Consider the following 144,179-nt stretch of genomic DNA (forward strand, 5'->3'; position numbering starts at 1 on the left):
AAAATATGGTGGGCAGATAATGAGTGCTCTTTAAAACTCCTCCAGATTGTTAGCTCATCTTGAGATTTTGTGTTTACATTGTTAAAATAATTGTACTTTTCTTTTTGGTGTGAATAAATTGTTATGTATTTTACATAAACCCTATAACACACATTTAATTTCTTATCAAAAGAATACACTTATATGTAATAATATTTTCCACTTGTCCCTTAGCTTGAGCTGTCTTAAATAGTAGTTACTTATATACAACACTATGCTTACTCTGAAACTATAAAATTTTATACCACAACTTTCACTACTCTATGCCTCTGTCTTACTCTGTAACATGTATGTTTTCTTTTGTTTGTTTTCCAAACGACTGCAGAAACAGTTCTATATGATTAAGTCACTTTAAACTAAATATTTAGACAGAAAATTAAGTATGTTTCATTTTCAATTGTGTTGAAACAACCGAGATTTTGTCTTAGGACATATCTGAAAGTGTGAAGAATGTTGATCTGAGACACATTTTCATAAAGGTGTGTGTGCATCCACATCTACATATACATATATTACATATGTATATGTATACATATACATATATTACATATGTATATGTATACATATACATGTACATACATATATACAAAGGTCATATACATATATTTATTACCTATTGAAGAAATTAAATAAAATCAAGAACAAGCATATAATCTCCTTATATTGAAATATTCTTCATATGTTCTCAAAGCATTTCCTCATTTAATAATCACATCTAAGTTACATTAAATACCATGCTAAGTGCTGGAAATACATAAAGCAAAAAGTAGGGGCTGGAGAATAGAATTACTGCTCTTAAGAATTTGCATCCTAGTGGGCAAAATATCTGTCAGGTAACAATGTTTTAAAACATAACTCTCTTGGAACCAGTGCCATTTTTAAAAACTATACAAATAAAGCTAAATATAAGAGAACACTAAAAATGAGAATGTGACTTGATGTGAAAGTAATCTTACTATGACATAATTTACTTATAGATTAACTGGTTTGATTTTGTCAATTTTCTTGTCAGGTGGATGTCTTTCTTTTTTCCTACTCTATATGTGTCTGTTACAGTTTTTAAAAAGTGTATAAGAGTTTCTTTCTATATAAAGCTTCTTGAGACAACAAAAACATCTAGGGGAATTTCAAATGTCAGAACTATTTAGAATTGACATACTCAGATGTCGTCCTGATCAATTACCATTCCCAATGGTCCCAGGAGGATGTAGAAGGGAAATGATAATGTCTTCTCTGGTGCCTCCTGAAGTCTTCAGAGCAGCAATAGATCCGTCCAGCCAATGTTTCCACCATACTCTGAGACTGATTGGCTGGTAAATGGCCAATGCCAATATTATTAGGGTTAAAAGACTGTTTTGTCCATTTTTCAATTCTTTACAGCACTGCTCTGATGCCTTATAAATATTTAGTACTTGCATATCAAAATAAATGACGGGTAAATCCTGTATTTTGTGTTTCCTTGATCTCCCAATTGAACATTCAATTTAGAATTTGTTGATCTGGCTGACTGACTCCCCTAGATAATTCCATGGATAAAGAGGACATTAACCCTGTGAAATCTATTTCAATGAACATGCTTCCTAATCTCCTGTCTACTTGAGGGAAAATTACAGGATTCCTTCGCACCACCTTACTTCTTAACTTACTAGCTACAGAAACTTGGCAACATGCCTATCATTAAAATGCCAGCTGGTCCTCCATTGAGGGAAGGACTTAATGCTTAGCACAGTAGCCAGCATTCACAAGGCTCCTAAGAGAATGAATTCAACACTTTATAAATGCCTCTGACCTTCTGGAGCCCTAGTCAGTATAGGTACATTCCCTCTTACACATCTCAGTGAATGAGTTTTGCTGACTTACTTCCCTGGTGTCTTTCAGACAACTCACTTTACCAGCCTGGCCTCTCATCTAATAACATAGAGAGCAAGAAAACCAATTATAAAATTAAGAGGAAATTCACAGAGTGAGGTAACTATGAAAGAAATGAAGCTAGGTACGCTGAGTGTCACAGACCTATAGATGGGAACCAAGATGGTGGACCTGTGGGGTAGAACATAGTGCAGAGGAAGGAAATGTGAGACAATTACAGACAAGAAATAAAAATAGAGATATCCAGTCAATTATTCTCCTACCTTCTAAAAATCATTACAATGTTCTCTTCACCATCAGTCACCAAAGGTCCTTGTGAAGGATTTGTGCTTAACTCCCTCATGGTAGACATCTAAGGGACTCTGTTTTATGTAAGCTTCTTTTTCCTATATTGATTAAGCTTTGCCTGGAGAAAATTTTATTGTGTTGTTATCATTTATACTCATAAGGGGCTTTTTGGAAAAAAAAAATTTATAAATATTTGAGATCAAATTTGTGAGTTCAGTGTTCCATGATTCTCATGAATGAGGAGAGAATATATCTCCATTCTTCTCTAACTTAAAAATCCCTAACCAAGTAGCATAAGTTCTTTCCTGCACTATGACTGACTATATCCTTATCAGAAAGATGAAAAGGAGAAAGACTAAAATGATGTTTTCTCTGCATTAACATTTGATCATTATTCCAAAATGTCAGTTATCAAATCTCAACGTTCTCAAAATTTATTTCATCATATTATTCTAGGACACTCAGTAGCTTTGAAAACTGAATATCTACCTCAAATCATATAGCCAACAGTTAATACAGATAACATAATTTTTGTTTCCTTTCCTTACTGAATGTCTTGTAATGTTAAAATTAATGATTTTATCTAAATACCCCTGCCCAGTACTATAGCAAAATTTGGAGTAGTTATATAATTAATTTAAATAACATATTTTTAAAAGTTCAAATTTCTGACTCATCCACCAAATATCTTTCCTTTATATAAGTTTGTCAAACAAATGGAAAATAAACAGATTACAAGTCTACATTTGGAAGAAAGTCAATAAATAAAACTAAAGTAGAATCACACATTTCTTTTCTATCATGATGATTTGTTTTTGACAAATGCAACTTTACTACAAGACTCATAAGAAAATAAACTTTTCAAATAAATATTTGAACAATTCAGGTGTTTTGAAATATATGAGTTATTTGAGATATATGTTCTTAATTTAAGGAAATTAAATTCCCTCCCCTCCTCCTGGAATTCCACGAAATTTAATGCACAAATATATGTGCATCCCAAAGTGTCAAAAATCATTTTTTTGTGTTGGAAGATTCAATCCATGCCTCTCTTAAAAGTTTAGAACTTGTTTGCAGCTAAGGCTGAGTGCATTTTGGAATAACTTTGTGTTAGCTACAAATAACAATCTTTTCAAGCCCTAGCAACCAGGCTCTGCTTTAGCAAAGGCCTTTGAAGAGTTTCTTTCACTGCCTTTGCCCCTCCTCCCTCTGTATCCACCCAGGTCCCTACTATCACAACTTAAAAATTAGAGAGAAAGGAAGGAAGGAAAAAAGAAGGAAGAAAGGAAGGAAGACATTAAAAATGAGATAGTACAGTGTTTTATGTCTTAAAAGTATATGAAAGCCAGCTGTACACTTTCTCACCTGCTTAACATGCAAGTTTTGGATACAATGCTTTAGCAAACAACAGGTTTATTGATTTTAAAGACTCCAGTAGAGCTTTCTTGCCAGTGTGTGCCTTTTTTGTGGAGAAAAAGAAAAAAAAATGATTTGGAAATGAGCCACCTTTATTTTAAGTTCCTCAGTCAATATGTTGCCACAGCAACCAAAGTTCTTGCTATCTGGGAAAAGACAGATGTCTTTGCTTCAATCAAGATGCAAAGCCTAGAGAAGGAAAAAGGAAAGAAGCAATGAAAATTCATCATTTCATTATCTGAAAATGTGAATTGCCCTGAGCTGGCTTTGAGCCACGGTTCTTATCCACAGTATCCATCAACATGTATTCAAGTTCCTCAATATTGCAATACTTCATTTCCATTAATTAAATAATTATACCAAATACTGTCTCATGATAGCATTCAGTCAAATTCATTCATTGTCAAAACAGTCATTATTCAATTTAAAGCAGTTCATATTATTATGCAGTTTATTGACAAAGATGATATTTAGCTCTACTTAGTAGGAGTGGTTGTGTCCAGAGAAAGATAAAGATGAGGACCACAAAAGGACTTCAGAGAAAGAGGACCAAAAATTCCTTTATTTTCAGTTAAATATTGTTGTTGGGATATATATGCTTATTATTTCACCCCTGAATCTTCACTAAGATAAGTAAAGTAATTTTTGAATATTTAAACTAACAAAGACAAAAAAAGGTATAAGAAGAGACAACAATAGACAAGAGATTACAAAAAAAAATTGAACATGAAAAACAAATTGAATAGTAAGTGAATTAAGAGAAGAGAGGAAGTTTTGATGGAGATGTTTAGAAAAGATACTGAAGAGCAGTGAGCAAATTTCTATAGACTTACAGATAAACTCAGGTGCAAGATCCACAGAAAGCAAAGTGCTAAGAAAGAAAATGAAGAGATTGGCAGAAAAATTGGCTTCAAGAAAAGTGAGAGCTTTCAGCCCCTTTTCACCGTGTGTGTATGTGTGTGTGTGTGTGTGTGTGTGTGTGTGTGTGTGTGTGAGGACTTTCACTCTTGAGACTTAGGCAGCAGACAAAGGAGAAGGGGTGGCCGAGGTCTCAAAGTAAAAAATAAATTAATAATGATAAAAAGTTTGCATATTAAATATTAGACTCTATAATTTTCTTCCCCATCCTGTTATCAGAATTATCACTAAAAAAGATTCAACCTTCTTGGTATAAAATTAAATCATTTTTATCTGCAGATATTGAAAACAACACACACACATACACACACACACAAACACACACAAACACATGCTCGCGTTTGAGGGTCACTCCCCTGGGAAAAATACCTTCCCACCAAATCACTCCGAGGCAAATCCCAGGACTGAACAAACCCTTCTCACATGCACAGAGCTTCCAATCCACATTAACTTGTTGCATACTTCATTTCACATAGATAGCCAAAAATCACCATATAGCTGAGGAAAAGCCCAAAGATTAAAGAAAAGATAAAAATAAACAGAAAAACAGAAACTCAGATGATACAAAGACATTGCTAGGCAGACAGAAAAAGGATAAGTAAAACTATTGTTAATTACCTTCTGAGACCAAAATAAATAAATAAATAAATAATCCATTAAACAAGAATTGAAAGCTATAACATGGAACAATTAGAGATAATTAAGACTTTTGGTAATATGCTAGCCGAAATTTTAAAAGTAAACTGTGAGGATTCAGAAAATCCTAATAAGTTCAAAGGAAAAAGTTATAAACAATAGAAAATAAAAAGTTATGAAATTAGAGGATCAGCCCAGGTACTCTAAGTTTCAAATTATACAAACAAAAAAAATAAAGAAGAAAAAAGGGAAGAAATTATCAAAGGAAGAATACAACATTTTTTCCCAAAATTCTATTAGATTATTCTGAGCTCTCATTGAAAGTTATTTCAATAAATGAACCCAAACAATATTTATTGTTTACATATTGCAAAACACTAGTTATTAGGCAATATCCTAAAAACTCACAAAGAGGAAAAATAAGAGACCACAAAAAACAGCTACATGAATGACAGCAGAATTCTCAACAGCAATATTACAAGTCAGATGCAAATAAAAACACATAGCTAAAAATTACCCAGATAAACTATCAATTTAATGTGAGAGTAGAATAAAGATATTTTCAGACATTCATTTAAAAAAATGTATTTTCCATAAAAGCTTTCTTGAGAAGCTACGGGAAGATATGTTCCTATAAAAAAAAAAGAAAAGAAAAGAAAGAACATTTTGTTAGGGTTCTCCAGAGAAACAGAACTCATAAGATATAGATAGATATAAATATAGAGTAGATATGTAAAGAGTATAGAAAGAGATTTATTGTAAGGAATTGACTCTCCTGACTATGGAAGCTAATTCCCATGACCTGCATTCTGCAAGCTGGAAACCGAGGAAAGATGGTGGTATAGTTCTAAGAACAAGAGCGCCAGTGGTATAAGTCCCAGTCCAAGGACAGGAAAAGACTGATGTCCCAGCTCAAGTAGTCAGACAGAGATCAAGTGAATTCTCCCTTTTTCTGCCCTTCTGTTCTATTCAGCCCCTCAGTGGATTGGATGGAAAGGGCTTTCCCCAAAGGGAAGGACAATCTGCTTCACCCAGTCCACTAATTCAAATGCTCATATCTTCCAGAAACATCCTTATGGACATGCCCAGAAATAATGTAGGCAGTCCATGATCCAGTGAAGTTGAGACATAAAATTAATCATCACTAACACAGAAAACAGAGTCTTGCCCAAGAAAGAAGGAAGGAAAATCCCTGGTAAATGAGGAGAAGCAGGCCTATCAAGAAAAGTATTTTTACTAGAGTGGTGTATTAAAGGTGGTGGGATGGAGTTCTGCAAGGAAACAAGAACAACAATAATATCTTAGATCATGTAGAAAATATGTGTATAGAAGTTTTATTCATAATCACTCAAACTGAAAACACCCAAGATGTCCTCCAAGGAGTGAATGGATAAACAAGTTACGGTACACCCATACAATGGAATATTATTCAGTGATAAAAAGAAATGCACTATCAAGCCACAAAGAGACATGGAGGAAACTTAAATGCATTTTGTAAGTGAACAACACCAGTCTGAAAGGCTACATACTCTGTGAATCCAACTGTATGATACTCTGGGTAAGACAATACTACAGAGACAGTAAATAGATCAGTGGTTAGCAGGGGTTAAGGTAGAGTGGGAAGAGGGAAAAATAAATAGATGAAGGACCGGAGATTTTTAGAGCAGTGAAACTATTCTTTGTGATATTTTAATGGTGGATATGCATTTGTCAAACACCATAGAACTGTATAACACAAAGAAAGAAACAATGTTAAACTACCCTCTTTAGTTAATGATAATGTGTAATGTTGGGTCATCAATGTAACAAATGTACCACGCTAGTGCCAGATGTTAATAATAAGGGAAACAGTGTGCAAAGGAAGAGTATTGTAAAACTTCAAATTACGCAAAAATTCTTTAAAATGTTTTTATTTTACCTTTCAGCAGGAAATATGTCTAATCAGAAAAACAACAAATAGATCTATAATACTGTGATATAGTAAGAAACATTTATTCGGTTTTCATCCCCTGTTCTTAGCACAGAGCTCCTAAAACCTTTGGAATTTCCTGAGTGATGGGGGCAAGAGGAGTATCTTTTGTTATATATTAAGCCTCTTTCAACCGTATCTGAGTTTATGCTAATGAAGTGAATCTTGAAAGATGAGTGCTGGTTTCTGGGGGCTTGGAACTTTCAGCACCATGGCCTGAACTGTCGGGAGGGGAGAAGGGCCAGGGATTGAGTCAATAACCAATGACCAATGATCTGACCAGCCATGCCCATATAATGGAACCTTCATAAAAACCCTAAGTAACAGGGTTGGGCAGTAAGTAATTAAGGGATTTATTGGGAATATAAATAATATGTGACTGTGGTTTACACATAGAGTTGATGGTGAAATTTGCTGTGGTCACAGGTTGGAGAGGAAACCAGGGAAGTTAAATGTTTGTTGAAAAAGAATCCTGGGGGAGAACTCAATACTTCTAAGATTTCACCAAAACCATTTCCTCTGAGGTTCTACTGGTCAAGAAAAAGACCATGGTTTGTGCCCTTCCTCTTTACTTTTTCCTTTTTTTCCTTTTTCCTTCTAAGTTATCTTTGTGATTCTCTCTTGCACATTTATTCACTTGGTAAGGGGCTATAGCAACAAATAGATTCTCAGGCTCAATGGTCTTACCCTATCAACGCTCAATATCATCTAAGTCTAGGAAACCATCACTCCAGGGATTGGGTATTCCCTACATAGGACTCCTCTGAGGCCATTAGAACTATTAACACACAAGTTTCCTGGTTTAGACTTCATTATAAGGGAATCAGTGTGGTTCAGCCCTATCAGTCCTATAACAGCCTCTTTACCCACACATTCTCAGAAGAGGTGTAGCCTCTTCTCTTGGTTCTGATAGATTTCCACTTTTCCTGGTTCCTTTCATTTTGTGTTTAGAATGAGAGAGCAGGGCACACCAGGGTGGGCAGCTGTATCTTTAGAAGTGTGTGTTTGGAGAATCACTCTTGGAATTCTTGAAATCAGGTTCTGTGTGTTCCTTATCCTTATAGGTCTTACAGTAAATAGTGCAGTGTCTTACACATTATATATGCTTAATAAATATTAATATACTGTGTAGTTAAAGCCAAACTGACGAAGCAAAGTGAAAATGTACGTCTTGGTACTAGAAGATTTTAAGAAGGAATGATGTTATAATTTTGGATACTGATTTAAGTAAATAGTATCTCACACAAGAGGATATGTTCTGAGAGCAAATGCCCCTAACAAATCATGACCAGAGACTTTATAAATTCTCTTATTGTATTTGCCACTTACATATGTCTCATCTACTCCATTTAATTATTTAAACTTTGTCTATAGTACAGAAAAGTAATATTACTAATCCAATGTCAAAAGATAAATATTTTAGATTTGCAAGTTATTTGAGTATGTTTTCTCATCCAGTGCTTATGGGCTGCATTTTTTGATGAATAATCTCAGATAGGGGTACAATCCATAACTGTGCAATATGGCAGCAGGCCAAGGTGCACCAAAGGATTGGATCTGGGTTCAAGAGCCTCAGATTCTCAACAACTCGATTAAACAATAAAAATACTTAGCTTGACATGGCAGAACATAGTTCTTGGAAATATTTTTTTGTATGACTGCTTTCTTCACATAAAAAACTCATTTATTCTTTCCCAGAACATTTAAATATTTTTTCATAATCGATTATATTTAATAAACTGGACACTTCATCACAATATGTATCACATATATAGCCTCCCAGTTCACAATACAGATCATATGCTTTTTAAATGTTGGAATTTATGTATAATTTTTGTGGAAATAATTACAATTTGGCTATATTTTATCACATATGGTACACTTAAATAGTTATATAAAATTAGTCTCCTGTTTTATATTATACTCATATTACTTATTACACAAAATATGCTACACAGATCATACTTTGTTATGACCATAGAAAAACTATGCCTACTACGTTTACTGCTGTAACCCAGTAATTCCATGAGAGTTTTAGAGTTCCCCTGGGAATTCCTCATATTCACATGACATCCCAAACTGCCAGAATCTGCATTCTGCTATGTATGATTTTGCTAAAAAAATGTGTTGAAATTCATGTAGCCAAGCAATTCTCCCTTTGGCTACCCATCTGAGGAGCCTCAGGAGATTAAGCACTTCTATTCTAGGACTGGAACTATTTACCCTTTGAAACAAATATAAGAAACTAAAATAAACTCAAGCTGCCTTTAAAACTATTACTTTGGGCTAGGCACTGTGGTTCATGCCTGTAGTCCCTACACTTTAGGAGGCCAAGGCAAGAGAATACTTGAAGCCAAGAGTTCTAGACCAGACTGGGCAACACAGTGAGACCCTCTTCCTACAAAAAGTAAAAAAAAATAGAAAATTAGCTGGGTACAGTGGAGCACACCAATAGTCCTGGATACTCAGGAAGCTGAGGCAGGAGGATCACTTGAGCCCAAGAGTTTGAGACTTCAGTGAGCTATGATCATGCCACTGTATTCCAGTTTGGGTGACAGAGTGAGACCCTGTCTCAAATAAATGAATAAATATATATATATATATATATATATATATATATATATATATATATATATATATAAAATAAAACTATTACTTTGAAATAAACATGAAAGACTTTCAGCCAATTTAACACATAACATGTTAAGAGGCATATTATTATCTATATAAATAAAGAATTGAAAGGTACTTTGGAAGACTCCTTCATGTTATGACAAATGTCTTTGAGCAGAATCCAACAAAAACCTCTTCTATTTGTAAGAATTGTCTTGAGAAAGACTATTCAAAACACTCTTCCTAAAGAAACTGGTCAGATAATTGCTAGTGTGATCTAATCTATGGCTCTCAGTCTGTTTTTTAATACTTCTTTATGAAAATGAATGTGAATGATTACTAATCTCTCTCCACACAATTTGAATTGACTGAAAGACTATTATTGAGTAACTTTTCAGCCTTTTGATTTTCCATGAATCATCTCAAATCATTTCCTCAAAATCCATCATCCGGGAAAACTGAACAGATAGATTTTTTTCTCTATTCCTCCCACTATGTATAATACAACTAAAAACTCTGGCATTGTTATATAAAAACAAACAAATGCAGACTCTGAGAAATGGAGTGAAGAAGGCAGAACAGCTAGGGAACAACAGGACCGAAGGGATGCTATGAGGCAAGTTCCCTGTGTTTTCTTTTTTCACTACATGTGTCCCAGAGTTGGAGCTGAGGAAGCTGGCAACCTAACAGATGAAGGTCCAAAAACAAGTCCCAGCAAAATCCTACTCTTTCTAATCATAAAGTCAATATGGGCAGCCTAAACAATTACTGGTCTGCTTAAGCCAAACATCACAAGAAAAATGGTGGCCTAGTCCCTATCCTCACCAACGAAGGCAGAGAGGAGAACCTAGATATCCACCCCTATCTGGTGGTAACTAGGTATCCCTTCTTCTCCCTGCTAAGGTGATATCTGAAGCAGCTTAGTGGAGAGTCAGGACTCTCACCACCTCCTAGATCAAATGAGGTCACGCCCTCCATGGTGTCAGTAGAGGAATGTGGAAGCAGTAAAAAGGTACTCCTACCCGTCCCAGACAGGAAGGTAAAAGTGGAGGCCTCACAGTGAGTCAGAATTCCCACCCCTGTTTAACAGTAATGAGAAACGCTCTCACCATGTATTATTAGGCTGAGAGGGGGACCTAGAATTCTACCCTCATTTGATAGTATAGAGACATCACTGATACCACCTCTCCTGCTGTCCCATGCAAGAGTGGTGTCAAAGTTAAAACAAATGTATAAAGAAGATCTAGAATTATATAATGTAATACGAGGAATTGTTAGGTTTTAATCAAAAGTCACTGATTACTTCAAGAACTAGGATATTCTCAAACTGAATGGGAAAAAAAATCAATGGAAGACCTCACTCAGAAGATAGAGATATTTGAATTTATTGACAAAGACTTGCTACCAACCATCATAAAATTGCCTTAATAAGCAATTATAAACATGCTTAAACCAATTTTTTAAAAATGTGTAGTCTCAGCAAAGAAATAGAAACTATAAAGAGGACGAGATGGAAATTTAAGAATAGAAAAAAATAGAAGTACTGATATTAAAAAACAAAGAACTGAATTGATGGTCTGAACAACAAACTGGAGAGGGAAGATAAAAGAATCAGTGAACTTGAAAATAGAAATTAGTAAACTTGAGAAGAGAAAATAGGCTAAAATATAAAATGAACAGAGTCACAGGGACTTGTGGGACAATAACAAAGATCTGACACTGTGTCTTAAGAGTTCCACAAGAAGAGGATAAGAAGAGAGGGGCTAAAAAGGTACTCAAAGAAATATGTAAGAAATATTTCCAAATTTGGCAAAAGGAATAAACCTATATATTCAAGAAGCTGAGTAAACCACAATAGAATAAACCCAAAGAAACCACACCGAAACACGTCATATTCAACTTCTGAAAATAAAGACGAGGAAAAATCTTGAAGGCGGTGGCAGAGAACCCACACCTTATCTCTAGGGGAAAAATACTTTGAATTACAGTGGATTTCTTATCAGAAATAACAGAGGCCAAAAGGAAGTGACATATTTTCCAAGAACTGAAAGAAATAAACTGTCAGCCCAGAATTCTCTAGCCAACAAAACATTTCTTAGGACTGGACAGAAAATTAAGATGTTCTCAGATGAAGAAAAACTGAGAGAAATTGATACCATCACTCCTACCCTGACATATCAGATCCTAATAATCTGACTCAGGTGTTCTCTCCAGCACCCCACTGCCCTCTCTACCCCAGACCCAAACAGAGTCCACATAAAGAGAGGAAGGATTATTTCTCCCTTCTCAGTGAGAAAGCACAAAAACTTTTAATATTTCATGTATCACTATAGAATTAGTTATATATGTTTATGTTCAAATAAACAATGATATATTTTAAAAGTTGATTTTGTGACTCTCAGTTAATCCTTTTAGGATATTCACCAAGTTTAGTAGTAAATAACCCTTCCTGATATTGTTACAAATGGTTAAACAAATCAGATTAATCTGTTGAACTGTCACAAATAGAATTTTTTTAATCTAGTCAATCTTATTTACAGCTTCTCTGTTTTAGATTTTTTCAAAATATTAAGGGAGTACAAGTGTTATTGTTTTGTGGATGAATTGTATAATGCCAAAGTCAGAGCTTTTAGTGTGCCCATCACCAGAGTAGCCTATGCTGTACCCAATAGGTACATTTTTATCCTTCACCCCCCTCCCACCCTGCCCCCTTTTTTAGTTTCCAATGTTCTTTATATCAATATGGACCATGTGTATCAGCAGTCTCCAACCTTTTTGGCACCAAGGACTAGTTTCATGGAAGACAATTTTTCCATGGACCAGGTTTGGGGAGAGAGGGAGGCAGAGCTCAGGCAGTGATGTGAGTGATAGGGAGTGGCTGTAAATACAGATGAAGCTCGCTGGGCCGCTGCTCACCTCTTGCTGTGCACCCAATTCTTAAGTTTCATGGAAGACAATTCTGAGGGAGGGGGTGGGGGAGAGCGGAAGACCCCAGGCCACGGCCGGGGAATTGCCAATCAGAGATATATATCCATTGTGTAGCTCCCACATGTTAGTGAGAAGATGTGGTGGTAGTTTTTCCATTCCTGAGATACGTCACTTAGGATGATGTTCTCCAATTCTATCCAAGTTGCTGCAAAAGACATTACTTCATTCTTTTGATGGTTGAGTAGTACTCCATGGTGCACACACATCACATTTTCTTTATCCATTTATCAATTGATTGGCCCTCAATTGATACAGATTGATTCTGTATCTTTGCAATTGTGAATGTGTTGTGATAAACTTTTATGAGCAGGTGTCTTTTTGATATAATGACTTCTTTTCCTTTTAGCAGCTACCCAGTGCTGGGATTGCTGGATTGAATGGTAGATCTACTATTAGTTCTTTGGGAAATCTCCAGACTGTTTTCCACAGAGGTTTTTCTAATTTACAGTCCCATCAACCACGTATAACCATTCCTTTTTCATGTCACTCATGCCAGTCTCTATTGTTTCTTGATTTTTTAATAATGGCCATTCTAATAGGGTTAAGGTGGTATCTCATTGTGGCTTAGTTTGCATTCCCTGATGATTAGTGATGTTGAGCATTTTTTCCATATGTTTATTGGCGATTTGCCTATCTTCATTTGAAAAAAAATGTTTATGATTTTGTCCACTTTTAATGGGGTTATTGTTTTTTTTTTTTCTTGCTGATTTGAGTTGTTGTAGATTCTGGATATTGGTCCTTTGTTGAATGTATAGCTTGCAAATATTTTCTCCATAGGTTATCTATTTACTCTGTTGATTATTTTCCGTGCTGTGCAGAAACCTTTTATTTAACTAAGTCCCATTTATTTATTTTTGTTATTGCTATATTTGCCACTGGGACCTTAGTTATCAATTCTTTGCTTATGCTAATGCCTAGAAGAATTTTTCCTATGTTTTCTTCTAGAATTTTTATGGTTTCAGATCTTACATTTAATTCTTTACTCTATCTTGAGTTAATTTTGGGGTATGGTGAGAGATAGGAATCCTGTTTCAATCTCCTGCATGTGGCTAGCCAATTTTCCCAGAACCATTTAATGAATAGGACATCCTTTTTCCCCAGTACATATTTTTGTGTGCTTTTTCAAAAATCAGTTGGTTGTACCTATATGGTTTTATTTGTGAGTTCTCTCTTCTGTTCCATTCATCTATATCTCTACTTTTATACCAGAAACATGCTGTTTTGGTTACAATAGTAACCAAATATTTGTGGTATTATTTGAGGTCAGGTAATGTGATCCCTACAGATATGTTCTTTTTGTATAAGATTGCTTTGGCTATTCAGGCTCTTTTATAATTCTATATGAAGTTTAGGGTTAATTTACCTAAATCCGTAAAAAATGACTTTGTTATTTTGGTGGAAATTGGGTTGAATCAGTAAATCACTTTGATAGAATGGACATTTTAATAAGGGTACTTTTTGCAATCCATGGGTATGGAATGTTTTTGCATTTGTTAGTGTCATCTATGATTTCTTTTCTCAGTGTTTTATAGTCCTCCTTATAGAGATCTCTCACCTCCTTGGTTAAGTATATTCCTAGGTATTTTATTTTCTTGCAACTATTGTAAATGGTATTGAGTTCCTGATTTGTCTCTCAGCTTGACTGTTATTAGCATATAGAAATGCTAATGATTTGTGTACATTGATTTTGTGGCCTGAGACTTTGCTGAATTTATCAATTCTAGGTATCTTTTGATGGAGTCTTTATTTAGGGTTTTCTAGATACAAGATCATATCATTGGCAAACAGGATAGTTTGACCTCCTCTTTTCCAATTTGGATGCTTTTTATTTGTTTCTCTTGCCTGATTGCTCTGGCTAGGACTTCCAGTACTATGTTGAATAGAAGTGGTAACAATGGGCAACCTTGTCTTGTTCCAGTTCTTAGGGGGAATGCTTTGAACTTTTTCCCACCCAGTACGTTGTTCATATGTGTTTGTCATAAATGGTTTTTATTATTTTGAGGTACATTCCTTCTATACCTAATTATTTTAGAGTTTTTATCATGAAGGGTGCTGGATTTTATTGAATGATTTTTCTGCATCTATTGAGATGTATGGTCTTTGCTTTTACCTGTGTTTATGTGGTGAATCACATTTATTGATTTCATATGTTGAACCCTCCTTACATCCCTGAGATGAAACTGATTTGATCATGGAGAATTATCGTTTTATGCTCCATTAAATTTCATTTGCTAGTATTTTGTTGAGGATTTTTGCGTCTATGTTCAGAAGTCATATTGTTCTGTAGTTTGTCTTTCTTTTGTTTCCTTTCCTGGCTTCTATATCAAGGTGATACTGAATGAGTTCACAGAATGAGTTAGAGAGCATTCCCTCCTTCTTGATGTTATGGAACAGTTTCAGCAGAATGGGTATCAGTTCTTCTTAGTAGGTCTGGTAGAATTTGGGCACAACTCTGTCTGATCTGGGGTTTTATTTGTAGTTGTTTTTGTTGGGAAAATTTCTATTACTGCTTTAATCTCTCTACTTATTATTGGTCTGTTCAAGATTTCTATTTCTTCCTGATTCAGACCTGGGAGTTGTGTATTTACAAAAATTTATCCATTTCCTATAAGCTTTCTAGTTTTTGTGCCAAGAGGTTTGCATAGTAGTCCTGTATGATATTTGTATTTCTGTGGTATCAATTGTAATGTCTCCTTTGTCATTTCTGATTGAGTTTATTTGAGTACCTTTTTCTTATATTTCTGGTTAATCTTGCTAGTGGTCTATTGATTTTATCTTTTCAATGGGCCAACTTTTTGTTTAGTTGATCATTTGTATTTTTTTATGGTTTCCATTTCATCTAGTTTTTCTCTGAGTTTGTTATCTCTTTTCTTCTGCTACCTTTGGGTTTGGTTTGTTCTTCTTTTTCTAGTTCATTGAGGTGTGACATGAGGTTGTTAATTTGTGATCTTTCTGTCTTTGATGTAAGTACTTAAGGCTTGAACTTTCCCCTTAGCACTGCTTTTTATCCATCCCATAGATTTTGGAAGCTTGTGTGCTCTTTGTTATTCAGTTAATAAAATCTTTTGATTTCCATCTCAATTTTGTCATTGATTCAAGGATTGTTCAGCAGCAGGTTCTTTAATTTCCATGACTATGTAGATTTTAGAGTTCCTCTTGGAATTGATTTCTAGTTCCAGTTTTATTCCAGTGTTGTCTGAGAAAGATACATGATATGGTTTTACTTTTCCTCAATTTGCTGAGACTTGTTTTGTGGCCTAAGATGCCATCTCTCTTGGAATAGGTCCCATGAGCTGATGAGAAGAATGTATATTCTGTAGTTTTTGGGTAGAATGCTCTGTAAATGTCTTTTAGGTCCATTTGTTCTAGAGTGCTGATTAAGTTCAGTGTTACTTTCTGTATTTTCTGCCTTGATGCTTTGTCCAATTCTGTCAGTGGAGTGTTGAAATCCCTAGCTATTATGATGCTGTTGTTTATTTCTTTGCTTAGATCTGGTAGAATTTGTTTTATGAATCTGGAAACTCCTGTGTTAGATTCATATATATTTGGGATTGTTATATCTTCTTGTTGAATCACAACCTTTACCATTATACAACAACCATTTTTGTCTTTTTTTTTTCTACCATTGTTGATTTAAAGTCTATTTTATTTGATATGAGAGTAGCTACTGCTGCTTGCTTTTAGTTTCCATTTGCATGAAATATATTTTTCCATTCCTTATTTTTAGTCTTCTAGAGTCTTTGTGAGTTAGATGGGTTTCTTGGGGAGAGCATATGTGTGGGTTGTATTTGGGCAAGGGTGTGGGTGAGTCCTTCTCCATAGGATTTTTGCTCTGCCTAGGCCTCCCTGTTGCAGTGGTGATGATGGCTGGATTAGGCTATTTAGACAATGTCCATGGGTGTGAGGGCTGTGGGCCTTTGCTCCAGCCAGGTCCAGAGGCAGTCACGGCATGTGGTGGGTGATGGCTCCCAGTGAGCAGGTCTGTGGGGGTGAGTGGGGAGTGATGCCATGGCAGCCGGGTGGCATGTGGCACAGGCAGAGCTGCTAAAGCACACAGGGCCATCAAGGTATGGCCTGCAGGACCACTAGGGCATGCAGTGCTTAGGATAATGGAGGCTAGGTGGGTCATAGGACCATGGCTGGTGGCTGAACAGCTTGTTGGGCTACAGTGGCTGGGTGGCCCACAGCTGGCAGGGCCAGGGAATGCATGGTGTACTGCTGGTGAGTGACAATGGCTGTGGCCCTCCCTCCACTCAGGTCTGGCTGTGGCAGCTGCTGTGGTGCTACACAGGTGGCAGCAGTGGTGTTATCATGATGGCAGTGAAAGATTCTGTAGGCCATGGGTACCTTCTCTCCTTGCATGTCTCAGTGGTGGGGAGAGGAGCAGGGCTCCCAGCAATGGTGTGCATAAGAGTGCCTACCCTCCCCAGTGCCTCCCCAGCCTGGCAGGGAAAATTGGGAGGTAGCTATAGTGGGGTCAACCCCTGTGTAGACTGGATGCTCTTGGGCTGAGAGCTCAGACTGGTATCAGTTGCAGTGACCTGGGATTAGAAGCCAGAGGGTCCCGGCTGTTCCTGCTCTCCTGTACAGTTCTGCTGCACAGTCTCCGAGCAGCTTCCTAATCAGTTTGGAGGCTTGCCATGTTGGGGAGGAGGTCCCCTCACATCTCAGGTTACAGTGTCTGTGGAGGGAGTGTGGAGCCCTAGAGTTCTCTCCCTGACTTTTCCCCATGTGTGAGTGCTTTCCCCAGGTACCTTCCAAATCTCGCTGAGCAGATCACCCTGCCTCCCTCTCCTTCACTTTAGGCGTCTCCATTTGCTACTCTGATGATTCACAATGCTGTCTCTAAGAAAATCCATCCACAGGTGAACATCTTCCTGCAACTTTTCATCCTCTCCTTGAGAGCAATGAGTGCTGGATGCTTCTAGTCTGCCATCTTGTTGTCTTTTTTTTTTTTTTATTTCAAACCATTATGCAATTATGTTTTCTCATTTTCTCACTTGCAAACAGACACCTTAAACAGAAATATTTTTAAAAATTATCAAATCAGGTACATCCAAAATGCAACAATTATGCCTATAACAATGAATTCACAAAGTATAATTTACTGGAACACATCCTAAGAATTTAGGAACAGGCAGTCAGGATAAATCCGACCAAATTTAGCAATCAACTATTTGCATATCCAAAACCAAATCTATCAAAATTTTCAAACAAGAATCTTGAAAGTTTTGAACAAAAAAAGGCTAAGACTAAAACTATCCAGTCTTGACAGTTTTAATCCCAAATACCAGGCTATTTCCCTAGTCTGTAACTGAATAGCAAGCATCTCAGTGTGTCAAACACCTAAGTATCAAACTTTTACACCATTATGCATATAGAAAGGCTAAATGTTCATTAATTTAAAAATAAGTACAAATTAAATATCCACAATATTCCCCTAGCTCACAAGCCCTTACTGTAATCCCAAATATGCAACGTATGTCACATAGTGACAGGCCATATGTTTACACACACACATACACATATATACTATTAGATACAAATGGCAATTAATAGTTCAATAGTTCAATTTCAGTTGAGGCAATGGCTCCATGCATTGGGATTATTTTAGACTTCAAAAGGAAAAACACTGATAAAATCTCAAAGGACAAAATTTGATTGCATGTCAGTTTAAGCTTCTCAGTCAAAAAGATGGCTATAAATTTAAGTATTAGAAAACAGGCAACTGAGTGCAATTTGTTGCTCCAATTTGGGCAAGCTATTTCCACTAAATAAGTGGAAAATATTCCTAACTAGACTAGAAAATCTGTGGTGACTTCCAATGGTTTTTGCCTACCTTACTGTCCATACTCACATCTCAAATTGTGTCAACAGAGCCTGTACTTCACTGGTCAGCTGCTTACTAGCCTTAGCTGCCTCTGAGATCGCCTCACAATATAGGCCCTTTCTCTTCTCACACAAATGTAACAGGAAGTTTTTGAAAAGGGGGAGAGTTGCAAAAGAAGAAGGAACAATGTTGTTGGAAACCCAAACCATGAAATACAGGCCTACTGTAGGACTAAGAGGCTGTTATCCTTCTGGTTCACAGTTATAGTAAGAATATGGGCTGGCACCAAGGGAAGCCATATATCTTGGCCCAAACAATGTCCCCTACACATATGGCCCTGACATCTGGTGTGACATATTTGGGGATGGTTTTGAAAAAGACTTTCATTTTCAAGGAATTACTGAATTTTTCTCTTCTTTTGAAGAGGAGGAAGAGGAGAAGGTAGAAGGCGCAAACATACTTCCTGGAGGAAAATTAAAGCTTTCAAAAGAGCTACACTCAAGAGTTGGAAGATTTCAAATTTCTGCATTATCAATGCTACATACCGAAGCACTGGAAGAGTCAGCTTGCTTTTGATTTAGGGTCACGTGACCAGCGATATTACCTTTGCTGCCCTTTTTGCCCAATGTGTGTGGTTCATCCTGCTCACCAGGCACATGTGCTTCATTTGCATCCTGTACCTCACTGCTGGCCTCTTCCTGGCCTTTTGAGGGACTCCTGGTTTTCTGAAGCGGCCTCACCCACTGAGTGGGTAAAGATGCAGTGAGACTGGGGTTGGGTGCTATCTTGCCACTCCACATTTTCTCAAGTCCTGTCTGCAAATAAGAGTCATTTTCTTCAGTCCTGTACCTTTGTGGTTTTAAATGAGCCAGAGTGGAAGGGAACCTGAGCTAGGATTCTGATACCCACAGGGTGAAAATGGGCCTTTAAACGTGCCTCCTTGGAAGTACAGGTATCACTTTGCTCCTTTTGTGTCTTTTCCTTGACAATTTTTAACATTTTCTGAGCTTTCACATAATCCGTGTTCTTCCTCTGGAGATTTTTTAGTACTTAACTAAGGTTTTGGTGTATTTGCCTGTAGAAACTTTTACTACTCTGCTTCTACTATGAGGAATATTTGAAATCTTAACCATAGCATTTCTTTTCTGGCTTTCATTTTGGTTTTTACCATCCACTTTCTGACCAGTTGTTCAAGATTTTGTTCACAGTAGTTACACTTTTCATGTCTCCAGTTTTCATCTTCATATTGAGAAGAGTCACTTCCACTACCTTTTCTAATTTCCTTTTCCTCGGCAACAGCGTTGTTTTTGCATTCATCACACAGGACTTACCTAGGTTGTAGTTTAATAGCGTTCATTACTGAAGTGGGTTCTTTGCTGGATATATTTTGTTTGGATCACTGATTTTCCAAGGAGGTGGCTGAGGTATTGATTGGTGAGATGTATTTCTGATAAATGAAGGGGAGGATAAGGTGCTCCTCTTCATGAGAGACAGGTGGCGGTTTGGAAGTCCACGGGCTTCTCGGCAAGGCAGGGAGCGGGACAGAAGGGTCATCCTCGGGAACAGCACCCTTCACTTGGCGCTTGGCTTCTGTCCCTTTTTGGAATGTTTCGCTTTGCAGCTTCGTGGCTGCCTGTTTATCCTCACATTCTCATTTGGGAAATACTGTCACCGGGGTACCATGGGCCCAAACTGCTTCACCAGAACAGCTGTGTATTTTTTCCCACCAAAAGTAGGGCTAAGGCACCAAAAGTGACATAGTTTCTTTTGGACAGATCCATGAGGACTCCGGGGAAGTGAAGCGCTTCTGCCCGAGGCGGGGCGGCGGGACGAGCGCGTCCTTCCTCCGAGCCAGGCTCTGGGGCGACCGCGTGGGGTCCCCGCCCGCCGGGGGCGGGGGACGGGGCCGGGGCTGTGGGCCGAGGCTGCGGGGGCTGCGGGCTCCGCCACCCGGCCTGGCGGCGTCCCCTCAGCTGCCAGCGCCGCCGCCTCCTCCCGGCTGCGGGCGAGGTCCCCGGGCACTGCGACAGGTCGGCCTTCTAGTCACACGCGGACACCTCAGTGGTTGTGACCCGGAGGGGGCTTCCTTATTTCCGTCTCGCTGCCCATGGGGGGCTCCGTCTCCCGCGCCGCCTCCCTGGCGCCCCTCGGTGAGGACGTGGCCGCCGTGTCCTCTCGGGCGGCCTCGCCTCCTGCCCGCGCCCCGCGCCCGCGACAGTCCTGCCACCTGCAGCGCGCGCCCCTCGCCGGCCCCAGAGAGCGCTGCCCCGCACCGGGATGCACACCTGCTCTATAGATGTAAAAGCTGGAATGACAAAAGGAAAAAAAAAAAAAAAAAACCAAAATGTTAGTAGATTTAATTTTGGATTGTAGTAACGGACTTTATTTCTTCTATTTTTCTCTATTTTTCCATTTTCTTTAAAACAAGCATTTGGAGTCTGTAAAAGAAAAAAAAACAATTGAACGTTGTAATATTTGGTAAACGTTATCTGCCACCCATGCTCAGTCTCAGATTCTAGTGTGGCTAATATGTGTAAGTAAATTTTTGGCAATGTACAATATGAGTTTGGGAAATCTGCCTGCAACATGATAATCTACTTAGGGTGAACTCTTCTTCACGGAGACTAAATTCTTTATTCTTTAATTTGTTGTTTCAAACTCCTCTTCCATCTGTTATTCGTCTGCCATCCTGATACTTCCTGGGTAATTCTGTGAGCTTTGTCTGTTTTCTGTAGCATGATTCTAATATTTTGCCTACTGTCTCTCACACGTATGTGTGTGTGTGTCTGCATGTGTTTTTGTGTATGTACTTGTATGTGCAAATGTGTACTTGTGTGGGTATCTATGTTTGTATGCCTATGTATATGCATAAGGTTAGGTGTGTGTACTGGATGTATCTTTTTGTGTTCATGTGTACATATTTGTTTTTACTTATCCATCTAATGACCATTAAATTATTATCTTCCTATCTTCTTAGTTACCTACATCTTATCTACCTGTGTAGTCCAAAGCAAGAATCCCTTCATACGGTTCAGAATACAGTATCACTTAACAAATTCAAATGTCCATGTAATCAAAGATATATGCCCAATACCTAAAACATGCTAGGAATAATGCAAGTTACTGTGATTACCAACATTAAAATGTACAATTTCTGCCCTTAAAAAAGTTTTTAAAAAAATTGGGCCAATATACATACAACTAAAATTACATGTATCGTAGCTATTTAACCAAAATTATACAATTCTGCCCAAATTTTCTCAACATTTCATTAAATGAAAATTTCTTAGTCCTGCACATCAGATTCTACTAATCTGACTCAGATGTTCTTTCCAATGTGCTACTGAGTCCCCCCACCCCTTCCTGACATCTAACTTGGGTTCTAGGAGGCCTGAGTAATTCACTGTTTCATAAATATTTATTCCTTCTCAATTGCCTCAAAACATTGAACATGCTATTCTTTCTTGGTCTATCCCCTCTCTCTCTCCCAATTTCAATGCATCTAAATGTGAACCACTTTTACAAATGAGCACAAATTCCACACAGTAATTTATACCTCCTTAATAACCTTTCTTTAAATTGTACTTCTCCTGTATAACAATTCCCACAATCTGCATGAGTCAGTCAAGAATCTATAGAGTGTTGGTGATGTGCTAATCACTCTGTTACACAAGAGCAATACAGCCACTAACAAAGGGATATATTCCCATCCACACTGAGTTTAGAGACCTGCAGTAAAGCTGGACATTTAACAAATTATTTAAAAAATAAATATATGACGTACGGTTGAGAAACTCTCTGAAAGGAGGCATAGAATAGTATGGAAGCCTGCAGTAAGCATGTTTGTGCTATTTACGTGGAGGAACACTGCTAGATACAAATGCTTTGAGGGAAAAAACATATCTGTGACACTTCCATGTCACTTCATATAAATAGGAGGCATTAAAATAATATTTACTAAATGAACAAATAATTTTAAAAATAGGTAAAGCTCAGTTCACTTTACAGTAATAAGTGGAAAGGCTGGTTATATGATGAGTTTGCTTTTCATTTTATTTTAAAAAATGATGTCTCAAGCAAATGAGAATAAGGTGCTAATAGAGATTTACCATATCTTCTTTATTTCAGTCACATCACCTTCCTAGTATATCATACAAATGACATAAAAATCAAACTTTGATTTTTGAGGATAACCAAAATTGTTGTTCTGTGACTTGGGGAATAAGTAGCTATTCTAAAATAACCAAGATTCTTAGTGAATAAAAAAGCTTAGCAAGTACAGCTAAAGCATTAAAATTATTCTGGAAGTAGACTGAGTCACACTAATTAAACAAACATCACAACCTTACCAGTGTGTGGCCATCCACTAGGCCAGAAATCTCTCTGGATTCAATCTCAACCAAAAGAGCATACAAGAAAAAGTGCAGCTACTTGAGACATCATTGGACATCACCATTTCTGAAAATGTACTTCAATTTCAACCTGATTATATTGCATTTCATATTTTGTTTTGCTTTTAAGAAGAAAAAATCCAGTCCAAGCATTCATTTTTTTCCTAAAAGATTTTGTACAATCACTGTCTGAATTTAATAAAAGTGATTTATAATTTCTTTTATAAAGCAAGGCTCAAAGAATAATGACAATATCCTAGCAGATGGATAGAGCAATTTAATCACCAGACTAGTAATAATTCGATTTCCCAAATCCAATGATTCAAAATATGGATGTATTCATTGAGAAATTAGGTGTGAAGTGAAGAGAACTTGAAGCCTTAGAGAATAGTTACTTTCAAGGGTAAGTTATTATGTGGTTTCAAGCAAGTATATGCTGAGATCCCTCCCCCACCTCTTCTTTGCATATTATTTCCATGTATTCTATCAAACCATTAAAACACTGGATCTGGTCCCTATCCAAAAGATCTTATTACTTGCCCTCAAAGTCTTTTTATTTTCCCCAGTATTTTAAAATTATAGAAGAGAAGAGAAAAGAATTTTGGTGGGAACTCAAACATGACAGGAACTTTTGATTTTATGTTACTTATGTAAGGTACTTAAGTTCAAGAAATTTGTCTTTCTTTTCAGATTTCAGATTTTATGGTTTTGAAAAAAATGATAGAATTAAGGCATTCAATACAAAGAAATACAAAATATATAAGAAAATATTACTACAAATCCTACTACCTATAAATTACTAGAGTTACCTTCCTATGAATAGTATTTTAGGAGTATCGCCACACTAATATGTACAGATAGAAGGAGATACAAATGGATGTATATTCAGATAGCAGATATATGGATTGATGCATAGATTAAGGAATGGATGAATATAGTTTTATAAAATCCGGATTATAGTGTTTATGTCATTATAGTAATAAATTTAAATACTTTTTTACTTTATTGAAAATTAACACAAGAGGAATTGAATTAAAAACAAAGAAATTTCCAAATTCTAAATGAATGTTCTATCAGCACAAGAGATATCATCTTAAATATTATAGTTAGTCATTTTTAGTAACGTGTTTTAATTTATACATTATTATTTCCCTACCTGTTACAAAATATTAACACTCTTGCTATTCTTTTATCTTACGTTAGTTATGTTCTTATTTTTATATTAAGATTTCAAACATTTGTACTTCTCTTCTAAAATCATAATTTCAACAAATATTTACTCTTGATTCTGTTTTTTAATAAATTCAGTGCTCACCGCCAGCTCCTTTCCTATACCTTCTCTGTTTCTGAGGGCTTTATTTAGCTGTATCCATAGAAGAATAAGATTTCACTTGATAGGTAGTATAAATGCCAATATTACCTTATTTAAGATGCTGTAAAAAATAAATCCCAGCAGTTCAAATCCAGCCTGGGTAATATAGTGAGACCACATCTTTAAAATAAAAAATAATAAATAAAGAATGAACCAACCCTCATTGTCTTAACACCACAAAAACTTATTTCCTGATTATACTGAATATTCAATGCATATCATTCAGAGATTCAGTCTGATAGAGGCTCAGTTCAACATTTACTTTCACAATCATTGTGGTAGGAAAATAGGATGATAGTGAATAATGCAGTGACTTCTAACAGATGCACATAATTTCCATTCATATAAATGTAAGGCAATCCTATAACACATACACCAAAGGAGAGAACCTGGAATATAATTGTGAGTAGCCACAATAAGTACCACAATCTAACCTTCCAGTTACAATATTAGAAACATGCTTCTTCCTGCTTTCAAAATACACCGAAAGGAGACAGTCTACAAGTCCCATCCAGTCACGGCATCAAGTTTGAAGTGTAGCATCTCTGCATGATTCATGGTCATTTCTACATTAGGACATGATCTGTGGCTTTCCACATTACATTCAAAAGTGATTCCTCATGAGTTGAAAACTTAGGAACTGCCAGAAACCCAATTTCTCTGGAAAAGCCCTAGAGTGTAGAGCTCATTTAGTCCTGGGTCTCACACTTTACAGGGCATTGTTGCTTGAATAGAATGTTGCCTATTTCCACCATTAAATATCATGGCATTTGCTTTAGAGTGGGAAAAAAAAAATAACTATAAAATAAAAAGAAATGTATTTTGGCCTACACACTCTCAATATAAAATGGACTAGGAACTAGGACTAGGAACAAAATGACCTCAAAAATTAATATTATTTCTAAAAAGGAGAGGTGAGGTAAGTTATGAACAGCAAATTGGGGTACATAAAATTCTGAAATGCACTGTGTAGACATTTTGCAGTCCAACTACTTTGAAGGAGGAGAATGTTCCATAAATAAGTCAATTCTGCTCCCTGGACATAGTTCCTTTGTCAGTGTTCTCCACGCACCTTGATTCAATCTTCTGTGAGGTTTTTCCCATTTCATTGAACATTGGATCTTGGAGGCTTTCACTTGGAATTGACACACATAACTCTCACCTACATTGCATTGTGTAAGGTGTGTTTTATGACTACATCTAAATTCAAGGAGCTAAGAGAAATCATAGACAAATACAAAAAAGAGAGGAGAAGAATTTCTCACAAAATAGAAATAAAAAGAAAGAGACAAAAATTATGAACAAAAGCCAAATAGAAACTCTGGAGCAAAAATTACAAAAACTGAAATGAAATAAACACTAGAAAGGGAGATTTTTAAAGGTAGATTTGAGCACATAGAAGAAAGAAGTAATTGAATATAAGAAAATAGAAAATACCCAGTATATAGAGTATAAATAAAAGAATAAAGAAAAGCAAACAGATCTAAGGTATCAATAAGACACAATCAAGCAAATCAATATGTGCATGGGCATCTCAGAGGGAAAAGAAAGAGAGTGAAAAGGATAGAAAGAATATTTTAAAAAATAATGGGCTAGAAGGCTTCAAAATTAGACAAAAGACATGAATCTACACATCCATGAAACTGAACAAATGCCAGTAAGATAAACCTAAAGAGAGTCATACCTTGGGCTGGGTAAAGTGGCTCACGCCTCTAATCCTAGCACTTTGGGAGGCCAAAGCCAGATGATCGCTTGAGATCAAGAGTTTGAGACCAGCCTGGACAATAAGAAGACTCCATCTCTGCAAAAAATTTAAAAATTAGCTGGATGTGGTGGCATGTGCCTGTAGTTCCAGCTACTAGGGAGGCTGAGGCAAGAGGATCGCTTGAGTCCAGGAGTTTGAGGTTGCAGTGAGCTATGGTGACCGTACTGCACTCTAGCCTAGGCAACAAAGCAAGACCCTGTCTCAAAAAAAACAAAGACCAATTCACACCAAAACATACTGTAACTGTGCAAAGACTAAGACTAAGAGTAAATCTTGAGAGCAGCAAGAAAGAAGAGACTCATCATGTACAAGCAGTCCCCAATAAGATTATCAGCCAACTGATCATTAGAAACCATGGAGGAGAGAAGCCAGTGTGATGGCATATCTAAAGAGCCAAATAAACAAAAAACAAAAAGCTCTATTAACCAAGAATTCCAAATCTAGCAAAACTCTCCTTTAAAAATGAGAGAGAAACTGAGACAATTTGTAGATAAACAAAAGCCGAGGGAGTCTGTTACCAGGAGACCTGGCCCTATAAGAAATGAAAAGACAATAAACAGTAACTCTAACCCACATGAAGAAATAAAGATCTCCATTAAAGTTAACTATATGGGTAAATATAAAAGGTAATATTATTGTATTTTTGGCTTGTGATTCCACTTTTTATTTTTATATGATTTAAAAGAAAATGCATAAAATAATTATAAATCTACATTACTGGGCATGCAGTGTATACAGATGTAATCAGTGAAAAATACACCAAAATAGGAGAGTACAATGCTATATAGGAGCAGGATATTGTATAGTATTGAAGTTAAGTTCATATCAATTCAAACCTGATTGTCATAAATTTAGTATGTTATTTGTAATATCCAGGGTAATCACTATGAAGAAAACTAAAATAAATAAATAAAAGGAAATGAGAAGGGAATAAAAATGGTTAACAACAAAAATCAGGTCAACATAAAACAAAGCAGTAATAAAGGAAACTAAGGATAAAAACGATATAAAACATGCAGAAAACAAATAGAAAAATGGCAGAAGTTCTTATATGTAACTACTTCAAATACATATAGATTAAACTCCAATTAAAAGGTAGAGATTAGAAGAAAAATTTTTAAATGAGCAATTATATTTTGTCTACAAAATTCTCACCTTAGATTCAGAGACACAAATATGTTGAGAGTGAAAGATAGAAAAGAAATTTCATGGAAATAGTAAGGAAAAGAGAGTTGGAGTGACTATAGTAATATCAAACAAAATAGACTTTAAGTTAAAAGTCATTATCAGAGAAAGACAGGCATTATATATTGATTAAAAGGTCAACTCATTAAGAAGATATAATAGTTATAAATAATTATAAAATTTATATGTACTTAAAAACAGGGCCTCCATTGTGAACATATGAAAATGCATTTTCATATTTTTATATGAAAAATATCGACAGAACTGAAGAGAGAAACAGATAATTCTACAATAATAGTTGAAGACTTGAATGCCCTACTCTTAATAAAGGATAGAACAACTAGACAAAAGATCAACAAGCAAATGCAGAATTTGAAGAACACTAAAGCCTACTTAGGCCTAGCAGAAATATGTGTAACATAACACTTCACGCAACAGCAGCAGATACTTATTCTTCTCAAGTACACATGGAACATTCTCCAGTAGACCACAGATAAGACCATAAAACAAGACTCAATAAATTTAAAAAGATTTAAATAGTACAAAGTATCTTTAAATACCACAATGGAATGAAACTAAGAATAAATATTAGAAGGAAAAATGGAAAATTTGTAAATAGATGAACATTAAACCACACATTCTTAACATATAGGTCAAATAAAAAAATCATAAAGAAAATTACGAAACACTTTGAGATAGATATTAATAAAATGTTCTGGAACTAGATATTCATGATGGTTGCACATGTGAATGCACTAAATGCCACTGAATTGTACACTTTAACATGGTTAAAATGATGAATTTCAAGTCATATGAACTTCACCACAACAAAATAATTAAAGATAAGTAGTTGCATATTGCACTTTCAACTTTTAGGAGTCTTGATGGACTTCTTTGAATTTTGGAGGCAACATGTATTACATTTGAGTGTGATTTTTGACCCAGTTATCAATCCAATCCAGAGTTCCTTAACAATAGAAACATTCTACAACAGGTTCAGTTTTCAGTGAAACTTATTCCTTCACTTAAGCCTTTATGATCCAGCAAAAACAGTGGTGTTCAAAGCCTTTTTCATCACTTCCTGGAATACTTCTGTGCCTGACAGAGAATAAATGGCAGACAATGTTATAGTAAATAATCATGTAAACTAAAATGCTTATTACAAACTGAATATCATCTGAAATCCCAACTCATAAATTGGGATGTGCACAACAGCACTCCGTTATCAAGAGAAAATGGTATTTACAACATTGGATTCAAGCCGATCTCAAAGCACAGGTATATTGCATAAGCAGGTATTAAAGATTCACAAGGCCGTTACTTCTTTTGCATTGACACCTTGGCCACAATGATTACCTATGGCCTTTCAACATGTCCTCATGCCCTCATGATCATTTGCTGGTGCCAGCCAGAGATGGACAGCTGTGGCATTACAGTTTCTCAGTGGTGCCTTGAAAAATAGCAATGACGGAAAACATTTCTTATAAGCAAAAACAGTGATATATAACTGATCGCTCACTTCATATGGAATAAATGCTCTCTAGAGATAGATCTACATCAATTATATCAATTCTTGGGGAGTGGCTAGCAGTTGTTTCAGATATCAAAGGACATGGAAAGAACAAGATTAGATGATTGGTGACACAGAGCCTGGAGAACAGTGTGGATAGGATTTTGGCGTGGGCGCAGTGTGTATGGATATTTGTGTCTCGTGAAATGTTCACCAAGTGCATACAATCTTATCTGATTGATAACAGACAGTAGAGGCTCTTATCAATCAGATGGCAAAATATCTTCTGTTAAAGGCAATCTGCCTTGTTCCCCAGATAGCCCAGTGCTTGCTCAATGGGCTAATGTACAAAGTTGCCATGGAGGTACAAATGGAGATTATGCATGGAAACAAAAATATTGACTTCCTCTCAGAAAGATCTGACTACAGCCACTGTTCATTAGCCAACCTGCCAAATAACAGAGATAACACTGAGCCCCATTTTCCTGTAGAGCATCATCCAGTGGCAGTTTTATTTCTCTGGACATCTTCCTTTACGGAAATGTCAGGGTTTTATCTTCACTCAACAGACACTCAGGTTACGTATTTGATTCTCATGCTTGCAATGCCCCTGCCAATGCTACCACCCATGAATTCTAATTGTCATTTCATGGTCTTAGTGTTCTACACAACATGATTTTTTATATATAAATTCATTTTTCATCAAAAGAAGTGAGGCAATATAATCCTCACTATTATTCAACAAATAACTGACCTTAGAAAATGTTGGATGATCTGTTTACTGTTTGGTTATAGTCTGGTATATTGGTTGCAGTCTGGGTGGTACCACCTTGAGAGCTTGATCCTTCAAGACATGATAGAGGCTTTAAATCAGAACTTGATGCACATTGTTGTTCCTCCCATGGTCAGACTGCACCACTCCGAGGGTTCCTCTAGCCATAAGCCCAAATGACCTATTCATAATGTGTTTATTCTTCTCATTAAACTTTGTCTTCTTTTGGTGGAGAAGATGCCAATGAGAATACTTGCACCAGGGGACATGATGGCCATTCCTTTAAACTGGAGGGTGAGACTGCCATCTGGTCATTTTGGGCTTCTCATGTCGCTTAGTGAACAGGAAAAGAAGGAGGTTACTATATTTAATGCGGCCTTAATCCTGATTATCCTGGAAAGAAGGGCTGTGGCCAGAAAATGTGAACAAAAAGAAGCATGTCCACATACCTCACAGGTCCTATTTTGTGTTATTTTATTCATTTTATTTTGAAAATTTTAAAATCTAAACACGAATACCATAATAAACATCTATATCCTTTCCTCTAGATTTGCCTTTCATTATATATAAAAGGTAGGTAGATGATGATGGTGATGAATACAATAAATAGATTAGATAGATAGATAGATATAGAAAGATAAGTTTTTCTGCTAAATCACCCAGACGTTGCAGAAATTGTTGCCTCTTTAATACCAAATATTTTGGCATTCATCTCGTAAGAAGTAGAATATTGTCCAACACAAATGTCATTCCATTATCATCCCTAATCTACCATTCATGCTCAGAATTTCCCAAATGGCCCCCAAATAAAGTTGTAAGATAGTAAATAGGCTGAAGCTAAAAGCCTACGTTATTCTACATTTTGAGGCAAGTAGAAGAGGCTAGAGGTAGACTCCTGCAAGGTCACTAAAGTTCATCCTTAGGTCCCCAGACAAGGACTAGATCTTAAAATAAAAGTGTGGTCTTTTCTGCAATACAATGACACTATAGGTATTACAAATATAAAGTCACTGAGCCAAGGGCAAATAAGTTTCAGATCCTGTTGGTGATCCTGCCTTATTTCCTCTCATATCCTCAGGCTCACCATTTCCTGAAATACATAGAGCCAGAAAGCAACTGGAAGAATATTTTTTTTTTTTGGTTTCTTTCACAGGTGGGAGGTGGGAGCACTGCCAGCGAAACCCCTGTATTCGTGCAGCGAGCCCGGCTCACGTCTATCGTCTCACTTGGAACACTTATTTCTTATGACCCTGCAGGAGTAACTTCCTGACTGTCACAGGATGCTGGTAGTACAGCACACCCATGAATTTGTCTCACTCTCTTAGATTTCTATTTCATTTGTGGCCATGGAATTATTTATGTTATGCTTTATCCCACATAAGACTTTTTAGTTTTTCTTTTCATACTTAATGTATCACTATTATAGGTCTGTCACAGAGACCTATAATATTGGTCTTGAATTGGTCTTGAATGCTGGTATTGAAGCATATACTCTTTACAATATCCTGAATAGGAATAATTATCAGGAACACTCCATATGGGTATGTATGGCTGTGGAGTTTCTTTAAAGCACAAGAGCACCTAAATTAAGGATGAGCAGGGCAAAAATCTAGCCTGATATTTCACACCAAGTTGTATGCATGGCAAAGGGATTCTTGAGAAGAAGAGGTACCTTTTTCTAATTCACATAAAAGAATTATTTTCTTACCAGGATATGCATCCACAGATGTATACCCCTTGAGAGGGAATATCTTTTCTCTAGTTCACGTAAAGGCAGCCTATGGGCTTATAATATTCTTGGTCATTTTATTCATTTAAAACCTTCTTGAGAATTCTCGAAAAGTAGTGACAGTTTTTCAATCTCTATATAAAAATTAATAGAGAAATTAGATGGCAAACTCAAAGCTATAATGACAAACGGTTCAATTCAACAAGAAGGTATAAAATACTGTGTACACATCTAGCAAGAGAGCACCAACTTGCATGAAACAAATAATTATAAGGCTGAAAGTATATTTACAGTTGGAGACATTGACACTCCTCTCTCAGTAATCAATAGATAAGTACACAACAAATGAGGTGATTGATATTAAGTTACTTCACCTGAAAGCAACATACATATTGTTTTCAAGTATATGTAAAATATTCACCAAGACATACAATTGAAAGGAAAAAGAAAAAGAAAAAGAAAATGCAACTAAATTTAAAGCATGTTCTCTGGCCACAATAGAATGAATCTGCAAATCAAAGATAGAAAAATTACCCAATATTTGGGAATTAAACAAAAATATTTCTAAATAACTTATGTGTCAATGGAGTGGTCCCAAAGAAAATTAGAAATGCTAAAATTGTCCTAAAATGAACATACAGCTTGTCAAAATTAGTGGGATGCAGCTAAAGAAATGCTCAGAGGAAAATTTGTAGCATAAATTTTTATATTAGGAAAAAAAAGTCTCAAATCAGTTACCTAAAATTCTCCCTCAAGTAAATAGAAAAATAAGAAAATTACACTTAAAACAAAAATAAGGAAATAATAAAGATAAGAGTCCAAAGCTATAAAAATTAAAAAAAAAAATAGGGAAAATAAATCAGTGAAACCAAAAGCTGTTCCTTTGACAGTATCAATGAACTTTATGCCAGACTGACCAAGAAAAATAGAGAATAGAAATATCAGTGTTGGAAATAAAAGAAGGAACATCCTCATCCACTACACATCTTACAGATAATAGGACACTAAAAAGGAATATTATGGATAGCTTTATGATCACAAATACAATAACTTAAATGAAATGCAAAAGGTTTTTGAGAGATACAAACTACCATAGTTCCTTAAAGAAGAAATTGCTATTGTCAATAATCCTATATTATTAAATACATTTAATTTATGGTTAAAACTTATCAGCATCATCAACAAATAACTCCCAAAACAGATGCTTTATTGGAAAATTTACCAAAAATTGAAGAAATAATACTAGCTGTACATAAACTCTTTTACGAAATGAAAGAAAAGTGACACTTTCCATCTCTTTATGAAATCAGAATTACCATGATACCAAAAGCAGACAAGGATATTAAAAGAAAGAAAACCATAAACCAATGTCTCTCAAAACCATAGACACAGAAATCCTACAGAAAATAGTAGCAAAATGAATTTAGCAGTGTATAAAAATGATATTATATCATTACCAAGTTTAGTTTGTTCTGAAATATGCAAGTCTGGTTCAACCTTCAAAAATCAATGTAATTCCTTGTTTCAACAAACTAAACAGAAAAAAATATTAATATATGATCATCTCAATAAGTGCAGAAAAAACATTTGGAAAAATCAAACATATATCCACGATAAAGATGCTCAGAAATCTAGGAATAAAAGATTTCTAGGGAAAAAAATCCTTAACCAGATAAAGATTACCAAAACAAACAAATAAACAAACAAAAAAGACAACTAACAACATTTTTAATGGGTAAAAGACTGAATGTTTTTTTCTCAGACTGGGACCAAGGCAAGAATGTTTGCTTTCACTACTCCTATTTTACACTGTACTGGAGATCCTAGCTACTGCAATGATGCAAAAAAAAAAAGAAAAACTAAAAGCACCCATATTCCAAAGACAGAAAAAGATCTCTTTTTGCATATATGATTGCTCACGTTTGAAAAACCTCAAAAAATCTACAAAAGGCTCAGAGAACTAACAAGTGAGTTTAGCAAGATTGATGCATTAAACATCCATATATAATAATTAATTGTGTTATAATTTATTACCAGTAGAAATTAGAAATTGAATTTTAAAAATAGTGCCATTTACAATAACATTAAATATTACAAGATACTTAGATATAAAGCTAACAAAATATGTGCAAGTTCTATATGCCAAAACTATAAAACACTGATGAAAGATATAGAGAACACCTACATAAATAGAGTAATATGCTATGTTCATGGACTAGAAGACCCAAAATACTCAATTCTCACCAAATTGATTTCAAGGATCCTAATATATTCTAATAAAGTCAATGACTCTTAAAGAAAACAGGGGAAAATTATTTAACCATCTATAGGAAAAGAACAATGAAGAGGAAGAAAATAAAATTGTCATCAGAATTTTTAACAGGAAAACTTTAGAGCAGAAAAAAACAGTAAGCTATCAGCATAGTAAAGGAAAGAAAATATAAGTCAAGAATCTATATCTTGAAAAATTAAGTTTCAAGTATTAGGACACAGAAAATCTACTAGCAACATACAAGTCCTAGTACCTACTGGAGAATGAGATTCACATAATAGAAAAAACAAGAGAATCATGAAATAAAGACTAGTGGTAAATATTAAATATGTAGTTAGTTGTAAAACTACTATAATGTCATTTAGGACATAATGTCAATATTTTAGGATAAAAAACAAATTATCTAGAAAATGGGTAAAGATAAAATAGAGCATTTATCTTGCTTTTCTTGTATGAATTATATCAATGGGTAACATATAGATGAAGAAAAGCATTTTTAAAATATTTCAATTAATAATCAAATAAGAATGAAGTATTGTTTTTCAACCTACAATGAATCAAAAAATCTAGGCATTGAGCATCAATGATTGCGAACATAACAAATAAAAGTGTGAAAACCAGAAATTATGCACCTTTGGATGAACAAACACACCATCAACTATAAACCTGCCAAAGGGATCAAATCTGAGTATGATCAAGCCTCTAGGTCCAGATGCCAATTTGCAGGAAATAACAGAAGAATTTGTTAAACTGCACTATAAGTTTAAAATCGGCAAAATCCAGAATGCATACAACTCTATAGGTCGAACAGCCCAGGTTCTTGAACAAATAATTTGTAAAGACAATAAATAAATGGACAGGGAACCTGTAGATTAAAAGAAACATATCAAATTAAGATAAGTAAGAGTAAGCTATAGAGTCTAAGGATGAACCCCAATGTGATAAAATATAAAGAAAAGCAAAAAAGTGGTCACTGGAATTTAGATTGGGAGAGAAGGAAGGGTTTGTGGTTGGGATGGGGCAAATGGAAGAACTTCTGGTCTGTCTGGGCTCATTCTAATTTTGTAACCTGGTTGTTAACTACAAGTATGTCCAACTTAATATAATTCATTAAGCTATAAATGCGTTTTGTATGGTTTTATGTATTTGCATCTTATTTTTCAGTAAAGATGTTAAGACCAAAGAACACAAAAACAAAACAAAATAAAACAATTCCTGCGAATCTGTTATGGATAAGCCTTTTTATAAGCACTAAGGTACAACATTGCTTAAAATGGTCACAGTCTTTGAGGAGTTGATAGATGAAATGGAAACACTGGTGGATCATTTAAATATAACCTTGTACATGCAACAGTGGAAATATTTGCTTAGTTACAAGAGCACTTAATTTACACTCTAGTACAGTCCTAATATTTCCTAGGTAAGATAGCATCTGAACTGAGAAGAAATAACCCTGGAGAGTGTATTGAGGGATGTTACAAGTAGAAGCAAGAGCAAAAGCAGAAAAAGAAGAAATACAAAAATAAACATGGTGCCTGGAAGTCATATAGGAACTCCTAACTGGAGCATAAAATACAAAGTGGAAAAAACAAAATAGACTTACTTATTTAGAAATAAAAATGTCAATATGACCTTTAAATGAATTTATATGTGTACTTCATACTAACACATGAAAACAAAATTACATTTTGCAATGACTCACAATACAATTGTATCTGTCCCTAGAACCTTTAACAAACTAACAGCAATCAAATCAGTTCTTTCAGCTGTAATAATGATCATGTGATGTACATTTCAAAATAGTCCAGATGTAGTCCAATTATACTGATGATTTTAGAGACTCATTAGATTAAGTAGCTGACAAGATAATCTTTTCTTTTATACCTTGTGTGCAAATAAGCAAACTAACATGACACACAATATAAGCCTATATTTACATTTGATCAATTATTGAGATTTTTTTCATTGGTACAACATTCTAGAATCTAGCCTATAAGCCTTCATTTATTGTAATCAACAAGACATCCACATCTATAAAATAGGTTTCCTCAAATATAAGTAAATTAATCATAAAAATATTTAAGTAGTACTGGTCACTTTATGCTGAAAACTGAAATACCAAGCTGTAAGTTATATTACATTGTTAATACAGGAAAAGTTATGATATCCTGTGATTACCCCATTCCCTAGTAGAGACTGAGTGAAGAATATTAGAGAATACAGAGAATATGATATGTTACTGTGAAAATATAAATCAGGTAGATGACATTGTCAATATGAGAAAGTGATTATTAGATGAAGATATTTTCAAAGGCTTATATTGATTGACAATTACTAAAACAAGATCTTATCTATCAAAACGTGGGTATCAAAGAGCTATACAATGGAAACGAGTAATGTTTCTTGTAGTTGGAGCCAGCACATTTCCAATAATGGAAATTAGACAATCAATCACTAACAAACTCTGATCCATTGTCTAAGGACTTTATCAAGAAATATGTTTATTGACATGTTTTATTCATAACATCATGCAATTTGTCATTCTAAAATATTTCCCTCCTAGAAAGAGTCATAGAAATCCATTTAAATATTGATTTATCTTTTCTTAAAGTTAGCAGTAAGCAAATTATCAGTCAATAAAAAGCCAAACAATGGTGAAGTGTAACTCTTAAATATGCACAAGAATAATAGTTTGCACTATAGGAATTGGGTAAAATATGATTAATCGGGAGAGTAAACTCATCCTGTCTTTGAAAAGAAAGATTAGGTCACAAGTATAAATTAACTGTGATATTAAAAATAACTGCTGCAATATTAAAAACAACCACTCTTTTAGTAAGATAGTATTTTCTTTTTAATGGATGAAGAAAACGGTCATTTTTATTTTCCTAGCAAAATACCATTTATTTTACTTTTGGCATATCATAAAAGGGATATGAGGCATAGGCTACACATCTCTTATTCTTAATATCATTTATTAATTTGTGTGGGTCCTTTTTTCTCCTTTGAACATTTACTAAACAGAGCTGTTGTGTTCAGAATTGATTTTGCTGTCTCAGCCACATTAAGGCCGAGATGCTTTTTGGCTTTCGTCTGAATGAACAATTTCCTAGTTAGACACACTGGATTTGGAGTTGGATCAATAAAAGCTTTACTGTGTCCCTTCTCTTTCCTCTTAGTGCTCACAAAAGAGAACTAAATTCCATTCATCTTTTCACTTGCCACAGTGGAATCTTTAGCAATGCAATTCTGGCTTGAGTGAAGAAACATAGCGAGAAATTGGCAGAGAAACAATAGGAATATTCTATTTCCCATGCTCACACCCCCAAAGATCAGTTACCTCTGGGTATGCATGTAAATTTGCCTAACTCTAACTATTTGTCTTTGCTGTGCTTGAGGAGTATAAATCCTTATCAAAGGTTTAGTGTAATCCTGCTGAATCTTAAGAAGCTAACTCAAGTTATTTGCAAGGAAGCCAATTTGATTAGATCCTGGTGATTTAAATTTAAAGGATTTTGAATGGATTAAGTCAAGGAGTTCTTTTCACAACTTTGAATGGTGTCATTTAAAGTGACCAAGTATTAAAAAGTCAGAATTTTGTAATATTCATGAGCATTTATAAATATTATTTTGAGATGTCTACCCTATGTTATAGACACTAATGCAAAAATTATGATTTCATTTTATGTGACCTATTTAAACTGAAAATCATCAGTCTTAAACTATCAGCAGTGATGGAAAAACATGTTATGAACCAGATATATTGTAGCTACAAGAAAGGGATGGTAGTACTTAAGGAGAAAGCATGGCTGCTATGGTAATATGTCTAATGGTGATTCCACAGCTTGAGTAGTAACTGATGCTCCATCTACTTTATTCTGCTCTTCTCCTTCACTCTATTCCAGGAGTCACATCAGCTCCCTTCTGAAATAAGGAATACTTTTTAGTCCAGAGGTTTAATGAATCTTATGAGAAACTTTCTCTGCACAGGCATAAATAAAATATTGGTTTATTTTCTCTGTCCCAAGTCTCTTTTAAAATTTTCTTTTAATGGCATAAATTATGAAAATGTTATGAAATATTCAAGAGAGAAATAGGAAAGAACTAGCTAGAAGAGGGGCAGGGGAATGCAGAAACTAGTATTTTTTAAAAAATTCAATTACCAGAGTCACCAACTGCCAGATCACCTCAGAAAAAAGGAAAAGTTTTAGATGAAAAAGAAAACAAACAAGCAAACAATCATAGATCAGGTATAATTCCAAGGGAAAAGTACCAGAACCTATAAGAGACTCCATAGGAAGAAGTTATGTAGCAGAACAAGAAGGAGCAACCCAGAGGTTGCTTGGAGACCAACAAAAAGTAGGTGGAGTGGTTTTTTCCCTTCCTCCCTAACATCTCTGGCAGTCAACAGGCTCCCGAGCTACTGGAGAGCCATTCTACCTTCACGAGCCCAAAACCTGCTGCCACGAATGAACTGGGAGCTTCCTGGGGACAAAGCACCAGGCTGCCAACCCCCTGGGGCACTTTCTCTCATCACAGATCCAAGCCAAGATGGCAGGCACCATATTGCTACTCCAGACACCGTGCACTTTTGTCCTCCCTATGGGCCTTCAGCCCCTCAGGTTTTCATCTTGCTCATTCCCAAACATTTCCCAACTCTAGCCCAGACTGTGGGAGTCAAAGGGAGCCAGTGGGTCCCAGGAAATCTGTATGACCTGAGAGCCTCAACATTCTGGATGGGCTACCTTCCAGAGTGAGGGACAGAGATGACCAGAGTGCTAGCTTTCATCCCTTTAGTCTCTTTTCCTCCCATTCCCCTCCCCCACCCACAGCTGCTAAGAGAGACACTTGAGCTGGGGCTCTCTGGAGCTCCTACTTCCCTTCTTTGGGGCTTCCACAGAGAGTGGGGCTCAAGCCTTTCCTCTTAAAAACCTGCAGCAGACTAAGGGGTGCTCAGACTATGAGCTCCCTTCTCACTGACCTCTGTCGTGCCGTTTGCCCGACTGCTCAATCAAATCAGGGCACACCCTGAAGTGTAGGGACATCAAACCTGCTTGAGTGCCCCATAGGCAACTTGGGACCAGCACTATTCTCCCATGCATGGTCAGGGATTGATCTTCAAGAACCCAGAGACAGGCCCACAGGTCAGATCTCATACACCCAGGACTCAACTGTGTTGCTTGGGGGCACAGAGGCGAGATTTGTGGATTAATTTTGGGAGGTGAGGGAACCTACATGGACACACTGACAAGAGAGTGCAGTGTAGGTCCCAGCCACAGTGCACTCAGGGAGCACCCCTTCCCCCACAGGAAAGCCACACTCTCAGCCCAGGGTGAGATCCTGTACAGGGAAGATCCCCTCGCACAGTGCCATTGCAGGAGAGCTCAACTAGTTTGAGTTCCCACCTGCTGGCAGACAACAAAGGGAAACCACAGAGTAAGGGAGGGGTGAGAAGAGCCAAACCTGCCCCCAACAGCCAGACTGTAGATCTCAGATGGGCTCCACCTCTACAAACAGACTTCCTGGGTGGATGGAGCCACCTCAGCCCCTTCCTGGTGACTTACCACAGAAGTCTGGGAGCAGACCTTTGACCTCCACCGTAACAACTACTTTATCAGCTTTTGTGGAGCTTGAGGGTAGGCTTACCAAATGCAGCCCCACCGAGCCTCATTCCCCCACCCACCTCTGCTGTGGTGGAGAATAAGGGCTCACCTGGAAGTTCCAGGGCCCTGCCCACCACGTAGGGCATTTGAGTAACAACATCACCCTTCAGCTTGTTCCTTCTGGCAAGTGACACATACTAACAGGGAGGTCAATTTGCATGGCCCTTTACAGTATTCACTAACTCAATCATACAGGATGTAGTTGATTCTTACCCACAATATCACCTACTATCTCAGAGACTAAACTGGGTGTACCAATACAATTCACACAGTTAAGACCACAAGGCTGGGGAAAGAGAAAGGATCCCAAAGACCTCCATCCTCCCTCATTAAAGAGAGACAGGGAATCTGCCCACACACAGAGTTCATGACTGCTACAGCCTACTAACAACTAGCAACAGAGAAAACCATGAAACTAAGGATACCTATAACCAAGGAATCCATCTAGGACCTAGACCCCTATCAAAGCATCTACAAGCAAAGCCAAAGATTCTTACCCAACATATGCTCCAGATACTCCCTTATGAGTGAGGAGGGAAAAAAATAAAATCCCCATCTAAACAAAAGAAAATCCAAAAATAAGAAGTGATAGTTGCCCTGGATGAGAAGGAATCAGCAAAAGAACTCTGGAAGTATGAAAAATAAGAGTGAAAGGACTCCCCCAAAAGGGAACACCAGCTCTCTAGCAATGGGTACCAACCAAAATGAAAATATTGAAATGACAGATAAAGAATTCCAAATATGGATTGTAAGGAAACTCAATGCAATCCAAGAGAAAATCATTAATCAACTCAAAGAAATCAGAAAAACAGTTCAGAAAATGAATAAAAAATTCACTAAACAGACATATTTAAAAATATATAGAACTTCTGGAAATGAAAAATTCATTTAGGGAAATAAAACAGAGTTGAAAGTTTTAAGAATAGATTAGACCAGGCAGAAAAAAGAATCTCAGAGCTTGAGACAACTCTTTTGAATTAACTTAGTCAAAAATTAAGAACAGAGAATTAAGAAGAACAAAGCCTATAAGAAAAATGGGATTATGTAACATAAGAATCATAGGTATGCCTGAGGATGAAGAAAAAGCACAAAGGCTGGAAAACCTATTTGATGGAGTAATTGAGTAAAACTTCCTGGGTCTTGCTAGAGATTTAGACATCCCGGTACAAGATATTCAACAAACACCTGGGAGATTCATTGCAAAGAGACTATTACCAAGACACATAGTCTTCAGACTGGCCAAAGTCAACATGAAGGAGGAACTCCTGAGAGCCATGAGATGAAAATGTCAAATAACTTACAAAGGAAAACCCATCAAGCTAACAGTAGATTTCTCAACAGAGACCTTATAAGCCAGAAGGGATTGGGGCCCCATCATCAGTCTTCTTAAACAGAACAACAGCCATCATAGAATTTTGTATTCTGCAAAACTAAGTTTCATAAGTGAAGGAGAAATAAAGACTTTTCCAGACAAGCAAACACTGGGGGAATTTTTCAAGATGAGACCTGCCCTGCAGGAAATACTTAGAGCTACATTATATATGGATCAGCACAATAGATAGCCACCAGTATAAAACCACCCAAAAGCTGAAGCTCAGAGCTCATATAAAACAATAGTACAAGAGGTAAAGCAGAGCAATAAGGTGTACTCTACAGGATGAACAGAACTGCACTCCAAATATCAATTCTATTAATCAACATGAATGGTCTGAATGACTGACTCAAGAGACACAGAATGGCTGAATGGATAAAAAAAAATACAAGTAAAGTATCTGCTATCTCCAGGAAACACATCTAACCCACAAGGACTCACACAGATTCAAGGTGAAGGGACAGAAAAATATATTCCATGCAAATGAAAACCAAAAGAAAGCAAGTATAGCCATTGTCATATCAGGTAAAATTTAAATCAACAACAGTAAAGCCAGACAAAGATGGTCATTATATAATGGTAAAAGGAGCAATTAAACAAGAAGACATAACCTAAATATTTATGCATCTAACGCAGGAGGATCCAGATTCATAAAGCTAACCCTACTAGATCTAAGCAAAGAGATAAACAGCAGCATTGTAATTGCCAGGGACTTCAAAACACTCCACTGACAGAACTGGACAGATCACCAAGCAGAAAATAAAGAAAACAATACTGGACTTAAATGGGACTCTAGAACAAATGGATCTAACAGACATTTACAGAACATTTTACCCAAAAAACTACTGGATGAATATACATTCTTCTTATCAGTACACAGAACATTCTCTAAGACTGATCATATCATAGGCCACAAAACATATCTCAACAAATTCAAAAGAATAGAAATCATACCATGTATTTTCTCAGACCACAGTGCAGTAAAACTAGAAGTCAACTCCAAGAGAAACACTCAGTTCTACACAAAGTCATAAAAATTAAACAACCTGCTGCTGAATGATTATTAGATCAATAATGAAATTAAGAAAATCAGAAGACTCCTCAAACTGCATGACAAAGGGACAAAAGCTACCAACATCTATAGGATTTAGCAATAGCAGTCCTAAGGGGAAAATTCATAGCCTTAAAAGCCTACATCAAAAAGACAGAAAGATCACATATTAACAATGTAATGAAGTATCTCAAGGAACTAGAAAAGGAAGAGCAAACCAAACCCACCACGAGCAGAAGAAAACAAATAACTATGGTCAGAGCAGAACTATTAGTAAATGAAATGGAAAACAAAAAGGCAATACAAAGGATCAATGAAACAAAAAGTTGGTCCTTTGAATAGATGAATAAAATTAATAGACCTCTTCCTAGATTAACCCAGAATAGAAGAGAAAGGACTCAAATAAACTCAATCAGAATTGAAAAAGGAGGTATTACCAACTGATACCACAGAAATACAAAATATCGTCTGTGAATACTATGAAAATCTCTAAGCATATAAACTTGAAAACATAGAGGAAATGGACAACTTCCCAACACTCAATCTGGAAGAAATAGAACTCCTGAAGAGACCAATAATGAACAGTGAGATTGAAGCAGTAATAAAATTGCTTCCAACAACAACAACAAAAAAAGCCCTGGACCAGATGGATTCACAGCTGCATTTCACCAGACCTATAAAGAAAAGCTGGTACTCACACCACAGAAATTATTCCATAACATCAAGAAGGAGGAAATCCTTGCCAACTCATTTTACCAAGCCAGTATCACCTAGATACCAAAGCCAGAAAAGGACAAAAAAGGAAAAAGAAAGAAAACTACAGACCAATATCCTTTAAGAATATAGATGCAAAAAGCCTCAATAAAATATTATCAAACTGAATTCAACAGCACATCAAAAATAATAATAACAACAATAATAGTAATCCACCATGACAAAGTCATCTTCATTCCATGGGTGCAAAGATGGTTCAACATACCTAAATCTATAAATGTGCTTCAACACAAAAACAGAAGCAAAAACAAAGAACATAATATCATCTCAATAGATGCAGAAAAAGCATTCTACAAAATGGAGCACCCGTTCATAATAGAAACCCTCAACAAATTAGACATGGAAGGAACACATCTCAGTATTATAAAAGTAATAGATGATAAATCCATAGCCAACATCATACTGAATGGGGTAAAGTTGAGAGCATTCTCACTAAGAATTGGAACAACACAAGGGTGCCCACTGTCACCACTTCTATTCATCATAGTGCTGGAAGCCCTAGCACAAGCAATCAGGCAAGAGAAAAAATATAAAGGTATCCACATCAGGAAAGAGGAGGTCAAACTATCACTTTTTGCTGATGGTATATTATACTTAGAAAACCCCAAAGACTCTACCAAGAACTGGAACTGATAAATTCAGCAAAGTCTCCAGTTATAAAATCAATGCATGCAAATCAGTAGCATTCCTATACACCAATAACAGTGAAGGTTAGAGTCAAAGACTCGATACCATTTGCAATAGCTACAAAGAAAATAAAATACTTAGGAATACACTTAACCAAGGAGGTGAAAACTCTCTGTAAAGAAAACTACAAAACCCTGAGGAAAGAAATCACAAATGACATAAACAAATGCAAAAACATATCATGCTTGTGGATCAGCAAAATCAATGTTGCTAAAATGTCCATGCTATCCAAAGGGATTTACAGATTCAATGCAATCCCCATCAAAATACCAATGTTGTATTTCACAGATCTAGAAAAAATAATTCTATGCTTTGTTTGGAACCATAAAAGAACCCAAGTAGCCAAAGCAGTCTTAAGCAAAGAGAACAAATCTGCAGGCATTAAATTACCAGACTTCAAACTACCCTACAAGGATATAGTAACCAAAACAGCATGGTACTGGCACAAATATAGACATAGAGACCAATGGAACAGAACAGAGAACCCAGATATCAAACCATTCACATACAGTCAGCTGATCTTTGACAAAGCAGAAAACAATATACACTGGGGAAAAGAACACTAGTCAATAAATAGTGCTGAGAGAACTGGATAGCCGTATGCAGAAGAATGAAACAGGATCCATATCTCTCACCACTCACAAAAATTTACTCAAGATGAATAAAAGACTTAAATGTAAGGCAAGAAACCATAACAATTCTAGAAGAAAATGTTGGAAAAACTCTTCTAGATATCAGCATAAACAAAGAATTTATGAAGAAAACCCCAATGATAATCACAACAACAACAAAAATAAATAAATGGGACTTGATTAAATTAAGATGCTTCTGCACAGCTAAGGAAACAATCTACACAGCAAACAGACAGCCTACAGAATGGGAGAAAATATTCACAAGCTATACATCTAATAAAGGGCTAATAACTAGAATCTATAAGGAAATCAAGCAAATCATCAAGAAAAAAACAAACAATAATATTTAAAAATGGGCAAAAGATATGAAGAGAAGCTTCTCAAAAGAAGATAGACTAATGGCCAATAAACATGAAAAAATGCTGGAAGTCATTAATTATCAGAGAAATGCAAATTAAAACCACAATGAGAAAAACCACCTTACCCCAGTTAGAATGGCTTTTATTAGAAAGGCCAATAACAACTGATGCTGGAGTGAATGTATAAAGAAAGGAACACTTATACACTGTTGGTGGGATTGAAAATTAGTACAACCTCTATGGAAAACAATATAGAGATTCCTGAAAGAACTAAAAGTAGACCTACAATTTTATCCAGCAATCCCACTGCTGGGGATTTACCCAAAGGAAAAGAAGTCATTTTACCAAAAGATGCCTGAACTCAATTGTTTATTGCAGCACAATTTACAATTCCAAAGATGTGCAATCAACCCAATTGCCTATCAATTCATTTGTGGATTAACAAAATGTGATATTTGTATACTATGAAATACTATTCAGCCATGTGGAAGGATTAATTAAGGCTTTTTGCTACAATTTGGCTGGAACTGGATACCGTTATCCTTAGTGATATATCTAAAGAATGGAAAAACAAACACCACATGTAGTCACTATTAAATTGGAACTAGACCAATGGAACAGAACAGAGAACCCAGATAGAACTAGAACACATGTCCACAGAGTAAAGTAAAACACAGTGGAAATCAAGGAGGGGGCAGGGGGAATGAGGGAATGTGCAAAAACCTAACTAATGGGTACAGTGAACACTATCTGGATGATGGGCCCACTTATAACCCTGACTCAAGCATAAAAAATCAATACATGTAACCAAAAACATTTATATCCCCGTAATATTTTGAAATTTTAAAAAAGTCAATGAATCAACAGGAGAAAGACAGCAGGGGACATTCAATGATTTATATGTCAAAGACACATTCAGGAATTAATAGAAGTAATAAAAAGATTAAATGAATTTATTTACTCAAAAATATGTCTTGTACGGCCATTCAAGCACTGTTCTAGATTCTAGAATATAATATATTACAATCAATGAACAAAGCAGTCTCATGTCCCCGCCTACATGGCCCTTGCATGCCAATGAGGAAAAATAGACAACAAAAATAAGTGAACTATTTAGTACACCAGACATTGGTGTGTTCCACAGGAAAGAAAAAATGAAGAGGAATATGGAAGAAATAAGCTGGTGGAGATTGGTATTGAACTTTAACATTTGACAGATGTTTCTTCCTAAATATTTATTAGAAGTTGAAAAATACACCTGAGTGTAAAATTCACTATATCTACCAAAGTAATTTCCTAAAATAGGCTAATATCAATGAAAGGAGGTTGATAAATACAAATATGGAAATATGGAACTCTTGGCTAAGAGGTAAAATTTATTATTCTACTTCCAACATGCTATAGGACTGTGAGATAGCTAATATAAATCAAATCCAAGTAAAATATCATGAAGGTTAGACTGATAAATGTAGATTAATGAGTATCAATTTCTTACTTGACAAATGTGTGAAGGTTATATTAATGGATGTGCCAAGGATATAAACAAAATAAGTGTAAAAAAGTCAAAGTGTTTCTGTAAGGGAAAAAAATGATGCTTGAGCTATGTGGATTCTTTCAGAAATAACTAACTATACAAATGGGAAGAAATCAGTGAAGATGACCTGCTTAGACTTTCAAGAGACCTGTAATACGAGTACACATGGAAAATTATTTTAAAATGAGAAAATGTAAAAGGGCAATATTTTTATAGATTAAGAATTAATTTTGAAGGATACTAACGTAAGAGAAGATATAGACTGTTCTTAATATGTAAAAATCTAAATAGTGAGAATCTCAAGAACTTATATAACAAGGGAGGAGCGTGCAACACAATCTCTCATGTTTTCAACATCACATAGCTGTTCTAGGTAGTGAAATGTCAAGTTGATGGAAAAGAAGCCATCAATTCATATTCAGTAACAGTTATCGAGCACCTCTCATATGCAGGGCAATGTACCAAGTGTTAAATTACAGTAATATTTTTAAAATGTGTTCCCTGTATTGAGTAAGTCTCCATGCAGATCTTACATCCCCAATTTCCTACTCTGGACCATAAAAATCATGGAAATAGGTTTCTAGCAGCTGGTGTTGGTACCTTCCCAGCTGTTCTTTCTCTTCTCAACACTTCAGGATGTGGTTTTGGGCAACACACCAGCCTAGGAAATAGCCTTTACTTCCTGTGATATTAGCTCTCCTGATTCTAAGACAAGAACAGATGTTCAATCAGAAAAAAAAGAAAGAAAAAAAAAAAAAAACTAAGGCGTGGGAGTATATTTCCTGATATACTTCCATTTGCCCTGACCTCCACCATAGAGAGACTTTGCCTGCTCCAGAAAGAATCATTGGCTCCAAGCTTTTAGGGAAATAAGCAGATGAGTCAGGAACTGAGACCTTGACCAAGGACTTCTTCAGTGAAGGACATAGTCCAGCAAACATTATAGTTTTTCCTCCCATGCCCTTCCTCTTTGCCTTGCCCTTTAGTTTGGTGCAGACTGTTCTTGCTCAATAGAAAATTCAGTCTTGCTCCAAATTAGAACAAAACATATATGGGCGTTAATAGTGGGAGATATGTTTCTATTCTATTATTTCTATTTATTTTTCTATTCTGTCCAATAATAGGCTATTATCCAATTTACCATCTGCTCTAGTGACATTTTGACAATAAAAGAGATGTTATTAATAATTATTTTGGGCCATTAAATATAGAGGACTTGGGAAAAACAATTATCCAAATGAATAACATTTTTTAGCAACCATTTCTTTGTGCTCTTGAAAGAGTGGTCATAAGATGTGAGATTTGGGAAAAATCTCTAGCTTTTTCTGTAACACTTAGGCTTAGGGAAATCCTATATATGTTGTGTAATCATTGCTACGCCCAATTTGGAAGGCAAAAATTAGTCATTGTTTGTATACCTTGGGAGGCAATGAAGCATTATCGGAAAATATTTACTAAACTGGAATTGAAAACTCATTCAATGAAAAATACAAAATGAGTCCCACTATATACAAAACATTTCATTGAAGATGTTAAGTAGTACCAAAGAAACACAGACACAATCCCTGAAAGAATGAACTTACAATTTATGTCTGAATAAAAAAAAAAGCCTAAAAATTACTTAAGAATACACATCAATATAGAGGTAGATATATAAAATCCAAATTATGGTTTTTAGTGCTATGAGATTCCATAGAGAATGTCTTAAAATTTCTGTTTGTTATTCCTTGGTATTAAAAGATGAGGACAAGAAGAGCAAGCATCCTGTCAGTTTACAAACAAGAAATACTTGGGTCAGAAAACAGGTAACGTTTTGGAGTTGACCCTCAAGTATCTTAAGGTAAGGAAAATCTGTCACTTAACAAGATGAAGCTCCCAACAGGAAGTAATACACTTGTACTTATGGGAAGGACTTAAAAGTTAGAAGTCAATAGGCAATAAAGTTCCTGTTTTATTATAACCACTTGAGGGAGAAGAAGAATAAAGATCCGGGCCCCTCCTTCTGACAATAGTATTATGGGGCAAGACAACGATAGTGTGTGTTATTTCTCCCAGGGCACAGAGACTCACTGTAAGATCTAGGCTGATCCCCCCAGGTGGGGTGGGGAACACAACTATAATGGAAGGCTAGTTGAAATCAAACTATGGTCCAAGATACATGGTTAGTGTTATTCTATCACGAGCCACATCTACTGTGTGAGAATAGCTTGCCTTAAGAACAAAAGAAAGGCATTGGAGAGATGAGAAATTAGGGTCACTGCTTCTGACTCACTCTTTATATAGTTAAATGCTCAATTTAATTGACATGTATGTATGGCTTGAGAAAATTAGAATGCATTTATTTTTAGTTACTTTTAATTTCTCAGATCTTTACTATTCAAACTGTGTCCCACAGAGCAACACCAGCATGACCTGGTTGCTTGCTATAAATCCAGATGATCAGGTTATATCCCAGATCTACAAATCAAAGTCTGCATTTTAACAGAATACTCAGATGATTCATATTCATACTAAAGTTTAAAGGGTACTGCTTGATCTAACTCAAGGGTCAAATAAAAGCTCAGAGAGTTGACCAACTTGCCCAATATAACACAGTCAGATGACAATAAACGGAGGCAGTCTCAGGATCATCTGCAAGTAAAGAATGTCTCATCGTTTGATTTGTAGTTGAATATCTCTCCAATACCTTTTATGGAAGTCTAAGGAAATTAAAGTCAACCTGAGAAGGATTTCAATGGTAAATTGAATAATGAATTTTTCAGCCAAAGGCATGTGAGGTGAAATACCTTTATGGTAATTTAAGCCATTTAAGAAATATCCAGAAAAAAGTTTATATTATCAAAACATGTTGAAATTATTGTTATCACTAAAGAAAATATTTACTAGGTAAAAATATAGATTAAGTTCAGTTCCATTGCACAAGATTGATAAACATATGAATTTTGTCTACTTTTGTACAAAATTCCTTTGAAGTTATTAAAGAAATATAAAAAATAAACATAAGCAATAGCAGAATTGGAAATCCTGAAAGACTGCCTTCAGCTGATTAGAAGAGTGGAGAATTTCTGGAGCATATAAAGCAGATAGGGGCAGAAAACAGCACAAACTTATAGAACAGAGGAACATACTAACCCACATATATGTAAGATACAGAGAAACTCCATAAAAAGTAGGTCCAGAATCACTACTGATCTGACACAGGGTTAGATGAAAAAGTGAGTGAATCATGGCTATAATCTAGAGATATAAATCAAAACCCTTTCTACTACATCATGGGGACTTATATCAGAATTCCCTCAGGTAAAAACTGGCACTGAGTTCTCTACATAGAACTGAGTTTTCTGATTAAATAGGAAACCATAAATTGAGTGCATGAGGTGGGGAATCAGGGTAGTGTCACAAGTAGTTTGGAAATGAAATAACGGACTAGGAATATTCATTCATACTACTACTAGGACACTACTAGCACACGCATACACACACACACACACACACACACACATACGTAGTGGGCTCCTTTTATTGGTTAAAATTAGGTCAGCAAAAACTAGTTCTTTAAAGAGTCTAATGGCACAGAAAAATATATGCCAATTCTCATTTTTTAAAAATATAGTTAGAAAACAACTTCAAGTATGAAGAGGTAGTATAATTACAAATATGGAACAGATTTCTTCAGCTAGATAAACATAATTTTAACTGAAGCTTAGAATACGTATTTAACCAAGCAAAACTGATTGATATAGATACTGATGTATAAAATGAACCATATCATGAATCTCTAAGTATTTTAAGAAAACCAAAATTATAAAATAACCAATGTAATTAACAGGGTTATTATGGTCAAGAAACAGATAATAGATTTTTAAAATTAAGTAAATATAATAAGTATTCACAAAGAAATTTGATAGAACATAACATCCTTAGAAAGATTGTAATTAAGAAAAGAAAGTAATTGAAATGACAAAAATTATTGCTAAAATTTAAAAGAAATCAGAGAGTAAATAGTAGAATGGACTTAACTAAAGATGGGCTTCATGAATTAATTAGTGATAGTGCCAAGGGAATCCCCAAGAAAGCAGTCAAAAATGATGAAGGATGAAATAACATCAGAGAAACGGAAGGTAGACTCAATCTGAACATCTCTATAATTGAAGTTCCAGAAGAGGAGAACAAAGAGAATGGAAGAAAGAAAACAAAGTAACAGTTCAAATAGTCTCACAAAGTTAAAGACAGATTATTTAAACTAGATTCCTACTTGCTTCAAATATCTTTCCAGAATGTGGGTTGTTGGAAATTAAAAGCAAAAAGTATCCAAAATAAATTTATTCTCTTAAAAATATAAAACACACTTCAAACAGTAGGGTTACAGAGAATATAAATTTTAAAATTACAGGTTGTTTATAAAGCACTACATATCAAAGCCTGCTAACTAGGACTAAAGCAATACTAAGAGTAATTTGTATAAATGCCAAACATACTTCAGAATACTAAAAAGATTGAAAAGATTAGACATTCAACTCAAGGATCAAGAAAAAGGAAGAATTAAGGAAAAACTAAAAATAAGACTACTCTCCAAGGGAAAGAATTAATGGAGATAAAAGTTAAAACAGATCAGGTAGGAAATATAACAGTAAGAAGAGTAATAACAGATAAAGAAAAGCAGTAGCTGATTCTTTACAGAGCCTAGTGCAACAAACCACATTTTTGCCTCTTCAAAAAGTTAGAAAACACAAATAAATCGCTGTAAGAATAAAAAAGCAATGTAACTACAGATACAAAAAAAATTCATAAATTATGAGAGACTACTACATATAACTTTTCATCTATAAATTAAAAACAGAAAAAAATGAGTTGAGGAAAATATGAAATAACCAAATTGACAGAATAAAAGTGGAAAAATCATAGAAGTTTAAAAAATTCTCTTGAAAATGCATCAAACTCCAACAGCTTTATTTTCAAGTCTTTCAAAACCATCAAGGTATAATTAATTCCCATGATATAGAAAGCCTTTCATAAGATAGAAAATACAGGTTTGTCAAGGTTGGTAAGATCTTACATTAGAAAATGTAAATGGTTAGCATTACAAAAAAAAATGTACTCCAATCCCATGGATAAGAAGATACAAAGATATAAATAAAATCTAAAAAAGTTCAGTCCCGCTGTGGTTTGGTATAATACATTGTAGCTAATGAGAGTTTTTCCCTGGAATGCTAGGAATCTTCATCTCTAAGGAATCTCTGAATATTATAAACTATATTATTTGTGTTTGTCAGGAAGGAAAAAAAGTAGTTGAAATGATTCAAATAGAGACTAAAGCCTTTATTCAACTGATGCACCTCTATAGTACTTGAACCATAGGTACTCTGCAGGTAATCTCTGAGTCAAAACAGGATTGGAATTTTACAGGATAAGGAGAAGAGGGGTATGTGTCCATGTGGTCTGGTCCAGGTGGCAGTTTTCTTCATCTCTGACTGCTGCTAAACTTACAATCGGGATAGTTAGAGATTTTGCCAGTTATTCATACATTTTCTTAGGGATCATGGGTAAAATTTCACCCCAACAGCTGTCAGAACAGTTCTTTTGACAGATGTTTCTCCAAACTTTATAGTTTGTCAGTGTTTGACGGACAGAGGAAATGACCAAAAAGGAAATAAGGGGAAAAGTAAAGAAAAAAAAGCAAAGAAGCCAAGAACTGAAGCAAGGGAAACTAACCTGTTAGGATGACTATGGTTAAAAAAAAGAAAGATGAGAAGTGTCGGGAAGGATGTAGAGAAATTGAAACTCTTGCACACTGCTGGTGGGGATATAAAATGATGCAACCACTGTAGAAAATAGTATGGAGGTTCCTCAAAAAGTTAAAAATAGAACTACCATATGATCCAGTAATCCCAGTTCTGGGTATATATCCTCCCCAAAATTGAAATCACGATTTCAAAGAGATATCTGCACTCTCATATTTATTAAAGCAATATTCACACAAGCCAAGGTATGGTAACAACCCAAGTGTACATCAGTGAATGAATAGATAAGGAATATATACAGTGGAATATTATTCAGCCTTAACAAAGAATAATATCTGCCATATGTACCAACATGCTTGAACCTGGAGAACATTACATCAAGTAAAGTAAACCAGGCACAGAAGAACAAATACTGCATAATTCCACTTATATGAGTTATCTAAAATAGTCAAATTCATAGAAACAGTAGAATGGTGGTTGCCTGGGGTGAGAGTAGAGAGAAGCAGGGAATTGCTGTTCAGTGAGTATAATGTTTTAGTTATGCAAGGTGAATAAGTTCTAGAAATATGCTGTAAGACATTGTGCCTGTATTTAACAATACCGTATTGTGCACCTAAAAAATTTATTAAGAGAGTACATCTCACATTAAGTGTTGTTACTGCAATCAAAAAATAAAATAAAACCATTGTTAATACCATAAAAAATGAAATGAAAGAACACCTAATAAAATAAAGTAAAATGAATAGACTTTAAAATATAATTTACCAGATCATCTAGATAAATGCTGAAAACACGTTACATATAAAAAAATTAACACCAACTCCTTGTCTTGTTAAAATGTATCTACCAGAAAACTATAGCAATTAGCACACATCACGCTTTTTAGATAAACATATATTTGATGCAATCTCATTAAAGGCACCATTAAGATTAGCACACCCACTGTAGTGGACATCTTTTGTTTGTCTGCTTAGCACTATTCATTTCCCTATCTTCTGTGGGAAACTGCTCCCCAGAGCAAGACAACTATATAATAGGGGTGGAGAGTGCTACCAACTCTGAGGTCATTGTTTAAGGATAAAAAGAATAGCTAAGCAAAGGAAACCATCCTTCCAGATTTATTTTTTCAAACTGAAGCTGAAGAAAGGGATTCAGTCCCAACTGATAGAAGTTTTAAGATATGAAACATGAAGATCTCTGTATCTATGGTTCCCAGCAACAAAAGCAGCGGTCCCCAAACTTTTTGGCACCAGGGACCGGTTTCATGGAAGACAATTATTCCACAGGTCGCCAGGGGTGGTAAAGATGGTTTCAGGATGATTCAAGTGCATTACATTTATTGTGCACTTTATTTCTATTATTATTACATAGTAACATATAATGAAATAATTATACAACTCACCATAATGCAGAATCAGTGAGAGCTCTGAGCTTGTTTTCCTGCAACTAAACGGTCCCATCTGGGAGAGATGGGAGACAGTGACACTCGAAGTGTATTGCTTATGTCCAGTCCTAATTTCGTTTTGGTTGCTTCACTGCAAAATATCCTACTTCATAAAGATAGAATGTTGGAAATGGAAGCAGGCTTTTCAGTGCTTTTGTGGCAATCTCAGGATATTCCACCTTGACTTTAATCCAGAATTTATGAAGATTTGAAGTTGGCTCAAACATACTTTCAAGGCCACCATCATTTGCGATCTCAAGTAGTTGATCCTCTTCTAGCATGAACAAAATCAATTGACCTGACTTATTCATAAACGGGCAGTGAATCCATTCCTTCCCAGTTCAAGGGTCTTTTGTGGTTGAGAAGTAGTGTTCAAACTCTTTTGACAGCTGAGATTGGTGATCACGCACCAGCTGGGAGAAGGAAGAACCTAGCTCAGTCTCTTTCAAAATCCCTGCTAATGTTTGAAACATGTCAAAAATCCCAATATTCACTCATTGGCCCCATACGTCCAGTTTGGCTTTGAATGCAGCCACTTTATCTGCCAACTTGAACACAGTTATTGTTCTCCCCTGAAGTGGCAGATTGAGTTTGTCGAGCAGGTTGAATAGGCCACACAAGTAAGCAAGTTTTGTGACCCATTCTGTGTCACTGAAATGTGCTGCCAGTGGTGACTGTGAACAAGCTCTTGTACCCCAAAATCTCTAGCTTGTGATCTACCTTTAGAAAACCCTCTCACTCCTGTATATAAGAGAAGACATATGTGGTCAGTGTCCATCTCCTCACAGAGCTGCACAGACATGAGTTAAGGGCTTATACTTTAATGTGGTTGATAATTTTAAGCACATCCTGCAAAATGTTGTTTAGTTCAGGTGGCATTTTTCGGCTAGCCAGCATTTCCCCATGGATGCTACAGTGTGTAGCATCTCACATTCAGGAGCGAACTCCTTGACCCGAGTAGTGAAACCAGAAAGCTGTCCAGTCATGGCAGCTGCTCCATCTGTGCATGTACTGACACTAAATGACCAACTCAGTTTTCCTGATATGTAATCCTACAAAGACTTGAACAGTTCTGCAGCTGTGGTGTTGGTTGGCAACAAAAGTGCACATAACATATCCTCATGCACATCCTCTTGAAAAATCCATCACACAAAAACAAGCATTGTTGCTTTGTTGTCAACATCAGTAGAATCATCAACAGTGAGTCATTAATCCTAACAACTGTGCCTCAATATCCTCTGCTATTTCATCAATTTATCTAGTTATGGTGCTAGGCTAAAGAGGAACACGTGCCACCATTTGAACTGCGGCCTCTCCTAAAATATCACAGCAAGTGTCCTTAGCAGCAGCAGGCAGGATCAACTCTTCACCAGTCATAAAGGGCTTCTTTAGCAATGGAGTCAGCCACTAAGAATGATGCTCTCAGTGCAGACACATTTGATGATGTGGTGGCCTTCAATCATTGCTTCTCATGTTCACATTTTTTTTTCTTTTGAAAAACTCCAAAGGCTTATCTTTTAATACAGGGTGCTTGGTCTCCATGTGATGAAGCAGTTTTGAAGGTTTCATGGCTTCACTGGATAGCTGGTAGTCACTATTACATAAAGCAGGCTTGGAGAATGTGAATAACCTGTTGCAACGAATTTGTAATTTAAATAGGACTCTTGATATTTTCTTTTAAATGCAGCTTTCATTTTGTTGACAGCCGTAGAATCTTCTGCTGTCTCATCATTGGGTCTTAGCCCTTTTTCAAAGAAGCTCTCCACTGGTGTTTGTTTTTTACTCATTTTTGCTAGGGTTAGCTTGTGGGCTTACCAAAACTGTGACTGAGACAAGTGCGCAGAGTGGGAAAGAGGCGTGGTTGCAAGTGGCAAATAAAATAATGTGCGGGCCATGCCAGGACTAAAATAAGTGTTGGATTCTGACTTAAAGCCTGCCACCAGATGCAGTTGTACAATTGAGGTGCATCAACTCACTTTCCAGTATAAAGCCTGCCACCACATGCAGCTTAATTGTCACTTGCTACTCACTGATGGGGTTCTGATATGATTCTGCAAGCAATTGATTTATTATGGTCTCTGTGCAGTCAAATCCCTCTGCTAATGACAATCTGCATTTGCAGCTGCTCTCCAGCACTAGCATCACGGCCTCAGCTCCACCGCAGGTCATCAGGCATTAGATTCTCACAGGGAACATGCAACCTAGATCCCTTGCAAGTGCAATTTACAGTAGGATCCAAGTTCTTATGAGAATCTAATGCCTCTACTGATCTGACAGAAGGCGGAGCTCAGGTGGTGATGCCAGCAATGGGGAGTGGGTGTAAATACAGAGGAAGCTTTGCTTGCTCGCTTGCAGCTCACCTCCTGCTGTGTGGCCTGGTTCCTAACAGGCCAAGGGACCATATGGGGACTGCAGAATGAGAGTAAAACAAATAGCTGTAGAAAATAAGGCCAAAATGGAGAAAGAATAAAAAATTGAGCTTTTGAGACAAGTCTGGGCTCCATTTCGGTTACTGGCTTAGATTGTCCTTCAGGCTAAGCTGCAATGACTTTTTCCTTCTGCAGCTGTGTGAATCTCATAATAATTTTGATTTTTTTCTCTAAGTTTATTCAAGTTAAATATAAGTTACTTGGAACCAAAAAGTCCCGACTGAAATATCATCATTACTCTTTAACATTGTTCTCAGGATCCAAGAAGTACAATAAGGGAAAGAACATAAATGGAATAAACACTGAAAATAAAGATAATGTAATTATGCATAGATGGCATTTATATCTTTCTAGAACATATAAAGATTCAATTTAGAAATTTTGAGAAAATATGAGCAGATGTTAATGTTGCTAAAGGTGAAAATATAAAAATCAAAAATATCTTTTCCATTCATTAACAATAAGAAATTAGAAAACATAACAGAAAAAGATCCAAATGCAGCAAAATCCCATGTTCCTGGATGAGAAGACCCACATTGAGACATTTATTCTTTTGAATAAATCTTGCAAATGATACACCTAAGCCGTTATAAGTTTTTGCCTTTGGCCAAGGAAGTTGGAGAGAGAAGGAAGGGAAAATGAGAAGCAATATCTTTCATCCTTTACCCTGTACATTTTTGTATTATTTTACATTATTTATAATCATGTATTCATGCATAACATTTGTAATTTAAGAAAACATTGCACAAAAATATTTTTAGCTCTAATGTTACAAATAATGTAATTGTTTTGCAACTTTAGGGGTGAGAGGTAAGTGGATGGTTTGCATGAATCCTCAAAGAATATTAATCAGTTTATATAACATAATTTGTCTATGTGCCTCTCTGCTTCCCCACACTGGAAGTCAATCAGCAGATAATTTCCTTCAAAACAAAAATGTTTTCCAACTTTGTATCCCCAGTGTTTACCACAATGTCAATATTTGCTGGTGCTTAGTAAGTACTACTGCATTTGTTAAGTGAATAAGTGGTGAAGGAGAATTCTATTGTGTGATTATGTGCTCACACCATAAGCCCATCTGCTTTCATAATATAAAAACATCACCTGAGGTACATGGAAAACTGTTTTCAAAGTGAAAACTTAAAATCTTTAAAGACGTCCCATTATCACTTTTCAGATGACCTTTAGACACTGACAATGACTGGGAGAAAGACAATGTGAGCACCTGATAGAACTGATTTGAGAGGTAAGGTTGTAGGCTAAATGTGGGAGATATATTCAGTGTACTAAGAATAGGAAGAACACAACCCACTCAACAGATTCCAAAAATATGTAAGCGTTTTTTAAAATCTGGTAGATAAATTCATCATTAAAGGACAATTTTCTTCCCATGTTAAGCAGAATCCCCCGCAATGTTGCCAAGAAAATAATGCAGCCCCGGGTATATAACGTGCCAAGACTCACTGCATGTCATGTGCTGGCCTGAGAGAGAATTCACTAAATGAGGTGAATATCACTAAACACTGAGAACAAGAATCTGTGCCTTAGAGTGAGTTTATACACTTCAATACATTTCAAAATTAAGGAGGCAATAAATGATGTAAGTAAAAAAAGAAAAAGGGAAGGGTAGACAACAACACAGAAGGCAGGTCCCAGAGCAAAGAGGATGGGAAAAGGGACAGAGACATCGCAGGGAAGGCAATGCAAAACTGGCTGTCTGTTCTTCCAAGGAGGTTATTGTCGGGCTCTCAGCCTCCTTTCAGTGAGCCAAGACAGTGTGACAGCACAAGACAGAGAATGCACCATCACCCAAAGTTTCCAGGCTTATCAGGACTCTAAGAGAATGATTTTGTATAAAAATTTCTGGAAATAAAAATAGGAAAGCTCTAAGAAAAAAACAGTATTGATGCTTTTCTTATCTTAGGGGGAAAAAAAGCAACATCAGCACAATGCTGCGTTGATGAATCCTGAGCACGAGAGCATAGCAAGTATATGACAAGTGAATTAGTTTGTGGCAAATGGTATACCCACCTCCCCCTCTGCAAAGAACTATATCAAGTTTTCTAAGGCCAATTCCTTCAGCTCTTCATTCTATTTGTGCTCCCAGTTAGGACATAAACACAGTGTTACAGCTTACACAATATATCATTTCTTAAATTTGAGTCTTTATTTTTAATTTTTATGGTTACATAACAGTCGTTCATATTTATGGGGTACATGTGATGTTTTGATACAACCATACAATGCAGATTTGATTCATTTTTAAATTCATGAGCTTAGATAAAGAAGAGATGGTCCCATAGATTGCTCCTTAAATAAGTTATCATTGTATAAGAGATGAGATATAATAAATGCCCTGAATTGTAAATAGCTATTATTCTGATGATTTTTATTCTGGATTTAACAAATTTTGGGGGAAAAAAGGTTTCATGTTGTGGGTTGAGAAACTGAGGTTATTTTAAAATGACATCTACATGATATGATAGGAATTTTTCTTAAAGAAAAAAATTGTGGCAAAGAAAATTGTGTCACTGTTAGAACAACCATTTGAATATGAGAAGGAAACTCCCAAGATTTCAACTCAAATTTTCAACTGCATGTGCAGGAAATACGAGTTGTTCTGTAGAAATAGAATTTTTACAGCACATAACTAATAAATAGAAGAATAAAATCATAGTTGGCACTAGCACTGGCTGCTAAGATGGCTAACATGAGGCTCCAATACCATAGGGACCACCTTCACTGCATGACAGTTAATGAAAGAATCACAGCTGGATGGGACCTCAGGGTCATCAAGGCCAGGCACCAACCCAGGGTAAGAATGTCTTACCCTGCAGGCCTGACAGATGGCCCACCCAGCTCCAGTAAGAGTTTAATGCCTTAGAAAATTGCCCTATTCACTTGTAGACATTTCTAGAAGTTATAAGGTTTCACTTAACCTTTTGTCAAAATTTGTATCATTGAGCTTTTTGCTATTGGTCCTAGCTCTGTCATATAACAGAGACCCAAAATATCTACTTCAACAAGATAACTCTTCACAAATTTGGTTATATCTATTATAGCAAACCTTACTTCTTTGAGCTAAAATTCCCAATTTTTAAAACTACTGCACATTTGGCATATTTCCCAGAATCTTCACATCTTTACCTTCCTTTGCAAGAGAAGTTTACCTTTCCAAAACCTATCCTATAGTGCAGCACCCATAGCAAGACACAATGTTCAGAAGTAGTTTGACTAGTAAAAATGGTAGGAAACTGTTAATTCTGACCTTTTGAAGTACATAGCAATATTAACCAGGCTTTACACCAAATGGCTGGGTGTGTTATGTTTTTAGTCATTGTTGGTTCATATTGAATTATGAAAAAATAAGAAAGAAAAATATTTTTGTGTAGAAAATGATTCCAAGTACAAATGATTCTTAAAACATATGTTTTCCCGTAATTTAAATCTCATGCCTTCTATTCATAGTTGCAATAAAAATTATAAAAATATTTTTACTTAAATTTAAATAACATGTGCAAGAGTGCATGAAGAAAAGTATACAATTTTATTGAGGTAGATTAACTAAACAAATGTAAAAATATCCTTGAGCTTGGAAATACATTAAGCTTCCTAAAGATATTTATTAAATGAATGCATCTCATATCATATTCCCTATGCAACATTTTAAGGAACTTAACAAAGTGTTTCTAAAGGTCACCAAAAGAACATGTAGCTAGAAATAAACAAGGCATTTTAGATAAAAGAAACAAGTGAATTCTCTCATTCTATGAAATATTAAGACATATGATAAAACTATAATAATTTAAAGAGTGGGATTTGTATCTGGAGAACATAGAAATCAGAATTCACAGCCCTGAAGCATACAATATATTGCATTAGAACAACAACAAAAAAAATTAAGTTTTTCCTCACAGATTGGTGGAAAGAGAGAATCTTCATCTAGAAAATTTTTACTCCTTATCATTTTTCTTGAGATTATGACATTGACATAATTTTTCTAGAAAGAATTTTGGCACTATTTATCAAATTTTTAAAAATATTCTACGTTTTATATAGTAAAGCACAGAATAGGTTATTTATATAGGAAAATAAAGAAAAATATATAAATTCTAATAATAGTGGAAGAAATAAAAAAGTTATGTACCACATATTGATAAATGAGCAATAGTTTCTATAAGAAGCAAGTCCTCCAGACATAATGCTTCAAATATAAAAGAATCTGTTTTGCATATAAAGTATAAAAGAAGTGTTTCTGATTAGTGATGGTTCACCATTAATTTGTGATTCAATGACTCATGATCCTTCTGGTTTGTGGCTCTGCCATTTCCCATCCATGGCTTCCAATGAAGCCAGTCTCATTTGGGTAAAAGGCAAAAACCCTTGGAGTAGCATATGTATCAGGTATCATGGGTCAAAACTTCTGTTCACATCCCACCTGCAGGAACTCATTTATATAGCCAACACATAATTCCTGGGGATGCTGGCATTAATAGCCAAATTCTACACACTGGATGAAAGAAAACTATGTTTGGTGAACAAACGAGCTATAGCTGTCACAGGATCTCCAAATTGTACCTATCCCTCCAACAGAGAACACACCTACCCTCTACTGCAGGAAAACAAAATGCCTATCTCAAAATCCAGGACCTCTTAATGAGGGACATTTCTCTCCATCAGATCTAGAATGAGATTCCTATGGGTCCATTGACCTAAGAACTAAAAGGACCAATTATTGCTTGCTCCACAGATAAGACGACTGTAGGGAAATAAGAAACCCTATGTGAAAAAATTTAGGAGAGAAACAGAAAAGCAACTAATTTACTGCAATTATTAAATATTCCTGAGCAGACATTTGGTGGGCCCAAAGATTGTTTTAAGACCTACCCAGTGAAAAGATTATATTAATTTTTGTGGAAGTTCATGTTTTCCCATCAAATGCTTATTAGGCTTCTATTCTGTTACTTTCTTGTCAGTTCTGTGTACTAATTACCACAGCCCAAGTTCTTTTCTAGATACCTTACTTCTCTCTCAACTTAACTGTGGCGACCTTGAGGCTACATGAAAAACATAGCTGTGGACCAGGAGATAATATCCTCAGTCAGCTCTTTGCCACAGGATTGATTCATTTGCTCAAGTGAGAAATCTATTAAACCTGTTTTTCAAAAGCTTTGTCAGTTTTCCTTTACTATTTGGGGTAAAGAAGCCATAACTTTTCATTCCTATAAACCTTTCATCTCTAGATTCTGTTACTGTCTCAACTCACATACCACCCTAAATTCAATTCTATCACAATACCTTTTAGTGCTCCTTAAATTTTGTTTTTCTTGCTCTTTCTAAAAAAAAAAAAAAAAAAAAATCCTACATTCGTTGCTTAATTAAATTCCATTCTTTGTAATTAATTCCAATTTCATTTCACAATTGCTTACTGCCATGAATTTTCTCTACAAAGAATGGAACCATTGTCACATATTTTTGATATGTAGCATATTATAATTTTCCTGTTGTTTTGAGATTTGTTTTTACTTTTAGTTTTGAGCAGAGAGGAAATCAAGGATAGAAAACATTTTAGAAATATGTCCAAGTGGCTATATTTTTGTTTTTTCTAATTTTTTTTGTTTTCTATTAGTTTTATTATGCTTTAGTTACCTTATTTGAGTTTATTTCCATTTTTAAATATGTTTATGTTTTTATTTTTGGTCTGTTATTAGTTTATCATTTTTGCAAATATTACAAGAGCACTTGCAGAAAAGATGCATTTTGGTTGGGCACAATGTTTAATATAAGTCTTTACATTAAGATGTCTCATTCACAAGTTTTTTCCTTTGTATTAATATTTCAATTGACCAACTGTCTCCAAGTAATTTTTTTTCAGAAAGATATCTAAATGCTATGATTATAAGTACATTTTCATGTGTGTGATTTTTGCCTGGTTAGAAAGTTTGCCCTCAAGATTCTGTAGACACTGATCCATTTAATTCTGCAATAGTTAACAAGTACTTCTTCTGATTGGATATTAATGCAATTATTTCTGTATCCTAGATGTCTAGAAATTTCATCCTGATATAACTCCTTGTCTATCTTCTGTGTCTATCACTTTCTATCCAATCACATTTATCTCATTATTTTTATAAGGTTGCACAAGTTTTCTCTCCCAGAACTGTTTTCCATATCTCTGAATCTAATTTCAAAATTATTTTTCTACATCTGTTTACTTTTTTAAAATTTATTTTTATTTTTTTATTTCAGCATATTATGGGAGTACAAATGTTTAGGTTACATATATTGCCTTTGCCCTGCCAGAGTCAGAACTTCAAGTGTGTCCATCCCCCAGAGAGTGTGCACCGCACCCGTTAGGTGTGAATATACCCATCTCCTTCTTTCCCTCCTGTTTACTTTTAATATAGTTTTTCATTTCTATAATGGTTTTCTTATTTTCCACTGTTTCCTTCTCTACTTTAGCTCCTTGTTTTTAACTACTTCTATTGTCTTATCACTTCATATTTTTATATTTCTTCCTTAATGATTTCATTTAAATAGCTCATTTATTTAATTATTTATTCATATAAAAAAAGTATCCTATCCAAATTGTTTACCTTCTGCTGCCTGGCATCCTGGTGTCCCTCTGCTTGTTTAGGACCTTCTCTCTTTTTCCTGTTTTCCTTCTTCCTTTTTTTTTTTTTTTTCTTAATTTTAAGTATCCACACACAAATCTCTTGTTAGATTCACTCTGTAGTTCATCATAAGATGGCCACAGAGGCAGCTAAAGTTGCTATTTGTTTAAGAGTGGTATGGTAGACTCTGTTTGTTTCAGGTTTTTATTCTCCAATTCGGAATCTGCTTTAATTATTTCCTTTAAACTTGCTATTGAGGTTGGGCCATTAATAGTTTTAAATATATTTTCAGTTCTTTAGCTACCTGGGAAAATGTGGAGCCAATGGGTTAGGGAAGAACTGAGCAGCCTTGATTCAATTATTTTGTGTAAGACTATGTCTTCTGCCAAATCTGCTAAACCCAATTCAGATTTCAGCCATTGGCCCCTACTAAGTAGCTCTCTCTGGCAGAAAACCATGCCACTGTAGAATAACATGACTCGCAGTGAAGACATGAAGCATGCTCATTTGTGCCTTTGTTTTATATTTGAATGTTGACTTATCTCTGCTTAGGAACTTCCTTCAGTGGCTGCAAACCTGATTTCCAGATTAATGCTTCCCCTAAATCTTTTGCATTACCACAGGTCTTGGACATTTTTTTTTCCAGCTCAAAGAAACTTTAGTTGGCACTTCCCTCCTTAACCCTTCTTTTCCCTGCTGCCTTTTAGTAAGGAACTGGATACTATACCCTGTCCATTCCTCAATCTTCATCTTCCCAAATAAAGACTATTTGATTAGGGCCCGTTAGGATCCTCTTACTACGTTTAAAGGAATGTGTCATCTGCATTGTTTCTGGAGAGCCATGCATTAGTTCTTGATGTACGACTCCATTTAGGCCCAGGTTTTCACTGTTTCTGAAAGATATTATGCAATTTGATAATGCAGTTATCCCCTAGTTTATTATAGTTAAGCTTAGTGTTAATTTTTTTGATCGTTTCAGTAATTTTGAGCAGAAATTTATATAAAAACTATTTCTTTTACCAGAAGTACATTGTGGGTAATCAGAGACTTTACCTACTTAAAAATATTTTTTGTGCTTTCAGGCATGACAGATTATTTAGATAAATACAGTATTCTTGAATCTTTTGTACTTTATATTGTTCACTGCCATATGGTATCTAATATTGCAGAATCTGAAGTCAGCTTTATTTTTGCTTTCTTTATAAGTAAACTGTTTTTTGTGTGTGTTTGGGCACTTGAACTTTAAGACTTTTTCTAAGATGAAAGAAAGCAATATATCTGCTCTAGTCACCATATTTCTGTGCAGTCCAATAAAATAGGAGAATCGATCAGCTCTGCTGCCATCTCAGCGAAGCACTTTGGAAATAATTTTTGCTATTCTTTCTGCCACTTCTCACTCCACCTTATTGAAGGGGAAGCTATAAAGACTGATGAGAGTCTGGCATCCTTTTTTTTTTTTTCCACTGGATGGGAATAATATATGTAAGATCATTGGCCACTTATCATATCTCTAACTGTTTTGGCTATCATAGGTACCTCCTTATAAAAGTGAAATTTGTTCTCTCTGTTTATGGTTTGCTTGGTAACCTCACTAGGGTAGGCCCTACCCCTTTGAGGGAAAGTCTTCTGTCTTCCTCTGTCCATCTGTACCTGTGTGGCTGAATTTATTTTGAGAAGAAGTTGTAAAACACCCAAAGTGAGTCTAAGCTGCTTTCTCCAGTCAAGAAATAACTTGATGCCATATTTCAATGCCCAGTTGGCTCTTGCACCTATTTCAATTAGTTAAGAAATCAAGGGTAGGGAGAGATATGACTAATAAGCTTTTTACAAACCTCCTACAAAGATAGATCTATGTTTTTATCTATTTTATCTATTTTAGTTTCGTTTTCCTGATTTCTGGCAGACTCAAACTCTTGCTCTATACATGTGATCATCATATATATATATATATATATATATATATATCTTATGATAGAAGAGAAGGTATTGGAAATATGGGTAATTCCAGATGGAAAGTGTATGTTTTTCATCCGTTCGTTTCTCTTTAGTTTTAATCTATGCATTTATTTGCTTAATTTGTGAAGTACAATGCCAGGTTCCAATGCATCAACAGTTACCTTTCCTGGTGTAGGAATAGCCTTGTCACCTCTAAGATCAAATTTGTCTTGTGATGGGAATTCACTGGAGCCACTCTCTTGACTGTTTTTCTATAATCCCTATTCCATCTCTTGTAATATTTCCTGTCAGCATGACTCTTAGCCCAGTTGATTGTGCTACCACTTGCCAACTTGATAAAGTATCCCTCTTGACTCACAATCACCACTGCTGAAATGGCTTGGTTTGTTACTGTCACCTGTGATACAACATCAAATTAGCATACTGGCTTCAAGTGCTTTTCTTTAGCCTGGTTTTACAAACTCAGTTCCTGCCCAAAATTCTTCAAAGTTATCAGCAATTGAGCAACTTCCATGGTTTCAATCAGTGCAAGTTCTCTCTTATTCTATATTTTAGAAGAGAGAGAAAGGTGATAAATACATATGTTGTCATGGTCCCATCACTCTTCACAATTCTTGAATCACAAACTTTTGAAAGTAGTAACTATCCAAATCTCTGGGACTTTAGAAAAAGCAAAAAATAAATAGGAAAAATGCAAGGTCTTTCATACAGCAAACACACTCTTGGATTTCTCTGCCCATAAGCAAATCTAAAGGTATGATTATAAAGCTACAGGAAGCAAAAATGTGTTTTCCCACCCAATGTACAACTGAATCTATTTGGGTTTCTATAATATATATCTCAGTAACCCAAGTTAATTTACATATCAAATTCTTGGAAGGGAGGGAAGGAAGACCAAATAAATAGGCTGATTATCAGTGAGTGTTATATTTGTCCTATTTCCTTTTATAAAGAGAAAAGAGGTAAGATCTCTTAGGCCTGACTGATATTCTGACTTTCAAAAAGATATGGTATACTTCTATGGGTTTCACTATTTTATGTCTTCTTCATCAAATTAAATACAAACTAATATTTATTTTACTAATTTTTAACAGTGCTCTGCAATTGCACAGAATCTATATTGCCAGTCACTAATTCTAATTACATAGATTCATCCCAAGAGAGCCCAATAGTTCTCAAGACCAGAAATATAAAGTCATTTAATTCAAAAATATTGAACACTATACAAATAGAATACATAATGCCAAAACATCAGCAGTATCTGAAATAGGCTTTTGATTAATGTTTTGTGTTAGGCAGACCTAGGTATTCATAAAGGGCATGTGAAAGCACAGCAAAATAGGAACAAATCTAAACAAACGTCATTCTTTTCAACAGCCCACTAATGCATGGCTAAGAATGTATTTTCTATATTTTCAGATGCAACTAAATTATCTATAATAAGTTGTTAACTCTGCTGTATCAGAGGGTTGGAAGTGGTGCTACCATTTGGAAAACACAAAGGTATTTAAGTGGATACTACTAAATTTACTACAGCAACTTTCAGCCCAAAAGCAATTTGTATTTTGTTGTTGTACATGTTGATATAAAAGAAAAGAACATGACGAACTGAAGTTTTTCCCCCAAAGGAACTTGACCTCCTTAGTGGAAAAAAAAGAAAAGAAAAAGAAAATAAAACACAGCTGTTTGGCCTAAAGGAAGAAAAGGATTCCCCAATGACAAATTTATAATCAAGAGGAAATCAGGTCCAAAAATTGAAATGAAGGCAGCCAATGAAATTGTCTCTGAACTTATATAAAATAGTTTGAGCTTCAAAGGATAATGAAGAGAAATGTCTACAAAGTAACTCTCCATAGTAACTCTCCAAAACTACCAAGGAGAAAAGAAGAAACACAATGTAATACTTGAATATATTATGCATTTCTGGATTTTCTTTAAAACTGCCACAAAGTTCCAATATACTTAACACTACTACATCAGGGATCGCTGATGCTAAGTCTTAATTCCAACCACACCACAATCTGCATCTTGGATGGAGAGACATCAGCTGTCCTATGATAGGAAATAAACAACACTCCTGGGACAACAGGTAAATAGGTAAATGGTATAAATAAAGTGAATTTGAAATACAGATCCTATTTCTTTAGCAATTAAATTACAATCAAAGCATGCAGAGTTATTAGAATCAGAAGTGGTAGTGAAATCCGGATCTGCCTTGATCAAGTCAAACCATCCAAAACTTACAAACTGACTTTCTTGACTGAAAAAAAATAAATCATTTTCATATATAACAAGTACAAAAAGTTTCAATTTGCAACTCTTTGCTCTCTCAAGGAATAGCCTTAAATTCTTAACATGTACCAGGTGGCTGCACTATGCTTGCACTCTATATTATTGCATAGATAGGAGCAAATACCCAATACCTCACAAACTTGTAGAGATTTAACATAAATATGAAGATGACTTACAAATCTCTAAATAGAATCCCAAGACTTTTGTTTAATGATTGTATTTTATTTTAGTCTGCTTTACTGTAACATCTCAAAAGATAAGGTTTATTTTTAAATCAGTTAATTTCATTCCATTCTTTGTAGTTTGGAGAAGGGGGAAAGTTAAATCTTGCTAGTATCGATTAAGATTTTGTGGTATCCTATGGACTCTGTCTGCAGTTATCACTTTGTGTCCCCTGGCCTCAATTCCTGTCATTAGCTTTTCCCTTCACTTGCCACAACTTGAAATGGTTATGAATTGTGCTTCCTCTCAACCAAAAGGAAGTTTTGCCAAACTATGCTGTCAGCAGAGTAGCTTGCAGGCATAAGTAATTCACAGGATAAAAACTTTTGAGATTATTTTCTCTAACAAAACATATTTTAATTTTTTTAGTTAGAAACGAACTCCAATTTGTTAAGGTAAGATTTCCTTTGATTACCCCTCAGTGTTTTTAATAATACACATTGCTTGTAACTCCATAGAGATATTTACAAATATACAATAAAAAGCCCATATTTAAGACATTTTGAATTGCTGTAATATTAAAAATAGGAATGCAAGTAATTAATGATAAAATAACAGGAAAAATATTTCAAAATATCTATGCTATTCCCAGTAGAAACAAATGATTTCTGTGTGAATAATGACATGTACACAAAATGAAAAATAACTTGGCTATTTTTTCAACATGTTGTTCTGATACCAAAAGGACAAAGAATAATAATCAGTACACTCCAGTACAATGAAGAAAACAGAATTGCAGATGTTGTGGCTCCTAACCAGAGGAGGCAGGACCCCTGAGCAAGGAAACTCTCTGGTGGCCAGAATTGCTGAACACACATCCTGAAACCAAGAAACACCGAAGCTTGATGAGAACTCGGAATCACCACGAGAAGCAAAAGAAGCTTCCAGACTGAAAACTCACAAAGTTTTCTGCACTTGTTTTACTTGAAATTTAAATTACATATCATAGATTTTTTTTTTTTAGTCTTTCTGACTAAATTGGGGCAAAATAGCAAGTAATTTTTTGAGACAACCAAAAGAAAATTGTTTTTCTTTCATGGCATTGACCATAATGTTTGTTTATAAATGTGTAAAAAAACCTAAGAAGAGGGCTTCCTAGGGGCTGTTCCAGGTGGTACATGCAGAAGAGGTTTTATCTATATGAGAGGATCTCAAAGACAAACTTGACCACCCTCATAAGCAAAAAGCCACAGAAGTAATAAATTGTATGGGTGATTCCTCCAGCCCATATTCTGTCAGCCACAGTGGGTGAGGAATATTCTTTGGAACTTTAACAATCAGGGTTGTAATTTACAACTAGGTGCTTTATTAAATCTTCTTAGGACATACTCATATTTTTAGATTTTCTCCCTCTTAAAGATACCAACTCCAGAATATTTCTACTGGATTTTTGTAGCAGATACATTGCATTTATTAAAAGATAATTCATTATTTCCCATGTTTATTAAGCAAATATATATTGCATATATACATATATATGCATTTGTAAATATGTGACCTCAGAACAGCATTACAACGTTGAGATGATATGATTCCAGCTAAAAGTAAAAACATTTGAAGTGACATTTCAGCTTTTTCCACCCTTATTATCAATAAACATCAAATATTTCTTGTATATGCTTTAATCCTGACAATAGTACAGGGGCCTGCCCTCTCCGCTGATTGTTTCCTTGTACATCACCTCAAATTCTGGGAATGCATGTTTGGTCATAATTATAATAAATATTTATAACAGATTCGAAGGATTTTTTTTACCTTTTAAACTAAACTGATTTTAAAAGGAAACCAATTCATTTCTCATCCCTGAGGTAATATAAGTAGATTTTGTTTTAAACTTGGGCATTTGTTTTAACCAAGTAAGTTGTTTCTGATGAAGCTGAAGTAATGTTGGGCTTTGTCAATTGAATATGACATCTGAAACAAGGAAGCTGTAAATCCCTCCCTACTCAGCTCAGATCATGGCTGAAATCTGTGTCCATTCTGGGCAGTGTGCTTTCAGAGAAGCATCAATGAATTTCAGTTTTACCGGAAAAGGGTAAAGGAATGATAAAGGAATTCAAAATCACACCCAAGGGAACCAGTGGGTGAGCTATGACAAAGAATCTGGCAGGCCCAATTATTCTATATTTCTATGAATAAATTGAGTTAGATTATGAATAATATTCTTATATAATATATGTAAAGTACATTGAAGTGAGAAGTTCCCAGACTTTTCATTCAAATTTATAATTCAAAATACCATGACTTAATACATACAGTTAGAATTCAGAATCTAATCGTATTGCACATAAATAAAATGCGCATGATAGCTTTATTTACTTTTGGCAGAAATTACTATTTTTTCTTCCCATTATATAAAATGGAATTTTGACACTCTTACAGAAAATTGAACATTTTACAGGGGATCATATTTTCTACAATCTGTGAGTGCCTAGATTTTATAAGACAAAAATCTACATATTCCATTATTTATTATAAAAGCTATAGAAAATAAGGATTAGAAAATAATTTGATTACATTTGACATATCTTGTATAGTCACATTCTTTCTTTAAATCAATATTTTTCAACTATGTTTTTCAGTACTAAAGTTTCAAAGGAAGGGCTTAATGGAATCTTTAGATGGATAAGGGAAAATGAGGGGGATACTTCATCCCTATAATAAAATTTGATTTAGAATAATGCATTTCACAGCATTATATGTGTGTGTTTACATATACACTCAGACACACACAGTGAAAATACAGCTAACTTTTTTACAATCATTGCTATAAACCATGCTTTTGTAATCAATATTAATTTTTGGTATTATTTTTACCAACTTTGTCTTAAGTCTTTCAAGTTTCCAACAAAAGCCTGTACAGCATATAAGAAAATGACTATATTTTCATTCCATATTTCAGGCACCACTCAGGCAACAAGATAGAGGTAACATTTCTCTTGTACTAGCTCTGGGGCAAGGACAGTTCCAAGGAAATGTGCATAGCTGTAATCTAGCCTTTTTCATTAAACTTGAAACACTTGAGTGTCCTCTTGATTGTAAAAGCATAGGAAATGTTCTGTCAACACCATGACATTTGATTATCAAGATGTAAAAAGATCTTACAGTAGCATGATCAAAAGTTCAATTTTTTAAAAAAATCAATTTTCCACATAAGTATTGTTGTTATAACTTCATTTATTCCATACATAAGTTATTAAAGGTCTACCTTTTATGGTAGGTGTAAGAATTTCATAGATAAAGGACATATACCCAGCTATCAAGATAGTCAAAATATAATGGGGGAGGTAAAAAATCAACAGGAAATTGATATTTCCCATATTGGAAGTATGTGGCAAGGACATTTAATCCAGATTAAAGGATCAGAAAAGGCTTCACAGAAAAGGAAACACAATTGAATTATTAATAAAATATACCAAAGGAAGTAGAAGGGCATTCCAGATAGAAGGAGAATGCGGGTTGGAGAAATGCATGTGGATTTGTATTGTTATAAGGAAGAAGAGTACAAATTGGAAGAAGATGAGAAGTAAGATTAATCAATAAGAGGTAAAAGATCATGAACTTTACACCAAGCAAAAAATTTGAATCTTATCATAAAGGATAAACTATTTAATATTTCAAGAAAAAAGTGTGACAGTGGAGATTGAATAATGGTAGATTTGAAAGATCTTACCTAGAAAAAAATGGACAGGACTCAGATATGTATGTAGGACGTGAAGGAGACACATCAATGAACACAAGCTCACTTATATTTTTAAACTAAGGTGAATGAGTACATGTTCTCAGAATTACAACATTCCACCAAAATCACTTAATATGTACAATGAAAAATATCTCTTAACATTTTCCAGGGAAGACTTGTTATTCCAGTAAAACATATTCGTTTTCTCTGTGCCATTTATACATGTACCATGCTTTTTCTCAACCAGAACATTTAGCCCCTATCCTCAAAAATGCACCCCTTCCTCCCAAGCTGAAATTCTTCTCCATGAAGACACAGTTGGCCATCTAAGGGAAGCACACAGTGCCGTGATGTTAGCCCACCTTCAAATCCTAACACAGACCCACTGCTTTCTCCTCGTGTTTGTTATGGTTGCCTTGGCTCCAAAGGTCTGCATCAATCTGCCCTGTTCTTTACCCCACCGTTCTCTCATAATGCTCAATTATTTGTTCATTTCACTCTGTTACCTGCACATTAGACACTTTTGTTCACATGTGAGTGAAATAAGTAGAAAATCACTTCTGGCGCGGCCATTTGATTAGATATTTTTCTTTGTTTTCACTTTATTTTCCTATTTTTCTTCAAAAGATCTCATCATCTCAACTAAGAAAAGCAGTTAGTAATAGAATGACTATTGCCCAGGAAAGCTTTCTAATGTCTCCTGAAGAAAAAATCATATTCTATATGGAAATATATTCTCCTGAGCTTTTACCTAAAACATTCACCTCTCTGTACAAATATAAAATCAGCTGTGGGTAATTTTCTGCATCCATTCTATTCCTTATAGGTTATATTTGATTTCTTCTTTAGTGCTTAAATTTATTCTACAGCAATTCCAAACATAAACAAATATTTCAAAGAAACTTAATAGAACATACACCAACAAACAAAACAAAGCAAAAAATTTTCTTTAAGATAAAGACCAAAATGAATCAAGGAATGTTTTTATGATAGATCTGAATTCATTTCCAGCAACGCTTCTGTCCCTTATCCCTAAATGCTTTGATTGATAGGATATTTTTAGTTTTTTCTTTCAACTCATGGGAATCTCTGAGGTGGCAGCTTGGAAGTTACCGGTTGTCCCACATGACCATGTAAGCGAGTAGCTGGCACAAGTAGGCTTTGGAGGGGGTCCTACCAAAGGTCAAGTGACCCCTGCTGAGTCATAGGCCAATGAATGTCATGTCAAGTGACTTGTCCAAGGCAACTTTTTTGTCTCTAAACCCCAAAGAAAGACACAATATAATTTCCCATTATACCCATTATCCATTTACCATTTCCCTGACAGTTTTATCTTTTCATAACCAGAACTGATGAGAAGTTCTAAAAAGAAGAGTACAAAAACAGGAAGAGACTACTCTATTTTGAGGTAACAAATGTTACATTACAAAAACAAAATGAACAGGCCAGTTGCGGTGGCTCACGCCTGTAATCCTAGCACTCTGGGAGGCAGAGGCGGGTGGATATTTTGAGCTCAGGAATTCGAGACCAGCCTGAGCAAGAGCGAGACCCCATCTCTATTAAAAAAAAAAAATAGAAAGAAATTAGCTGGACAACTAAAATATATAGAAAAAATTAGCTGGGCATGGTGGCGCATGCCAGTAGTCCCAGCTACTCGGAAGGCTGAGGCAGTAGGATTGCTTGAGCCCAGGAATTTGAGGTTGCTGTGAACTAGGCTGACTCCACAGCACTCTAGCTGGGGCAACAGAGTAAGACTCTGCTCAAAAAAAAAAAAAAAGAAATGAACAAAAAGACTACAAAAGAGGATAATAATGAGGCTTCCAAAAGACCTTCACTTCAATATAAGCCAAACCCTGTTCACTGTCTTCCTCTAGCTTGACAGGGAGACTCTTCCCTGTTGGTAAAACAAATTCACTCAGAACTGATTGTCTAAATTCTGAGTGTAGCAGAAATCTTTTCCTGGTAACATTTGCTACTGTCTACATGGCAGCTATTTCTATCATAACTTCTTTAAAGTAAAGTAGGTAAATTACTCTCTAACTAAATGCATTCACTGTGCTAGGCAGGGCTTGGTGATCATTTGTATGGCATATGCTCCATTGTCATTGCAAACATTAATTTAGTAAGTGTTTATAGATCTATTTCCTAACAATAAAAGGTCTTTAGGCTTCTCAAAACCACAGCGTACTTGATATGTTTTCTATAAACTAGCAAGCTGTTGCAAAAGGAGAAAGACTATTTCAGAATTGAAGAACAATGCAGCTATTAGTGGTGTTAGTTTAAATCTATAATAAAATATTCAAAAGTGTCTTTAAAATGATAGTGAAGAATAAATGAATGAGTGAGTGAATGAGTGCTTTAGGAAATCTTACAGAAGACCTCTTAGACTGCTCGTACAGTTGTTGTAAATCAAACTGTAACAAACCCTATGCATGGTCATACAGAGTGGTATAATGGACATCGGAGATGCAGAAGTGGGGAGGGTGGAAGGCAGGTAAGGGATGAAAAATTACCTGTGGGGTACAGTGTACACTATTTAGGTGACAGGTACACTAAAAGCCCCGACTTCACCATTGTACAATTCATCCATATTTCAAAAAACTATATGTACCTCCTAAATCTATTGAAATAAATAAAAAGAAAAACTGTATGTAGCAAACACTGAAAATATTATCTATAGTTTATTAAGGATCATAAGGTCACATCAGAGACGAGTTAGCAGTTCCCAAACATTTCTAGTGTGTCTCTAGCAGAGAGATAGAATTAATTACTCTTTTATGTTCGTACCACTATTTTAATGGGATAGGACTCACAGTTTGACAAAAGTCCTTATTAGAAAAATTCTCTCAAACCATCCTATTGTTACATGTGTAATCCAAATCCCTGTCCTTTAATATTATCCCTTTCCCTCTCCGTATTCTCTTAATTTTTCTTCTAAATAATGTAAAGCATTGTAGGTTGTCATGTTTTGTGAATCTTCTCAGCCTCCCTGTGGGAGAGGTGTATGGTGAAAGAGGAGGGTGAGTCACTGAGAGAGGAATTGATGGTCGTGCACTAAACTTTTCCTTCTTCTCCCTGCATATACTCTGCCCTTCCAATCATCTCAACGCTTCTGTGGCTTTGAAAATCATGTCTACGCTGATAACTCATAAATCCATACTTACAATCCTAAACTTTGTCTGAGCTCCAGACCTCTTTATTTAATTGCATACAACCCATCTATCCCATAGGCACCTCAAAACCAACTTGTCTAAATATGTATTCATCGTCTTCTCCTACTAGTCTTCTATCCTCCTACAATCCCTAAACCAGGAGACTCTACTCCAGTGCCCAATTTGTTGCCATGTGTACATTATCAATCATGATTATCATCACCTGCGCACACACATATCCACTTATCTTCACCTCTGCTGTCACTTTCCTAATCCATACTACTATCATCTTTCACCTAAACCCAAATTTCCACCCACTTTCCTGGTTATGCACCCTGTTTCCTTCCAATCTATCTATTTTCTACATTGCAATATAATCTTTCTATAACTATGCTTTTCATGGTTTACAGTTTCTTGATAGCATCTCCCTATCCTTTGAAAAATTTCAAACTCCTGGACCTGGTTTAACAATGTGTTTATAATCAGAGAGAGCCCAGGTTGCCTTTGTCACCTGATCTCTCACTTCTCCCCTGCCAAATTCAACCCCAACTGCATAGAACTTTCTCCAGTTCTTTGGAATTACCACAAACCCTCCAAGTCTGTTCTTCCATATTGTGCCCTGATGAAATATTCATACTCCTCAGTTGTTTATGTGTTTAACTTCCAGCTCATCCTTTGGATTTCAACTCAGAATGTTTTCCTGCCAGAAGTCTTGGCTTTGACCTATAGACTCAAAATGGACAAAGAATGTGTCTGCCTTGTGTATCACAATAACCCCAGCACCTAACAGCCAGAGTTCTTGGCACTTACTAGTTACTCACTATATTTGGGTTAAAGAGGTAAAAATTTTCAGGCCAAAGTTCAGAATATGAGTTTTAGTCCTGTTATATTATTAGCTTAGTTAATTAGGTCAAGGGTAAAATAAGGAAGGTACCAAAATCTGAATCTATTTTTAAAGATTTAGGGAACAAATTTTCAAAATGGACTTATATGGTTTTCAGTTGTCCTCTCTGAGCAACTCAGAAAAGCCATATACCAATTGGTGGAAAGCTCTTTCACATTAGAATTTAGTAAAAGCCAAACTGTCCACAAAAAAAAGTCTTATTTGTCATCATTCTCAATTTTAATAGGAAAACTAAATTAAATTAAATTAAATTTTAAAATCTTTCCTAAAAATTTTTTCTGCTAATTAACAGTTTGGCTTGGCATTGTGATTCCTGATCAGATTCTTTACCTAATAAAGATTGAATGACTGAGCCTTCTACCTCTGGAGATCTGGAATCAGTTTACTGGGACACAACCTGAGTTATCCTTATTCACTTGACATAAGTAGCAGGAGCTGTGTGAGTTACAATTGCACTCATGCTGATCTACTAATGGGATTGGATGAGTGGATTCAATTTTACCAAGAAAATATTGAGTCTGATCTAGAAGCCAAGCTCTTTATAGTCTCATATCTCATCAAACCCTGTCTTTTACTAACATCACAATTTGTACAAATGCTGTTCAAAGCAACACATTAAAAATGACTGGAAATGTGGCTTTATGGTGATAAAGGATTTTTATTCCATTTTCCTATCTGGTCATTGCATATTCATTTATAAGATGTTTATTATTGATAATGAGCTGATTTTCATTGCTTCTTGCTTCTCAGACAAATATGATTATATAAATATTGATATAGATGTGGAGATATGGATACAGGTATAGATATTGATAAAAATAAAATGTTGGTTTTTCTTTCATCCATTTCCCTAAGCTATTATATAGTTTACTGGTATACTTTTATTTATATGGACTGGTATGCTGAAAGTGTTTCTATTTAAAGTTCTTGTTAATATTTAAAAACATTACTTCTTTGAGAATTCATATTGCTTAATCATCATATTTTTAAAAAATAACAAAATGATTTGGAAAATCTCATTGCACAAGCTCATGAGCAATTCTTGCTTTTGAGGTCACAGTTTCTAAAAATAATATCTTTTTTTAAAATAATGTGACCTAGGCATCAGATTTGTAGTACTAAGATTGTTTGTTTTTTTCCTTCAGAAATAGTAAAGGAAACCAGCAGTTCCTCTTTGTAATAATGTTCACTTACACAGCAAGAGATGCAAATATATTTTTTCGTGACCTGGATTTTTAGAACAGCTCATTAGTGCCATTTAGCATGTAATAGATATTTTGGCTAAAGAAGTTTATGGGTTTTACAAATAATTTCTTCCTCCCACACACCAAATTTAACAGTTTTATAGTCCTTTACAACTTCCACCCCACGCATGCACCTCATCATTATACCAGGAGCCAAATTTTAATGATTTTTGTTGCCTCTAGCACCTTATACATGGCTAGAAATGATGCACCCCAAACTCTGATTAAATACGAAACTTGACTGATGGAAAACAGGTCCACCGAGTAAGTAATAATGATGAGTGAGATTTCATGCTGTTTTACTGCCAACAGACCATCAGAAACGGAGCTCAGTTCATATAAAAACAGCCCTCGACCAAACAAGTCAGGATGGCTGGCGGCCTTGGTAAACACGTAAATGAACTTGATAACCCTCTCTGTTTGGAGAATTCATGTAAAATACTCTCCTGCTTGCTTTATTTGGTTTGGTTTAAAATGTCAAGGGATTTGCAATGAGGCCATTAGCTTCCAAACTCCTAAATTAATTGAATGTGTATCATACAATGGCTGACCAGGACCTGAAGTACGACACACAATATCTTGAGGAAACCCGAGAAACACACAACAGAATCTGCGAATAATGTGTAAGGTAGCTAAAAGGAAACATGATTGAGTTTCTCCAAATACTGAGCACCGCCATGCTAAAAACACAAAGAGTTGGCAACATGAAGAATTATTGTATCTTGTTGTAACTTAATAAGGTATAATGATGTGACAGTAAGAATAATGAGTAATATTTATTGAACACTTAGTAACTGCTAGATTCAATACTGTGTTCTTTCTATATATGAATTCATATAACCCTAACAACATTTTAATGTAAATAAATTTTTCACATTTCACGCATATGAACACTGAACTTCAAGGATAGTGAAAGTACCTTGCTCAAGGTCACATGTGAGCCTTGGCTATAGAGCCAGCATCCAAACCCTGGTATGTTGGATTCAAACTGTTCTCACTACACAATTTATATTTCATTCATTCATTTTTATACTTAACCTGGTACTTATATTAATCATCTGAGTCTTTTCTGAACCAAATTCCTGCCTTTTATTGTAAATGAAACAAGGGGTAAAACTAAGTGATTTATAAGATAATAAACTGTGACCAGCCCATTCAAGGCAGAGTTGATTCTAGACAAAATGACAGAACAAAAGTTTGCATTTGAGCCCCTCTAAACTTCATTTTGCACACAGATTCCCACCATCTACCCTCCAAAAGGTGTTGTTCTTCAATCTTGCGACCTTTAAAATATCCCTCTCTGTAACTCAACTCCACCGCGTTGGACAATGGCCCAACCTTTGTCTTCTTTATATAGCTTTCCAACAACACAGTGTATAAATCTTACTCTCTGTGTATCATTCTCTCACATCTTCACTGGAAATTTTTCCTGTCTATTAAAACTCAGGCCATTTTTATTTCCCCCAGTGAAAGAAAGGTCTGTTGCCTTAATAAGACTTTTTCTGAGTTTAATATAGTCCTAATAATAATTGCAAACAACTTCTGTCAGGGCTTTTTCTTGCCAAAAAAAAAAGATTTTCTTTTCTCCACTACCTAATGCATTCTCTTACTTCCAAATTTTTCTATCCCTCTTTCTTCTATCTTTTATATTCAATACTTGACTGACTCAGATTCAGCTTTTCCTCTAGCATTCAGAATATTGGCTCATCAAGCACAAGCATGAACACACCCACATTAACACCCATCTCTGGATGTCTTTTTGTGTGAGCATCCTTGACCCAATTGTGGGTTTGCCTCCTGGACATCAGTCTTCTTCTGAGAGCCAGTCTCACATAGCCACAACTACCCAGCTCATTCTAGAATCCATGTCTGCTAAATTTCATTGCACCTTGATAATGTAGTAAAAATCAAATTGATATTTTTGTAAAATAGTGGTGTGAAGTACTATCATTTTCTTGAAATGGACACTCTGATTCGTTTTATTACTTCACAAAGGTAAATAAACCATACCATCAAATATTGAGTCCCAGAAAAATAAATTAGTAAGGCAATTTCATCCATTAGTCTTTGATTCCAGAATAAAAAACATCTTTGATTCACTTGATTTCAATTGTTTTATCCTGTATTTTAAATATACACATAAGTCACTTGATCATAATCTATTGTAAAATGTAAAAAAGGTGTAAGTAGGCTGGGTGCAGTCACTCACGCCTGTAATCCTAGCACTCTGGAAGGCCGAGGCGGGAGAATTGTTTGAGCTCAGGAGTTTGAGGCCAGCCTGAGCAAGAGTGAGAACCCGTCTCTACTAAAAATAGAAAGAAACTACATGGACAGCTAAAAATATATATAGAAAAATTAGCTGGGCATGGTAGCACGTGCCTGTAGTCCCAGCTACTCGGGAGGCTGAGGCAGTAGGATTGCTTGAGCCCAGGAGTTTGAGGTTGCTGTGAGCGGCTGATGCCACGGCACTCTAGCCCGGGCAACAGAGTGAGACTCTGTCTCAAAAAAAAAAAAGGTGTAAATGGCATTGATCAGAACAAATAAAGTGCTGATCACCAATAAAGTACTGATCAGCAATATTAATAAATGGATGAAAGGTAATAGTCCTATAAAAAAGCAATTTACTTAAAAAAATTCTAGTGGAAGAAAAGTAATATTAATGAAACATATTGGAAATCTGGAAAAAAAAATCCATGGGTGAACATGATCAAAATGGGAATTATAGAATATATAAAGTTTAACTCTCCAGAAAAATCAGAAGGAAAAAGAAATAAGAATATGAGAATAATTGCAGTAAAGAATCAATTATTTAAAAGTATCAAAGTGTTATTTTGAGGAAAGAAATTAAAATAGGGTAGAAAGAAGGCAAAGGAAATACCAGTATTGCAATGAAATAAAGAGTGATAACATTTGAAACAAAGCATTTAAAACAAATCTTTAAAACAGTCCAAAAAGTACTAATTTTTTTAATTTCAAAAATTTCTACACAGTAAATAAAACAATTTTACTTTGAAAGATTTCTCAGTTCAAGGAAATGCCATGTTTATGAGCCAGAACTTTAAAAAAATACAAACATACAAAAGCTTTTATTAGTTTTTTTACTACTGACAAGAAAAATTTTGCCACAAATGTGAAAATGGAAACATCCTGGGTGTAAAAATCTTGAGCTACTCCCAATGAGCACAAGTTAGTAAAATAAATAGTTCATTGTCCATAGCATTAAAAGTGTATTAACTTTAGATAAAGTAAATTTTCAGAACTTAAAAATCTAGGACTATACTCCTGCTTTTTCCTCAGATCTATCATGCCCCTGAATGGAGTAGCCAATTAATTAGAAGGGAACCATTTGAAGTTCTGATTCAGGGGGATGGGTGGGACATGGGCAGTGTATGTGGCCTGAACTTCTGTACCCCCCATGATGATAAGCTGAAATAAAAAAAAAAAAAAAAAAAGAAGGGAACCATAGTAGAGAAATATTTGAGATTCTAGAGTTTGGAAACCTGGCTCATCAGTAAGAACCATTATTGTCTTTCAAGAACCAACATCTAGTTCTACGAATTCATACAGGGAGCAATACTATCACTAATAAAGAAAAACCAAACAGATCTAAAATTGCACCCTGCTTTCAGGAGCTACTAACCCAGAGATACCACTTAGGGGGAAAAAATCAAACATAACACAATAATAAATAATAGTGGAAATAATAATTATATGAGGTCTATGGATGGGCTTCAAAAACAAAATGATCAAAAAATATTTTTTTTTCTTGACAAGGGCAATATATGTAACCTAAACTTTTGTACCCCCATAATATACTGAAATAAAAAAAAAAGAATATTTCAAAAATAAAAAACAAATTTTTTTTTACAAAATGTGGGATTTAAGTTTGACTCTGTGTAAATATGCACAAATTAGGTAGAAAAGAATAAAAGAAAACAAGGAGAGAGGAATAAAATGCACAATTCTTCAGATGTGGCAATACCCGTTCTCATGGAATAGTGAGAATGAGAGCCAAGAGTTCATTTAAGAAACAGTAGAAAATAGGGTGTTCATAGGATAAGGAAGAATTATGGAGAGTTTTGAAGGAAACATAACACAGTGTTGGAGTATTAATATGGAGTCAGAAAATAAGGTTTTAATACCTGTATCTATTTAGATTATTTCAAAAGCAAACCTGAGGGGTTGGGATAAGGGGCCATTACTACTTACAGCAATAACTACAACACTTTCCCATGCCCATTTTATCCTTTTCGGGGTAATGCAAGAGAACCAGATAGACCCCGTAGGTGCACAAAGAAGAGAGGAAGGAGAAGCAGCCCAAAACTATGGTTCTGGAAGCTTGTAAAGGCTACATGGTGTTCCTACTTCCTTCCTAGGGAGAAGAAACCTTTGCTCCCTAATGTTTTACGATCCTCTGGAATGTGAACAGATGGCTCCCTGGCTCCGGGTTTTATCCTGCTTTGAAAAGTAAACACATTTAGAAATAAATCCTTAATTCTCTCCAAAGGTTTCTCATTATCTATCCAGTCATCTTTTATTTCCTCTAACCCAGGCTTGTCCTTTAACTCAAGTTCTGGTTTTCTTTGCTCAGAAATCCCTAAATGTGCAGAAACATGAAAATATTCACTGCTGACATCGACAGGCCTGAGTTTGAATTGCAGATCCATAATTTACTAGCTATGTGCTTTTGCACAATAATTTAATATCATCAAAGCTCAGTTTCCTCAATTATAAAAGAAAAAAATTTAAAAATCTAATTTAAAAGTTAGATTTTTAAAAAAGTTTTTCAAAAGTTAATAGTTGTGTGATTTAAATTGAATAATGCATATAAAGAACTAAGACCATTACCTACCTTTGTAGTAAGGACTTAATCTCTGTTAGCTATAATTATTTTGTTTTTAAATCCAGAAGAAGCCTCTAAACTTTCTATAATTAAAATAAGAGAGTAATTAAAAATTGTTAAGCCTGAGACTAAAAAGAATACTTAAGCACAGTTATCAAAAGCAAAGTCTCTGAAATGAGCTACTCCTAGGTTTGAGTTTGAATCTTGGCTCTGCCATTTACTGCCCATATAGTCCTGGAGGTATCACGTAGCCTTCTAGGTTCTATTTTTGCAAATTTAAAATGTTAATAATGATACCTCATGGAATTGTTACAAGAATTATATGAGGTAGTGTGTAAAAAGCATAAAACTTGGTATATTGTTAAGCTCTCTCTATATATTAATCATTTGATTTTCATTATTTTAATTGTTGTTATTGCTATGTTAAGGACTGGGGTTTACATGTAAAATTAGTCAAGAGGATAACCACTGGGCTCTTGTATTGTTTCAGGAGTGAGGGCCTGAACTTCCATGGAATCAGAGAGGACTAAACCTGTCTAGAGTATGCAGGAACTTTCTGAATATCTCTATATGCATTTACTTCTACAAAGAACATCAGTCTCTATAAAGAATGTCTCATTTGTGTTTTCCCAAACAGAAGCTGAGACTGAGCTTAGTAAGGGTAAAGGATTGACTGTTGGACCAATATTGCTCTTTGTATTCTATTATATTTCGACAGTAATGGAAGATCTGGCAAAGAGGAGAGTATCATATTTAACTTGAATGGACCAGATTACTCTGCACAAAGTAAGTAAAGGAAAAGCTAGAAAAGAATTTTTCATCTTATTCTGTGAAGTGATCATATATTTTACTATTTTCTGACACAAAGGAATAAATCAAGCATTGTGAGTGTTGAAAAATAAGAATAACCTAGAAGAATTTAATGCTTAAAATTCTGTGGAAAATAGGCAGGGCGCAGTGGCTCAGGCCTGTAATCCTAGCTCTGGGAGGCCGAGGCAGGTGGATCGCTCAAGGTCAGGAGTTCCATACCAGCCTGAGCAAGAGCGAGACCCCGTCTCTCCTAAAAATAGAAAGAAATTATCTGGCCAACTAAAAATATATATAGAAAAATCAGCCAGGTATGGTGGCGCATGCCTGTAGTCCCAGCTACTCGGGAGGCTGAGGCAGTAGGATCGCTTAAGCCCAGGAGTTTGAGGTTGCTGTGAGCTAGGCTGACGCCACGGCACTCACTCTAGCCCAGTCAACAGAGCAAGACTCTGTCTCAAAAAAAAAAAAAGAAAATTATGTGGAAAATAAAACAAACAGTATATATGACTTTTTTTAAAAAAGTAAAATGGGTGTGATACATTCAATTGCTTAATAATGAATATAAGTTTCTGAAAGTCCGTGTAAATAAGCTCAATCAGAAATGGAAAAGGAGACGCTATGACTGATATCACAATGATACAAAATATCATCTATGACTACTATGAAACCCTCTATGCACACAAACTAGAAAACTTAGAAGAACTAGATAAATTCTTGGAAACACACAACCTCCCAATCATGAATCAGGAAGAAGTAGGAATCCTGAACAGACCAATGATGAGCAGCAAGATTGAAACAGTAATAAAAAACCTCCCAACAAAAAAGCCCTGGCCCAAATGGATTCACAGCCAAATACTACAAGACTTACAAAGAAGAACTGGCACCCATTCTACTGAAATTGTTCCATAACTTTGAGAAGGATATCCTCCCTAATTCATTCTATGAAGCCAAAGTCAACCTGACATCAAAGCCAGGAAAGGACACAACAAAAAATAAAAACTATAGAACAATATCCCTTATGAACATAGATGCAAAAACCCTCAACAAAATACTAGCATACCAAATTCAACAGCCATATCAAGTGGGTTTCATCCCAGGGATGAAAGGAGGATTCAATACATGCAAATTAACACATGTGATTCACAACATAAACAGAAGCAAAAACAAAGACTGTATGATCATCTCAATAGATGAAGAAAAAAAAATCGACAAAATCCGACACCTCTTCATGATAACAACTCTCAACAAACTGGGCATAGAAGGAACATACCTAAAAATAATAACACCTATATATGACACACCCACAGCCGACATCATACTGAATGGGGAAAAGTTGAAAGCATTCTCCTTAAGAACCGGAGCAAGACAAGGGTGCCCACTGTCACCACTTCTATTCAACACAGTACTGGAAGTCCTAGCCAGAGCAATTAGGCAAGAGAAAGAAATAAAGGAAATCCAAATCAGGAAAACAGAGGTCAAATTATCCCTTTTTGTGGCTGCTATAATCTTATTTCTATTATAGAAAACCCTACAAATTCTGCCAAAAGACTCCTAGAATTGATAGATAAATTCAGCAAATTCTCAATCTACAAAATCAATGTACACAAATCAGTAGCATTTCTGTATGCTAATAACAGTCAATCTGAGAGTCAAATCAAGAACACAATACCATTTAAAATAGCTGCAAAGAAAATAATAGATCTAAGAATATACTTAACCAAGGAGGTGAAATAATTCTACAAGGAAAACTACAAAACACTAATGAAAGAAATCACAGATGACACAATCAAATGGAAAAACATTCCATGCTCATAGAATGGAAGAATCAATATTGTTAAAACATCCATACTGCCCAAAATGATTTACAGATTCAATGCAATTTCCATCAAAACACTGTCATTTTTCACAGATCTAGAAACAGTAATCCTAAACCTCATATGGAACCAAAAAAGAGCCTGAATAATTAAAGCAATCTTAAGCAAAAAGAACAAATCTGGAAGCATCACATTACTTGACTTCAAATTATACTACAAAGGTAATTAAAACATCTTGGTACTGGTATAAAGGGGGGGACATAGACCAATAGAACAGAATAGAGAATCCAGGAAAAAAACACATAGCTACGACCAACTGATTTTTGACAAAACAGACAAAACAGACACTGGGGAAAGGGCACCCTGTTCAGTAAATATTGCTGGCAAAAGTGAATAGCCACATGCAGAAGAATGAAAGAGGACCCCATCTCTCCCCAAAAATTAACTCAGGAGGGATTAAAGATCTAAATGTGACACCTGAAACCATAAAATTTCTGGAAGAAATCATAGGAAAAATTCTTGTAAATATAAGCCTAGGCAAAGAATTTATGACTAAGACCCCAAAGACAAATACAACAACAGCAAAAATAAATAAATGGCACTTAATTAAACTAAAAAGTTTCTGCACATCAGATATCATCCTGTTGTTAAATCTTAACTTAATAAGGCTTTAAAAAATACTAGTAAAAGAGAAAACAGAGTAGAATATTAAGATGAGGACAGAGAAAAAGTTATATGCAAATCACATATAAGGTCCTACTAGATATTAACATATGATATATTTTCATCTTATTTTGTATTAAACTATATGTATATGTTCTTTTTCTTTCAGGTTATAAAAACAAAGGCAAATAAATGGCAGAACTTATGAAATTCAAGTTTAAGTTGTTCAGCAACATTAAGAGTTGAATTTGTTTATCCAAATCTAAAGACGGTTGAGGCTGTTAAGGTCAGAATCTATTTTACAAATGATACACACATTGATATGATTGTTGAAATAAGGGTTCTATTTACCTTCTTTGACAAGGAATCATGTTGTAGAATTTCCTGCTGCCTTAGTGTAGTAATACCGTGAAGAGGTAATGTTCAACTTGTTTTCAATTTAATTTAAAATAAAAGGCTCTAAGACAAAAGAAACATTCTAGCTGTTAGAAAATGATTCACCAGGAGACTTGTAGGAAAGTACCATTTTATTTATTTATTTATTTATTTATTTATTTATTTTTATAAATGCATTTTTGTAGTTCCCTTTGTGGGTTTATTTACTTATTTATTTATTTAATTTCAGAATACTACAGGGGTACAAACATTTAGGTTACATATATTGCCTTTGCATTGCCTGAGTCAGAAGTACAAGTGTGTCCATTCCCCAGACAATGTGCACCACACCCATTAGGTGTGAATATACCCAGCCCCTTCTCCTCTTTCCCACTTCCCCAACACTCAATGAATGTTACTTCCATATGTGCATATAAGTGTTGATCAATTTGTACCAATTTGATGGTGAGTATATGTGGTGCTTGTTTTTCCATCCTTGTGATACTTCACTTAGGAGAATGGGCTGCAGCTCCATCCAGGATAATACAAGAGGTGTTAGTTCACCATTGTTTTTGAGGCTGAGTTGTACTCCATGGTCCAGATACCACATTTTATTAATCCACTCATGTATTGATGGGCACTTGGGCTATTTCCACATCTTTGCAATTGTGAATTGTGTTGCTATAAACATTCAAGTGCAGATGTCTTTACTATAGAACGCCTTTTTTTCCTCTGGGTAAATACCCAGTAGTGAGATTGCTGGATCAAATGGTAGTTTCTACTTTTAGTTCTTTGAGGTATCTCCATATTACTTTTTATAGAGATTGTACTAGTTTGCAGTTCCACAAATATATGAGTGTTCCTCCCTCTCCACATCCATGCCAACATTTGTTGTTTTGGGACTTTTCAATAAAAGCCTTTCTCATTGTGGTTTTGATTTGCATTTCCATGAAGGTTAGCAATGTTGAGCATTTTTTCATATGTTTATTGGCCACTAGTCTATCTTCTTTGGAAAAGTTTCTGTTCCTGTCCTTTACCCATTTTTTAATGGTGTTGTTTGATTTTTTTCTTGCTGATTTTCCTAAGTCCTAGATAGATTCTAGTTTTGTAACTCTCTCTGTTTTGGAGCAAGATGGATTCTAAATAAACAAGTAATAAGAATGTAACACTCTTTTAAAAAATAAAAACAATTATCTTATTTCTCAAACACACACACTATTTTTGTTGCTTTGTGCAATCAATAAGTTGTTGATTTTGAGGTCCAAAACATATTCAGTTTGTAATTATGTCGACTGATCACAGTGCTCAAAAGAGTTTGCTAGTGAAGATATTACCATGTGCATTTTTTGTTCAAGATACTTTTTTAATTGTTTAGATTACACCATGCTCCAAAAAAAGATAAGACTCTTAGATACTGTCATACAATTCATGTGTAAAATATGTCCATTGGCAGATAAGTATGTCTGTCTAGGGATTCTATGTTTGAAAAATATTTCAGAGTTGTCTTAAACCAGTAACAATTGTAAAGAACTTTAAAAGAGTGTCTTTAAAAGGGTGTCAAATAGTTTCTACTGATTTAAGATAATCCTGATTTTTAATATAGAACTATCTCTAAATGTTGCCAGGATTTATTTAACATTATATGGTCAAGTGCAACTGTCTGCACACTGCTTAGCTGAAGCATGGATATACCCTTCTGTGATAGGCAAAGTAATGGCATCCTGATGCTGTTTGCATCCTAATCCTCAAAACCTGAATATGTTGCCTTACATGGGAAAATTGACTTTTCAGATGTAATTAAATCAAGGATCATGAGACGAGGGTATTATCCTGGATTATCCAGTTAGGCCCAATATAATAACAAAGGTCCTTGTAAGACCAGAATCAGAAAAGATGTGACAATGGATGAAGAGATCAGAGCAATGCAGTTGCTGGCTTTGAAGATGGAAGAGGGCCATGAACCAAAGAATACAGACAGCCTTTTGAAGCTGGAAAAGGCAAGGAACAGACTGTTCCCTTGGTTCTCCTGGAAGAACAAGACCCTCCTGGAACTTTGATTTTAACCCAGTGAGACTCCTGAGCTCCAGAACAGCAAGGCAATAAATTTGTATTCTTTAAGCCATTAAGTTTGCGGAAATGTGTTACAACTGTAATAGAAAACTAACACACTCTCCAAAAACTTTGTCTATACTTGGCATTTCCATTTTTATCCTTCCTATTCTCTCTCATCCTCCACTCCAACTACTCATTCATCTTCACCAATCCACTGAGAGTGTTCTAATCCGTATCAATGATGACCTCCACATTGCCAAACCCATTAGTCAATATTCACATCTCACCTTCTCCTCACCCCTCAGCAGCATCTGTCACTTTGGATCACAAAGTCCTTGAAACATTTTCTTTCTATGGCTTCCAGGACAAGATGTTTTCCTGGTTTCTATCCTCCTGCTTCTCAACCTCCTATGTAGGATACTCCTCCTCTTCCAATGTCTAAGCATCAATGTGCTTCAGGGTTTAGTCTTCAAACCTCCTATCTTATAAATTTTCATAAATTTGGATATTATATGTGGCATGGTAATGTCTGAACTTTGAGCTTCAGGTATACAACTGCCTATTTGAAATCTCTTAAATTTCTTGTAAGTTTAATACTTATATTTAATACTAATATCTCGAAACTAACATATCTACAACCAAAATGTCAATTCTTTTTTTTTTTTTTTCTCTTGTCTTCCCTTGAAGTGTATCTCAGGAAAGGGCACCATAATTCACTGAGTTGCTCAAGCAAACATCTCATGGTCCTCCTTTTTCCTTCCTTTCTTGTACACTTCACATCAGAAGATCTCTTTAGCTCTTACTTTGTGGAAATGATGCTTGACTGCTCATCAAAATTTGTGTTTCAGACTTCTGTTTTTTCTTAGATTAGAAAAATTAGAACAAGGCATCTAAGATCTGTGGAACATTTTCAAATAATCTAATATACATATAATTACAATCCTAGAATGAAAGGAGAAAGATAATAAAACAAAAAATATTTAATAAGATATCAACCCATAGGTCCAAGAAACTCAGTGAAACACAAGCAGGATAAATACAATAAAATCACACCTCATCAAACTTCTGAAAATCAAAGATTACAGAAAAAATATTAAAATCAGATTTAGCCAGAACCACACAAAAAACAAAGAAGAAAATACAAATTATGTCTAATTTCCTAACTTGTTACTAGAAATAATAGAGGCCAAAAAGACAATGAATTAACATCTTTAAAGTACTAAAATTAAAAATAAATTAACTTATACTCTTATGTGCATAAGAAATATCCTCTTTTCTTTTTATTTTTTAATTGATATATAATAATTGTGCATCTTTATGGAGTACATAGTGATGTCCTGATACCTATAATTATAGTGATCAGATCAGAGTAATTAACATATCCGTCATCTCAAAAGTTTATCCTTTTTTGATATATGTCAAAATATTCTTTGGCATTTAGTTCTATAAATTATAATATGCATCTCTCAATTATACATTCTATCTACAAATACGGTCTACCTATAAGTACTTGCATGAGGACTTCACAAATGATATGAAGACATTAAAAACACAACTATATCTTCATTTATCTCACTCTTGCCCTTTGTGTTCTTGTTAATCCATATGGATTTGAGACTCCAAACTGTTAGCATGAATAAATAAAGAAATTTCCACTTTGTTTGAGCCCATTACATATTTTGGGTTGTATTTTTCACCACAGCCACTCCAGCCTACCTATCAAATAAAACCATCAAAATATAGCCTGACTGTGCCCAAGCCTTACCTTCTTCATCTCTACTACCCTGGTCTAATATACCTTCATCATGCACCTGAACTTCTGCAATAGCCTTTAAATAATGTCCCTACTTGATTCCTTCCATTCCCTTATTCTTTTGATATTCTAAATAAGTCAATCAGATTGTGTCACACATACACCCTGAACATTATGGGAAATGCTCCTATAAATTTCCATCACATTTAGAAATAGAACCCTAAATCTTCACCATTAGTGATGAAATTAAACATATTTAATAAGTAATGCAATAGTACCAACCACTCACCCCCTACCGCTGAATCAAGCCTGAGAAAGGGATCAGGGCATCTGCCAAGGCAGGGAGATAATAAAGGGCTCTGAACAGCTGCTGTTTACTGAGTAGTGTGGACATATGTCAATATTTGAATAATGAGTTTGGTTGTACCAGTGCAAGCAGACTGAACTTATATGGCTTACTAGGCCCTGTATGTTCTGGCCCCAGACTTCCTCTTTGACCTCACATTCTACCCCTTTTTTTTCTCTCCCCATGATTAGGCTATGCTGGTCTTCTCAGTAAACATGCAAAGAACATGTAACCTCAGGGCCTTTGAACTTGCAGTTTCCTCTACTGGGAAGCTTATATTTTATCCTCCCTCATTTCATAGGTTCTATACACAGATGTTATGTCCTCAGAGAGAACTCCCTTGATCACCCTGCCTACAAGCACATGCCCTCCACTCTCTATCCCCTTACCATGTTTTATTTTTCTTCATAGCTCTTATCACATCCAGATATTATTTGCTGCTTCTCTTTCTAAAATGTAAAAGCAGATATTTGCATGTCTTATTTGCCAAGGACTCACTAGTACCTGGAGTAATTCCCTCTGATTACCTGATAGGTGATTTGTGTGTATCTGATATAAACACTGGAGACACTTCAAGGATGATCTGGTAAGTAATATATGATGGCAATAGACATAATGTTTTATCAACTCAGGAGAGGGTGATTCCTTATAGGCAACATTTTATGCAGGATATAGTGAAAAAAAGTTCAGAGCCACAAAGAATAATTGTAAAACCAGCAACTAGGATCCAAAAGCCATGGCAGTTATAATGAGGCTGGCTACACAAACATACTAAATTCCTTTAAAATTCAGTAGGAAACATTTGCAAATCTCCTAGGAACTCTTCTGAAATAGACTTTTAAAATTCTTTGTTGAAGATGAAGGCATAAAAGTTATTTATGAACAATGAAGAGCATGTAGAGTACAGGATTGCAAAATAATAGATTTAGGACAAAATTTCCTAGCATATGTCCAACACAGACATTTTTAGATGTGCCTTTTTAGAATTTCTTACTCTGGTATTAATTTTAGAAAAGAATAAAACTGGGACTCTATATAGAAAGCAAGAGACATTTAAACACAATATGGCAAAGCCTTGTAAATTTGCTGAACAATTTCCTCAGCCTGCTAATATATACCCCAACTTTCCTAAGAAAGCATGATATAATTTTAAAAAGAAACGATCCCTTTATAACTCACCTAGCATGAACCAGTACTGAAAATTAACCAATATATTCCCAGTTTAGATACATCTTATAGAAGGCTGCTAGTAAAGTGTTGTAAGATATTAAGTTGGCAGTATCAGTCACCATTAAAAATTTCCAGTGTTTCCAGAGGTATTAGCTATTGTATATCTGCATACATAAATATGATTAGTTTGAGAAGATAAATCGTTAAAATTAAGTTGATTTACTTAAAAGTGTTGGTTTTTCTGGTACAACTACTAAAATTATTATCAATTTTTCTGAAGGTATATACAATTTTTTTAAAAGTTACTAGAGTGTTAAACAGTTTGTTTCTCCTGTTATAGTTTTAAAAATAATATCAAATTTTATGCTCTCCGTGCCATAATTATTTGAGAAAGTATTGTCAGATTTTAGTCTGAAAATATTGGTTCTTGGTGTGCCCATGGCTGAAGAATGACCAGACACGCCAAAGTAAGGCAAGCACAAAAATGAGGTTTATTAAGGAGAGAAAGATAGTATTATAGGGCAAGAGCAAGATATTAGGTTTATAGATCATGGTACATACACCACAGATGACGACGACTAGACCCATTGTTGCAGCAAAGCAAGAGCAAACGGAAGGGCGCAAAAGGGGCTGGTTATGGTCTATGTCTTGTTTTATAGTGCCCAGATTGGGACCTCCTTTGCTGTTCAGAGGTCACCATGGAGCCTGTTTGATTGGACAGTTGGGAGTCACATGACCTGAGCCTTAACTATGCATGTGGGTTGTTCTAGATCAATTTCCAGACTCTGTGGTACCCATGCTGCTTGGCCCATGGGCTAGAGAGTCCTCTGCATTCTTTTGTAGCTGGCATACTAAGTTGATTGGCAGATCCGTAGGGTATTCCCTCCTCCCCAGGTATGGCAGCCGCTCAGGAGATTAGGGTGGGGAGGACCAAGCTGGAGGCTGCAGCACCCACTTTCATCCCTAGGAGACCCAGAATCCCTTGCTATCTACCTAACAGTATGACAGGAAAAAATGCAATATTGATAGAGCAACTTACTAAAATTTATAAGAAAAAGAGCCTTCCCCCATTTCAGAAACAGCTTAAAGTATTATATTAAAAATTGTGGAAGAAACAGAGAGCAAAGATTGCCTGCAATTTAGTTCAAGCCATGAAGCAGGATGGTGTGAGTTTAGGGGTTGGGGAAATAATGGCCAAGGTTGTCCACCTATTCCTCACTGTTGAGTTAAAAACTGGAATGGAAATTACTTTCAAAGGACAGCATCCTTTGCCTAAAGAATGCTAGTCAATTTCCCACATCTAATAAGAGACATCCACAACCACTTGGTATTCTGGAAACAATTTCTCAGAGAAAAAAGGAGGACCTACTCCCAAAATCTCATTTTTAATGCATAAAAATTTAGAACACGGAAAATTAAAATGATTAGAAATATGTGTATACTTCTTTGTGATTTTCTAATATTTTCCAAATTTGTTGTATTAAAAGGAATATTTATCCATACAAGTGTTAAAGCTGAAGATCCACAATACTAAGACAATCTAATGCTTTAAAAAAAAAAAACATTTAAACAATTTTTTTCTGACTCATTTTTCTCTGACTTGTAACTTTGGGAAAGTATCTTGGAAACTTGGAAAAAAAAATTATTTCTATCATTGTATGTAAACTTTTCAAATTTAAACTTGTCTTCTCTCTAAGAAACTTCCTTTACCCTTGTTAGTTTTCTTTAAGTCTTTTGAATCATATTGTTTTACTTAGTGCTACACATTGTGCACATTCTTGGAAATAGCTGATGTATTTGTCTCATAAAACACTGTATTTTCCTTTATACAGGTGGCATTGTGCTCATGCCAGGCATCTCTGGGTGGCCACCTTGCCTATTTAAATGTAAATTATGTATGTATGTGTGAGAATAGAACTGCAGGCACTGTTATAACAACTCACATTAAATAATGCCCTGGTGTCCAGAAACCTAATGTAGGAATGTTTCATTGTTTTGAAATTAGTCATTAAGGTGTGCAGAATGTCATTAATGGGTGCCCTTACCTGGCCATGCCATTCAGGCGAAGCAGAACAAGAGCTTGAGGATGAATTCGGAATGTTGAGATGTTTACAGCTGGAGCTCCACAGCACAGATAGAAAAATTCGCAGATCCACAGAGGATAGTGGTGTTCTTTTGTGACCTTCCTCTTTCAATTTATATTCTACAATGTGCAAGTGAAATAAGTTCCCCTTCAAAGCTCTATAGAGTTACATTAAAAAAAAAAGTTCAGCAAACCATTATTGCCATTCACCTGATCAGTTTTATTGCTTCCTTCCACTCACCACCCCCATCCTGAAATAGTCTGATGCCATCTAAGCAGCGTGTGAGATCTCCTCTTAAATGAATACCCCAGCGAGGAACCCAAGGTTGTGTTTACTTTTCTCTAACTCCTTTAGATTCTTTTCCTTAGCATCACTAGAATCACTGCTTACTAGCCTTCCACCTTGACTTACTGTATTTCTGCTTATTCAGTTTGCCTATCAGGACATTTCCAACTGAGTAATAGAGAAGCAAAAGGAATATATGGAAAGCTGAGATTTAGTTCATTTTTATAATAAAAATATAAGAGAGAGAAAGAAGAAAGCATGGAGAGACGTTGAAGGAATTTATAAATATATACACTGTCACACATTATGTGTTGGGAATGAAATCTCAAATTCAGTTTGTTATAAATTAATTATAAATTAAAAGAAGATGGAGATTAAAATGAAACTAGTTATCTTAAATACATTCCTAAGTATATCGCAATGTCTTTTTGTTATAAAACTTCATTTTCTATAGACACGTAGATTTGTTTGATCCATTTTCATGAACACCTATGAGCTCATGATGTTGATGATGCTGGTTTTCTCTTGAGAAAATGAGGTTACTAATTGATTAACTTTTACTTTGTATTTATCTTTTTTTCTTTGTTTACATATTTTTCTGCATTCTTTCGCAAACATGCCTGGTTTCTAAAATGTGAAGTTTACAATGGATGGGTATTGTGATTTCTTAGTGTGACAATATTTCTACTTTTGACAATTAGGTGATCCATTCAAGGGTATTGTGGCTCCTTTAATAAGATAATAGAATGTTTGGTGACTATGAAAGCTGACTGGATAAATAGAAGGTATTGCTACAAAATTATGAAAAATCTGAATCTTAAACCACATTAAACTTCAGCGGCTGTGGTACCACAAAAAATGGTATTAGGATAATGAGTTAAAATTGATATGTGTTTATAAGAAAACACTTTTTCTCAGTTGGAAGACTGAAGCAGTGTTTATCTTTGTATGTTATATCACATGCGGTTTGGGAAAAACAGGCTAATTCATTTTGTCTCAATTCAATTGAAATCCTCACATCTTGATCCTAATTATAAATTGACTGTAATGCTCTGTATAGTATAGTAGTCTAGTAAACTAGAATAATGATGATCTTAATGATTTGCCTAACTTTTTAAAGCCTTCATAAAAATCTTGATCTAGAAAGCTACTGCTAATCTTTTATCTGAACTTTGGGAAATGGACAGTATTTGTATCCAAGAGTCTCTCTATTCAAGAAGTTTAAACATCATTTTGTCAAAGCCTTTGTCTTCCATTCTATAACCTAAAGATAAGTGGGTAAGTACTAAACTATTGAATATAATGTCTGGATTGTTTTTGTTTTTGTTTTGTCTTAATATATACAGTACACAGAGAGAACATTCTAAAGTTTTCCACTTCAATTATATAAATGAGCAATCATCCCATTCAAAAATTGGATTAAATCAGTTTTGTACATATACTTTAGGCAATCAGTGTAGTTACACAGAATTAAAAAGAAATGTCTAAGATTCATGTTAATGAAATATAATGAACATCTGCACTTAATTATTTTGTTTGATAGTCACTGTTAATGCACTATCACGTCCAGATGGTTGGCATCACTAACTCTGTTACTTACAACCAGTTCTTGATGACTTGTCCTGTTTTGTAACACAATGATATATATGGTCCTGAGCCTCACTCTCTGAAATGTGCCCCCTTTACTTCATCTCCCCCCTTCACCTATTTCCATTTGAACATCTAGCATAGTTCCCTGAAGGCAATATGAAACTTTGCCATGATTAGTTGCTAAAACTAATACATGGTGGCAGCAAAAAGTCATTAACTGGTACAAATTTGGCTGCAGATCAGCAGTGTTGGTTATAATCCACACCTTGGTTATGACTTGGATTCTATGAGGAATGAGAAGAGCCGAAAATCATCAACTGGGGCTGTTAGTCCCGGAAGCAAAAGTCAGGGATATATGACGGATGCAAAGTACCCTTCCCACTCTAACCCTGTACCTATTTAGAAAGCCCATTTTTTCAATCCTGTATTGCCCAAGGCTACAGGTGGTAGGTCAAATTTAATAAGGATCCCACTTCCAATTGATAATGCCCTCTTTATAAAACAAAACAGTGCCATGGAAAGAACTCTAGGCAGGAGGTCAGGAAACCTAGGACAAGTCCTGGACATTTCAAACTTCCAAACTTTTATTGAGTGTGGACCATGTGCACATATACAAGTGCAGGAAAGCAGGCCATAATAAGACATCACCTTTGACCTGAAGGAGCTTACAACCTGTAACTAAAAACTGATGTAGCTTTTGTTAATTTCTCAGCATCTGTTTCCAACTTGAAAATGGAAATAATATATTTACCCTGACATACTCTACATATATATTGTAATGTTCATCAGGGTCACAAATGCAGGAAGAAGGATCTATTCTAGAAAGATCACTTCCCACAATGATAAAATTCCAGTTAATGTCAATACGTATTTTAGTCCATATATTTTTTTTCTGGATCTCAAACATGGCCAGAGTGACGATAACTAAAATAAATTAACCATTGATTGATACTTACTACATTTTATTTTTCTATAAATACTTTCTTGGTCACTTACATTTGTTTGCAATAATGTTATTTCCATAAAAACTTATTAGACACCTATTATGCCTAAGTATAGTAAGGGGAAGTGGTAGGATAATATGAAAGCTGTAAGGAAGAATTCTTTACAAAGAACCCAAGCTTATTTTAGAATACTTATAAGTAGTCATCAAAATAGATTATTTAGGAAATAAATGTTATAAAATTTGAGGAAAATTAGGGAACATGAGGGAAAAAAATGAGATAAGTGGAGAGAGGATTTCATTAAAATGACAATTCCTGTGCTACCTCTCTTCTTTCATCCTTTCCCAAAAACATCTTAGGAAAGAGCTAAAATCTGGGCAAAATTAGCAACTGCCTCCGTGGTGTGATTTGAAAAGATATTTTTAAATAACAAACCTATAAACCAAAAATCTCTGTCATTGGTCTATCACGGGAACTTTAATGTCTGTCTTTAATCCCAAACCCTTTGAGATTAAGGTACTTCAGGAACTTTAACCTATTGTTCTCCCTAAAACATAGTGTATTAAGCCATTATCAAACACTGATGTAAATCTGTATAAGATTAGCCAAGCAGCCTCATAAATAAGTTAAAGTATACTTTAAAATAACTAAAAAAGCAGAACCGGAATGTTCCTAACACAAAGAAATGATAAATGCCTGAGGTGATGGATAACCCAATTATTCTGATTTGATTAATACACATTATATGCCTGTATCAAAACATCACATGCACCCTATAAAGTTATATAACATTATGTACCCATAATAATTAAAAATTAAAAAAAATTTAAAAGGCTAAAGGGAAGCAGGCAGCAAACAGATTTGACAATGGAGAGGAATTTGGGAAGGTGGCACCTGAATGGAGAAATCTGGGCACAGTAACTTCATATAGGAATTACCCCACCCAGGAGATCACAGATCACGAGGAAACTGAGCCTCGGCACTGTACAATGCCAGGTTAAAGAGAAATTATGAACACATATATGAGAAACCTGTCGGGATAGGACTACTTCACAAAATTCCTTAAATGTCTGGTTTGAGGAAAATAGCTCTGCTCTTTAAAATCTCCTACATATGATTGTAAGACTTTCCATAAGATTCCATGAGAAAGGGATATTCTCATTTAGCAGTTTAATTTGCACAAAAACTCACTCATTTTTGTATTCATTAATTGATTGAGCACATTTTATTCAGTGTCTAACAGTAAGGATTTTTGCCATATTCTAAAGATAAAACATTAGGCAATAAAAAAGAAATCCCTGTTCATATGGAGTTCATGGTCTAGCAGAGAGGTAGACTAGCAACCATGCAAATTAAAGAGTAAATGATAAGACAAAGAGATGGAATCTCATTTGCTGAAAAGTACATAGGTAGAGCACCAGAGAGGGAGAGAGAGGCTTCCTGACAGCATAAGTTCTGAAAATGTGTAAAAGGTAAAAGGAGGCAGAGAAATGTAGTTGCCTGTTCTGGGAAAAGAAAACAGCTCATGCAGAGATAAAGAGCAAGAGAAAACACAGCACAATTGGTGAAAATAGTTCATTTTGGCTGGAGAGCAGGATTTGAGGTGTGGTGTGTTCAGAGATGAAGCTAGACTGGAAGACAGGTTGCAGAACATAAAGAGCCTTAAAAGCCACATTAAGGAAGGAGTGTGGACTTCAAAGAGCAGTGGAAAGCCAGCAAAGGATTTTAAGTAGGAGAGTAACATAACTTTTTGGAAGATGATTCTGGTAGTATGGAGAACTAGGTGGAGCAGGGTATGGGGTCAGGCTGACATAGAAATTCAGCAGCCTTTTAGGATAAGAACACTTAACAAAATAGGCATAGATGGGAATTACCACAAAATAACAAAAGCCATACACAACAAACCCACAGCCCACTCTCTCCACTTCTCTTCAACATAGTGCTGGAAGCCCTAGCCAGAGCAATCAGACAAGAGAAGGAAATCAAAGGCATCCAAATGGGGACAGAAGAGTTCAAACTATCACTCTTTGCTAACAATAAGATTCCATATCTACAAAACCCCAAAGATTCTCCCAAGAGACTACTGGAATTTATAAATAAATTCAGCAAAGTCTCAGATTACAAAATCAATGTACAGAAATCACTAGCATTCATATATGCCAACAATAGTCAAGCTGAGAACCACATCAAAAATTCAATACCTTTCACAATAGCAACAAAGAAAATAAAATACCTGTGAATACATTTAACTAAGGAGGTGAAAGAACTCTTTAAGGAGAACTAGGAAACACTGAGGAAGGAAATAGCAGAGGACATAAACAGATAGAAAAACATAACATGCTCATGGATCAGCACAATCAACATTGTTAAAATGTCTATACTACCCAAAGTAATCTACAGATTCAATGAAATCCTTATGAAAATACCAACATCATTTTTCATAGATCTAGAAAAAATAATTCTATCCTTCATGTGGAACCAGAGAAGACCCCAATCAAAGCAACCTTAAGCAAAAAGAACAAATTGGGAGGCATCAATTTACCAGACTTCAAACTATACTACAAGGCTGTAGTAACTAAAACAGCATGGTACTGGCACAAGAACAGAGACTTAGACCTATGGATCAGAATAGAGAACCAATATATAAAATCACCCTCATATTGCCATCTGATCTTTGACAAAGCAGACAAAAACTATATTGGGGGAAATAATACTTATTCAATAAATGGTCCTGGGAAAATTGGATAGCCAATGTATAAGATTGAAACAGGATCTGCACCTTTCACCTCTCACAAAAATCAACTCACTGTGGACAACAGACTTAAACCTAAGGTATTAAATCATAAAAATTTTAGAAGAAAATGTTGGAAGAACTCTTATAGATATTGGTCTAGGCAAAGAATTTATGAAGAAGATCTGCAAAGTAATCACAGCAACAACAAAAATAAGTAAATGGGACCTGATCAAATTAAAAAGCTTCTGCACAGCCAAGGAAACTATCATAAGAACAAACAGACAACCTACAGAATGGGAGAAAATATTTGCATGCTACACATCCAATAAAGGGTTGATAACTAGAATCTATATAGAACTCAGGCAAATCAGCAAGAAAAAATTAAACAACCCCATTAAAAAGTGGGCAAAGGACATGAACAGAAACTATTCAAAAGATAAACTAATGGCTAACAACCATATGAAAAAATGCTCAACATCTCTAATCATCAGGGAAATGCAAATGAAAACCAACTTAACGCCAGTGAGAATAGCTCCAAAATAACAAATGTTTGCATGGATGCAGAGAGATGGGAACACTCATACACTACTGGTGGAACTACAAACTAGTACAATCTCTATGGAAAGTAGTATGGAGAAACCTCGAAGAACTCAAAGTAGAACTACCATTTGATCCAGTAATCCCACAACTGAGTATCTACCCAAACGAAAAAAAGACCTTATATGAAAAAGACACCTGCACTGAGATGTTTATAGCAGCACAATTCACAGTTGCAAAGATGTGGAAACAACCCAAGTGTCCATCAATATATGAGTGGATTAATAAAATGTGGTATATGTATACCATGAGGTACTACTGAGCCACAAAAAAATGGTGAACTAATACCTCTTGTATTAACCTGGATGAAATTAGAGACAATTCTTCTAAGTGAACTATCACAAGAATGGAAAAACAAGCACCACATGTACTCACCATTAAGGTGGAACTAATCATTCAACACTTATGTGCACAAATGGAAATAGCATTCATCAGAAATCAAGCAGATGAAAGGGAGGAGGAGTGGATGGGTAAATTCACACCTAATGGGTACAATACACACTATCTGGGAGATGGGCATGCTTACAACTTTGACTCAAATGGTACAAAAGCAATTTATGTAATCAAAATGTTTGTACCCCCATAATATTCTGAAATTAAAAAGTACAATTAAATTTTAAAAGAAGAACTCCATAAATATTACTAGAATTAGCATGAGCATGAGCAAACAAATAAACAATATAAGCAAGAGTAGTTCTTCTTGGCAATGACAAGTAGGCAATGAAGCCAAGTTAAAGGACGTTACTTCTGCAAGAACTGAAGAAGTGAAATCAAAGAAAGAACAAAATAGGGAAAGAGTAATTGGAGTAAAGGTAAAGGTGGTAGACGTGTGTCACAAACAATAAGAAAGAATCTAACATGTTCACAGACTGACAACAGGACTTCAGAATGACGACAAAGGAGAAAAGGGATAGGACAATGAAAATCCCTTTCTCAGAGATTTGAAGGAAATAGTGTAGGATGGATTGGTAGAATGCAGGCAATATGGAAGGAAGAGCCTGAGTGATGAGAGTGCACATATTCATGATTTCTTTTTCACTGGGAAGTTAAGGACAAAATCACTGATTAAAAGTGGAATGGTTGGAGTTAAATAGTTTGAGGAAAGTGGTAGGATTTTCAGTATCTGCTTAAGAAAACCAAGTTGATGGGAATTGGGAGGGAATATTGCCAAGGAGAATTATGGATGCCATTTGGTTGAAAACCATTATCTATCTCTGGATCCTCTCAGGAAAGGATGGATCCTGAAAATGCTAAGCTTTCTGAGTCCATCCATAGGGGAAGTTCATAATACATAGTCTTGGGCTGAAGCCAAGGTATTTGTAATATTGGATAATCAGTTTGAACATGACAGCCCATGGAGATTAGCTTGAAGCCAGCAGATAAAGCAGGTAAGAATAAGGCAAGATGCCAAAACTGGAAATAGGGCAAACACAAATGGAATGAGGAGGCAAAAGGTCAGAGCCTGAGCAGTGTGGGAGAGAGGAAAGCCCTTGGGCAGTGCAGACTTAGTTCAGGGTAGCACATTTTGCATACCCAGCTATTTGGCTGCTATATTCATTTTGCCTGTGGTTAGGTGAGTTCCAGCTAGGTCCAGACAGGACATTTATAAGAACACACATAAATACAGGATGCATGATATTCTCTAAAAATCTCCACAACCCTCAAACAGGAACACTAAAATCAGATCGTTGGAATAACTCAGGGTTTGATAGTAGCTGGCAAAAAATGTTGGAAAATCAATTACTACCATGATGCAGGTAAGACAGGAAATGTAGTATTGGCAGAAGTCTGCTGATAGACCAGAGAATAGGGGACTAGAGAGCTTATGGAAGAGGTGAGTAGAAGACAGGGAGTGAAAGAGATGGTTAGATCTACTGAAAAGGCAATCCCATATCCAAATACCATTTTTCAAATCAATTCTGGAAATGGCTAACCTGTGACCCAAAGTTGAAGGTTCCACTATACTTGAGTAGTTAGAATAATGAAGAGGATAGACAAAGAGAAAATATGAATATGTTTTCCAGTTCATTGAAAAAGAAAAGAATGTCAGGCTATGAGGAAGATCAAATTATGTGTATTTTCAGTGCGCAGCAGGAAGAGTAGTCTAAAGGTATCTCCAGTTAGGTCCTTGTACGTGAATGATTGCCCTCTGTCACTAGCCCTTGGAGTACCACAAACCTGAGAAAACAAATCAGAATTAACTGGCATCTTCAGAGTATTTTACTGTTTACAGCACATTTTGTCCTCTATTATGTTAAGTAACTCTCCAGGCGACCCTATCAGAGAGAAATAATGCCCCATGCCCCATCCTCATTTTACAGAATCAGAATACAGATCTGCGCTAAGCAGGTCCCTTAAGTGAATGTTCTTCTGGCTTTAAAGCCCATGCTTCTGCCCACATGCCACACAGTGTGAATAAGACAAGTTTCACGTCTCCATATCAAGACAGAGAAAAACACAGAGAGTCCCTGCTAAGCAGAAACATCAGTTGCTAAAGTCAGGTCCATTATGAATAAGTGGTTAGAATAATACTTGGGTGTCTTGGTGTCATACATGAATAAACCTATAATATTTAATAAGTTATGAAACTATATTGCTGTTGTGAAATGTGTTATGTCTTTTATCACTCAGAAATTTGTGTAAGCATAAATCTAAATACTTGGCAGAATTTATAATGACTCCATATACCCACAACTAAGGCTCAATTGCTGTTTATTACTTGTGAGAGATTTCTTGCTGATTTTCTATTATATCATTTAAAATATTGATCTTAAGTTATCACCCACATGATCATGAATCAAGTCCTGTGTGCTTCCGTAGTGCAGCTGAAGACACTGATCCAAGACTATCATTATATAGAATTTAAAGTATTGCAACTCCCTAAGGAAATTTGCTGAAACCAGTTGGATATACTTTCAATTATTTGTTTAGTTAATTATCAATGGCTCCAAAGTGGGCCACCATAAAAGCTTTCTCAGTAAATTGCTTTCAGAGCCTCAGGCGGTTTGTAGGCATTATGCTGCTTCCACACTCCACACAAGGTTCCCTTTGTTTATTAGCCTATGTGTTACATGTATCTTTGTGCTTTCCACTAGTGGTTTGTGTGCAGCCCTGGTTTATTATTGGGCTACCCTGACAATTTAAATAGTCTTCTAGTCCTCTCAGATGGGGTTTGAATTTGAACATAAGCTCTTTACCATCATAATAACTACACCCATCAGATCACTATGGGTGAAGAAGTTAAACCCGTAAGTCTCCAAATCCTTATTACCCAATATCTTTCTTAAAGCTTCCCGGTTCCAGACTGACAATTACCACATCATATATGGCTGCTGCTTCCCTTATTATCTTATTATATTCTCTTAATATCCTTGGCAATTAAGATCATATCCAGTGTGTCTGGAGGCAGGGTGACCTGGATGAGACGTTCTAAGATGTTATCTGATGCAGGCACAGATGCTGTGATGAGAATCCTGACAAAAGATAGGATGACTACTGATCAAAAGATAGTAAGTCTTTATTCCAGAGACAAGATGGAATTGTTTATATTCTTATTTCATTTGTTATTTTAACATATGCAAGGTGATATGCACTGTGTCAGCCATCTATGTTGGATATAGGATCCTCAGAATCCTCTTCCCTGCATAATTCCAAATTCCTCCAGGTCACAAGAGTTATTTGGTGTGACATTTGAAAGGTGGAAGCAAATCAACAACTGTATCTTTTTATACTGGAAATTTCAGTGCAAGACACTGGGTGCCGTTGCAACTCGAGCACGTTGTTTCTGGCAGGTCTGGCTCTGCTGTGGCAGTGGAGCAGTGGCCAGCCCTCAGGAACTACAGCAACAACTAGGTTTCCTCCTTCAGCTTCTCCAAACCCTGGGCCAGTGTGAGCATCCTCTGCAGCAGCAATAGGTCTTGCTCCTTGAACTCCTGTTGGGTCTCCTCCTTTAGCTTCTCTGGCTCTTGGTCCAGCTATATGTTTAGCTTCATGGTGAAGGGCACCAGTTTCACATCTAAGTCACCAACAGCACTGATGTTAAGGTTTAGATGGAACAAGAGACCTACGTGAGTTCCAGCTCACCCTATGTGTTCTAATTTGTTCAGTTGCACCCCCACTTCACCATCTATCATTCCCAATTGCCTGTCCTGCTGACTTCAGGCCCAGCATCTAAGGCAAATAAAAAAAAAGGCTTATATAAACAATTTAAACAGCTCCTACAAACATGTAAGTTCAAATTCCTATGATAACCACCCCCTCCCCAGTCTTTTTCATTCCTAATGGCTCTGTTTCTCTGATCCAAACTTCACTTTAAAAATATGTATGTCTATTACACTCAGGGGGATAATATTTAATAAGATATTCTTCAATAACCCATTTGATATACGCCATTCAAATTGGAAGTGGTAAAGAAGAAAATTCTACATGCTTTGGGTAGATATTTGTCAGCTTCTATCCTTTCAAATAATTTTATTTCATTAAGTTTTTCATGGGTAAGATGTAAATAACATGAAATTACTGAAAACTTAAGATTACCCCCAACAGACCATTCTGAAAGCCACATTCATGTAGAAATTAATTTAGTTATAAGAGAACAATGTTCTTAATTAGAAAACGGATGAATTTTGTGATCCCAATCATTGAAACAATTTTCTAATTTTGACATCATGAAGAATTAATTCTTCTCACACTTGGGAAAATAGGAGAACTCATTAAAGTTATTTCAAGACATGAAAACTATCTTATAGTGAAGACACTAACTATAGGTAAGTAAAACCAGGAGCTGAGCTAATGAATATGAATGTCTTCACCTATTTCCGCATATAAGCTGTTGATCTAAGTTATATCACATACCTAATTCTCTTTCACTCTTCCCTACTGTTGCAGAAGATGCAAACATGAGAAAGACTCAGCTCCTGCCTGCAATGTAATAAAATGTATAAGAAGGATGTTAATTTGCACCGAGGCTTCAGAGGAGAGAATTACTCTAAAGAAGACAGTGGTAGGGGTGGGGGATGTTGTCATTTTGCACCTATAGAAGAACTAAAGGAGCAGAAGAGAAATAATATTAAAGTAAAGAGCCTACAAGATGGAGAAAGGGTTCTAGGGTAAGAACATTGCTACCTCTGGACTCCCACAAAAGTTGTGTGCATTTTTATATAAACCCCTGAACCAAAGCCCATATGCATTCTTTAACAAAATCTCTATTTGTGGCAAATATTGTGTACAAGTGAATTCTACTGAAGAAAATTTGAAGAACTATTTCCTATTGGATTACATAAAGTCTATGCAAATCTACACCAAAGGAGCCTAATTTTTTGAAGACAAAGAAGGTTCTATGTAATTTCTGGGTTAAAAATTTAGATTAATGGATGGATTAACCCAGTGACTACAATATAAGACTGACTACAAAGTACAAAAACCTTTGTAAAAAGATGAGATTATTTCAGTAGAGAGATGAAGAAAGACATTTGTGAAGAGGTGGTCACTCATATGAGTCTTGAAAAGTGAATGAGATTTCAAAATGTAAAACTAGAATTTCAAATACTGGCAGAAAAAGGAGAAAGCCATTGAAGTGGGAAAACTCAAGGTCTGTTAAAGGAATAAATGAAAAACATCTAAAGTACAATATACACATATAGGGGAGGAATAAGAGAGAAAGCTCAGGAGGTAGGTTGTAGCACATCATGAATTAGAGAGCCCTGGAAACCAAGCTAAATATTTTCTTTTACCTTATTTGATTGGAATAAGCATCTCAAGAAGGCACCTTTGTAACAGAGTGTGATTGAGGAAACCATTGATTAAGAAAGTCTATCTGGCAATAGTGTGTGGGTTGATTCAAGGCACATAAAGACAAGAGTTGTAGAGATCACCAGTTCAGACACAATATGATAGACCATAAATAATAAGGATCTAGAAATTTACCTTAAGAATTAAGTGCAACTATTTTATTATAAAAATGAGGTGGGGGAGAGAAGAATAGATGTAGGTTTTAGGTATGTCTTCATATATTCTTCATGAAATAGAAGTTAAAATCATTTTTAACATTTTTTAAGAAAAATGGACAAATGGTCAGGTTACAATTTAAGGAAAGTGGAAAAGGCTAATGCGTCAAATATCTATGATAGTACTTCTCCACCACCCTCCTAGTTGCAGTAACAGTCCTGTCCATTCTACTTGGTCCAAATTGCTCTGTTAGAGCTGCCCAACTATTATCTTAAATATGCTTGCTTGGCCATAGTTGATTAGCCAAGAACTGAGCACTGGACTCAAGTATAACCAATGAAAGTGTTCACTAGAATTTTTGGACCTGTGCTGTAAAAGCTGGTGTCTTTCTATTTTACTGGGTTTTAAGATGGAAACCTGAGTGCTATGTCTTACTGTTTTTTTCAGTGTGTTTCTCACACACTTCCTGCCATACGGAATGTAGCAAATGTGATCTTCACAGAAAAAAAAAATGTTTGAAATAGATTCCAAAAGAAAATAAGAAACACAAGATGGACGAAGATGGATTCCAGTCATTACTGAGGACTAGTCCTGTCCCCCCATCCTTCCATTCAGTGAGACATTCCAGAAAAATTTTAATATATTCACTTTATTGCTTAAACTGGTTCAAGTTGGTTTTCTGACACTTGAAATCAAAAAGTTTTAATCAATAACAACTATTGGCCTCTGTGGAGAGTTAGGAATAACACTGACTAGGGAGACATCCAAGTATTACCAGACACCATTATGACATCCAAATGAAATCAGAGAAAATAAATAATAAAAATGCTCCTCTGCTTGGTGTGCGAGTTTCTGAAAGAGCATTCAGTCACCCAGAGATAGATGAAGAGAAGGTGGGCTATTGAATTGATTAAAAATTATGGTTGTAATCATAAAGAAGCACAATGTCAGGGCAAGAGGACGTGAAGGTTTGTGATATGGATGAACATGGGGTTGCAGCTCAGGGTGGGGTGACTCTCCAAGGGAATGATGTAATCCATTAGCAATATCTGCCCTGACCAGGGGAACAGGAGGCACAGTATAATTTCTAATATGTTTCCTTTCTTTCTCTTCTTCAGGATCTAAATTTATACTCCATCATTCTTTTAAAAAAGCCAAATTAATATACCTGCCCAAATCAAGATTATGGTAAATGAACTGATATAAAATCACTGAGCAAACTAAGAGAGCTTTTTGTTTGTTTTAATAGAAAACCAGATGCCCAGGAGACCAAACCAGATGGTACATCTTAGGGGGAAGATACGAGAAGAAATGGTCACACAGAAGAAATGAAAATTCTGGTTTTGATGTTCTAGAAATGCTAAAATTAGGCTAAAATGAATATTGTGTACATATTATTGTAAGATAAAATGGTTAAACTAAACTTCACCATTTTAGAGTTTCTGTTTCTATGCTTCCTGGTCTTGGAGTAAGATTTTGAAGTAGGAAATTATCACTGTTGGTGCCTCACTCAGTATCTCAATACCTGCTCTGGATTTCCACCTACCTACACCTGCATTTTGTCACCTGTGTGTTTTCTCTGGCTACCAAAGCCACTGTGTCCTAGAAATAATTACCATCCCCCAGGAGCTTCCCTCAACCAGTGACTGAAGGGAGTTTGTTGTATAAATATCCAACTTGCTCTCCCCATGTTGGGGGTATTCCTGAAGTGTACCCAGATTTCCTCAGTGAGACCAAAATCTGGCTTTTCTCAGTAGCAACCTGCTTGTTAATGAATTTGTTACTGGCTGCCTTTCTTTCTCTATTTCACTTTCCCACTCCCTATTGGAATTTCCTGAAATAAATAGCTTGAACTTGAATACTTGTCTCAGGGTTTGCTTCTGGGGAAGTGCAAACTTCCAAAAATATTTTGAGGATAGTCAGAAGAACAGTGTTACATCATAATTCTGGGGCCTCTTTTCTGAGAGTTCAAGATTCGCAGAATTTTATTTTAGTTCCTGGGTGAAGAGTGGTGGCAGTTCTTTAATTTTATGTAGTCCAGAGGTGCCGAAGAGCAATGAGCTACTAATTAAGGATTATATAAAATTGAACAGAATGTAAGAAGGGCTTAACAGTCAATATTTTATTAAGAAATAAGTTTTTAAATCTATAAATACAATTTCCTGAGAAAGGAAGTAAATTTAACCTGTATGTTAAATTAAAGGCTACTGTGGTATGTTAAGGCTAAAATACTACAGAAGAGCTATAAATAGTAAAATATCATATCTTTGGATTATATCAATTTGTACCAATTCAGGATGTAGCTGAACAAATGTGCTAGAGTAGTAAAAGTTGGTGTAATATTGTCACTATTGAATGGTTTAACACAATTAGAAATTAATTTTACTCTCAATTTTATTAATACTCTCCAATGCAGGCTCCAAGTGTGGGTTGGCAGGAGAACATCCCCAGTTTAGTCAGGAACCCAGCTTCTAGGGCTTCTAGGGTCCTTGCAGGAGTTGTGTCCAATCCAGCCATCTAGAAAGAAAAAAGGACAGAAGGACTGAATGACAAGAGTCTTATGGGGAAACCCTGGAAGAGAAGCTCATTTGTCTCACCTTCCATTGACTACAACACGACTGCACTTAACTGCAAGCAGGACTGGGAAAGATTTTCCCTGGGAAACCAGGCAGGTATTTCCCAGTGACACCTCTCTACTTGAAAGAGAGAACACTCATTTTTGGCAAAGATAGCCATTGTTCCCACAACAAAATTTTTTTGCCTTTTGAAAAATGAATATATAATGAACAAATTAACAATATGAACAAAGTATAACTGAATATTAAGTAAATTAAAACATTTTCAAGAATTGGAGAAAGACGTATGTACATATTACTAATGGCAATTCATATACTTATTAAACAATCGTTACCTAGTTATTAAAATTTGTCTCCTTGTAATCTCTGCCAAAAGCATATTTAAGAATTCAATTTTTTGAAATAAAAGTCACTAATATTTCTATCTTTTAAAAATAATCCATAATTGAAACATATCATTTATTCATTTTAGCCTTCTCTTATGCCACTTAACTAAGCTCAGTGCTTTATGTACAACAAAATCTGAATAACTCTTACCTCACTGTCGCCACACATTTCTATTATATATCATCAGCAAGGGAAGTATTAAGACCATTTCACAGATACTTTTTCTTCCTGCATAAAACTGTGTCTTTTTTCTCTGGCTTGAGTAGACAAATGGAAGGAAGCAGGGATTATAGGAATTTTAAAGATCAAAATGTAGATTCAAGATAGTACATAATCATACTGATAGGAGTTGGAGTAAACAGTTTACAAAATCAAGATATCTGTTATGAAGTTCATTGCTCTTATCCAGTACAACAACGTGTCCTCTTAATTATTCATTTAGCAACAATTATCAGCTTTAATGTAATATCTTTATTACAACTACCTGCATGTGATGTATTAAAAAAGAAAACCCAAATATAAAATATATGAATATTTTCATTTCTTTAAAGAAAGCTCAACATTTATACTTTTAACTAATTTGGAAAGTAAAACAACTTTATAAAGTGGAATAAGTGATACTAGGACATTGTATTTTGCAGATATTAAATACAAGAAAACAGCTGCAACACTATATTCCTGACCAATACTATGAAACTTATTAATGGATATGTTGACTGCTAGCAGTGGGTCAGGGTGGTGGTTGTTTTCATGACCACTAACATTGAATGTATACTTACAGATCATACGCCAGTACCTGCGCTAAATGCTTTATTTAGTATCTCATACCATTATTACTCTCAATTTATAGATGAGGAAGCTGAGACTTAAAGAAGTTAAGGGTGTTACTCAAGATCAAACCACTAGGAAGCAGGAGAGCTGAGATACAAACACAGATCTACCGGACTGTAGATTCTGCATTTTTGATGGTCAGATTGCATGACCTTCACCAAAGATGAAGTGCATCACTTGAAGTTCATCACTTCATCCTGCTCTGTGAAGACAGATTTAAAGACAAAGAACCAATGTCATGAAAATGAGCTTAAACTAACTTGTATAAAGACAGAAGACAGAAGATAAGAAAGAAAATTAGGTACTTTCATATCAATAATTCCACTTGATTTTTTTTTTTTTTTGAGACAGAGTTTTTCTCTGTCAATGAGGCTAGAGTGCAGTGGCATCACATAGCTCATCATAACCTCAAACTCCTCCTGGCTCAGCCTCCCAAGTAGCTGGGACTACAGTACAGGCATACTCCGTCATGCATGGCTAATTTTTCTATTTTTTGTAGAGACAAGGTCTTGCTCTTGCTCAGGCTGGTCTCAAACTCCTAGCCTCAAGCAATCCTCCCACCTCGGCCTCCTCCCAGAGTGCTAGATTACAGGTGTGAGCCACTGCACCCAGCCCCCATTTGATTGTTAACATGACAACTCTTTAAGATGGATAGCATTTTCTTTTTTATGTTTATCTTTTAGGCTGTGACTCCAAGAAGTTGAGTGACAGGTCCAGCAATCTCACACAAGTAGTGGCGGAGCAAAGACTCACCCCAGGTCTTTTGACTTTGTATCACTACTCCTTCTGCTATTCTATGAGTGCCTTTTAGAACACACTGTCTTCCCACTGAGTATTTTTTGTTTTGTATCTTAATACATAAATTTATGTAGCTTTTAACTTTGCAGTACATTAAATATGATTTTCAATTACCTTCTAAAATGAAATAACCAATGGAATTTAGTGTTATTCTCCTAGAAAACAATGAAGATGCTAGTCAAAATTCAAGTCTACATCTTTAGAGTGATGGCTTTTATTAATATGATTTTAAAAGGAGCAGGACAGTTTGGAGAAGGAGAAAGAAGATACATACAACCCTAAAGGTTCATTTCTCTCACTCTGATTTGTGACAGAAATTGCCATTCTGCTTTAAAATGAAAAGAATAAAAATATAAAATAAGAAACTTTGAACAGGAAATAGACACAATGATTGCAAAAACAGTAATAATGTCAGAGTTAGGTAGCTCAGACTAAAAGTGATTATATACATATGTGCTTCCAGAAAAACTTACACTCAAAGTATAGTTTGGGATGGATTGCAGGGAGACCAAACCTTCTAATGCAAAAGTCTGAGAAAAGAGTATGGATGTAGTATGGATTGCCTGATAGTGATATGAAAAATATTTAAAAATATAATATTTAGAATGAGAGAAGAAATGGAGGAGAATCTGTACTATAAAGAATTTTCAGAAGATGTAGAACGCTGAGTGATAGAAAATGGTAGAACAATGAAAAACCTTCTTTAACTAATTGAGAAGAGAGCTTAAAAGCTGAGTAACTGTCATTATTGCAAGAGAACTTGCAAGAGAACTACCAAATAAAAAGTTCAATAGATTCATAAAATTTCTTTTGTTCCTACCGGTAGTTCTACTACCCGGTAGTAGAATTGCTGGATCAAATGGTAGGTCTACTTTTAGTTCTTTGAGGTATCTCCATACTATTTTCCGTAGAGGTTGTACTACTTTTCAGTCCCACCAACAGTGTATAGGTGTTCCTTTCTCCACACCAGCATCTGTTGTTTTGGGACTTTTTGATAAAAGCCATTCCCACTAGAGATTCAATTTGTATAAGAATTATTACAAATCACAATATAGGAAATAATAACATGCAAAAAATGAAATAGAAAGGTAGTTTTAGAAACTTTTGTTGTTATTCTAATATTCTAATTTGAAATTAGACATTTAAGAGGAATAATTTTATATAGAAGTATTGTTTAAAAGGTGTAAGACTGAATAATACAAACATATTTTTCTCAGCTGCATCATTTAATTTGATAACCAAAAGTAGAGCCAGCCAGTAATGGAATCACACTGCCAAAAAACAGAAAAATCAGAAAACTCGAGTGATGCTATAAAAGATTACCTTTTTAAGATTGCATATAACATTTTCTATCAATGCACAAACATAAAACTTGTAAAAATGTATCTCTGGTTATACTTGCTTAGTTGTTTTTCCAGACAACTGGGCAACAGAAATGTCACTTGATCCGTGCTTAAGTTCTTGAGAGAATCAGAAACATAATGGGCTTCAAAACACCTTAAATTGCTGGCATCATGAATGCTTCCTGCCTAATTCTGTTGGACAACAGAGACAAAGTAAGCCCTGTAATTACATCCCAGCCTGATCTATGCTTGCAGTCATGTAATTAATACTTCCTCTGTAAAGCAATGGAATAATTTAAAGAGCAGATATTTTTCAACTATGGCCTGAAAAAAAAACGTGAGAGGGGAATACATGTGCATTTTAGCTATGTGTAGACACTTCTGGGATTCCATTTGCTAAAAGAAACTGTAACTAGATTCTTAGAGCTTTCATTGTACCAAGAGATGAAAATGATACTTCCTTCCTGCTAAAGGCTATAGTAGAGGGTAGAAGAAAAGGTGACAGGAGCCTATATTTATTCCACGAGGGTTTATGAAAATGGTAAACATAATCTCAGTTCCTGGCTACCTGAGCCTTCCTAGTATGGTGCCAACCGCTTTTGCAGAGCTCAGCCAGGAAATTGGTGCAGAAATCTGGCACCAAAGGTTAGACCTTAACTTACACAGTAAAATAAAACACTAGACTCCAGCGCATCTATACTGACTTTCCAATTTCATTCATAGTTTCTAATGTCTATTTGTATTGGGCATTTACAATAGTGAATATAGGTCCTACAGAACTCACAGACACATACGTAATTGTTTTATAACATGAAAGTATAGAAAAGAGTAAGTATATAAACTAACAATATAGATTTTATTACCAAAAAGTTCCATTTTTCACAAATGTTCCAATTATAAGTACTTCAATATTATTTTCTTTTAAAGAATTTGCATACCTGCCCAGTAAAAATTCTATACTTTCAAAATCCCTCTCCATTCCCAACCAAATTCAAAATTAACTTTGTCTATTCCTTTTCAGTTGGTTCTATTTAGTATTTAGAATACACAAAGAGTAATTCTAGTGTACGCACAGGGCCAGAGAGATGGTTGTCACCTCTTCCTTAAACAAACCCTTCACTTACTTTTCATAACACTAACTACACTACCTGATTCTTGACAATAACATATTATAAAAAAGAAGTTATTCCTGATTACTCTTTTATTTCTCTACCATATTACCCTGTTGATATCCTATACAATACCTAACAATCTTGGACATTTTGTTTATTGACTTGTCTATTGTACATTTGACATATGAAGGATGACACAAAATTGTGAAAATGAAGAAACAACAGAACAACTAAGAGACTATCAGTTATCTTAGTCTGCTCAGGCTGCCGTAACAAAAGACCATAGACTGGGCAGCTTAAACCCAGAAATTTTTTCTCACAGTTCTGGAGGCTGGAAGTCCAAGATTAACAGTGCCGACCAATTCAATTTCTGGTGAGAGCTCTCTACCTGGCTTGAAGGCTGCCTCCTTCTCACTATGTCCTCTTATGGCAGCTCTCTCTTTATAAGAAACAGTAGTTTCTTATAAAATCATTAACTCCATCCTGAGGGTTCTATTCTTATGACCTAATCTACCCTAATTACCTCCACAGGCCCCATGTCCAAATACCATCACATTGGGAGTTAGAGCTTCAACATATGAGTTATGGGCACTCAGTGGATAACAATAGTATTTCAAATTTGGTGCCCCTCAACACAGCAGAAACAATGGCAAAAAGCAAATTGCTTGATTATTTGATTGGATTACTTTATAACTTTCATAGTGGTAATCTATTTTGTTCTAGCAAAAGAATACTGTTCTCAACTACTAACAACTAATATTCATTTCCAGAATAACTTGACTTGACTTATGCATCATCACTCTAGTGGCTTGATTGGTTCCATTTTATATTCATAAACTCAATTGGTTTGCTCATAAATTATGGAAGCTCTTAATTCCAATCTAAGAATTATGCCAGCAAAAACATGAACGTTTTAAGATAATGTATAATTGCGCATGAATATTTAAAGGCAATAAGCCAGATTTATATTCCGTGAAACGCAAAATAAAAATCTTAACAAAAGAACAGAATGATTGATAGGATACATCAAAATACACCACCTTTTTGGCACAAAGAGTCTAAGCTCACACATAAATAGTCCCCTGTTCTGCAGGCCAGCCTGCAGAAGAGGGAGTCCCTCTCCACTGGAGATCAGTCCATTTTTCCATTAGAAAAGAGAAAATGGGGGTTTTTAATATACTTTTGGCTTAGGAACTATGAAATTTAATATATGTTCCAATTTGCAAAAACTGGAAACACAAAATAGGCCAATGGCCCGACTCCAAGTGGACTCAATTTTCCAGAATCAAAAACTAAAGCATAGAAACAGTAAGAAAACTCTCCCTAAAATTACCAAGAGCAAGGGATGTTTGAGTCGAACATTTTGTTTATTGAACTCATCATTTTTCACTTCCTTTAATTATCACTCTCATCACAAAGATTGAATCCACTTTAAAATTAACAAAAATGATGTGTTGAAAGTGTGTAAGATTGACTACTGATCATGTCCACATGCATGTTGTAAAAACATTCATTGCAATGAGCCTCAGAAGAGCAATGTTAATAGACCCATAAACATGGATGTCAATAGCTACATTATTCATGCATTTGACATCTTCTGGGTGGACACAAGCTATGCACAAAACATTGTACTGCAAACTATGTTCAAATACTTTTTAGGAAACAAGTAACTACAGGTTAGAGTGATATTCGGTTAAATGTTTGCCCAAAGAGATTATTTTGAGAACTCAGAAGTTCTCCAACTTCAAGGAAAGACAGTTTTCTCAAGTATACAAGCAAATACTCTTCACTTAGAGAAAGAGAAATGTGAACGTTTCATTGAGATCACAGCAGAAGGCAGCAGTAAGCACTCCAATTCCACCGAGGAAAGCTATTAACACAGCCTGCCTTGTGCAAACTTCAAGGCCTCTGCAGCCAACCTCATAAGGAGGCAAGTTTGGATCACAGAGCAGTAGCAGTGTGGTAAGGATTCTCTACCAATGTATCACATAAATCATTTTATTCTGCATCTCCCATACAAATAGATCAAACCATAGGGCTACTGCATGAAATCTACTTAGGCAATCTCCTATAGCATTCAACATTTTCTCTTCTCTAAATTTCCATGGCACTATTCTTTAGTTTATCTTTCTCCTTCTTGATTAATCTTTTCCCATCTCCTTTATAAAATATTCTTATAGTTCATTCTTTAAATACTGGGGATCCTGTCCCCTTGAGAGTCCTATCATCTAGTCCAGATTTCCAGCCTAATCTCTCTCCTGGGTTCCAGATCCAAATATCTAACTCTTTACTGAACAACTCCCTCTGGATATCCCATGGGTACCAAAAATTAAATGTGACAAAAGCTGAAGACATTATCTACACCTTCATAACTTGCTAGCTCCCCTATGTCCTCTGCTTTGTCAATAATACCATTAACCAGAAACACTAACCCAAAATCTGAGGGAGAGTTTGGCCTTCTTTCTTTCCTTCATCTTCCAAAGGGAGGTCAGATGATTATAACTCCTCCTTCAACTCCAGCAGCCTTGGTTTAAACTTTCACTATTTCTTTTTCATTTATTTATCTAAGTAATTTTTGCCATCAATTATTTGTCAGATATTTGCTAATTGAACAATCAAAAGCCCTTGAAAAAGTCTCTATACTGGGAGAAATAGACATGCAAATGTGAAATCACGTAATAACCTTACTTTTAAGTAGTTTCTCTCTCTAAAACTCTCTGTTAGCCTTCTACTGTACCCTTGACATTGCTAATTTTCTTACCATGACCCTCCCCAATCTATTGAAAGCCTTGCAACTGCTCCTTATAATCTATAAACCAGACATAGATTCTTGAAGGGGATATAAATTCATTTAAATGAAATGCATGTAAGTTTCTGAAAATGAATTTAAATTTTTTTCTAAGAAAACTAAGGGACAAGTGAATTGCAAACTGAAGTCCCTTGGAGATTGAAGCCCTGAAAACAGAGGAGCAGGGATGCCAATGATGAGTGTAAACCAATGTCAGAAACTGAGGAAAATGGAGTATGTCAACAGAAGGAAAGCTGAGTCAGAACAAAAGTGAGCAAGCAAAGTAGCAAAGCAGAGCTCCAGGGACAATCAGACACAATAGCTGTACCATTTGATGCATAAATAAGTCAAAGAAACCAGGAAACGATTTTGAGTGGCTGGAGTGGTATCAACGTCCAGCAAGTACTAATGGAAGTCCCTTTGGAAGACTGGCCATCTTGCCAATATTCGTGTTTCCCAGACTGTCTTAAAGAAGTAAACATTTGCACTGATTCACAATCCTCACAAAATATTCTGTATAGCCATTATCTTAAAAAATGTCTTGAATTATAGAATTAAAAACAGGTGCTGCTAGGCCCAATCCCAGTTTTCTGGCTGGTGGTTAAAGCCAAGAAAATAGTATTAATAATAACCTCCAAGAGAGCAAGCACAGATCATTTGTACTCTAACCATCCTTAAACCCTTATAGTAAGTATCTGTACCTTCTATATGTTATTCAGTATTATACTGACATAATTTAATCACCTTTTCCATTAAATTTAAATTGCATCATGTCAAGGACTATGTCTTCACATCGACACAGAACTGAGAACACCATCTTTTACAGTGAAGGCTCTGGGAATGCCGTTAAAATGAGAGTAAGTTTGGAGTTGGATTATAAGAGATTATTTTATAGGTAATAGTGAACTGGATTTATACTGAGAAATGGGCAAAATTCATTTTTGACTGCTTGGCAATTCTATTAAGATGTTCAGAATCACTAGGATTATTTAGGGTTGCATGAGGAAAATCAAATAAGCAGACCTCATATCAAAACTTATTTTGACTGCTTTTCTAACTTATTAAAGAAAGCCTAAGTCTCAAAGCTTAAAAACACTTCTAAATATCTCTCAATAGATTCAACAATTTTTCTTTGGCTATTTGCATTCTTTAAAATTTAATTGTAATAGATATTAGTTTTATGAGGATCTCTGAATTTGTACATAGATCATATTTGCAAGTTTGCCTTTATTCAAATGGACCTCTTTATATGAGGCTATAAAAACAAAGGTACAATTTACATTTATTGGAAATACTTTGATAGCAATGCCAGATATACAATATGAACAAACTTAAAAGTTACCTTTTTTTTAGGAAGGATATTCGGTATCTTGCAGAACACTCAAGCTATAGGCAAACCAGGGGGCTCCAAATCAAATAATTCCAATGACATCAGGACTATCCATGTCTCTTCTCTCCTCCACCTGTGGGTCACCTTAAACTCTCTCTCTCTCTCTGTTTCTCTCTCTCTCTCTCCCCCTTTCCCCTTGCATTCACCCTTTTATTCTCCTTTCATTCTCTCTCTCTCTCTGCCCCTCTCTCTCTCTCTACTTTCCCCCTCCCCACCCTCCAGAGAGCCTACCTTTGTTTCTCTGGCCCATAAGGATGACATGTGTTTGTTCACACATGCTAAGCTCTTTACATATTAAAACTTTAACCACAATAAATACACACAATAAGAAGAAAATACTGTGGAAAGAATGCATTGATCAACTCGGGCAATGTGCCGATAGCTAGACCAATTGATCTGAGGCCAAGAGAATGGGTTACTATAATTTAACTAATCAACCATTGTGTAACAAAATGGCGTCTGTATGACAATGGAATGGGGTAAAGTGTAGTGTCCAGAGGAAAATACAGGGCTGCTGGACAAGGAAACAAAAGTTCTATATTTCAGGAAGAAATTATCATGTATTTGTCCAACTGAATGGTTTTTTAAAAGTAGATTTTTAAAGAACTAAATGTGACACCCACATATTCAGACCTTTTACATATTGGTGTTCAGTAACTTGAGCATAAATGTCAACAGTACAGGCTGAATAAAGTCCAGGCTGCTTAACAGGCCTTCTGTACCATTTTATGTTCATTGTTATTTATTTAACATTCCCAGCATGGTAATAAAACAAACAATGGCACTTAACTTCTTTGTATGAAGTAAATTTTTGTCTAAATGTTTTTAATAAGTAGTGGTTTTCTTTAAAGTAAATGGGATGTTCACACCATTAAATTTAAAATAATCTTTATGAGTGAGAATGATTTTTTCCATTTATTGTTCAGAACAGTGCTTCAAAGAAGTGGTAATATGATAGCTATGTGTTTAATATGGTAATGGCCTCACTTAGGAATAATTTTTAAAGTACAGTCATGTTAAAATTTCATCCAAATTCTGTAATATTTTTACTAATCATTTCATAAGAATTTTAATAAAATAATATTAATGGAATAAGATTTTTAAAATCCATATGAAGAACATTACATTTTTCTACCATATTAACATGTATTTTAGTATGATCACTATGATTCCAAAATACTCAAAAATTAAATAAACTGTCACATCATTATGATCCCCAAATATTCAAAAATTAAATAAATTATCCCCATAAAAAGAATGGTTATAAAAAATTAAATACTGAGTTAACATTTTTTCTATTGCGCCATAAAGCCCACACTTAAGAAATTATAGTACTTTCAGGCTTTTTCCTTAATGTCCTGGAGAAGAGAGAGGAAGCTATTTGGTTTGACTTGCTGGATCCTTACATGGACTTTTTGATAAAAATTTATAAAATCATTTGATTCTATTTTAGGGGAAAACTCTATTCTCCCCCAACTTCTATCCCAACTTCCTATGTCTAAGAAATAAAAATGGAGCTCAGAATGAACAGGAATTTCCTGGCTAGGTCTATCCTTTACTACCTTATAGACAGAGTCCATTTCAAGGGCTGATGGTTGGTAATACCTGATGTAATACCCAGAGTCAAGACCTCCTTGCAGGCCGGGTGTGGTGGCTCATGCCTATAATCCTAGCACTCTGGGAGGCCAAAGCGGGTGGATAGCTTGAGCTCAGGAGTTGGAGACCAGCCTGAGCAAGAGCAAGACCCTGTCTCCTCTAAAAAAATAGAAAGAAATTAGCTGGACAACTAAAAATATATAGAAAAAGTTAGCAGGGCATGGTGGCACATGCCTGTAGTCCCAGCTACTCGGGAGGCTGAGGCAGGAGGATTGCTTGAGCCCAGGAGTTTGAGGTTGCAGTGAGCAAGGCTGACTCCAGGGCACTCTAGCCCAGGCAACAGAGTGAGATTCTGTATCAAAAAAAGAAAAAAATAAAGACCTCCTTGAAAACTTCCCACCACACTTTCTGTAGGTTGTGGGGCATCTTTGCCTAATTGAAAACCCTGGCCAGCAAAAGGCTCTTTCCAAAAACTAAAATATAGTTTCAAAGAGTTTTAAACCCCCAATCTTCTTTATCAAACTTTACAATGCCTTTGTAAAGTGAACTAACACCTCTTGGATTATCCTGGATAGAGCTGGAGCCCATTCTTTGAAGTGAAGTATCACAAGAATGGAAAAACAAGCACCACATGTACTCACCATCAAATTGGTATTAACTGATCAATACTTATATGCACATATGGAAGTAACAGGACATAGGGCAGGTGGGGGGAAGCAGATGGATAAAGTAACACCTAATAGGTATGGTGCCTGATGTCTGGGGGTTGGGCAGGCTTGTAGTTCCGACTTGGGTGGTGTGCAAAGGCAATATATATAACCAAAGCATTTGTACCTCCATAATATTCTGAAATAAAAAAAAGAAAAAAGAATGCACAAAAATTGAAACAAACAAAAAACTTTACAAGGTATAGGAGGGGGGGTAGAGAAAAAAGGAAAGGAATGTGCAAAAGAAAACCGCATTGCCATTATCAAAACTATGTCAGAGGATGCCATTGATATACTTGAGACAAGAGGCAGAAAAGAACAAATTATTAAAACAAAGATAAACAGAAGAAATAGGAAGGGAAGAAAAAGCATAAAGAAGAAAAGGAGTGAAAACAAAACAGCTCATCCATCAAGAGGATATGAAAAGAAGGAAGGGGGCATGGCGCAGGTCAAGGAAAACCAATATTACTCATAAGCCAGTACCTGGTATACTTATTATTCATGTCATAGAAGCCAGGAGGAAAGAATGAGAGTAAATAGGATACAAGTTAACTTGCTACTGGTAAAGCATAAAAAGTATTGGTGTTTTATTAACAAAATAAATTATATTTTCCATCTCTTGTGGGCTTTTTTTTTTAACATTTTTCTATTTAAAAAAAAATTGCTTTCAATTTAGTTTTTAGTATCCAGTGAACCCACTTTAGCTAAATCAACTTACAAAGTTTAATCTATTATCTTGTCAGTTATAGTTTCTGTCATTGTCATGCACATAGGACTCTGGAATAAAAAGAAAGACTAAAATGAGTTAAGTTTAAAATGTGAATATGGGCCGGGCGCGGTGGCTCACGCCTGTAATCCTAGCTCTGGGAGGCCGAGGCGGGTGGATCGCTCGAGGTCAGGAGTTCGAGACCAGCCTGAGCAAGAGTGAGACCCCGTCTCTACTAAAAATAGAAAGAAATTATCTGGCCAACTAAAAAATATATATACAAAAAAAAATTAGCCGGGCATGGTGGCTCATGCCTGTAGTCCCAGCTACTAGGGAGGCTGAGGCAGTAGGATCGCTTAAGCCCAGGAGTTTGAGGTTGCTGTGAGCTAGGCTGATGCCACGGCACTCACTCTAGCCCGGGCAACAAAGTGACACTCTGTCTCAAAAAAAAAAAAAAAAAAAAAAAAAAAAAAAAAAATAAAATGTGAATATGAATTATCATTTTCTTTTTTCAAGTAAAATCTTGACAAGTAACTCACTGTCAAAACAGTGCATTGAAACATGAGGAAAACTGTCAAATTAAAAGCAAATTAGTATAATAAATGCAGAAAAATAGACTATGATGTGAATAATTCTAGAGAGAATAAAAAGCAATGGGGATAAGTTTCAATACAGCAGCCACTTAATTTTAACAGCAGAAAGAAAAACAGGTTAGGAAATGTGTATGGGAATAAGGAGATTCCTTTGAAGACTTCCAAAATAGCTCTCCTGAGAAATGGTATTCAATTCTCATATATGATAGAAACAGGTGTTGACCATCCTTTACGGAGCCAAATCCCCATCCATAAAGATAAATTAGTTTTACCAGGAAGTTAAATTTTGCTATTATCACAAAAGACTATTTTCTAAATCCCTGTATTTGTGCTGGTCAATTTGTCATATATGACTGTGGACTTGAACCTAAGAGAGTATTTTTTTTTTTATTGGCAGATTGTCTTAAGTGGTAGCTGAAGTTTTCATTAGTTTTCAATTTTAAAATATTTCTCCCTGTTGATATCTGTTTTGCCCTCTTTGATAGAAAAAGTGGTTATATTTAAGGCCTGGAATAATTATTAGGGAGTGGAAAGAAATAGGTCAGCTTATTTAAAAAAAAATGTTTAATGATTTAATTCATGTGTTCTTAGGGTTTCTAAATTGCTGCCATTAAAACACAAATGTTATAGAAATAATTTAATTCTATAATGGTTCTCCATTTAAAGAAGACCTTTTGATGTGCATGATAGTAAATATCTACAGTAAGGCGACAATTGGTGATGAATCATTAAGCAAATCTGGACTGAGAAAACTGAAAATTCTTGGGTAAGCCCAATTCCCTAAAGTAAGCCTTAAAAGAAAAGTATTGATTTCATTCAAAGTGTCAGCCTAAGCAATGTCAAATTCCTACAGATTTTACAGACAATATACTTTAAGTGAACGGACATATAATCATGTGCAAAAATAAGATGAGAAACCCTGCATAGATCAGAAGGCATATAGAACCCTGGAGAAATGGAACAAAAGGAAGAGGGTGAATGTAACTCAGGAACTACAAGGGAGACTGCGGCCCCACCATGATCCTACAGGCCTGGCATGGTGGAGTCAGTGTGCAGGGAACATCCCAGGAAGAACAGAGAAGTCCATTCTCCTGCAGCTGCCTCCCGTCCAGGGAGCGAGGTAGAAGATGGAAGATGCACATGGGAATTTGTTTTACAGGGGCAGCACATCTGTAGGTGGCTGTCCACCCCTGGAGACAACAGGAAATACCCAGAATGAGAAAAACAGTCTCTAAGGAAACACATCATTTCTCCTTAGATTTACCTGAAGACCCAGTATAGTACAGTACAAGCCTTAGCAAAAGCTCTCAACACCTCGGCCAAGCAGGTTGTGCAAATGGATATAGCAGAAATGCTAACAAGTAATCTTAGATACAAACACACAATCACGATCACATCACCAAAGAAATAAAGTAATACTACGAAGGCAACATAAACTCAACCAACAAAATAATTCACATGTGAGGAAATAGGGTTGAGAAAAACAATCAGAATAAGGCTTTAAAATAAATATAATATCCCTAGAACAATAAGGGAAATAATTTTACTTATAAAACAAAAATAGGCTGTTATAAAAATTTTAAAGGAAAGGAATCAATCAACATTTCTTCCCCAAAGGGAACAAATCCAAGCACTGCCTCCAAATCAGCTCATAACCGGTTCTTTTAAATTTACTTGTTAGTTTCACTCCAGGAAGTTTCCTAAGTTTTTATGGTCTGAAGGTCTCCTCTGTTCATTCATTCATTCTTTCCTTCTTTCTTATTCTTTCTCCCTCCCTTCTTTCCTTTTCTTTTCTCTCTGTCTCTTTCTTTCTCTCTCATTCTTTCTCCTTCCTTCCTTCCTTCCTTCCTTCCTTCCTTCCTTCCTTCCTTTCTTTCCTTCTCTCTTTCTTTCTTTCCTTTCTTCCTTTCTTTCTTTTCCTTCCTTTCTTTCCTTTCTTCTTTCCTCAGCAATCTACCTTCCAAAAATGAAAGAGAATCACAAAAGTATACAACAGAGCTTCCCACTATCACCTCCAATAGTGTCATAGTCTTATATCCCTAGGTTAGTACCCACTTTTTTATTACCAGCAACCAAATGCTTGACAATTCTCCTATACGTATCATGCCATATGATCAGATGAGTTACTCTATTTGTAAAAGTCCAAAGGCATACGTGTATGATACTAAGTCTTGATTGCCCATCCTTGGCTGAATTTCTATTTCATTTTCATAGATGTGAGACATACAAAATCTTTTTCAATAACAATTTCCTGAGAAAACAGCCTTGCCTATCCCCTAGCCAAAGTATTTCCTCTAATATGAACAAATGCTGAAGGCAACGCAATCCAGCTCAGCAATTCCACCTCTCACAGGAGTCAACGTTCTGAACGTATTTGTTACATTAAGAAAGGAAATAGAGACTATCAATCAGACTTTCAGATCCTGTTTTAATCAGAACCCATTCAGGAAACAGTCTGAAAAGCCAGAACTTTCAATGCCCCTGTTCGAGAAGGTTTTTTCTAACTGATTTGCAGCCCACAGAGGAAGAACAAATACTGGCGATGCTTTCTATTTAATTTGGTATAAGTTCATAAAACAAATTGCCCAGATAATTGGACATGTCTTCAATTCTCCACTACATTTTCCATAGATGTAAACCAGATTTATAACTTAGAAGTGCGGCAATAAAAGAGCATAGCTTGTAATAGACTTGTGCCAAGTATTATGTCAAAGTGAAATAAAAAATGAGACAGACCACTTTGAGTAATCAAATCTGTCAGCTCAGTTAACTCTTTTTAAAATACTGATGAGAAACTCTAAGGTCTGCAAAACAAAAAAAAAAAAGTTTAATTATTTCTACTAGTTCAAATATCCATAAGCAAGAAGAAATAGCTATCTTAAGTAGATTCTCTAAATATAAACTTATCATCCTAAATCCTGCAAATGATTTTTGTCTTGTAGTTTTTTTCCTGTTATTCTTTTTTTTTTTTTTTCTCTCCTTTGGAGAATTGAAAACCCACTCACACATGGAAACTACTATCTTGAGGCTAAATTCCCATTTTCCTCTGAGGAGTTTTTCCACCCCGGCTGAAGTCAGTGTTGGCAATTATGCTTCTCTAGACTGGACCGTGTGGTCACCATTTGTCTGGTCCCTGGTCCAAAAAGGGGAGGGGAGAAGAGATATCCACAATATTATGTTGGAAAATAAAAGGTGGTTTTTAGGCACATCTGTAGTCCTGCAATAACTAAATAAATCCACTTATTTTAAGCAAAGCTTAAACCTAGAGGAGTCCGCTAATTGAATTCTTCCTCTTTGTGGTCAAGAAAAGGGAAGAACATTAATGGTAATAAAATGAGAAAAGCAGAATTTCCATCTGCAAAGACTTTCCTAAGTCTATATACTTCTTCAGGCTATTTGCCAAAGGCAACATTCCAGAGAAAGTAAGCTTAAATAATGCCCCATTCCAGGAATGGGGAAAGTAGATGTATGAATATGTGGAGATAAATTGGTATTAGTAACACATTTCCAGGATTTCAAAAAAAAAGGCTAATTTATTTTAGAGAAATAAACTATTTTTCCCCAAAATCTCTCCTTGTATTTCTGTTTAAGTAAATTATTTCACTATCCATTGTTAAAGTATCCAGTATACTCAAAACAAATTCATCACATTCCCTCTGCTTCTTCTCTTCCTCTTCCTATTTGAGTAATAGAAACAGCATCCATCATTTGGCCAAACTAGAAACCAGTTTATCACTCTTGGTTCCTTTCTCCTTTGCCTCTGAATTGAATTAATGATAAAGACTTGATAGCTCTAACTATTAAATATTTCTCAAAGATATTCTTTCCCCTCTTATTACAATTGCTGCTTACTTCTCTCTCTGCCTAGATGTTCAACCCTTTCTAGTAGTTCACCCTGTTAGGTAGATAGCAAGGGATTCTGGTCTCCTAGGGATGAAAGTATGTGTTGCTGCAATTCACCCCCACCCAAATGGGCTTTCAGAGAGGCTCATGGGAGATCTGCATGCACAGTAAGGCTCAGGTCATGCAGCTCCCAACTGTCCAATCAAGGTGGTTCCATGGTAACATCTGAACCAGAGGGAGTCCCCAATCCAGGCATTATAAAACAAGACTGAGACCATAACCAACCCCTTTCTGGGCCCTTCCTTTTGCTTTCCCTTTGCTACAACAATGGGTCCGGTCACAATTTGCGGCATATATATCATGCTCTGTAAACCTATATGTTGCTTTTGTTCTATAATCCTGTCTTTCTCTCCTCAATAAACCTCATTTTTGTGCTTGCATTACTTTGGTGTGTCTGGTCATTCTTTGACCATGAGTGCTCCAAGGACTGACAATTCAGACTGAAACCTGACAACCCTTCAAGAGTCCTACCAGCACTCTCTTTCCAAAGGCAAATCCAATCATGTCTATCTCCCTCTTAAAAATCTTTTAGTGACTCCCCAATACCTACACTAAAGTATAGATTCCTTGTCTTAGAAAGCATAAGGTCCTTCAAACACCTTCCTTTCATCTTATCTCCTACCATTTGATGAAAATCTGTGGTGCTTTAGACTACAGTTTCCAAAACAATGTATATCCTTTTATGATCTGTGCCTTTGCACATTTTCTTCTCCCTATCTGAAATATTTCTTCCCCTGATTTATTGTTGAGAACTTAGTCATAAATAGATTAAAATCAAACATGATTTCTTTTGAAACCTTCCTTTACCCTCTTCATGACACATAACAGCCCATCTCTGTAACAATTTATCACATGGCAATTCTTGTTACATGTTCTTGCATCTGACTTCAGTTTGAGTTCCTGGAGAATGAGGACTGTGTGTTTTTCCTCCTCAATGTCTTGGCATCCAGCTGATTAAAAAAAATACTAAATAATTGCTTGTAAAGTGGATGAATAAGTTGATGAATGAATGATAGATGTGTGACTGACCTAGGCAATGAAGTCTCTGCTTCAACTGTGGTCATTATGGAATTTTTACCTTGTTAGGTTAAGCAGCATTGAAAAATTGAAACAATTTTGACAAACTTACTAAAGTGCATTAGCTATTTCTTGAAGTTGAGTATGTGAATAAGCACAATAAAATAGTTCTACTGATGTGTTAATTGATTAATAGAGTTTTCTTCTTACAGTTGGTTCTGCATTGCATTGTTTCTTTTTTGTGTGTGTAATTTTTGTGTAATGGTTTTATTTTATATTTCTAATTTGTTTACTTTGCTTTTTCTCTTGGCTGTAAAATTCAGAGTTGGATGTAACTGTAAATACATCTTTCATTTTCTTCATAACTTATTTAATGAAATTGCATGCCATTAAGCACTTAATAAATATATTTCTATGCTAATTTGACAGTGCATATTTGGAAATAGAACCAAGGAAAAAGATACATGAATATGCTCTATTTTTATTCTGACTGACTTAATTTCAGAGCATCTCACCACCCTTCCTTCCTCTCCCCCCAATTTTCTGCTGTGCTTTTATTTTCTATTCGATGCCATAGAAATAATAAGATCTTTTTTGTTTACACAAGGACAAGTGGCATAAAAATATATAAACACTTTGGGGGAAAAAAGAGTTCATGTAAATTTTTTAAAGAAATTAATATAATGTGCTCATTAGGGGAAGGCTTTTGGGGAAAATGGTACTTTTTTTTCTAACCTCAAATTTAGTTTGATTTTTTTTAATGTCTGACTGAGCCCTTAGTGGGGCACATACCCCATTAACTTGAATGAGGGTCGTTAGCCCTCCGGGAAATCTTACGTCCTTCAATTTCTTTTGCCATATAGAGGTCTCCTATAAAAAACCACTGAGTGACGTGGACTATTTTAACTCTTATATAGAAATTACTTAAACCTCAGAATTGCATCTTACAAGAATGGAGGTAGTACTTCAATCCTAACTTACATGTTCGCTCTTTTCAGCTAGCGTATGTTTGGTGCTATACTGCTATACGTATACCACTAGCTACAGATTTTTTCCATCAACTTCTTTGCCTTTGGTTTTAACATTTACTATGATGTCTACTTCTTTTACTCAACACTTATTATTGAAATTTTTGAATATTTAATAAACCTCTTAAAATGAGGAGCAGCCTTGTTTCAAAAGCTTGTTATTCTTTTTTTCATTTTGTTAGTGTTTCTGCTACAGAATGAACAACTTGCTCCGACTAATTCTCCTGACAACTAGTGCACTGTTTCCAATCTGAATTCACATTAGAACTCCAAATCCACTTTTGTTGGTGGCAAGACTGATTTCTTCACTCTCTCACCTCACATATGAAGGTTGTTACAAAGTTGATGAGGATAATCAAGTCATACTGGAAAGAATGTTTTGGACCGTGAATATGCAGCTGCAATGAGGAGATATTTTGGCACTTCTAGCATTATAAAAGTTAGAATGATTAATAAGAAGTATGGAATTGATCTACTGAGAATACTGTAATCCCTTCATGGTTATTAAGAGACGTGTGAATAACATAAAAATAAATGTAGATTATTTGTTACTGAAGGGATTCATGATTCAATTGTATCCCCTTTAGACATGTATGTTGTTTTCTGAATTTTACAAAAGATTCAGAAATTGTGACTTTCATGCTTAGCTCAGTGTTTTTAAATAATGCCATATCTTAGGAGTCATATCAAAAATTACATCGTCCAAATAGTCTAAATTTTATAGTGGAACCAACACACACAGTTACTTTTTCCTCCTGATGTTCTACTAAAATAACAAGGTGGATTTTTAAGGCATTAAACCACAAATACAAGTGTCACGTAAGAAAAGACAACAGCAACACAAATGTGGAAATGCTTTCCAGTGAAAGCAAACAAGTAGTAACTTAGCCTGGAGAAAGAATGGTGAATTCAAGACAGCCATAGAGAAAGTCCAGAAACAGAAGCAAAACTCAGAAATCCTCCAGGACTGACAGTACTAGGTACCCATAAATCTGAAGATAAATTGGGATTAAAACAGGATGGTTGAACATCTATCTGCAGATGGAGAACAAGATGCCTAACTACACCACAAGTTGGCCACTTGTTCTTCTCTGGCAGAAGGCTGAAGTTTCCCTTCTATAGAGGATAGTCAGAGGGATGCTGGACTAGAGAATACAGGACACAAGAAAGGACACATTAACTTTAATGTGCTGCACATTGAACCACCAGAGCTCTCTGATCCTTCCCTTTACCTAACTCTAAGAATATCAGCCGCCCATAGTAGACCCTATTGGATAATTCTTCTCTAGGAAATCTAACCAGACTAAGAGAAAAGATGTGAAAAACATTAACAGTCAGTAGTTCACTGACCAAATGGCAGGGCCAGAGGACCTAACAAGGAAGCACACCAGTTGAAAAACCCATGAGCTCCTAATCAGATATTTAGTGACTCATTCTTAAATATTTATGGGCAGCCGAGGATCCCTAGATATTTGAGGAAATTCTCTAACATAAAAGACAGAGACAAAACAAACAGAAATAACAAATGTGGATAAAGCAGAGTAATGAAAGCAGAAGAAACTTGTGTGTGTGTGTGTGTGTGTGTGTGTAACGTCTAGCCGCACCCCTCTCCCCACCCAGGGATAAGAACTTTTACTTCCATGAAAAAGAACATCATGATATTAAAAAAAAGAGAGACCCAGATAAGTAAAGAAAACTTAGAAATATAATAACAGAAATGAGAAATATCAAGCAGAAAAATTAGAATTTTAACTTGAAATATGTAAGAAATTAAAATAAAAGGTCTATATATAGAAAATTAGACAGGAAGAAAAAATAGAGCATCAATCCAAGAGGTTTATCATCTGAATAATAAGGAAATCAGAAAGAGAAAACAGAGGAAGTTATCAAAGAAATAATTCCACAAATGTTCCAGAACTGAAGTTCAGAGTGAAAAGTCCATAGAACGCCCAACGCAGTGGGAAAAAAGGCCTACAGTAAGGCATATCACTTTAAAATTTAGAACATGGGGAAAAAATTCCAAAAAGAAAAAATCAAAATGGAATCAAATTTCTGTCTCCATTTTCTCACATTTACTTCTTCAAATGACTTCAAATAAGTTTCTAACTGCATCATGGCCCCGTAAATCCTCCAGTAAATGTCACTGTTTTCTGATGGGTTGTTTTCAGTCTTTATCTCATCAGACCTATGTGTACCCCTAATGACACCTATGTCTGCTGTTAACACCTTTGCTACTCTCTCTCAGTTCTCTAACTATCCCTCTAGATATCCCTCAGCCTCTCCTGCTTGTCGACCCACCCCTTAAAACTTAAAGCACCTGGGACTTTGTCTTTGGTCTTCTCCCATTTTCTCTAGCCATTCTCTGACAATCTCACCCGTACCTTTAGCTAAATTAGAGGCGCAGCCATCTATTGTACTTCTTGATTGGAAGCTCTTGAAATCACTAAAATTTCTCCCAAATGAGTTTGTCCTTTTGAGTTCAATTTTTCTTGAAAATTATCATGATTTACATGGAAACAGAAAGACAAACTGTGAAATAATTCTAGTTTCCTCCTTTATCCTTAGTCTGACATCAGTCACCTATATCTGTATATTGTTCATCCTTCTCCTTTTGCTTGTCTGATCCACTGTCTCCATCCATGGCTGTTTTTTCAAAACCTCATCTCAACATCACTTTCACAGACAATAGTAACACCCCCATCCGCAGTAGCATTCCTCATGCCTCCTGCATCTCCAGTGCATCTTCTATATGGTTATCAGGGTGATCGAACTTAAAATCCAAATCTTATCACTTTACTCAATGGCTTGAAACCTTTCAATAGCTTCTCATTATCTGTAGAATAAAGTCTAAACCCATTACCATATGGTCTTCCATGATCAGGCTATTAGCAACTTATTCTACCTTATCTCTTGCTGTACCACTTAGATTCCACATTCTTAACCATAAGACATTTCTTCCAGCTCCTGGGTTACATGTCTGTACATCCATTCAGACTGCATAATCATTCTAGAATTATATTCTCCTCTCTTTTCCCATCTCCACACCCAACCGAGCATTGGAATTAAGATTCTTCTTTAAGATCAACTTTTCTATGAAGATTTCTTGGACTCTCTAACTAAATTTAACTATTTCTTCATTGTGCTTCCATATATCTCTCTTTGTGGCTATATTTTTGACAAAAATTTTTGTACTTCTGTGTTGGACTGTGAATTCCTTTAGGACAGAGACTATGTCCTATTTTTTTTTATAAAACCAATATTTCAAAGAGTTCCTGGATAGTAGTCAGTGTTTGCCTTATGAAATCCATAAAACTCTAAACATCCTCTACATAACCAAAAAATATTAAGAAAAGTAGGTCTAGATGATTCTTTGCATGGAAGTTGCTATCTCTAGATTAGACATCAAGGAAGCTGTCTCCTTAAATGGAAGTTTGGAGAACATCAACTAGAAAATTTCTCTATACTGGGTGTGGGCAATATAATCTAGTTATCTCTCTGTGTTAAATGTAAGGCAAAAAGCATAGGAAGCAGACAGTTATTTTAGTAACAGTGGAAGTGGTAGAGAGTACTGAATCATCAGTGTGGTGGAATGGCTAGAAGAGAAGGAACACTCTGAGAAATGTCAAGATAATGGGATGGTGTTGAATAAATAATGTTGTGCAGCTTAAAACAGCTGCTGTGTATAACATACTGAACAAGGTAAATGATGTTTCAATTCTCCATGGGGCCTGGTTATGCTGCAGTGGAGATGGCACCATATGGCACATTTTGAAAATATTCCATGATGCCAGATGGCTATATAAATTTCACAGACTGGACTTATGTAATAGATTACAAAACTCAGAGAGTTTCATAATTTGTACATTGGTGATACAAAATCTATTAGTGGGAAGAAGATTTTATTAAATTCTTAGCTCTGATGTTTCTGCATTAGCTCCAGCTTCTTTGAGGGCTTTCAAACCAGGCCATTGTTTCCTGCTTACTTTCAGATTGATTTTAAATTTCAGTCTTGAGCTTGAGGACTTACTTCTCCAATGTCTAATTCATATTCTCTTACACATAAAAATTTAGGGCCTCTCCTGTTTTTCTATCTGCATAAATATCTAGTCAAAGTTAGAAGAGATGATAAATTCAACAAACTGATACATTAGAGAAAGATAACATGAGAAATGGAATAATACCTACAAAAATTCTAGACAGATATTTGGGTTCTAGATATATGGGATAAATGATGAAAGAAGATTCAATGGAATACATTAGATAAAAGAGTGTCTTTGCTTAAGATATCCAGTACATACAGAAATAACCCAGTACAATGAGGAAACTGGATATTGAGTGAGATGGCCACTTTCACAGTGTTGAGTCTGAGTTGTTAATATAAAGAACCCTAGAGTCAAAAAGTAACAAATGTATAGAAGACCTCTGAGATCATCTAGTTTACACCCCTTTGTATTACAAATTTCAAAACCAAGCTTCAGGGAGTTTTAAGTTGCAAAATGTCAAATAGCTTTTCTAAAAAATAGATTGGGATGGAAATTAGAAGTAACTGGAGTAAATGTGCGAATTATCTGCACACAGTGTTGCTGAATTCCTAAGTAAAGCCTGGATAGCTGGCTCACAAAAAAGTAACGAAGAGGTATTCATGAGGAAGATTCATGAAAACCTCCATAGGCAGAAGGAGAGAGCTTCATGCGTCTTTCCCAGAGTAGACGTGGAAAAATTTACCAAAAGTTGAAGGCATGGTCTTAGAAACAAACTTTAGGGAGGAAAATACAGAGAACTGAATAAAGAAAACATAGTACTGTGTTGTCTGGTACGGCAGTCACCAGACACATGGTTATATAGGTGCTAGAAAGGTGACTGGTCCAAATTGAAGTTTGCTGCATGTGAAGTCTGTACATAACACATTTGAAGACTTAGTATAAAAAATGTAGAAAACATCTCATTAGTAATATATACTGATTGTATTAATATATTGAAAGATCATTTGGATATATTGGGTTTAATAAAATAAAGTATTAAAACTATTGCCAGTTTCTTTTGGTCTTTTAAAAAATTTGGTTAATAGAAAGTTTTAAATTACATAGGTGGTTTACATTTGTGGTTCATATTATATTTCTATTGAACAGCACTCTTATAGAGGATACATGGAATAGGTTACACAACAAATATTAGTTGAATACCCTGTATGGGTTGGGTATTTTTCATTTATGTTGTTGTACTTGAGATTCATAGCAATTAAAGAAAATTTCAATAACTATTATTTTTACATCTGCCAGTTCTAAGGGTCTCCATGTTTTCTATTAAATGAAATTTTAACATCCAGGGAAAATAGGTTAAATATAAATTATTTCTGATATTATAACACCTGTTATAAGCATTTAATATTCTTCTGAGATAGGAAAATAAAATTTAAGATCTTATAAGTGACAAATGTACTATCGGTCGTTGTGGCATAGAAAATTCATCAAAAACAAAAACCCAAACAAACAAACAGAAAACAAAACAAAACAAAACAAAAACCTCTCCTAAAAGCTGGACTAAGTGGTAAAGGAGAAAACTGGTACTCTTATCCTGCTCTGCTAATTTACATTGAGATAACGTGTGGACAGACTATGTCCTGCCCTTCCTGGATATTTTTAATTGGTATGCCCTCTGTCTTTCACTAATGTATCTTATTTCTTCCATTATCTATAAAAGAAGCAAGTGTTCTTTCACCTTGAAAACTGAAATACCTCTTTCTGATATAATCAGATGCTTTCTAACCCCTTTTAAAGGAAAGGAAATTGCTTCTCTGGCTGCCAGCCATCATGCCGCTGAGAACATATCCCTTAGCAAAGGTAAAGTACCCTAATAAATGACTTCTTTTGAAAGAGAGACAATCTCTGCAGTCATTCAGTACAAGCTGCTGCTGTTTAGACACTATGGAATAAATAAAAATAGACAAATAAAGACACAATTTCCCATGTGTGGATGTCAGAGATGATAGTAAGATAGAAAGTCATTTCTAGCCAATCAAAATGTTGAATTTAGTTACTTAAAGGAAAGTTACCAAAGACTCATTTTGACAATTCCATTCTTTACTTTTATGTATGATTAGCCTATTCACTAGAAGGAAAGAAGGAAAGAAAGAAGGAAGGTAGACAAATTGAAATCTTTCACTATGCACACATCTGCTTAGAAATGTTATATTTTACTCAGAGGTTAGCTTTCATTTTTTCATCACCATAAAAGACTATGGATTTTGTGTCATAGTATATTGGTATCACAGTTTGCTATAGCTGTCATTTAATAATTGATTCTTCAATTTGTAGTTTTTTCCTTAGTTAAAATAAATATGGAATTCTGTAGGAGCCACATTGCCACTCCTATGCTATTTGTTTTGCTTCATTTGATTTTATTTATTTTGCTCTAAAATAGAAGACAAAGGAACACAATTGAGAACAAATAAATTGAACTGCCTTAAACTTGGCATGATTAAATTTACATTCTCTTCTTCCTTCCATTGCTTTATACCTGCTTATTTTATTCTCTATTTTACTAGTGGTTCTAGCTGGGACTTGTCACAGGATGGTGGTTTCATCAGATTTCTGGTGGTAGGGATGTCTAAGAGACCTTAAAAGCACCAAGGCTTCATGTGATCAATTAACTTTACTAACGTCATGTATTAAAATATCAAATTATAACAAAGCTGCTTTTCAAAAACATACTAGCAGTCACTGAACTTTATCAACCTAATCTTGAGAAATTTTCTCCAGACATGAAGTATAATTAATTCATTCAGTTATAGCTACTATGTAACCAATACATCACACTGTAGAAAGACAACAACAAAAAAAAGTGCACTGGACATGATTCCTATCCTAAAAGACAATGTGATGTCAGGGGGAAGAAAAGTGAGTTCCAGTAATATACTGTGGTACAAGCATTCACTCTAAAATTTAGTGGCTTAAAACAAGAGCCATTTTATTGCTCCCAATTCTGCAGGTCAGGAACTTGAACAAGGCTCATAGAAGATAGCTCAGCACTTGCTCCATACAGGGTTGGCTGGGGTGGGTTGGCGGGAGCTGGAATATTCAAGATGGGGGGCTTCCATATGTGGGACACCAATGCTGGCAGCTGTCTCTTCACTTGAGAGTCTTAGTCCATTCTTACCTTTTGATAGTCTAGGCTGAGCATCTTTTCAAGGGTGAAAATGAACAAACCTCTTAAGATTTACGTCTAGAAGCAACACATCGTCCTTTCTGTTGTGCTCCAATAAACATAGCAGATCACAGGATCAGCACAGGTCAGGGAGAAGGGAAAGAGACTTCATCTCCTGATGAAAAGAGTGTAAAGTCACATTCCTAAGGGGCTGGTAGGATAGGGGGAATTGTAGCTATCTTTGGAAATAATCTGCCAGGTACTTCTGAAACAAATAAGAATTTGAAAAGTAAAGGAATGGATTTAAAATGTTGAAATTTAGATAGAAAATTATGCCATAGAAAAAATTTAAGAAGCTGCTGCAATAATTAGAAGGATCTATACTGGATTATTCAACCTTTTTGAAAAAAGACTATTATCCATTTCTTTAAAGCCTTGAAATCACCAGGACATGAGACTGCTCATAACAAAGTCCTCAAAAAGTAAGGTGGAGGCAAAATATTAATAAGTAGGCATGTGCATTCTGTGAGCAAAAAGGTTTGTCACAGCAAGCCACAATGAGGAGGCACACTGACAGCTTCCTCCATTGTTGTACCATTGTTGCTTGAAAAAATATTTAAGGTGACTAAATTTAGTAAAATAAGGCCGGGCATGGTGGCTCACACCTGTAACCCTAGCCCTCTGGGAGGCCGAGGCAGGTGGATCGCTCAAGGTCAGGAGTTCGAGACCAGCCTGAGCAAGAGCAAGACCCCATCTCTATTAAAAAATAGAAACAAATTATCTGGCCAACTAAAAATATATGTAGAAAAAATTAGCTGGGCATGGTGGCACATGCCTATAGTCCCAGCTACTCGGGAGGCTGAGGCAAGAGGATTGCTTAAGCCCAGGAGTTTGAGGTTGCTATGAGTTAGGCTGATGCCACGGCACTCACTCTAGCCCAGGCAACAGAGCGAGACTCTGTCTCAAAAAAATAAATAAATAAATAAATAAATTTAGTAAAATAAGAACTTATTGGCCAAAATTTAAATTTTTTAAAGATCCCCCCACACACACACACACAAACACACACACACATTCATTATATTAATAATTCTGGGTCAAAGAAAAAATAAACATTGCAATACAGCAATGAAAACTGCTTTAAAAATAAAGTACAAATGTTGTCCACTTACAAGGATTTTTTTTCAAATCCTACTCAGAAAAATGCATAAGCTTAAACTCCTTTAATTGTAAGAAATAATAAAAGTATAGTCAGTATTGAACTGAAATTAGGAAAGTAAGAATTAAATACTTTAAAAGCATGGAGAAATAATAAAAGACGAAATAAATACATTATAGAGCAGAAAAACAGTAGAATTGAAAGTAAAATTAAAAAATGTTACATTTGATCACATAAAGATTTCCATTAAAGTCTGAAACAAGATTAGGAAACCCATTCTCAGTACTATTAGCATTAGTCTATATTAGCAGGTTTCAGGAAATTCTAGGTAATGTAATAATGTAAAAAAAAAAAAAAAGAAAAGAATTAACTTTACATTGGAAAAGATGACAAAATTGCCATTTTTTAATAATGATAAAAATTAAAAACATCTGTATCTAAGAAGGAAGAGTGAAGGAGGGAATGACAACCAGATGGACGTTCATCAAAATATTTAGCATAGTCCCTTTGGAGAGAATGAAATTCAGTAATTTTTATTTGTGAGTTTTTTCAGCTTTCTGTAATGAGATTACAATAATTTTATTTTAAAAATTATATTATTTTCATAAGGGTATGTGAGTTATGTAGATGGATAAAAGTCTTATCATTTTTATTCTTAACCTAGTCCCAATCTCATGGTGTGTCTTCGAACACTATCACAGGAAAAGTAGATTGACTCTCCTAAAGAACCATAGGTCAATAAGGCTGTACAGAATTTTCTTTACAATGAGGAATCACAGTTCCTTTAGCCATAATTGGGAATTTGGAAAAAATTTATTGCTACTTTGAGGGATTTCAATGACATTTTCAGACACTATTTCCCAAACTATCCCTGTAAGGAACTCCAGCCAATTATTATCCTCCCTCCACCTGGATTTTTAGACAACATAAACTTACCCACCGGAAGCCAAATGGCACTTTTATCAAATGGCAGCGATTGTATCTAAAATATGTAAGGAATGCACCAAACTCAATAGAAAAAAAAAAAAAACACAGCAAAAGTCCAATTTAAGAATGGGCAAAGGACCTGAATAAACATTTCTCCAAAGAAGACATACAAATGGCCAACAGGTATATGGAAAAATGCTCAATATAACTAATCACCAAAGAAATGCAAATCAAAACCACAATGAGATATCACTTCACATATGTTAGAATGGTTATTGTCAACAAGACAAGAGACAGTAAGTGTTGGCAAAGGCGTAAAGGAAAGGGAAGCCTTGCGCAATATTGGCAAGAATGTAAGTGGAAATGTTAAGTTAGTCCACCCATTATAAAAACAGTGTGTACGTTCCTCAAAAAATTAAAACAGAGCTATAATATGATCCGACAATCCCATTTTTGAGTGTATATCCAAAGGAAATAAAATCAAGATGTTGAAGAGATATCTGCACTCTGATGTTTCATGGCAGCATTATTCACAACAAATAGCCAAGATATGGAATCAATCTACGTGTCCATCAATGAGTGAATGGATAAAGAAAATGTGGTACATATACACAATGGAATATTATGTAGCCTTAAAAAGAAGGAAATTCTGTCATTTGTGACAACACAGATGAACCTGGAAGACATTTTGTTAAGTGAAATAAGCCAGTCACAGACAGAGCAATACCACATGATCTCACTCATAATGTGGAATATAAAAAAGTTGAACTCACAGAAGCACATACAAGAATAGCAGTTACCAGGGGTTGGAGGTGGTATAAATTGGGAGATATTAATCCAAGCCTATAAACTTTCAGTTATAAGATAAACAAATTCTGGAGATCTAAAGTACAGAAAGAGAAGTGATGCATGCATTAATTAATTTGACGGTGGTACTCATTATGCAATGTATATGCATATCAAATCATCGCATTGTATACCTTGAATATATGCAATCTTTATTTGTCAGTTAAATTTTTTAAAAGTCTTTTAAGAGCTTTGGGATTTGCCCCAATTTCATTTACTTAGTGTAATCCTTACTGAATGAAATTTTACAAGGTGTCTGAGTGAAGAATACTAGTATAGAGAAGGTGTAGAGATCACATAGTGGAAGAAAGTAGGTAACTCTTCAGCAAATGATCTGAAGTGACTTCATAAAAGACATGAAGAGTAAAAATGGTTTCAAGAATGTAAAAATTTGGCCGGGCGCGGTGGCTCACGCCTGTAATCCTAGCTCTGGGAGGCCGAGGCGGGTGGATCGCTCGAGGTCAGGAGTTCGAGACCAGCCTGAGCAAGAGTGAGACCCCGTCTCTACCAAAAGTAGAAAGAAATTATCTGGCCAACTAAAAATATATATACAAAAAAATTAGCTGGGCATGGTGGCGCATGCCTGTAGTCCCAGCTACTCGGGAGGCTGAGGCAGGAGGATCGCTTGAGCCCAGGAGTTTGAGGTTGCTGTGAGCTAGGCTGATGCCACGGCACTCACTCTAGCCCGGGCAACAAAGTGAGACTCTGTCTCAAAAAAAAAAAAAAAAAAAGAATGTAAAAATTTGACAATCAGATGAACAGGCGATCTAGGGAAAAAGGCAGCACGTGCAAGCCAATACTTTAATAAACAGCTACCAAAATAACAACAAAATCTTCATGCTGTTGTAGCTCATGCAAAATGACTGTAGAGTGGTTTAACAGAAATAATTCTAACCTCTCACTGAGAAAGAACAGATTCATTGCTGTTATATAGGAAGTTTTATAATACCTGCTTTAATCAGGAAATACGTGGCTTGACCAAAAAAAAAAAAAAAAGAAAGTGGTATGATACGTTTTCAAAATACATAAAGATCCCAGAAATTTGAGAGCAGTAGTGCTTTATAGCCAGGCCTCACAGGAATTAAACCAAGAAAGCCATCAGAAACCAAAGTCTCCATGTCTCCTCCACAAAAATTACATTTTCATGTGTTTCTGTTTTTTTCTGCGAGACTGCTTAATTCGTCTGCCTATCTTCTGGAGGTCCTTTCCTGCTTAAGCTTGCACAGGTCTGTCTCTAAGTGACTATTTCAGCCCCCTCTACACAATAGCAGCTCTTCTTATATGGTTTTGATACGTGTCCCTAAGGTTAACTGCCTTAGGTGGGCCTGTTTCCCAATTCTAAATTCCTCAGAGATGGATCTGATGGGCTCTCTTCCCATTTTTTTGAACCAGGCTATGCAAGCCATAGGTTTCTGCCTTGCTGAAACACAGACTTGCTGCCTTGGGGTAGCTGCATACCCTAGTCCAGTAAGTACCAGCCAGATGGTGTGATCACATGGTGCATCACCATAACAAACCCACTCATTAGTGAGCAAGGACGACCACAGCAGCTTCCTTTAGCAGAGGCTGTGGAAATAGCAGGCCATTATAAACAAGTCTAGTACAGCTTTGATAATTTTGCTCAACTGAGAAACCGTTTTCAACTCAGATACTAATCAAGAAATGATTCTTTCTGCCAAGTGCAGTAGAATGAAATATGCTTGCAATTGCTGCAGTGGGAAAGAACACAAAGGCAGCTGGCCAGAGCACACAGTACACAACAGAACAAAACACTGGGGTGGGCACGGAACCCTGGGTTAGAGAGCAGAGCGGCAGCACTAGCAAACAGAGAAGGAATCTCTATCAGATAGGATCAGTTTTGAATAAAAGAAATTCACTCTGGTCAGCTTGAGTAAAAAGATAATTCATTAGATGGCTATGGGAAAACACTGCGGACTAAGATGAAAACTCAGATAGCAGGTAGGTAGCTTTTAGAGAGTCGAAGCCAGAGGGAGCTACTTGGGAAGTTCATCCAGGTGCCATAATGGGAATGAATAGGTCCAACCATTTTCAATTTATTTGTTACTCTGTTTACTACTCAAATTCTCAGAACTCCAAGAGTTTCCTATTAGGTTTGAGGGGGGAAAAGAAAGTGTTTTACTGACAAACTTTACCTAAATACAGTGAGGGAATTCCCCAAAAGGAAACCTTTAAGCACTATTTAAAAGATAAGGTGGAATGGTTATTGGACAGAAAAGAAAATTATGTTGTCCGTTACAGAAACAGTTTCTTGAGTAATAAGCAATTAGTAGCGGCAGTTGGCAGAATAGAAAGCTGAGAAGAACCTCTGTAAGAGCACTGTTGAAAACACTGGTTAATAAAAGTGAAATCTCAACAAATGCAGATTAAACTAAACCAAGTCTTCTGCTGGAAATAATGATAATAATGAGAAGGTACATAGTACTTCTTATGTGCTAGAATCCCTTCTTAACACTTCATTTTTTAACTCATTTAATCTTCACTTCAACCCCATGAAGTTGTCAGATAAATCCCATTTAGACCGAGAAAAGTAACTTACGTGAAATTCTGCACAGGAAGTGGCCAAGCTGGGATCAGACCCCTGGCACCTGGTTCCACTAAACACTCTGCCTAAGAACCCATTGCAAGGTTCTTAGGAAAGGAAAGGAAATGTGGAACAGAAAGGCCAAGGAACAGACAGAAAGGAATAAGCAGAACTTCGACAAAGCAAGAGATGAAATCTAAAATTAGATAAAACCAGATTTCCTGACTACACGTTAAGGATTTCACTGACTTTTTTGGTTAAGAGACAAATAGGGATTAATAGGAGAATCTACTGCCTATTCTTTATAGTTTATTGAATCTGGAGGTGCTGAAGGTAATTGTATAACAGATGTTATTCCAAATTGTAATGTGAGCCATTCCCACCCAATTCTGCCCTATTAACTTCTCAGATTAATGCTTTCACCCCTGCCCACAACAATGAAACAACTAAGGGATTGTCACAGATAGTCGAAGCGGTGACTGAAGCTTGGATATTTTCAGTTTCTGTTATTACACGAGGAAAACATTTTGTACAGTTTTCCATCTTACTTTTAAATAATTTTTAAACAATAGAAATTCCTGATAACCTGATTAATTTTCATTTGGGTTTATGTCCAGGAAAAGACAAGAGTAAAAGATTAAGAGGCCAGGGAGAACCCTACTATTATGGTCTGCATCCCCTCGCTGGTCAACTGTTTACATTGCAGAGTTTTAAGACTTTCAGTCCTTTCCCTTCCTGTTTGTCTTCATGAACAAATCAAATGGGACTCCAAATTGCAATTGTTTGTAAACAGCAGAAGATTATTTGGTTGGTAGGAAAGGCTTGTCTACAATTTTAGATAAACTTAAGTCCTGTGTAGGAGAAATAGCCAAACATTAATCTTGAACTTACAAATGTACCATCTTTTTGTTTCCGGCTCAGATCAGCTGCTTATAACGCATCTAAATTGCCCATTGAGAGCAGACTAAACTGTGTAGAGTTGATGAATTTAACTAACAGTACACATTTAGCCATACGGTAAACAAAATAGGGAATTTCAGTGTGTTCTGTTTCCTTATCCTCCTATCTTCATACCTGAATTGCTTCAAAAAAGCAAAAAGAGAGGAAATAGATCAAACCAAGGACAAAGAGAGTTTGGTTTCTGATGCAGTTTATCTTTGCATTCTTACTCTCTCACATTTCTTTTAAAAAAAAGAAAAAAATCCCTTCTTCCTCCCTAAGACTACTGAGCTAGGACAGTAAAGAAAAAGCGAGGCCTCAGAAACATGTTTTATGTGTTGACACCAAATTTGAAATCTAGTTTCATTTCTATTGCTTTTTTTTTTTCTTTTAGCTGTCATTGAGCACATACTATATGCCTGGCACAAGGCCAAGCACTTTGCATGTATTATCCTAGTTAATATTCTAACAATAATTTGATGAAGTTGGTTCTATTATTATCATTATTACTATTGTAAAAATCAGAAAACTTACAGAAGTTATTCAATAACTTTCTCATTACACACAGCTATGTTTGACTTTAAAGGCTTTGGTGTGAATCACTGTGTGAACAGGACTTTTTTCACCTTCCAGGCCTTATTGCTCTACAATTAATTCTTGGTATTTTTCTAGGCACTGGAGATATAAATAAGTAAATAAGTCAGACAAAGACCCTGCCCTCAACGAAGCTTGTATTCTAGTACTGAAAGCAGATAATAATCTTATTTTTTAAATACATAAGTCTGAATAATAGTAAGCACTGTGAATCAAAACAAGATAATTAGCTACAGATCACTTAGCAAGAGACTATGTGATCAGAATGGCCTCTAAGGAAAGGCCTACCTGAGGAAATGATATTTGAGTTGAGACTTCAATGATGACAAAGTACCAGCCATGTGAGGGTCTGGGTGTAGACTGTTTTGGGCAGAAAAAAGGGCTCATGAACATGGTCTGAGGGGGGGAACCTGCAAGGCATATTAAAGAGGTGGAATAATCCAGTGTGCCTGGACCATAGTAAGCAAGTGGAAGAATATAGGAAGTGAGTTAGAGATGTAGGCAAGGACCAGAGTATGCAGGTCTTTGTGGGCCAGGGAGTGGCACATGAACTGTATACTAAGTGAAATGGGAAGCCACTGGAGAGTTTTAAGCATGGGAGTGATTTGATCTTATTTAAACCATGTTAAATATACATACATATACACATACACATAATATTTTATGTATATTATAGACATATAGAGAAAGAAACAGTAAAAGTGATAGAGATAGAGGTAGAGGGAGATAGAGAGAGAAATAGAGATAGACAGAGAGATATGTCTCACCCAGGCTGCTAGGTGGCAAATGGAATAGAGGGAGCAAAAGGAAAAACAAGAAAAAAGTAATGTTAAGGCTCTTGCAGTAGCCCAAGCAAGATGTAAGGGTGGCTTTGACTGAGTAAATAGTGAAAGGGAAGAGGATTTTGAACATATATTGAATAGACAATTAACTGGATTAGCTGAAGGATTAGATGTGGGTCAGTAGAAAAAGGGAGAAATCAAGGATGGCTCTTACATTTGGAGCCCAAGCAATTTATTTCTTGGCAGCATCCTTAACTAAGATGTGGAAAAGCAGTTCCTGTCATATGTTACTGGCAATATGGATTGGGTTCTTATTTTACTGGGTATATGACCTAGTTGAGAGTGTGGAAAGGAAAATGAAAAGGGACATCTGTAGTTCCAGCTTTACCACTAGTGGTGTAACCAGAAAGCACGTCACCTAACAGTTCTAAGCCTTAGGTATAAAACAAGGTCGACAGACTGCTTGTCTCTAGTGTCCATACATGTAGTAAAATTCTTCCATCACAACTCACCTCTCACCTCTACCACTATAATATCTCTTGAAACACAAACTGATAGCAATTGCTTTTTTAGCTGAAGGAAGATAGGTCTAGAAAGACAGACACGTGACATGGAAACTTCTCCATGAGCAATTTTGATTGATTATGAAAAATTCATCTGTAATTGTACAAATTTTCACAGATTCCATTGTCAAATAAATCCTGCTCCTGTCCCTTTTATGTACCATTTCCACCGCAGTTCCCTTAAATCTATTAGTAACCTGGGAATTGCCTCTAGCATACATATTCTTCAGCTTCCAGGACATTTAAAGCCTCAATAGCTGGAGGAATGTTCCACAATGTACAATGCCAACCCCATTTTTGTTCACAGGGCTAGATCTTAGATTATTTTTTAAAAAGTAAAATAAAAAAATTTTTCTCATTATTTGTTCTCTAAGTAAACTCCTTTGGGTGATTAAATACTTGGGCTGTATAAATACATGCTATTGAAAGATATCTAGATCAAGTCAATAAGGTCTTAAAAGCTTTAAGTTTACATGCAATGCAAGTTGATAATATTTTTTTTACTAGAAGCCTTTATTTATTTCTAAATATTACAGGGGTACAAATGTTTTTGGTTGCATAGGTCACTTTTGTAATGCTGAAGTCGGGGCTATAAGTGTGCCCATCACTCAGATAGTATTCATTGTACCTGTTAGGTAGGTTTTTGCCCATCTCCTCCTCCCCTCTTCCACCTGCTTGATTTCTACTGAATTTTACTTCCCTCTGTGCATATATGTGCTCATCAGTTAGTTCCAATTTAATAGTGAGCACCTGGTATTTGTTTTTGCATTCTTTAGATCCTTCACTTAGGATGATTATCTCCAGTTCCATCCAAATTGTTGCAAAAGGCCTTAATTCAGCCTTCTTCATGGCTGAGTAGTATTCTACAGTATACATATACCACATTTTCTTAATCCATTCATGAACTGATGGGCACTTAGGTTGATTCCATATCTTTGCAATTGTGAATTGTGCTGCAATAAACATTTGAGTGCAGGTGTATGTTTGATAAAATGATATATTTTCCTTTGAGTAAATACTCAGTAGTGGGATTGTGGGATCAAATGGTAGATCTACTGTTAGTTCTTTGAGGAATCCCCATACTGTTTTCCATAGAGGTTGTACTAATTTGCAGTCCCACCAACAGTGTATAAGTGTTCCTTTCTCTCTGTATCCACACCAGCCTCTGTAGTTTTTGGACTTTTCAATAAAAGCCATTCTAACAGAGGTAAGATGATATCTCATTGAGGTGGTTTTTTTTTTTTTATGGTACATTTTTTTATTTATTTCAGAATATGATGGGGGTATAAATGTTTTGGTTACATAAATTGCTTTTATACCATATGAGTCAAAGTGTCCCCAGCCCCCAGACAGTGTGTATTGTATGTGTTAGGTATGAATTTACTCATCCCCACCTACCCTTCCCACCTGCTTGATTACCAATGAATGTTATTTCCATATATGTGCACATAAGTGTTGATCAATTAGTTCCAATTTAATGGTAAGCACATGTGATGTTTGGGGTTTTTTTCTATTCTTGTAATACTTCACTTAGAAGAATGGTCTCCAGTTCCATCCCTGTTAATACAAGAGGTGTTAGTTCACCAAGTTCTTTTATGGCTGATTAGTACTCCATGGTATACAGATACATTTTATTAATCCATTCATATATTCATGGGCACTTGGTTTGTTTGCACATCTTTGCAATTGTGAATTGTGATGCTATAAACATCTCAGTGCAGGTGTCTTTTTCATTGAATGTCTTTTTTTCCTTTGGGTAGATACCCAGTAGTGGGATTACTAGATCAAATCGTAGTTCTACTTTGAGTTCTTTGAATTATCTCCATATTACTTTCCATAGAGGTTGTACTAGTTTGCAGTCTCACCAGCAGTGTATGAGTGTTCCTTGTGCAGAATCACAAGGACCTGAGAGGACTGATATCAGCTTCACTCTAGAAATGCTAGTAGAAGTAGCTACAAGCCAAAGAGGGAAAGGAAGAATCATTGTCTTTCTGAAGTGCACAGGAATGCCAGGGAGCACAGGACAAGAGTATTAATATTTGTTTCACAATACTTTTCTAGATATTTCTGGGGAAGAAGAAGCTAATCTGTATGAAAGTTTTCCAAAGGATGCTGTCAATTCCCCACCTATAGAGTTGGAATCCCAGAAATTTTGAACCAAAGTTTGGACCTGTGACATGCAATTTGATCTGATCCCCTGATTATTAATTACAGAAAATCTCAAGATAGTAAAAGTGGAATATGATGCAAGTATCTATTTTATTTAGCCCATATAAAAAATGCCAAATACAAACATTGATATATGATATGATACATATGAGATATATATTTATGTATTTATCATACAAATACATATGGTGGAGGAGAGAGTCAGAGAGAAAGAGAAATATTTACTAGGATACACATCTGTGTAGTACATCTAAGCTCCTTTCCCTTATTATATAATCTCCTTATGCCCTGGCTCCCTCCACTCTGCTCAAATATCTTGTTAGTTGGGTGATATTTTTTTCTAGGCTCCTCCTTAGAGATACATTTTTAAAAAGAGTTCTTATGCCTCCAGGAGTTATCCTTTGTCCTATAGTTAATCTCTTAATAAGACCAATTTAGCTGTAATATAAATGGTAATTCATAGTGTTCTAGTTACTGCACAGTTCTGAACTTGCTCAGAAATTGCCTGTGAGCAAGCTGGTCTTACCAATGGGCAGAGCTGTTTAGGAGACATTTGGTATGGTTTTGGATCCATAAAGAAGACTCAGATTTTTGACCATTGTTAAATGTTCTGAGAAGAGGTATTTGAGACTTTGTTAGCCCATTAGAGTAGCTACTGTATATAAGAACTGCATTAGGCATAGTGCCTGTTCTTAAAATGCATCTGAGGGATGTGGGACTCAAAGTGAGTAAAATACATAACAATAACAAGGTCATATTTGCAAAAGGGCAAATCTGTATAAAGCAGGACAAACACTGTGGCTGACAATTACCGGGATGAGTTAGAACATCACCTGTGAGTAAGGTATATTACAAGGTATGAAACACAGTAATAAATATTCCATTTTAATTTCTTGGGCCATATGGCTAGATTTTTTTTTCTCAGATTTTCATTACCATTATTATTTAATTTCATTTGCCATTTTTGAGTGGCAAATGAGCTTACACTTGGAATGGGCTTACAGTCAATCTGTTGTAAATGAAGGATTTGCAAGTGGCATTATCCCATATTTTCTTAAGGATTTAAGATGTCTCAAGCTCTCAACTTGTTCTTTGCCAGGATCCTACCTGATGCCAATTTTCATTCAATCTCCATAAATGTTTATTAATACAATAGTGTACAAATTCTTCTTTAAAACATGCCAAAAGAGGTATTTGTTTTTGTGCTTCTCTATGCCCATATTTAAACATATTACGTAAATATGTCCACACCTAAATATGTCCCATCTTGTTGATCCATCCTTAAAATTCACACCCTGTCTTGTATTAATGCAACCCAACCATGAAAGTAATTTGCTCATGAGTCATACTCTTACAAACATTGAAGTAATTGTAAAATCATCTCTTGTTAGTTTTCAATTAGGGTATTAAGTTCAATATCATGCTGTATTAGATTTTAGAAAAAAATGCCACAAAGGGTTTTATTTCTTAATGCTCAATAATATTTCATCATAAACATACAAAGACAAAGATAAATGTATATCCATTTCAACACCTACAAAAATAATTAGTTTTCCTGGGAGTATCATAGTAAATGCTGCTGATTTCTTTCTTTTAATTTTTTATTATTATGGGTACATAATAATTGCATAGAGAGAGAGAGTACATGTGATGTTTGATACAAGACTACAATGTGTAATAATCAAATCAGAGTAATTGGAGTATCTATCACTTCAAGCATTTATCATTTCTTTGTGCTAGGAACATTCCAATTCCATTCTTTTAGTTGTTTTAAAGTATACCATATAGTCACTTTGTTGTGTTATCAAATATTGTTCATTCTATCTGTTTATGGAATATGGAAACTCAGTAGGTACCTATAGGCACACTATAATATGCTGGAATAGCCTGAATAATTAATTGAAATAAAATTTTTAAGTGAGGGCTTCATCTTTAGTATCAAGAAAATATTACCTGTGGTGTAATTATTATTTTCAACCATATATGCTACATAGTTTATGGACACTTTTTATATCTAGAGACATAAGCAGTGATTCAGACAATGCACAATTCAAATGCAAGAAGATTATGAAGGCAAATAACACCTTTATGCAATAAGATCTGAGGGTATCCCTCTACTTCACAAAGGCCATGAACTGAATTGTTCCTAGGAATCTAATTTAGACATCCATTTACAAGAAGGTCATCAAACACCTGGAAGATTCCTGGCAAATAGGACATCATCAAGCACACAGTCATCAGTCTGGCCAAACGCAAAGTGAAGGAGAAAATTCTATAAGCTGCAAGACAAAAGCAACAAGTAACTTACAAACAAGAATCCATCAGACTAACAGCAGACCTCTCAGGAGAAACTATAAGTGAGAAGCGGGGTCCCATTTTTAGTCTTCTTAAACAGAATAACTGCAAGCCAAAAATTTTGTACC

The 144,179-nt window shown here is 35.6% G+C and overlaps 1 pseudogene; it reads right to left on the minus strand.

Annotated features, from left to right (window-relative positions):
- Window positions 1–18,589: 18,589 nt before the first annotated feature.
- On the minus strand, window positions 18,590–106,448 carry LOC123649069 (annotated as a pseudogene).
- Between the last annotated feature and the right edge of the window lie 37,731 nt (window positions 106,449–144,179).

This window comes from Lemur catta, chromosome 13, assembly GCF_020740605.2.
Source record: "Lemur catta isolate mLemCat1 chromosome 13, mLemCat1.pri, whole genome shotgun sequence".
Classification (NCBI taxonomy): Eukaryota; Metazoa; Chordata; class Mammalia; order Primates; family Lemuridae; genus Lemur; species Lemur catta.